Consider the following 144,179-nt stretch of genomic DNA (forward strand, 5'->3'; position numbering starts at 1 on the left):
AAAATGCAGGACCTACACAGTTGAGTTAGGAACATGGATTTAAGAGTCTCTAATATCATCTACCAGTTTTCACACTGGGAAGTAAGTACCAGAGAAGGGGTTTTCAGTAGGTAAGAATGGACCAGATGGGAAAGCTCAACGTCTGAATTTCTTTAAGAAGTGGTAATTTAGTTTTGGTGTAGCTTGAGGAAGGAGTGGGAGCGGGGAGTTGAGGAAATGCTGAACTCATAGAAAGGTGCTTGCTATATTGTCTAGATAACTGTTCCTATCTCTTGACCATTTTTAAGAGCAAGGATGGCACATTTTGGTGTGTATTAGTCACCCTGTCAATACAGGAAAGAGACTCAGGAGGGAGGAAAGGACTATTTTACCCATAAGAGTTGAGTCCTTACCACAATCTTCATACTCTCCTTCCTACCCCGTCAAGCCCCTTTTGATTTTTGTTGGTATATTGAGTTTTGTCTGGATATAATACATTAAAAATACCTGTATCTTTCCAGATATAACATACAAATGTTTTATAAAACTTTACAATAACTGTAATTAGATACACATGCAGGTTGACACCACACTTTTGGTTGACAATCATTCACTTTCCCTCTTTCTGACTCACAGACGATCTATGACAGAGCCTGAAAGGGATGAATAACTTTCCTAGCTTCCCCTGCAGTTAGAGATAGCCATGTGTCCTAGTTTTGGCCAATTAGCTATAAGGAGATACCATTGGGAAACTCCTGGGAAATTTTGATTAAAAAGAAATGTGTATACAGAAAACTCTCTTTCCACCTCTCTCATCCCCTCATCGGAGAAGGCAATGGCACCCCACTCCAGTACTCTTGCCTGGAAAATCCCATGGATGGAGGAGCCTGGTAGGCTGTAGTCCATGGGGTCGCTAAGAGTCGGACACGACTGAGCGACTTCACTTTCACTTTTCACTTTCATGCATTGGAGAAGGAAATGGCAACCCACTCCAGTGTTCTTGCCTGGAGAATCCCAGGGATGGAGGAGCCTGGTGAGCTGCCGTCTATGGGGTCGCACAGAGTCAGACACGACTGAAGCAACTTAGCAGCAGCACAGCATCCCCTCATGGTTGTGTGAGGAATGATGTCTGTCTTGGTAGTAGCTCTGATTTCAAGAGGGTGAAAGCTAACCTGCTTAAGATAAGAAGTGGATGAGTGGAAGATACCTTGGTCTTTAAGGAAATCGTTGGACCAGTCTACTATAAAAGACTGATTGCATACTCCTGTACTTACTGTATGAGGCTACCAAAACTACACTGGTTTTTTTAAGAGCTAATTCTGGATGGTGTTCTGTAACTTGCCACCTGACAGTCTTTTATGTCATGGCTTACCTATTTTTGAAATCTATATCTTGCTGTGTTGGTTGGTTGACTGAAATAGTCGAGTACCTGTTTGGTGGTCCCCCCTCCCCCTGACCCCAGAAAGATTGCAAGAATGGTATGCAAAAATTTGAGGAAATGTATCTGAGAATGTTTTTGCCTTCAAATGTGAATTCATTTTATCACAGAATTCTTGGCTTACAATTGGTATGGAAATTTCAGGGAAATAATTGCCCCATTATTTCCTGTCATTAAAGAGCTAAGCCCTGGCCTGATTTTTCCTTTTCTTCTCCTCCCACCTTCCCCCACCTTCAATATTTTACCATGATGTAACAAAAGATTTGGCTATTTTTCTTAATTTATCATGAGCCCTTTTATCTGCTTGAATCTTTTTCTCAGGTTAGGAAAATTTTCTTCTCATACCTTTTTGCATTCTGTATTGTGTTTTAAACCAATCACAAAGATATCAAACTAGATGAATACCCATTATTCATATATTAGATATCTGTTTTTCATATTTTGCCTACTTATTGTTACTTTTTAGTCTAATTCCGATTCTCTGCCATCTCTTTTCTGTAGTTGAATCTAATCTTTGCTCCTTCTGGTACTGCTTAAAATGCCTCTATTTTATTTGCTTTCTTCTTTCCTCCTCAATGTGTTTTTCCATCTGTGGTCTTATATATTCTGTCCCTTTCTCTTGTTTGATTAATGTTCTTTAATTTCTCTGTGGGTGATGTAAGTGGGATCTGACATTATTATATTTTGCTTTTTAAGTAGTATTTACGTGGTTATTTCCTTTTAGAACTTAAGGTGTCCATCTGAATGAATGAGGTTAAATTATCAGTCATTTATCAGTCTGAGGGGGTTGGGAAGGAAGAGAGAGACATCCACAGAAGAACCTAATCTCTCCTGTTTGGTTGTTTGAATCTACTGTCCTAAGGCCATGTTTCTTTTACTACAGGCATATACTACTACTAGGGCCAGCCCTGCTTTGTCAGTAGAAACACAGGATGCTCTTATTCTGCATTCTGGAGGCCAGGATTCCTCTCCCAATGAGGTGGCATAGTGCTGGTATGTGCTGGTGATAGAACACCAGGCTGAGTGATGCCAACCTCGTGTCTAGCCCTGTCTCCTCTGATTTAAAGGTAATGATGTTTTCCCTAGGATTTCCTTACTACTTTCCTGTGTCTCATTACTACTCCTGGGGAAGGGGAATCATGGCTGTATTCCTGATGAGTCCTTCAAGCTAATCCCATCTTCACTGTAGCCAGTAAAAAATCCGTAGTGCTTTTGCCACGACTTGTTGAAGAGCTTGAAAAACAGTACATTTTCCAGACACTCTTAGCTAGGACTCTAAACAGGATTTAGGTTTAATGATTTGGATACATTTATATGGGATTTGGAAGAGAGAAGTGAGGTATAGGCTATTCTGCTAGCTTCTGACAGCAAATGCCATTTTAGGATATCTGTTTTTGTTGTGACTTCCTGATTATCAGGTGACAGCTTCTGAGTTTTGCAGGCAGGTGCCCGATTATACAGCTATCATTTTTTTTTCATAGCTTGATCCTGGATTGTGTTTCTCAGTCATTTTGGAAAAGTTAACTTGATATTTTATTCTTTGTTAAGTTTTCTAATGATTCTGAAAGTGAAAGTGAAGTCGCTCAGTCATGTCCAACTCTTTGAGACCCCATGGACTGTAGCCTATCAGGCTCCTCCGTCCATGGGATTTTTCAGGCAAGAGCGCTGGAGTAGATTGCCATGTCCTTCTCCAGGGGATCTTCCCGACCCAGAAGGGAATGGAACCCAGGTCTCCTGCATTGCAGGCAGACGCTTTGCCATCTGAGCCACCAGGGAAGCCATAGCCATCTAAAATCATGCAAAGCTTTATGCTTAAGTTCACTAGAATAGAATAAAATAGATTCACTATCTACCCCTGGAATTTGATCAGTGTGACCTCTAATGCAGATTCTCCCCTATTCTTGTTTTTCCTTTGTGATTTGGCTGAGTTTTTAGGAAGGATTGGATATCTACTATCATACCACCATTTTTCCAAAAGTCTATTTCTGATGTATTTCAGATATTTATGTAATCAAAGCTGTCTCTGCTCTTCCTTTCATTTTTTTCTTTGGGAATTTGCTTAGGAAGTAAGATAATATTTTTATGGAGTTTTTCATATACACCCTACATCTTCAAAGCCTTGTTGGTTGTTGGGTGTATAAATCCCAGTCCTTTGACTATAAACCAGATAACATCTTTCTCATGACTCATTTCCTGCTGAGTGTATTTTGTGAAAGGAAGTTTCATTTTATAACCGTTCTGAGTTTTTGATGCCATGTGTTTCTTTTCTTTGAGTTTCACTTTGGTCATTGTTCATTTTATTGGTGTTCACTCTCCTGCCCTCACGGAGCTTACTGTAATGGGAGAATGAGATAAAGAGGCTGATAAAGCAGATGGGCTTTTTCTGTGTTATTTGCATGTACATCTGTCAGATCTTCACTGACACCGAGAAGGGCTGGGGATGGAGGTTTCCTGTAGGATGAGTGTTTAAACTGACTTAGACGAAACTAGGTTTAGCCTAGTATAAAATGTGGGTGATGAGTACTCTAAATAGAGCATTGTTTGACAAGCCCAAAGACTCAGATGTGTGAGGGAGAAAAAAAACAACAAAAAACAAATCAAACAAACAAAAAAGCCATGGGTTCTGAAGTGCAGCCAACTCTTAGTGAGTGTGGTGGGCCAGGGAAAAGACACAATGCCTCCCCCCGACCAAAAAAAAAAAAAAAAGTTGAGGACCGAACGGTGAAACTTAATGTTAGAAGCTCCAAGGACTACATATACTGTTTTCTAGTGTGTAGTATTCAGGGATTTACATTTTTCAGGGCATTGAATGGTTCACATGTCCATTAACTGTTCTTTTTCTGTTAATTCTTTCAGATTTTTGATAGGTACCACTATGGAGTAGGATGGATATTACTTTGGTCTGGATTTTGAAGCAGGTATTTTAAAATAGGATTTTGACATAAAATCAATCTTGATGGGATGATTGTGAAGCCTAATTCTAAGTATCTTGCTGTCAAGACATGCTTATATCATAATATGCATTTCATATTTTACATATATGTCATGATATATAACCAGTTTGCTACCTGGTATGATTTTACAGTGAGCAGTTGAATTTTGAGAGTTTACAATGATGATAATTTAGAGTGTATTGACCCTTTCTTTCCTGTAGCTGGTCAAGGCATCCTCCTGGTGTGGAAACGGATGCTCAGTAAAGCATAATGTAAAGCTATCCTTCAAGTGGACAGTTGTGTGGATTAAATAAGACATGTAGGAAGGACTTGTACCTGGTCATCACAATAAATATGAATTCCTTTTTCCTTCTTCACAAGGTGCTAGCTATCAGACAACATGATGTCATTACATCTGATTGCCACTGTGAACATTAAAGAGAACAAATATTTCCTAACACACTAGTGGAACCTCTTTGCCGCTTTACTTTCTCATCTTCTGTGGTTTTGTGATTCTACTAAGATTGAGAAAAGTGAGCTTGATGGTTGGAAAGGTCTTATGGAAGACGTGATACTTAAAGAAAGGACAGATACAGGGAAGTAAAGGAGTAATTGGGTCAAATAGAGAAACTTGAACAAAAGCTGAGAGACGCATCATGACAGCGTTCCTGTGAGATGAGGGAGCTTGTCCTTTGTGGGTAAAAGACATGACACGCAACTCAACTAAATTAATCAGACCCAGCCTTTTCTGAAAGATCATGGGGGTTACACAAGCTCCCAAGTTATGTAGTATAAAGTGAATGGTAGACAGTTTTGGGTGGCAAAACTTAGTGATTCAGAAAACAATAATGTGTTTCACATTTGTTCATTAGGCTGAAATTTTGGGCTATTTTTATACCCCAATTCTATAACAGTTCCCCTTTTCACTATACTACAGTGTTGAAATGTACTTATTTTTAACCTCTAGGTTAACCTTTAGTATCAGTTAATCAGAAATTCCTTTTGTTTCACACGTGGAGGGAATGTTTCAAGAGTGTAAAAAGAAAATTTAAAAAATATGTATGTTTGATATAAGAGAATATAATGTTCATTGTTTTGATTCCTCTTGAAAGTAGAAATATTCTAAAAACAGTTTTATTTGCATCTTAGAATTTTAAGCACAAAACCTTGATCTAGAATTCATATTAAGTGTTTCTTCCTAAACCACTTAAATTTAAATATCATCAGCCACATGACAACAAAGGTATAATTTCCTGAAAAATTGTATTTTTAGTGAGAATATTTTCATGCAAAGCATCTTATTTTTCTCTGAAAGTCATACTTTTTCCCAGAAACCAGCAGTTTCATTTCTATATTTTAATTAGTATTTTTATTTTCCACAATCTGTTGATAGTGGGGGAAACTTGAACTTGAGACTTTGTTTAGCTGTATAAATCTTGAAATTAGTGTGTCTTTCTCAATGAGGACATCATTTGAATAGGGAATCAGTGTTGATTCAGTATAGAAATACTGAAGAAGCGTTTCACTGTGACTCCAAAAAAATTCAAAATGAAAATTATAAGCAAGTTGCAATGGAAGGTAGCTGTTTGAAAGTTCAGACACTCCAGAAAAATTCCATAAAACCAGAGAGATAATTTTCTACAGGTCTAGTAGTGACTCAGTATAGCCTTAAACTGAAAAGAAAGAATTCCTCTTTAAAAAAAAATTCTAATTGCAAAGTAAAAAAAAAAAAAAGCTATAAAAAGTCAAATGAAAAAAATTAAACAATTTTTAAAGCTTTCCAGATGATTCTAACATGCTGCCAAGACTGACAAATCCTGCTGTCTTCTTGATAGATGACCTTTTCTTCAGCTTGCTTAGCCAGGATTCCTGAAAAGAAAGCATTTCTTATTTTTGTGTTAAGCCGATATTAAACATGACAAAATAATCTGTGTATTAAAAATTCTTCTAGGAAATAGGAATTCTTTGCTACAGTGCCCTTTATTGTTTTATTCCAAGCAATGTTTTTGTGTGAATTATTCTACCTCTTTTGTAAATTATCCTTTTATTGTTCCTACTTCCTAATCTCTTCTTGACTCTGTAACTTTATTGTTTTGACAACTATTATTTTTCTCATTTCAATTTGCTGCTACTCCTCCTTACTTTTACTTCTCTTTTCTATTTTTTTTTTGGCCTCTAGTTCAATTTTGATCATTCTCATTCTCTCCATTAGGCAACTCTGCAGCACCACAATCTCACAGGCTGCATTCTGCCCACTCATTTAAACAGTTTGAGCTGATGTTTGAGATCATGAAGTCTTGGCTCCTTCGAGAAGAAACTTCCAGATTTCTTTATCCTGCCAAATCCTTGTCTACAAGTAAAATGCAGTGTGAATTTTGCCTCCTGATGAGATGATAAAAATACCAGTTACCCTCTTCCAAGCAAATGAAAACTAGCCTTTATAACAAAGGACACATTTCTAGAAAATATAATCCTGTTTCATAAATTTTGCAAGAGTGAGTCATCTGAAATGACTTTAGAAATCCTCTGTGAAGACAAAAAAATAATTTGAAAAAGTATTTATTTGGTATTGCAATAATCACATAAACTTTCTGAAATTTTCATGTAGGTTAAACACAAGGCTTAATGTTTGACAACTATATTATATTTTCTTTAGTGAATTTTGTGTAGTGTTTGGTTTCATGTGCTTTTCTCTTGTCATATTTAGGCCACTCTGGTGAGTTAAAAGGAAATTTAAAGCTATGGGATGCCTTGTAAAAAGAAACAACCAATTAATGAGAGTAAGAGTGAGCTATGGCTTGGTCTTAGTACCTGTGAGAAAGACTTGAGACTGTTCATAGAACATCAGCAAAAAAATATGGATTGGGCTTTATATTAGGATGTAAGTTCCAATAGTGAACAAACATTGAGAAAGAATATGAAAAATGAAGCAGGCAATATTTCATTCTCCTTCAGTTTTGGCTGAATTTCATTTGAAATATGTTTACTTCTGTAGAGCACGGAGTTTGGAAAAATATGTAGATGCCCCTGGATTCAGGGGAGAATAACTAGGAGGAAGAAGAGGTTGCCATGAAAAGCAGATCAATAAATAGGGCTATTTGACTGCAAAACAGATTACCAAGGGGACCTAATCACTGTTTTAAAATATTAGGTTGGCCAAAAAGATCATTTGAGTTTTGGGAACAGCTTACGATTTTTGGCCAACCCAATATTTGAAGGGCTTTTAGGTGGAATATGCACACAACTTGATATGTAGACACTAACAGGGGAGAAGCTGGGGACACACAGGATATATTTTAAAAGGCATGAAGAAGAAAATTCATGATGTAAAAACCTTGCATGATGTAAAACCCCCTACCTCCCAAAATTTCTGGTATACTGAGATTTACAATATTTTTATACATTATCTTCGTTTTCTTAAAAAAATTTTTTTTTGGTGTATGTATGTGAATTTGCTCTAATGACTACACCAAAGACTTTGACTGTGTGGATCACAACAAACTGGAAAATTCTTAAAGAGATGGGAATATCAGACCACCTGACCTGCCTCCTGAGAAATCTGTATGCAGATCAAGAAGCAACAGTTAGAACTGGACATGGAACAACAGACTGGTTCCAAATCGGGAAAGGAGTCCGTCAAGGCTGTATATTGTCACCCTGCTTATTTAACTTACATGCAGAGTACATCATGTGAAATGCCAGGTTGGATGAAGCACAAGCTGGAATCAAGATTGCTGGGAGATATATCAATAACCTCAGATGCGCAGATGACCCCACCCTAAGGCAGAAAGTGAAGAACTAAAGAGCCTCTTGATGAAAGTGAAAGAGAGAGTGTAACATTGGCTTAAAACTCAACATTCAGAAAACTAAGATCATGGCATCTGGTGCCATCACTTCATGGCAAATAGATGGGGAAACAATGGAAAGAGTGAGACTTTATTTTCTTGGGCTTCAAAATCACTGCAGATGGTGACTGCAGCCATGAAATTAAAAGACACTTGCTCCTTGGAAGAAAAACTATGACCAACCTAGATAGCATATTAAAAAGCAGAGATATTACTTTACCAGTGAATGTCTGTCTAATCAAAGCTATGGTTTTTCCAGTAGTCATGTATGGATATGTGAGAGTTGGACTATAAAGAAAGCTGAGCACCAAAGAATTGATGCTTTTGAACTGTGGTGTTGGAGAAGACTCTTGAGAGCTCCTTGGAATGTAAGGAGATCCCACCTGTCCATCCTAAAGGAAATCAGTCCTGAATAGTCATTGGAAGGACTGATGCTGAAGCTGAAACTTCAATACTTTGGCCACCTGATGCGAAGAACTGACTCATTAGAAAAGACCCTGATGCTGCGAGGGATTAGGGGCAGGAGGAGAAGGGGAGGACAGAAGATGAGATGGTTGGATGGCATCACCCATGTGATGGACATGGGTTTGAGTAGGGTCTTGGAGTTGGTGATGGACAGGGAGGCCTGGTGTGCTGTAGCCCATGGGGTTGCAAGGAGTCAGATATGATTGAGTGAGTGAAGTGAACTGATGTGAATTGTCTCCCAGTTAATTTAGAATTTAACAATGGGCTATTTGTTCTTTAGAACAAGTTATATAACCTTACGATACTTAAGTTTTCTTGGAGTCAGATTTTTTTCCCCTTATTACACAGTAAGCCCTGTGTCAATGAAAGACATAAACATTATTGTCCAGCAAAAACATCAAGTGCTAAATGATTAACATGATTTACTGAATTTTAGTCATTCTTGTTTTTTATAATATTTGGTATAAGTTGTCCTGTAAGGTGGGTGAATGATTGAGTCAGTTTTCCAATATCATAGCCTTGTCTGTACACATGATGATTTCATCTATCCATCCAAATTCATACCTGAAAAAATATCTCAGATGAAATTTTGGTGTCATTCCTCAGGGCAACTAGGGGAACAAAGGCACAGCTGTTCCCCTCTATGGGCACAGCTGAATTTAGGATGAGCCTATTTTCTTGGAAGTATATTCCTTTCCTATCCAATGTGAAGTAACAAGGAAAAAAAAAACAAGAAATCTGAAAGATTGTTTAAACTTGTAGTTTCTTTTCCATTTGACTTTAAAAGCTTTGCAAATAATAAATACTAAGATTAAGGTGTGGACAACATCCAAACTGGTGTGAAGAAAACAAAGAAGTGGAAAAAAAAGAAGGAATCTCTTACTAGGCACTGAAATTTTAGAAGCATTCACAAGTGGGAAAAAGAGAGTTTATAGATACCGTATTTTTTTCATATTAAAAATGGTTGTTTAGATAAGATGCCCTGAAAGAACTTCCAAGCTCAAGTAACTGAAGTGCTGAATGAAATGGAAAAAAAGTTTATAAAAATGGAGATTTTAGAAAACAAATACCAGATATCTTACACAAAATCACTATTAATATATATGTGTACTTTATTCATTTATCGTTGTCTCTATGTCATAAATGCTAGAAAATTAGGTTGGCTCTTAAAGTGCAGGATTAAGGGATCTGGCTTAAAGTTTTTTATATGCGTAGAGTTGTCCATACTTCAGTCTGAATTTGGTAATGATATGAATGTTATGGTCCCCGACGGGCACATCTGATTGGTCTGGGGTGGGGCACAGACTCTGGTAATCTTTAAAGTTCCCCAATCTTTCTGATGTTCTGCCAAGGTTGAAAAACCTGTTCTAGAGTTTTGTTGTTGTTAATAAATGACCTCTTTCTCAGCTTATTCAACCCGATTTCCTGAATAGAACTGTACTTGGCTCTTCTTACTTTCTATTTTGGGGTGCATGTCCATTCTATGAATTTGTCTCTCAAATCTATGCTGATGACTCCCAGGTCACGAGAGTCCATCCTCTCACCCAGCTTTTGAACTGTATTACTGAGTGCTGATTGGACATTTTCATGTGACTATCTACTTTCAGAATCCCGTCATCTGCCAGTGGCATCAGTGGTCGCACGTGTGAGAACTTGCCATCATCTTTGACCTTGTCTCCTCATTCAGTTTGATTCTCCTCTGTCTGTAGGTTCCTGTCCATTTTTCCTGCTACAGCAGAGCTCTTCATCCTTTCCCCTATCTTGAGTCTATCAGTTTAGACCAGGCTCTCACTATCTGGCATGGCTGTTTTTTGTATCAGATGTCTGGCCTTCTCAAATCTAGGCCTTCCCACCTCCACTGTATCCTATTTATGCCTAGAAAATGCATTTATTTTAAGCATTACTTTAATTTCATTCCCAACCTTTCATTGCATTTTCTTTTTTTGGCCATATCAAGTTCTGCATAATTTGGCCCAAGCCTTTCTACCTCACAGTATTTAATATCCATTTGTTCTTTGTTTCTGATAAGTCTGTCATGCCTGATCCACAGCATGCTTTAATTTGATTCAGTGTTTCCAGAAGTCAATGCTGCCCAAGGATGAAACTTGAGATAAGTTTCGGTAGTATATGAATAAACTTCAAAATGTTTAGTTACATATTTAAATTTAACATAAACTAGAAAAATAGACATGTATTTCAGATTCATTCTTTGACAGGTTTTTCTTGCTTAGACTGAGACTAAGGTAAATACCAAAGTTTTTTTAAGGTATCAGTTTAAGTATTAAATAGGTACTATGGAAAAACTGAAGGTGATATATGAACAGCTGACATCCATAAAAAGAGTGATTTATATTATTTTTACTACCTGGAATAATGTGGAGCAGATTTCCCCCCATCCTTTCAGTTCTAATTTAACTTCAAAATTCTCTACTAGGTCAACCATACCAAATCTGCTGGGGAGATGGGGGAAGGTAAAGGAAGAAAAGCCACTGGTTTTGACCAAGAACACCAGTCATGTGTAAATGTAAGATTTTGTTGAATGGTGAGAGTGAGTTCTGTTAGGTCAGTTTCAGTTATGGGCTACTCTTTTTTTAAAAATTAGTATTTATTTGTCAGTATCAGGCCTTAGGGTCTTCCCAAGTGGTGCTGGTGGTAGAGAACCTGCCTGCCAACACAGGAGACCTAAGAGATGCAGGCTCAGTCCCTGGGTGGGGAAGATCCCCTGGAGGAGGTCATGGTAACCCACTCCAGTATTCTTGCCTGGAGGATCCCATGGACAGAGGAGCTTGGCAGGCTGTGGTCCATGGAGTCGCAAAGGGTTGGACATGACTGAGTGACTGAGATCACCAGGCCTTAGTTGTGGCCCGTGGGCTCTTCAGTCTTCTAGTCGTGGCACGCAGCATGTGGGGTCTAGTTCCCTGACCAAAGATCAAACCTGGGTCCCCTGCATTGGGAGTGCTGTGTTTTAGCTACTCAGCCACCAGGGAAGTCCCTGGGCTACTCTTTTGAATGTTAAAGGGGAAAAACTAGAATCAAAACCAAAGGGATGACATGAGTGAATATGTTTGTTCTTGAGATTGTTCTCAACTGCCATCTAGGCAGACAGATTCCTCCAAAAGTTGGTCAATCTATGGATGAACACCAGATCTATAGTCTCGTGGCCCCTGCTGTCTTCTGACGCTGCCACTACATCTTCCTCTGCTGCTGACGCCCTACCCTGGTCTGTTCTCCCCACATGGGGACTGGGGACCAGGAGCTGGTCTAGGGTGAGAAGGGAGTGAGACAGAGCTGTGAGAGGAGGCTGTGGTGAGAACGTGCTGTGTGCTCTTGTAACGTGTCTGGGCTCTTCCTTTGCACTTGAAAAACCAGTCCTAGCATACTTAGAGGAAGAAGCCTGAAGTGGCAATTAATGTTTAGCCTGCTCCCGCTCCATAAATAGAGGCTTTTCCCATGATTAAATCACAGGATGTTTGTTTATTGCCCCCCACCTTCTTTCTCCCTCAGGGATCGCCTATACTCCCACATCCCCCGTGAATGTGCCTGACTGGGGATTAATCCAGTCATCCCATGCCTTTGAGACATCTTTCCCTTTTCCCCCTGGAATTAAATCTGTCAACTGTGAAACCAGTTTTTTTTTTTTTTTTTTTTTCTCACAATAATTTTTAGTGGTTTCACTCTTTATCAAACGAGACGGAGAAATTCAAGTGAAATCAAGGTGTGTGTGTGTTAGTAAAAACTGAACTAGGGCTTGGGTGCCAGGTTTTATTTTCAGCTCTGCCTTTGCAAGCTGGGTGATGGGGTACAACTCAGTTCACCCAACAGCACCACAAAGGGTGGAACCAGAACACCTCTCGTTTCCTTCCAGCTCATGAAGGTGAAGAAGGCCTTTTTTGAAGTTTTATTCGAGTTTCCCAGCATTCTCCTCCACTTCCTCTGGACCTGCTGCCAGATACACCGGGAGCAAGTATGGAGCTGATTCAAGGTTCATTTGAGAGGCAGATGGTTAGGTTTACTCCAACGGCTTACAGCATTCGGGATAGTGAGAGGACAAAAATGACTAGTTATCAGTTCCTGGTTTGAATAGGAAGTGGTGAGTATCTGGAGGAGTTCAGACTAGAAGAGGGTAAAAAGATGTTTTGAAAAGTGAAGGCAGGGTGCTTGTTTTTACCAAAGCAAGGACATTAAACTTAGCTAATAGGCATTCACAGAGTGGCTTGGAAAAAATATGCATACAATCAGCTGGACATTTCAAGCTGAGATCTGGCTGTGTATTCTTCTGCCTCAGGCAAACTTCACATTTTAACACCTAAAACTTCTGCTCCTCCTCTTACTGGCAGTGTTGACTCATAGCATTGTATTTCTGATGGTTGCCTCTCCAGACAGTGCTAATATACTGTATACAGAGTTTTCCAGGAAGATGAAAAGCACTCTGATTATGTATTATTGGAGTGAGTGAGTGTGTGTGTGTGTGTGTGAGATGGGAAAAGTTTTTAGGTCTCCATTTTCTTAGGGAAAACTTGGTCAGTTGTTCTACTTATACATCTATCTGATAGGTAAGAATTATGAGATTTTAATGTGTCACTCAATTTTTCCCTATATTGTCAATCTTGACATAAGATCATTCATGATAAATCCTTATTTTCAGGAACCTAAAGATTTCAGGAGTTTTAAAGTGGTCATTACTAACAGACCTCTTTACCACAAGCTATTCTTGTGTTGAATTCAGACTACACATCATTTTTCCAGGAATGTACTCAAAAAGGTTCATTTCGAGAATAAGTAACACTGTCTGACTTTCTAACTGGAAAAAAAAAAAAGGATTTATCCTCTTATATCACATCCTCCATTTCCAAGGAAAATTTTTAATGAGAAACATTCTGGAAGAAAAATGATCATATCCCAAGTCCAGGATTATAATTCTTCTTTTCCAGGTGTTCAATATTTCCTCAATATAAAAACAAGTCAACATCACAAGACCTTTTATTTTATCTCTGTTTATAAGAACAGCTGCAGTAACCGTGGATGCCATTTATTGGGCAGCCACTGAGTCCCAGGAATTTGGCATATTAACCCATGTGGTCCTTGCTTAGCTGATGATGAAACTAAGCCTTTGAGAAGTATCCTGCCCTAAAGGCATATAGCTAAGAAATGCTGGCCTCGCTCCTTATAATTCTTGTACACCTTTCCTTATACTAACATGGATTAAAAAAAGTACTCTTTGTTCCATAGATAAATAATTTTATAGTTGTGTAGAGAACAAAATAAATATGACTTCAAGTTCTCATTAGAAATGGCTTTTTGGAATTAATTTAGAACATGATTAGAATAAGCCACACAATGCATCCATGATTTTAAAGATAGAGGAAAGGTTTGGAGTAGTAATTTACGATCTAGTATGATCACTTCTTTGATATCAGAAGGGCCTTTTGAAATCTTATCAAAACATCCGATATGGGGATTCCCTCTGCCACCACTCTTAGGGGAAACAACTCGAGCTCATTCAGTGATGGGACATGCAGAACTTTTCAGGCAGAACTTTCCATTTCTGGCCTCTTTGAGTGATTGGTAACAGTTTATATACTCTCTGTAGTTATGTTACTCACCTCTTCTATACATCTTGTTTCGTTTATGAAAGCTCCTCTTTTATACATCTTGTTTCATTTATGAAAACTTGTTCTTATTTTGAGTCCAAGTCTGTTCTCTCATTTACTTCAACTCACAGGAGCGATGGAAACTTTTTCTGTATAGAACGTAAATGAGGTGGGGAGCAGTGTTGTGGTGAATAACTTCTAATTTAATATTTATGATGCAGTATCTTTTTGCTGAGGTGGTTTTGGTGTACAAATTCCTGGTAGATTTGACAGCAGTATGGGCTTTCCTTGTCTCTGAACCCCCTTTAAAGCTACAAGACCAAGAGCTTTGCTGATGCATCTCTCTATTTTCCCCGTCTCTCCCCACCATGCATAAAAAAACAGCAACACGGAAGGCAAGAATAGTTCTGACAAACAGTAATTACTCGCCACCTTAATGGCAATAGATCTGTGGCTAGAGAATGACAAAGTAAGTCCTTGGTAGCTAAGAGTATTGCTCTGGTTTTAGAAAGGGAAGGTTTTGACTTTTGATTTACTTGTTATGTGGGTAAAACAAAAGAACTTTATATTATATGCCCTTAGTTAAACTTTTTGTGCCCTTTAAAAACATGTTTTGGAGGCTTGGAAAGATGCCATACATTTAGCTGGGTACATCTGTGTGTAGATGTATGCTTGTTTTATCTACTTTCCTCATTGACTGTAAAGTGGAAGCGGGCAGTTGGATATAGCTCAGACAGTTCATATGCAAGACTCACATAGATAAAATCACGCACCGTCACTGGGGACCGTTCTCATTCCTGCGTGATTGGAGTCTGTGGATTATGGTGCGTGTTCCTCAGTTTATATAGAATCAACCACACTGTTGGTGTTGCTTTCCAGTCAGGCTTACATCTCCATAATTATTGCTTGACAGGTAGATTTTACTTTCTGACACATGGCTCAGTATGCTCCATGACCAGAATTTTAAATGCAAGCTCATCATAAATTTTATCTGATCTTTTACTTTGTCAGAGAAAATTAGAATAGTCTGCTGCTGTTGCCTTCGCTGCTAAGTTGCTTCAGTCGTGTCCGACTCTGTGTGACCCCATAGACGGCAGCCCACCAGGCTCCCCCGTCCCTGGGATTCTCCAGGCAAGAACACTGGAGTGGGTTGCCATTTCCTTCTCCAATGCATGAAAGTGAAAAGTGAAAGGGAAGTCACTCAGTCGTGTCCTACTCTTCCGGACCCCATGGACTGCAGCCTACCAGGCTCCTCTGCCCATGGGATTTTCCAGGTGAGAGTATTGGAGTGGGGTGCCATTGCCTTCTCCTTAGAATAGTCTGGCAGGACTTTATTCACCAGTGCTGATTTCTTCTAAGGAGCTCCTCAAAGAGTTTGCAAGTTGATACTTTCCAAATTATTTTTCTTATTTTGAAATACCAGCAGATTATACATTAAAGGAAAAGGGAAGTGTGGTGGGGAGGATAGGTAGAAGTTAATGTCAAGGGCAATGAGAAGTATTGACCATGATCAAGCTGAATTGTTTTGAGTGGGAGACATCTTATCTTCAATTAACTGAATATCTATTGAGGACAAGGCTCATAATCATTCTTGTAGAGTTCCAAAGGGAAGAAAGATGATGAGGCATATTTTTGCTCCGATATAGTGATAAGAAGAAAATATGCATCTAGGAAGCCGAATTTTGCCTTCCTCCCACCCGCACCCATAAAACACCCATCCGTCTGGGTTTCCTGAAGAAGAGTTTAACAGTTAGAACTGCTATAAAATGAATGGGTGAAACCATCTCAAATAACTTGCTGCCTAACAATGTTCAAGTAGACACAAACCCACTTGTCAATGATGTTACAGGCTTTCTTAGTGGTGGGTACTCTGGATACCACAAAGAACAAGACCAGCACAGAGCTGGTGTTGAGGACAACATTTGGAAAAGCTAGAAAACAGAAAAGGTAGAAAAGGAAAGAGTTGTTAAGAAAGCTACTCAGAAAAGGAGGAGGTCAGAGGGGAGGAGATGGGATGCTTCAGAACTGTGGTGGGCAAGGGACAGCTGCATCCGGGTTGTGTTAGGAGCACAGTGATGAAGAGTGTGCCATCCCAGCTCCCAAGGAGCTTCTGGTATAGCTGGGCTACCCCACTGTAGGAGGGGGAAACGGAGGGTTGACTGGTTCCACCTGAGATTCATCCTTTAGGCACTGGCTTGTGTTTCTCTGTGGTGCGCTCACTGCATGTAGATTTTGAGTTCTTTTGGTCTGTCCTTCTAAGGACAGGGCCCCCAAGCTTGGGAAGCACATACCGTGGCACATCTTGGGTCAGTACTTCATTAATGCCCGTGTTTTCTTTGAAAATAACAAACCGCTGTCCATTAATTTTCTTTAAAAATTTTTCTTAGTGAAGTATAGTTATTTTACAATATTGTGTTAATTTCTGTTGTACAGCAAAGTGATTCAGTTATACCTACACATATATAAAACAACTGTTGGAATTTCAATATTCATGTAATTGTTCAGCAGAGACAATGAAGGCATATATAATAAATATGACACTTATTCAGCTCATATATTTGCATTAGAGATGAGCCTATTCTCAAAAATGATGACCCAAATGTAAATTGACTTCTCTTAAACATTTTTTACCTTTTTACTTATATACTAACTTAATTAAATATATCCAATTTTCATTTCCAGTGCTCTGAAATGTGTGACAAATGTCCATGGGATACAAAAGCAGTAAATTTGTCTTTACTGTTGTTGTTATTTATGGTGAAGACATGCTTCATTAAACAACCCCTGTCTCGTTACTGAACAACTTAATATGGTTTTGCACGACTAATGGTTTTCATCAGCATTCATCATTGAATCATTTCCTACCCAAGAAACAGGGTTGGTATTCTAAATATTATCTATGCTAGGCTGGGGAAATCTCATTACCAAAAAGGTAGTAAGTTTTAGGAGAGAACTAATTTAAATCAATCAATAGACTGGTCCTGGTAAGAGAATTATGTGATACTTATAATAATGTACTGCTTATACTGTTATTTAGGGGGTTAAATATCTACTATTTTCTCTGCTTTCTGGTCAAGCAGGAAGAAATAACACTTAAGTTTTGGTTTTCAGTGGTTAGAAGGGGCATTTCCAAGGAGGAAAGAGAACTGATTGTAGATGCAGGAGCAGTGAAGTCTGGCTGGGTTGTGCCATCTAGCTGGCCCTCAATGGCCTCATCGGTGGAAATGAAAAAAGAGCTGCTTGTTTTCTCTAATTTTGCTCCAAATTCTGATGTTTTATAGTTAACATATTATCAATTTGCTATCACCAAACATTGTTCCTGTATTAACAAAGGAGTGAAGACACATGTATGTTCAGTTCACTGAAAAAGCACTAGAAGGAAGTCTGCTGCTGCTGCTACTGCTAAGTCACTTCAGTCGTGTCCGACTCTGTGCGACCCCATAGATGGCAGCCCACCAGGCTCCTCCATCCCTGGGATTCTCCAGGCAAGAATACTGGAGTGGGTTGCCATTTCCTTCTCCAATGCATGAAAGTGAAAAGTGAAAGTGAAGTCACTCAGTTGTGTCCGACTCTTAGAGACCCCATGGACTGCAGCCCACCAGGCTCCTCCGTCTATGGGATTTTCCAGGCAAGAGTACTGGAGTGGGGTGCCATTGCCTCCTCCAGAAGGAAGTCTAGTATCACGGAAAGGGAACCAACCCCACTGGGAATGGGAAGACTTGGACTCAGCTTTAGCTCTGTCAACATCTAGCTTTGTGACCTTGGATAAGGTACTTACTCAGTATTCCTTACAATTGTTTTCAGTTCTGAGATTCTGTGAGTTCAATAATGAAGTAAAAGAATGGAGATATATAATTGTACCTGATGTCGTCAGGAAATGAACTTTGGACTCAGGGAAACCTCGGGAAACTTGATTAAAAAAAAAACACAAGATGTTAAACATTTTTTAGCTTTTACCTATAAAAGCTTTGTATCAAGATTACCTTTGACTGAACCTTTTGAAGTTTGAAGAGATGGAGGATCGTTACTTCTACCCTACAAGTTTTCTGAGTTTGGAACTAATTGAGAAATGGGCACAGCCAGATAGATCAGAATCAAATGGCTGTTAGGGCTGAATTCCGGTATGGAGCTTAGATGTTCCCTTTGCTGTTTAGTCGCTCAGTCGTGTCCAACTCTTTTGTGACCCATGGACTGTGGCTTGCCAGGCTCCTCTGTCCATGGGATTTCCAAGGCAAGAATACTGCGGTGGTTTGCTATTCCTTTCTCCAGGGGATCTTCCTGACCTGGGGATTGAACCCACATCTCCTGCATTGGCAGAAATATTCTTTAGCACCTGGAAAGCCTGATGTTCCCTTAGTAGTGGAGAATTAGATTATTTGTTTTCCTCTAAGTGTAACCTTTGGAATAATCCACCAGAACTATGTAGAGAAAACATACTCAGAATTACTGCCTTGCCTCTGCTGAACTCCAGTATCTGATGCAGAAGGAGATTGTGCTCTGAGGAGGAATATTGGGCCCTGATCCATGCGTCTTGACCACATGGAGTGGAGGATCTGGAGGAGAAGGCCAGAGGTAATGCAAGGTGGGGGGAGCCAGTACAAATAACTGGGGCTGGTGATCTGGAAGAAGTATGGGTCTGAATACAAAGCCCTCTGAGGAATTTGTTACTATAGTTTACCCTTCTCTGGAGGCCCTTCAAATACTGTTCACCAGGGCCTGAACCAGCTCTCTTGCCATAATGAAAGCCCTCTGTCTTTGTAGACTTGAGTGAGGGTAGAAGGGCTGAGCCACATTCGTATCATTCTGATCTCCTCGGTCATCTGTTGTGTGTGTTTGCAAAACAGGGAGGGGAGTGTGTAGAGGCTGGAGAGAGTGTTATCCTAGAAGTCCTTTTCCCGAAACATGAGACTAGGGCACTGGCAATTTTTCCTAAGAGGCTTTCTTATCTTTCTACTTGTGGTGGCAAATATTTATTAGGAATATACCTTTTCATATTAACTCTATACATGTGGCAAAACAGGTAAACAATTGTATATTTATCAGCTTGAAACCTTCCCCCATTACTCTTGGTCTTAACTTAGGGCAAACACGTGAATCTTGTCTAAGAATTCCATGAAAGTGTTCATGTCTTTTTCCCCAGGGTCCTTGGGGAAAATGAATTAATATAAAATTTGTTCATGGAGGTCAAGGGGTTGGTTAATCAGAAGTCTTCAGATCATACTGAGGTCTGTTTTGCTGGGGGAGCTTACTTAATACATTTGTTCATCACTTTTGGCCTGACTTCTTTACCAAAGCTTGTGACTATAACATCTGCTTTTATAATATATCAGATCATGCTAGATTAGCTTACTTGGGGGTAACAGAAATCCTGGGAGCTTTGGAAATACTGATGCCTTGATGTAGAGATGACATGAATACAGTGTGGCCTAGGAAAAAGGGCAGCTCTCATCCTCCCAAATGACACTTTACCTGTAGTTGTGAAAAATCTCATGGACAGTGTCCCCAATCCTGTCACCCTTCCTCTGTATGTAGACATCAGAAACAATGAAACTAGTTTTGTGTCAGAGCTGGGAAAGAGTACTCAGTAAAAGAATATCTAGAAATCTAAAGACGAAATAAAACAAAACTGAGTGAAATTTAAAATAAAACTAGAATTTGTGATAGAACAGACTGCCAATTCAAGCACGACATCTATGGCAGTTGCTTTTTGAGAGTACTGTAAAAATACACAAGTGGCCTCATATCACATCAACTGAATGCAAAGAAAAACTACGAAGCCAGGCGCAATTCCAGGGACAGCAGAGTGGAGAGAGGGGAGCAAAGAAGATGACAAAGCCTTGGTTTAGTGCCATCTGGAGCCCGCCTGCCTGGCTGAGAATTCTGGATCATCGTGTTATCTCAGGAAGTTGTTTAAACACTCTGTGCCTCAGTTTCATCCTCTCTAACATAAGGTTTTTGTTGTTCAGCCGCTCAGTCATGTCCGACTCTTTGTGACCCCATGGACTGCAGCACATCAGGCCCCATTGTCCTTCACCACCTCCCAGAGCTTGCTCAAGCTCATGTCCATTGAATTGGTGATACCATCCAACTATCTCATCCTCCGTCAGCCCCTTCTCTTCCTGCCTTCTATCTTTCCCAGCATCAGGTAGCCAAAATATTAGAGCTTCAGCATCAGTCCTTCCAATGAATAATCAGGGTTGATTTCCTTTAGGATTGACTGGTTTGATCTCCTTGCATCCCAAGGGACTCACAAGAGTCTTCTTCAACATCAGTTCTTTGGCACTCAGCCTTCTTTATAGTCCAACTCTCACATCTGTACATGACTACTGGAAAAAGCATACCTTTGACTATATGGACCTTTGTCAGTAAACTAAGGTCTCTGATTTTTAATATGCTGTCTAGGTTGGTCATAGTTTTTCTTCCAAGGAGCAAGTGTCCTTTAATTTTATGGCTGCAGTCACCATCTGCAGTGATTTTGGGAACCTAAAAAATAAAGTCACTCTTTGCATTGTTTCCCCATCTATTTGCCATGAAGTAATGGGACCAGATGCCATGATCTTACTTTTCTGAATGCTGAGTTTTAAGCCAATGTTTCACTCTCTCTTTCACTTTTATCAAGAGGCTCTTTAGTTCTTCTTCATTTTCTGCCATAAGGGTGGTGTCATCTGCATATCTGAGGTTATTGATATTTCTCCAGGCAATCTTGATTCCAACTTGTGCTTCATCCAGCCTGGCATTTCACATGATGTACTCTGCATGTAAGTTAAATAAGCAGGGTGACAATATATAGCCTTGACATACTCCTTTCCTGATTTGAAGCCAGTCTGTTCCATGTTCAATTCTAACTGTTGCTTCTTGACCTGCATACAGATTTCTCAAGAGGCAGCTCAGGTGGTCTGGTATTCCCATCTCTTTCAAAACTTTCCACAGTTTGTTGTGATCCACACAGTCAAAGGCTTTAGCATAATCAATGGAGCAGAAGTAGATGTTTTTCTGGAATTCTCTTGCTTTTTCAATGATCCAGTTGATGTTGGAAATTTGATCTCTGGTTCCTCTGCCTTTTCTGAATCCAGCTTGTACATCTGGAAGTTCTTGGTTCATGTACTGTTGAAGCCTCACTTGGAGAATTTTGAGCATTACTTTGCTAGTGTGTGAGATGAGTGCAGTTGTGTGGTTGTTTGAACCTTCTTCAGCATTGTCTTTCTTTGGGATTGGAATGAAAACTGACCTTTTCCAGTCCTGTGACCACTGCTGAGTTTTCCGAATTTGCTGGCATATTGAGTGCAGCACTTTCACAGCATCATCTTTTAGGACTTGAAACAGCTCAGCTGGAATTCCATCACCTCCACTAGCTTTGTTCATAGTGTTACTTCCTAAGACCCACTTGATTTCAAATTCTAGGATGTCTGGCTCTAGGTGAGTGATGACATCATCATGGTTATCTGGGTCATGAAGATCTTTTTTGTATAGTTCTTCTGTGTATTCTTGCCACCTCTTCTTAATATCTTCTGCTTTTGTTAGATCCATATCGTTTCTGTCCTTTATCGAGCTCATCTTTGCATGAAATGTTTCCTTGGTATCTCTGATTTTCTTGAAGAGATCTCTAGTCTTTCCCATTCTATTGTTTTCCTCTATTTCTTTGCATTGATCACTCAAAAAGGCTTTCTTATCTCTCTTTGCTATTCTTTGGAACTCTATTCAGATGGGTATATCTTTCTTTTTCTCCTTTGCCTTTCTCTTCTCTTCTTTTCTCAGTTATTTGTAAAGTCTCCTCAGACAACCATTTTACCTTTCTTTTTCTTGGAGATGGTTTTGATCACCACCTCCTGTACAATGTAATGAACCCCATCCATAGTTTTTCTGGCCCTGTATCAGATCTAATCCCTTGAATTTATGTGTCACTTCCACTGTATAATCATGAGGGATTTGATTTATATCAAACCTGAATGACCTTGTTGCTTTCCCTACATTCTTCAATTTAAGTCTGAATTTGGAAATAAGGAGTTCATGATCTGAGCCACAGTCAGCTCCCATCTTTTTTGCTGACTGTTCAGAGCTTATCCGTTTGCAGCTGCAAAGAATAGAATCAGTCTGATTTCAGTATTGACCATCTGATGATGTCCATGTGTAGAGTCATCTCTTGTATTGTTGGAAGAGGGTGTTTCCTGTGACCAGTGCATTCTCTTGGCAAAGCTCCATTAGCCTGTGCCCTGCTTCATTTTGTACACCAAGGCCAAACTTACCTGTTACTCCATGCATCTTTTGGCTTTTTACTTTTGCACTCCAGTCTCTGATGAAAAACATGAGGTTAGAAATGACATCTAGTGTCCCGAGAATGTCCATGTTGGATATGCACTGGTAAAGCTGGTGCAACCAAAGGAGGGAGGCTTTGAGGATGTCGATAATGCCCACGGTTGCAGAGAGGGGCTACTGAACACCTCCCAGGGCCATGGGGGGCGTGCTGAGCCATGATGTTATTGGGATTTCCTTGGGAAAGGTAAGGCAGGCAGGGTAAACATTTTAGGATGGACAGATTTGAATAATTCTTGTGGGTTTCATGCTAAAGGAGTGATTTCTTGTTGCCTGGTTCTAGGTGATTTAGTGCAGGGGAAATACTGGCTTGGTGTGCAAGAATTAGGTATAAAGAGGTGTCTGGGGACTCAGAATTGCCTGGCTAGTATATGAGAGATGTGAGTCTAGTCGAGCCTTTTATTATCTTTAATTGGCTAGCCATGCAGGGGGCATTTCTCCCCAGGTCTGGGAGAGGCATCTCTCCCTGGGTCTGCGAGGCCCCCAAAAGCCAGAGCACATGTAGCCCAAGCTGGCCTCAGGTCCCCAGTCTAACTGCCTGGGAGGCTGAGGAATGGAAGGGAGCAAGACTCTGTGCCTTAAGGAGACATGGCCCGACCAATCTGGACTTGTGGAGTATGTAGGAGAGCATGCAAAGCATTTGAAGAGGTATAAAAATAGTCTGTGATAAGTGGCATATTGGGATTGTACAGAATAACAGAGATGAAACAGCTTATATATGTGCATAACTTTCAAGCAGCTAATTAATATTTTTAAATGTAGGTCCAATCATATAGAACATCAAATGAATTAAGAATTATTTGCCTCATTTAACTGCTTTAGAACTGGACATGGAACAACAGACTGGTTCCAAATAGGAAAAGGAGTACGTCAAGGCTGTATATTGTCACCCTGCTTATTTAACTTCTATGCAGAGTACATCATGAGAAACGCTGGGCTGAAAGAAGCACAAGCTGGAATCAAGATTTCTGGGAGATATATCGATAACCTCAGATATGCAGATGACACCACTCTTATTCCAGAAAGTGAAGAGGAACTAAAAAACCTCTTGATGAAAGTGAAAGAGGAGAGAGAAAAAGTTGGCTTAAAGCTCAACATTCAGAAAACTAAGATCATGGCGTCTGGTCCCATCACTTCATGGGAAATAGATGGGGAAAGAGTGGAAACAGTGTCAGACTTAATTTTTTTTGGCTCCAAAATCACTGCGGATGGTGATTGCAGCCATGAAATTAAAAGACGCTTACTCCTTGGAAGGAAAGTTATGACCAACCTAGATAGCATATTCAAAAGCAGAGACATTACTTTGCCAACAAAGGTCCATCTAGTCAAGGCTATGGTTTTTCCTGTGGTCATGTATGGATGTGAGAGTTGAACTGTGAAGAAAGCTGAGCACCGAAGAATTGATGCTTTTGAACTGTGGCGTTGGAGAAGACTCTTGAGAGTCCCTTTGACTGCAAGGAGATCCAACCGTTCCATTCTAAAGGAGATCAGTTCTGGGATTTCTTTGGAAGGAATGATGCTAAAGCTGAAACTCCAGTACTTTGGCCACCTGTTGTGAAGAGTTGACTCATTGGAAAAGACTCTGATGCTGGGAGGGATTGGGGGCAGGAGGAGAAGGGGATGACAGAGGATGAGATGGCTGGATGGCATCACCGACACAATGGACAGAGTTTGGGTGAACTCCAGGAGTTGGTGATGGACAGGGAGGCCTGGCGTGCTGTAATTCATGGGGTCGCAAAGAGTCGGACACAACTGAGCCACTGAACTGAACTGAACTGAACTTCTTTGATTGGCATTTTGTTCATATCCAGGAAGAATAAAAACAGGAAATAAGCAAATAAGAGGTGTTTCCTTTTACCTGAAGAGAGACACCAGCAGTTATCATGGTTAGCCCGTGTTTGGGACAGCCGCAGTGTTTGCAGTGAGGACACTGAAGGTGATATGAACTTGAGGATGCCATGGGTGTGACACCATGAAGGACATGCCATCTCTGCCACCATGTATGAACCTTAGTTACATGGTGGGGTGTTAGACTTGGATCTACAGGATCTGGCTGTGCATCTGTCTCTGGTGCCTCCTAGCTATGTGACTTTTTGTATTTCTTATCGTAAACGGGAACAAGGATGATTTGACAAGACAGTGGTGGGGTTTCAGTGAGATACTGTTTTTGATTATTTTCAGAGAGAGCTCATTCTCACCATCTGTGGCTTCTGTGTCTAGTCACAATAGCTGTTCCACAGACATCCCCTGATTTCTGGTGGACTTTACTAGGTAGGTAGATGATTAACTCATGCCACTATTGGGTACTCAGTTCTTAGGTTCTTCATTGTGGTTGTGATGATGAAAGTTCAGGCTTTGCCTTCTATTTGACTTTACTCCTCTAAGCCTTAGCTTTCTCATTATTAAAATGAGGATAATAATAGTATCAACCTCATGGGTTGTCACGATAATTAAATGAAATTACACATGTAGAATACTTAGCTTAGTACCTGACACATAATAATCACCTAATAAGTGGTTGTTATTGCTAATCTCATTTAATGTACACATGCAGGGGTTTGATCTACACTTTTGGATTCAGATACAAACTAGTCTATATCTCATTAGCAGAATCAATGAGAAAAAAATAGAAGTTAACCAATGTTATTAGATAATTGGTTAAAAGAGCTATCAGATCAGATCAGATCAGTCGCTCAGTCGTGTCCGACTCTTTGCGACCCCATGAACCACAGCACGCCAGGCCTCCCTGTCCATCACCAACTCCCGGAGTTCACTGAGACTCACGTCCATCGAGTCAGTGATGCTATCTAGCCATCTCGTCCTCTGTCGTCCCCTTCTCCTCCTGCCCCCAATCCCTCCCAGCATCAGAGTCTTTTCCAGTGAGTCAACTCTTCACATGAGGTGGCCAAAGTACTGGAGTTTCAGCTTTAGCATCATTCCTTCCAAAGAAATCCCAGAACTGATCTCCTTCAGAATGGACTGGTTGGATCTCCTTGCAGTCCAAGGGACTCTCAAGAGTCTTCTCCAACACCACAGTTCAAAAGCATCAATTCTTCAGTGCTCAGCCTTCTTCACAGTCCAACTCTCACATCCATACATGACCACAGGAAAAACCATAGCCTTGACTAGATGGACCTTTGTTGGCAAAGTAATGTCTCTGCTTTTGAATATGCTATCTAGGTTGGTCATAACTTTCCTTCCAAGGAGTAAGCGTCTTTTAATTTCATGGCTGCAGTCACCATCTGCAGTGATTTTGGAGCCCCAAAAAATAAAGTCTGACACTGTTTCCACTCTTTCCCCATCTATTTCCCATGAAGTGATGGGACCAGATGCCATGATCTTTGTTTTCTAAATGTTGAGGTTCAAACCAACTTTTTCACTCTCCACTTTCACTTTCATCAAGAGGCTTTTGAGTTCCTCTTCACTTTCTGCCATAAGGGTGGTGTCATCTGCATATCTGAGGTTATTGAAAGGACAAATGAATCTTTTATATTTTCAGCCAAGCCCTACTATAACTCAGGGTGTTTGAGAAAATATAGCATTCTACTAAAAACCTAGGATACTCTTAAGACATATGAAAAATAAAATTTAGTTTTTATTTTTTTAAAAAAGCCCTTTGTTTTAGCACTATCACTTGAGTGATACCTGCAGTGAATGCTATCGAAATCCCACTTAGTTCATCTTCAAAGAAAGCTTCTGGGGGAGGCAATTTTTATGTTCCTGTGTGCCACAGAAGTTGTGAGATAATGCCTGATAATTAGCATAAGCTTGAAGCCAAATAGCTGGAAAAACATGTTCTAGGACATTGCAGATCAAATCATATTTCTATAAAAAGAAACTGCTGGATGTTCAGCTGACAGATCATCAACCATAAAAGGATAGTTTAATGGATTTCCATCATTATCTAAACACAAAATCACAGAGCCAAGTTTATGTGCATTGTTAATCATATGTTGTGAACCCGGTAAAAGAAAATGCAACAGAAGTGTCAGATGACACGTTTTTCCTTTTTTGATTTTTAAATTGCAATATTAGATTTTTTTAAGAATCACTGGAAAGAAAATGGTTTCTTGGAGCAGTTGCTGTAAGGGATGTGCATTCTTTTGTTGGAGAAACAAAATGGTGGAACCAGAGGAAGAGCTCTGGAAATTTTGTGCTTTTTAAAGCTACTAGATTCCTTGGTTTTGCTAATATTTAAATTCTAGAAGAAAGCATATCCCAACCCAGAGGATTTTTATGTATATGTGTGTGTGTTTTAAATCAGCAGACACTTTTTAAATTTTAAATTATACTGATCACTCAATTATTTTCTAAACTATTTTAAACTAACTGACCTTTGAAAATATTTATCTTGCAGACTTATTAAAGTTTTAAGAAAATAAGGATATTCATTATGATAGATAGTTACAAAATAAAATCAGTAGCTTTCTGATATTGTACCTTCTTATAAGGAAAACATAAAGGGAAAATATCCCATTTATATTTACAAATAAATGCATATAATATTTAGGATAGTCTTAAGAAATATGCAGGAACTGAATGAATAAAATTATAACATTCTATGTAATAGCATAATGAAAAGTTTTGAAAACACAACAAAAGATTTGAATAGAGGGACATACTTTGGAAAGGTAGGCTTAATTTTTGTAAAGAGGTCAATTTGGTTTAAGTTTATTCTGTATGCAGTATAGTATCAATTAAAATCCATATTTATTGTGGAGAGGTTGGTGAGGAACTTGGCAAAATGATTCTAAACTCACTTTGAAGAACAAACATACATGTAGAGATGGAAGAATTCTGAAAAACAAAAATACTGAGAAGGAATATTGCCTGAACAGATGTTAAATTATATCATAAAATAGGTGAAATTAAAACAATGTGAGTGTTTATCCTCAGCCTCAAATATGTATAGGGATTTAGCATTTGAGAAGGTTAGACTCTTAAATCAGTAAGGAAAATATATATTCATGAATAAAATATTTGTCCAGTATGCAACCAGTTGGGGAAGAGTGTCAGTTTACAGTGCTCTTTACATTCTTGATACTTGCTTAAAAAAAAAAAAAGACAAAAGTAACAAACAAAAAATATGGGCAAATTTTAAGGAGAATATTGGGGTGGATAAGGATGGTTTTCTTCAGTATGATGTGAAAGCCAGAAATGATAAAAAAGCAGATTGATAAATTTAACTATGTGCTCAGTCACTTCAGTCATGTCTGATTCTATGTGACCTCATGGACTGTAGCCTGCCAGCCTCCTCTGTCCATGGGATCCTCCAGGCAAGAATACTGGAGTAGGTTGCCGTACCCTTCTCCAGGGAATCTTCCCAATCCAGGGATCAAACCTGAATCTCTTACATTACCTGCATTGGCAGAGGGGTTATTTACCACTAGTGCCACCTGGGAAGCTCTATTTAACTATAAAAAGTTAAATTTTATAAATGGAATGAATATTGCCCATGAGATTGAAAGAACAATGGCCAGGAGGAGAAAGTATTTTTCACATGCATGATGGCCAGAGGTCTACTGTCCTTAACCTACAAAGTGACGTGCAACAAAAGTCACTCAGTCGTGTTCGACTCTTTGCAACCCCATGGACTCTACAGTCCATGGAATTCTCTAGGCCAGAATACTGGAGTGGGTAGCCTTTCCCAACCCAGGGATCAAACCCAGTTCTCCTGCATTGCAGGCAGATTCTTTACCAGCTGAGCCACAAGAGAAGTCCTAACTTACAAAAATATCTTGCAAATTAATAAGAATATAACCCCCAACAGAACAAATGGGAAAAATTAAAAAGATACAGCCTACCCAAGAAATGTTTTGGTTGTGCAATAAAATCAGTGGGAGATGAAGATCAGAAGAGGAGGAGAACTGACATTAAACTTAAGAGGTAGAAGTAAAAAAAAAAAAATTCTCACTAGTTAGTGGAATAGTAAAATGTTTTTGTTATGGTGTAACTATTTCAAATTTTATTACATTCTTATATAAATACTTGTATTATATACTGAATGTGATTCTAGTCTTCACCAAAGGTGAAGGTCTTTTAAAATTAAACTTAAGGAAAAAAAAAAAAGTTAAGCAAAAATGAATAGCGATTGGGTCACAGCTGAAAAGTCCAGAGAGTGAACTACCTTCAGGCATGGCTGAGTTTAGGACCACAAACTTTGTTCCTTTGCACTGAGTCCAGTCCCTGATTGGCTCAATGTGGTGGGCCCTGTTTAAGAATTTCATCTTACAAAACTAAGCAACCTTTGTAAAAGGAGTTTTTCTTCCTGCACAGTTCAGTTGAGTACCATTGTACCAACTTGAATCATGTGACCATTCTGGAACATGTCACTAGGATTCAAGAGATGGAGTAGGCTGATCAGGTCTGAGTCTCATGTCTACCCATAAATTAGATCATATGAACCACGTGGACTGAAAGTAGGGACTGCTGCTGCCGCTGCTAAGTCACTTCAGTCGTGTCCGACTCTGTGCGACTCCATAGACGGCAGCCCACCAAGCCTCCCCTGTCCCTGGGATTCTCCAGGCAAGAACACTGGAGTGGGTTGCCATTTCCTTCTCCAACGCATGAAAGTGAAAAGTGAAAGGGAAGTCGCTCAGCCGTGTCCAACTCTTAGCGACCCCATGGACTGCAGCCCACCAGGCTCCTCCATCCATGGGATTTTCCAGGCAAGAGTACTGGAGTGGGATGCCATTGCCTTCTCCAAGCTATTGTTGTTAATGGAGTCAAATACCAGAAGGTTTCTATCACCGCAAGGATTCTTCCTGTTGCTCTTTTATAGCCACACCCACTTCCCCTCTGCCTTTTTCCCATCCTAAACCACTAATCTGTTCTCCATTTCTATAATTTCATCCTTACAAGAATGTTGTATGAATGGAATCATACAGCTTGTAACCTAAACCTAAAGTGATTAGTTTTTTTCACTTAACATAATTTTCTGGGGATTGATTTAGGATTTTTGTGTATATTAATATTGCTTTTTGTTTTTGAGTAGTATTTCACGGTATAGATGTATTGCAGCTTGCACAACCATTTTCCTGTTGAAGGACATCTGTGTTGTTGCCAGTTTTGGGTATTAGATATAAAGTTGTTAGAAACCTTAGTATATAGGTTTTTGTGTATACCAAAACCTGGGATTTCATTTCTCTGAGGGTAAACTTGCAAAAGTAAAATAAAAGTGCTTTTAAAGGTAAGACTATTTTATCCTAAAGAACGTCCCCACACTTTTTATTTTATTTTTTATTTATTTATTTATTTATTTTATATTTTCATATTTATTTATTTATTTTTTTAAATAATTTTTAACATTTTTAAATTTCAGGTATACACATGCTCCCCATCCTGAACTCTCCCCCCTCCCCCCTCCCCATACCATCCCCCTGGGCTGTCCCAGCGCACCAGCCCCAAGCATCCAGCATCGTGCACTGAACCTGGACTGGCATCTCGTTTCATACATGACATTTCACATGTTTCAATGCCATTCTCCCAAATCTTCCCACCCTCTCCCTCTCCCACAGAGTCCATAAGACTGTTCTATACATCAGTGTCTCTTTTGCTGTCTCGTATACAGGGTTATCGTTACCATCTTTCTAAATTCCATATATATGCGTTAGTATACTGTATTTATGTTTTTCCTTCTGGCTTACTTCACTCTGTATAATAGGCTCCAGTTTCATCCACCTCATTAGAACTGATTCAAATGTATTCTTTTTAATGGCTGAGTAATACTCCATTGTGTATATGTACCACAGCTTTCTTCTGCATTCATCTGCTGATGGACATCTAGGTTGCTTCCATGTCCTGGCTATTATAAACAGTGCTGCGATGAACATTGGGGTACACGTGTCTCTTTCCCTTCTGGTTTCCTCAGTGTGTATGCCCAGCAGTGGGATTGCTGGATCATAAGGCAGTTCTATTTCCAGTTTTTACGTCCCCACACTTTTTAAAAAGAGTTTTCCAAGGGTGTTCTCTTGTTCTCAGCTAAAGGGCTGCTGATGAAAACAAGAGTTAAGCAGGCAAACAGAAAGTGTTTGGTATACTCACAGAAATAGAATGGATGTACAAACAAGTAAAAAGACAATGGGAAATCACTGTGCTCCACTGATTCCTTAGGATGATAAGCTAAGGCAACTTCGAGCAAAATTCCATAAAGCCAAAAGACTTCTTAGGAAGTTCTGAGATACAACAAAGGCTGTGTGACCATCTCAGGACTTTTGACTATACCGTTTAAAGTGAAAATTATATGAATGAGTTTAAACTTTTTCTTTAATAATTATATGCTCCTTATAAATGTAATGGTTTCAAAAATGACTAAAATAAAATCTCCCAGGAATGCTTTTAAGTAGAGGTAGGACTTAAGCTTTCGGAGAAGGCGATGGCACCCCACTCCAGTACTCTTGCCTGGAAAATCCCATGGGTGGAGGAGCCTGGTGGGCTGCAGTCCATGGGGTCATGAAGAGTCGGACACAACTGAGTGACTTCCCTTTCACTTTTCACTTTCATACATTGGAGGAGGAAATGGCAACCCACTCCAGTGTTCTTGCCTGGAGAATCCCAGGGACGGGGGAGCCTGGTGGGCTGCCGTCTATGGGGTCGCACAGAGTCGGACATGACTGAAGCGACTTAGCAGTAGCAGTAGCAGAAATTGCTAAGTTCTGCTTCTCATTGTGGTGGCTTCTCTTGTTGTGGAGCACAGGCTCTAGGTGCATGAGCTTCAGTAGTTATAGCTTGCTGGCTCTAGAGTGTTGGAGCTTCAGCAGTCGTCCACAAGGGTTCATTGGTTGTGGCTCAGGGGTCCTAGAGCACGCAGACATCAGTAGTTGGGGTGTGTGGGCTCGCTCTAGAGGACGGGCTCCGTTGATGTGGCACAAAGGCTCGGCAGCTCCAAAGTAAGTGAAATCTTCCTGGACCAGGGATGGAACCTGTGTCCCCTGCATTAGCAGGCAGATTCTTATCCACCACACCACCAGGAAAGTTCTAAGCTTTCTCTTTTATTCGAAAAATCTTTTTTGCCCCATTTTGAATTTCTTGTAGGAAAGAATAATTTTTCTCCCCTAGAATTGAAAATCATTGCAGCTTGATAATGTTTTTGAGAAGTAATTTATTATGATAAGTTAGGAAACTGACACTCTGCAGTTGAATCACACCAATGTAGACATTGAAAAACATTATTTGAGCCCAATACATTCCTAATATGACCTGGCTAAGCTGACTGACAAACTGTATGTAACATGCATTCACGTCCATAAAACATTTTTATTATAGGATCTCATGCACTTCAAAAACATAAAGTTGCAACCATGTCAGAGAATCCGAATAATATCCATAGCAGTATTATTATAATTTAATATTCATTGAGTGCCAGCAGTGATCTAGACTTTCTATAAAACACAGGAGAGCTTGTTCCTGTCCTCTGGAAAACCACTCTGTATATAAAACTTTTATTGAGGGCTTTTGTTTGTTTGTAAAACAAAGCACAAGAAATTGTCATTGGGAAAGTATAGAATGATTCTGATTAGAAAGCTCAAAACTTAAGTTAGCTGTAGCACCATACCTTATGTCTCATAGTTAGCAAATAATTTTTGATTGATTGGTCTAGTCATTGACCATTTATTTAAACTTCAAATTTTATCAACCAGATCACATCATATATTTTATAAAACTTATTGAACGCTTGCCATATGCAAAGCTAAGTGAAGAAAAGATATGATGGTAAGAAAGTGTGTGATGTTTGGGCAAGGATTAATTATCCAGTGGGACTGCACCACATGAAGCAGAACTGACCAGACAGGCTGCTTTGGCTGCAAGTATCAAAAGTTGCAAGTAGTGGAGGCTTACATAAATAGGGTTTCATTTTTTCTCACATAGCAGGAAGCAAGCAGATAGGTGGTTATTGACAATATTTACATTGCTCACAATGCTATCAAGAATATAGGCTCAGTCCAGCTTTCAATTCTGTCTTCCTTCATTTACTGGGTTTTCCCTCTTCTGCTTGAGGCCCCCATGGTTTTTAATATCACTACCATAATACCAGGTATCCTATCCATGCAGAAAGAAGAGGGGAAAGGAACTTTCAGCAAAGCCTATCCCTTTTTATCAGGAAATATGGTCACTCCTAGTTGCAAAGGAGGGTGGAAGCATTTTAAATATTGACTTAAAATGATCATAATCCACGCCCTGGAAATGAACCCATCCATACTAGAGTTCTGAGCACAGAAACAGGTCAGACAGACTGCTTGCAGAGAACTTAAAACTATTCCATAGAAGTGGAAGAAAATCAAGTTGGTTGCAAAATCCAGGGGTCCTTTCAGGCAGATTTAGGAGTTTAAGGCTTTATCAACAAAGATTAGTATTTGATAAGAGTCTCTGGTTAATGGATTGGGTGTTTGATTGTATAAACTACTGGAATACTTCTAGGGTTTTAGGTTGCATTGTGATCATGAACATTTTCTTGGTATTCTAACTTTATGTCTTAGAAAAAATTCTTGCCCAATAGGTTTTACAGAGGGAAACTTTTGCAACCTATTTGGCAAAATAGCCTAAAAAATAGCCTATTTAGGAAAATGTAAGAAAATATGGACCTATTATTCATCCACCACAAGACAAGCTTTACCCTGGAGCAGCCTATGTAGCTTCAGAATTCCCTGAAGATTTGAGGGAGAGAGATGCAAGTGTTCCTACAACCTGGCAGTTCCAAGTGACTGGCAGGCTGTTTTCCCTCCAACTAATGCACTGACTGCCTGTAAGAGAATTTGCGAATACTCAGTCAACACATACATACTCAGTGCCTCATGTCTTAATGTGACATGAAAGTAACAATGGAATGTTTTGGAAATGCCATCTGTATACACAGAACTTGCCTATGTGTCACCGTGTTTTGCTAAAAGTGTTCATTTAATTAACTCTCAACATAAATTTAACTTACTATTAAAATACCGATAATCTTTGACCTAATATGGCAAATACTGCTTCTTCTGCTACTGCTAAGTTGCTTCAGTCGTATCTGACTCTGTGCGACCCCATAGACAGCAGCCCACCAGGCTCCGCCGTCCATGGGATTCTCCAGGCAAGAACGCTGGAGTGGGTTGCCATTTCCTTCTCCAATGCATGAATGTGAAAAGTGAAAGTGAAGTCGCTCAGTCACGTCCGACTCTTCTCGACCCCATAGACTGCAGCCCACCAGGCTCCTTTTAAGGAAACTGTTACAAAGGAAATCTCTGAGAATTTAACCAGCTATTTTCCCACCTGGTGAATATGTGTGTCCTTGGTGTATGAATGTATGATATGGCACTTAAGATGTGGTGGTGAGTGGCATCTATCTTTTTTGGTATTACTTGGTCGTAATTTTTAGTGATTATGTAAATTAGCTAAATCTTTGACCTTTTGGAGTTTTGTTTCCTTTTCCGTTGTTGATTTTAAAGAGTTTTTAGTAAGTTCTAGATCTTTGTGAGAAATGGGATTAGTATTGGGATGATTTTTTAAAAGCTAAAATCCTTAGTGGTTTTCTTATTTCAAATGAGAGGATATATAAAAGGAAGATTAAGACTTCTTCAGGAAAGAGGGGAATATCATGATGCATTAACTTGCTTCTGTCATACAATGTTCCTTTCCTGTGGGAAAATATGAAAATGTGGTGGTTCATTAAGACACGTTAACCAGGAAGTAGAGTCCCTGTGGCCATCTCACATCTAGGAGCAAAATTATATAACTGTTGCTAAGACAGATTTAATCAGCAAGAACCAAGGCTTGAGGCAATCACAGATAAACAGAGATATAAGTACTGGTGACATTGTAATTAAAAAAATCTAATAATTTTTAGCTGATCTAAAAGACCATCTAAAAGCATTTTTTTAAGGCTTATTGTATCATCATTGTCATATAGGCTATGCTACCATTTCATGGACTGCTATTCTGCTAAATCCACTGGAAATTAGGGACTTTAGTAATAGGGGCTAGCTGATGCAGCCTGGGTCTAGAATGTACATTTTCAGAGCAATTATGCAAGAGTCTACCTATAAAGATGATGGATCTAGATGAATTCTGAAGGTTATCTCAACTTCTGTATCTTGAAGTTGCAAGCATAACTTTATTTCTTACATTGGGATTTTTCTTTATAATAATGTTATTACTTTTTATCTTTTGTATCTGTAGTGTGCAGATTTGCTTCAGTTTTCAGTGGATTATTTAACATTTTCAACACAGATATGTTCTGTAAATACAGGTGAACTTTGAAGGTTAATCTGCATATAACTTAGAGCTGGCCCTCTATATGCATGATTCTGTATCTGCAGATTCAACCAATCATGGACTCTGTAGCAATGGAGTATTTTTTTTAAAATATCTGCATATAAGTGGACCTGGATAATTCAAACCCTCATTGTTTAAGGGTCAACTGTAATGATGGCTATAGTTGGGTTGTCAGAGGATATAAGATCTGTGAGTGTTCCTTTGGCATTGTGGAGCAGGACACAAGAGGAAGAGGGTTCCTCCTTCCCTCTGTCCTTCCTGGCTTCCTAGATAGCTTGAATTTCTCCTGAAGGAAATATTTCAATGCCTATAATGCCTAGAAAATAATTGACAAAAAAGAAAACTGAACATTGAGTGGCTCATAGCTGCAGAGTTAGAAATACTGGTCAGGTCTTCCCTCTTTTGACTCAGTGTACTTTTTAATACAGCATTCTTTTGGGTACAGCATTGTTTTTCTGGCATATGTAGTTTCATAAAGTATTCAGTTGAATCTCAGAATGTAATCTAGGGCATTAATATTAGTCTATGAAAGAATATTTACACACGTTCTTTATCCTGTGGGCTTCCCTGATAGCTCAGTTGGCAAAGAATCTGCCTGCAATGCAGGATACCCCAGTTTAATTTCTGGGTCGGGATAATCCACTGGAGAAGGGATAGGCTACCCATTCCAGTATTCTTGGGCTTCCCTTGTGGCTCAGCTGGTAAAGAATCTGCCTGCAATGCGGGAGACCTGGGTTCAATCCCTGGGTTGGGAAGAACCCTTGGAGAAGGGAACTCCAGTATTCTGGCCTGGAAAATTCCATGGACTGCATTAGTCCATGGGGTCAAAACAGTTAGCCATGACTGAGTGAATTTTGCTTTATCCTATTTCTGGCTTTAATGGATCTGGGGTTTCCTAGGTGGCTCAATGGTAAAGTCACTGAGTGGTAAAACTTGCTTGTCAATGCAGGAGACGTGAGTTCGATCCCTGAATCGGGATATTCCCCTACTCCCCTGGAATAGGAAATGTCAATCCACTCCAGTATTCTTGCCTAGGAAATCTCATGGACAGAGGAGTCTGGAGGGCTACAGTTCATGGGGTCTCAAAGAGTCGGAAATGACTGACTGAGCACACACACACACATGCATTTACCCAGACAATAGCTCCATTCGATGAGACTTTCCACTAAAAAGACACCATGATATTTCCAGTGTGGTGGAATAAGCTGCTTCTGTTCTGAAGAGCACTGGATTGCTTGTGAAGGGTGTTGGCCCATTAGAACTATATAGCAAACAGGGTGGGAATTTCCAAATCACCTTTGTATTCAAGTAGGTAAATGCCAAAAGCTTACAGAAGAATTAATGCTTACTTTATGGGAAGGGTTGGTAGGAAAGCCTTCTTATGAATCATGTGTTACAGGGAAACTGCTCTCTGGAGTCCATGTATGGTAAAAAGCAAAGAAGGAGAAATAAATTGCTTTCAATTACTGGTGGAAGGATTTCATAATGTGCTAGGAGGACACTGATGAATTCCAATCTGGAACTATGAGTGTGAACTGTACATTCAGGGTGAAAATAACATCAGTTATGGAATTCTCTAAGTTGCTTGACATGACATTTTCTACCTTATACTTTAAGCCTATCTGCTTTCAAATATATCTTAAAGGCAATACTATATATAAATATAAATATATATATATATAGATAGATGGAGAAGCTCTATACAGGCAGCAAAAACAAGACTAGGAGTTGACTGTGGCTCAGATCATGAACTCCTTATTGCCAAATTCAGACTTTAAAGAAAGTGGGGAAAACCACTAGACCATTCAGGTATGACCTAAACCAAATCCCTTATGATTACACAGTGGAAATGACAAATAGATTCAAGGGATTAGATCTGATAGAGTTCCTGAAGAACTATGGATGGAAGTTTGTGACATTGTACAGGAGGCAGTGATCAAAACCATCCCCAAGAAAAAGAAATGCAAAAAGACAAAATGGTTGTCTGAGGAGGCCTCACAAATAGCTGAGAAAAAAAAAAAAGACACTAAGGCAAAGGAGAAAGGAAAGATATACCCATTTGAATGCAGAGTTCCAAAGAATAGCAAGGAGAGATAAGAAAACCTTCCTCAGTGATCAATGCAAAGAAATAGAAGAAAACAATAGAATGAGAAAGACTAGAGATCTCTTCAAGAAAATTAAAGATATCAAGGGAACATTTCATGCAAAGATGGGCACAATAAAGAAGAGAAATGATATGGACCTAACAGAAGCAGAAGATATTAAGAGGTGGCAAGAATACACAGAAGAACTATATGAAAAAGATCTTCATGACCCAGATAACCATGATGGTGTGACCACTTACCTAGAACCAGACATCCTGGAATGCAAAGTGAGGTGGGCCTTAGGAAGCATCACTATGAACAAAGCTAGTGGAGGTGATGGAATTCCAGTTGAGCTATTTCAAATCCTAGAAGATGATGCTGTAAAAGTGCTACACTCAATATGCCAGCAAATTTGGAAAACTCAGCACTGGCCACAGGACTGGAAAAGGTCAGTTTTCATTCTAATCACAAAGAAAGGCAATGCCAAAGAATGCTCAAACTTGTGCACAGTTTGCACTCATCTCACACACTAGCAATGTAATGCTCAAAATTCTCCAAGCAAGGCTTCAACAGTACGTGAATCATGAACTTCCAGATATTCAAGCTGGATTTAAAAAATGCAGAGAAACCATAGATCAAATTGTCAACATCCATAGGATCACATAAAAAGCAAGAGAGTTCCAGAAAAACATCTACATCTGCTTTATTGACTACACCAAAGCTTTTGACTGTGTGGATCACAACAAACTGTGGAAAATTCTGAAAGAGATGGGGAATACAAGACCACCTGAGCTGCCTCTTGAGAAATCTGTATGCAGGTCAAGAAGCAATAGTTAGAACAGGATATGGAACAACAGACTGGTTCCAAATAGGAAAAGGAGTACGTCAAGGCTGTATATTGTCACCCTGCTTATTTAACTGATATGCAGAGTACATCATGAGAAACGCTGGGCTGGATGAAGCACAAGCTGGAATCCAGATTGCCAGAAGAAATATCAATAACTTCAGATATGCAGATAGCACTATCGGGAAAAAGCGAAGAAGAACTAAAGAGCCTCTTGATGAAAGTGAAAGAGGAGAGTGAAAAAGTTGGCTTAAAATTCAACATTCAGAAAACTAAGATCATGGCATCTGGTCCCATCACTTCACGGCAAATAGATTCGGAAACACTGAGAGACTTTGTTTTCTTGGGCTTCAAAATCACTGCAGATGGTGACTGCAGCCATGAAATTAAAAGATGCTTGTTCCTAGGAAGAAAAGCTGTGACCAACCTAGACAGCATATTAAAAAGCTGAGACATTACTTTGCCAACAAAGGTCCATCTAGTCAAGGCTATGGTTTTTCTGGTAGTCATGTATGGATGTGAGAGTTTGACTATAAGAAAAGCTGAGTGCCAAAGAATTGATGCTTTTGAACTGTGGTGTTGGAGAAGACTCTTGAGGGTCCCTTGGAATGCAAGGAGATCCAACCAGTCCATCCTAAGGGAAATCAGTCCTGAATATTCATTGGGAGGACTGATGCTGAAGCTGAAACTCCAGTACTTTGGCCACCTGATACAAAGAACTGACTCACTGAAAAAGACCCTGATGCTGTGAAAGATTGAAGGCAGGAGGAGAAGGGGACGACAGAGGATGAGATGGTTGGATTGCATCACCGACTCTATGGACATGAGTTTGAGTAAATTCTGGAGTTGGTGATGGGCAGGGAAGCCTGGCATGCTGCAGTCTGTGGGGTTGCAAAGGGTCAGAAATGAGTGAGCAACTGAACTGATATATAAATAAAGCTGCTTGTTTTATTTTTTAAGAAATATTTACTTATTTGACTGTGCCAGGTCTTAGCCACAGCATATGCGGTCTAATTCCCTGATCAGGGATTGAACCTGGCCCCCTGCATTGGTCCTGAGCTTGTTTATATTAGATGATTGGTTACAGGACTAATGCATAACATCTCCATCATCATCTATGCCTAATTTAGCTGGACTGAATTCGTGTGTGTGTGTGTGTGTGTGTGTGTGTGTGTTTAACATTTGGAGGTTCCGCCAGGTATCTAAAGGCAGGACTTCTGTGGCTTTCAAAGCCCACAGAACTCTGCTATCTCAGAGGAGTCTGGCTTGATTTACAGCAGCAACCAGGTACAAGAGGAAAAACAAACACCAGATCTAGTTCATTCTAGATTACTATCTGCCTGCTAATGTTTCGTTTGAGCAGCTAGTTGAGAGGGGTGGTGAGTGCATGTGTGTATGTATTGTGTGTGGGGGGTAGTTTTGACTCTCACAGGTGGCTTCTTGTTTTGTTGGATTTGTTGCCTCTCCTTATAAAAAACAGCCACGTCCTGTTTATCAGGTTTTTTTAAAATCCTTTTTCTCAGTGCTATCCAAAATGCATTAGCTATTATTCGCTTGTGTGTCAACACGCCTTTTTTCTTGAGCATAGAAAATAAGGCAGCTTCCTTCAAATGTAATCCAACCCCTGAAGGGCAAATTTTTTTGTCATCATTTACGTGGGTAATTACAGGTATTTCTGCTGTAATTTATAAAATTATAGGAAGTTTAATTTTTCTTAGTTGTGGGTTTCCAACACAGAAAGTTGTCTGACTAGTTTCAAAGCTTGGCTTTCAGATCTGTTGTAATACATTAATTTTTGACTTTAAATTGCAGTTCTATTGTTTTCTACCACGATGACGGAAGTGGATGGTAAATAGGTAGAAGAGCTTAAATCTGAAAAATAAAATAAAAATAAAAGAGAGTCCTTCAGGTAATTCTGATTCCAGTCTATCTGTCTAGAAGTGTTTTGTTTTGTATTTCTTTATATATTATTTAGCCAGTAGATTCAGCTACTGACTAACAGTGTACTACTCTAGGCCTTAACAAACATGCAGTGTAAGAATAAAGGTTAGGCTATTCCACTCCTGTTTCCTCCCAGTGTGTTAATTTATAAACATAAAGTTTTAGCCAAACACAACTAAAGAAATAGTGGTAAATTTTAATCATGTTTCATTCCAGATATAAGATTTTTGTTTAACCATAATAACATTATGTTTTCATTCTCTGGAGTAATTTATGCACTTGGTCACTAGAATGTCTTCTGCATAAAAGAGGCTAAGGTTAATCACTAGATGGCTTTAAGGAAGTCAAAATAAAATTGAATGTACTATTTGAAACAGTCTACGTGTAAACTCTGTATGTGTTTAAATTTCCCATTGATTATTTCATGTAAGAGTAATCAGTGTCTTTGGCAATAAAATATTTGAGTGAAACATAGCTTTTGTACTAGGAACAAAAGTAGAGAGAAATTAAAAACCCATATGGATTTCTCCTGGGTTCTGACATGACCAACTTAGATAAAAGTATGTAACATAAAGTTGAAGAATATTTCTTTTTTTAATTAAAAACAGAGAATCTCTTTTTGAGATAAATATAAATGAGATATATTTCCAAAGTGACCCAAGGAAAGATGGAGGTGGTGGTGGTGATTGTTATAAATGTTCTCAGGAAGAAATCTTCAGAAATATTGTAAACAGGACCAGTCATTTAATAAATAGAAACTAATTGTATTCTCCCTGCTTGTGTGTGTTAGTCGCTCAGTCGTGTTTAACTCTTTGCGATCCCGTGGGCTGTGGCCCACAAGGCTTCTCTGTCCACGGGATTCTCTAGGCAAGAATACCGGAGTGAGTAGCCATTCCCTTCTCCAGGGGTTCTTCCCGACCCAGGGATTGGACCCAGGTCTCCTGCATTTCAGGCAGATTCTTTACTGTCTGAGCCACCAGGGAAGCCCTCCCTGCTTAAACCTTTTCTACAGATGTTGTGGGGATGTATTCAAAGGGTCAATGTATCCTCAAGCAATCTTTATTTTGAGGTGTTTTTGTTTGTCTTTCCTCTGTAGATTCTAGTAACATCTCAGCTCTTGTAGCACTCTGAATTAAAATTTTCTGTATGACATCTTTGTGGCCTGAGTGGATTAACTATTTCTTCTCTTTAAACCAACAGTAAGTCTTTTCATTACTAACTGACAAATGTAAGTTAATATCTAAGTATTGTCATTTTTCATATTAATAGTTTTAAGCTATAATCTTAAAAAATCAACACATGCCCATTGCAGATAACATATAAAATGAGAGGCATGAAGAAGTGATGGCCGTGCATAGTTATATACCTTTCACTTCTTCAGATTAAATGAAGAGAGGACGAAGTGTCCCCATGCTGATCTGCTTCTCTCTCTTTCGGGGGTTCTCTCTCCTAGTGGCCCATTAGATTTTCAGACCAAGAAGGCAGAGCCAGTGTTGAATCCATCTGTGGTTACTCTTGCTGCCATTATTTCTGGCTGTACCCTTGTGGCTCTGAAAAGTGATTACCTCTCTTAGGACAACCATTCTTTTTTGCCACTGCAGGAGAGTCTTGCTCTTGCCCCCAGTTTGGACCTATGAGGTATTTCAGTTTAATTTCAATCCAGGTTGCCTCTTCTTGGAGTCCAGGGTTTGCAGTTCTCAGCAGCCAGTGACTTGACTCCCCCATGCCAATCTTCTTTGAAAGGACTTTAGTCCCCAAAAGTCCTGGGATAAGATTGAGTTGCCATGTCCAGGATGGCCTACAGCCATGTCCATCTTTCTAACCCTGAGAAATCCATCTAGCCATCAAATGATCTTTCCTTAGAGCCTTCAAAGTACATTTTTCCTCAGGTGACTCATCCTCCATAGATGACTCTCTGGTATTTGCTCCCAGGAGTCAGCAGGATGAAAACATTCTTATATTTGAACAGAAAAGGCAAAACATGGGATCATTCATGTAGCAGCCCTTCTATCTAAGCAAATAAAAATTACCAAGTATCATTCATCCTACTGAGAGATAAGAACCATCAGAGTCACTGGGTGGGCAGTTAACAGGGGGTGCTTTTCTTAGTGGAATCCATGTAACTGGCTCCTCTTGGAGTTGTGCTGTGTACAGCTGTTATGGCTCTGAACGCTACTTAAATGGACTAAAGTTAAATAATAGTTTTCTCCGCACAGTTTTGAATCAGTTCAGTTCACTTCATTTGCTCAGTCGTGTCCGACTCTTTGCGACTCTATGGACCGCAGCACGCCAGGCCTCCCTGTCTATCACCAACTCCCAGAGTTTACTCATACTCATGTCCATTGAGTCGGTGATGCCATCCAACCATCTCATCCTCTGTTGTCCCCTTCTCCTCCTGCCCTCAATCTTTCCATATTCATATATATCCACATATATACATATACATGAATACACACACACGTATGTAGAATAGGACATTTTTATACAAGTGCCCTAGGTACAGGCACCCAAGACAGTAGCAGTCAGATGGCCCTCCCTGGCATGTCTCTTGGAACGCAGAGAGAGCATAGGTTCTGCCACAAGAACATTTGGCAGCCTTTTTGCATAGAAGTATATAGGAACAGAGGGACTTAATAGGAGGAAACTAGAGCCTCAAGATATTTTCCTTTTTGGTTTAAAATTTATTAAAACCTGTAGGATAGACCAAGGTGGTGCTAACCAAGTTCAAATATCAATGAAGTGTAAAGAAATGGTGATGTGTAACAAGAATGGATCGAGAAGGTGTGGCTAGGTTAAACTAGCAGGTAGGAAAATGCATTGAGGGAAGGTTGATTCTGGGTCTACAAGGAGCTTGACTCAGTCTTTTGAAACCCTACCACTTGGAAATGAAAGTGGGTGTGTGTGTGAACCCAAAGAGTTGCATCTTGGCCATGGAGCTGGATTTGACACAGGGTATAGTCCTGCATTGTTTAGAACTTCTTTTCCTGGGTCAAACTCTGAGCTGGAACTTCTGGCAAAGATTAGAGTAGTATGTCTGGATCCTACTGTGTAGCACAGGGAACTCTGCTCAATGTTATGTGGCAGCCTGGATGGGAGGGGAGTTTGGGGGAGAGTGGATACATGTGTATATATGGTTGAGTTCCTCTGCTGTTTACGTGAAACTATCACAATGTTGTTAATTGGCTGTACTCCAATATAAAATGTTTTTTAAAAAAGTAGATGTCTTGGTGCACACCCACTCTGTGGTTGACCCTGGCTCACTGTTCGCCATGGTGTTGAGCAGGGACACCCAGGGCATGGTCCACTCAGGAGGCATCAGGCATGGCTACCAAGTGTCCAGCATTGATCACAGAACAGCAGTACAGAAGAAGGTTCTGGAACAAACAACACTGAGACAGCAGTCATTAGGTGGACCTCTAGCTTAAGAAGAAATATTTTGTTTTGGGTCTTTGGGCAAGACTATAACAAGCAAGTTTGATTCTTTGGGCAGAATAAGTACCATGGGAATAATTGCACATATAGACTGGGCAACTTGGAGTTAAACTTAGAAATTTTAATACAGAGTCACCTTGTTTGTATCTTAGCTGAGGAAGATAATACCAGTTATCTATTCACACTCACTGGTCACATGAAAAACTTTATTTTGTATCTCCCAAGTCATTAAAGGCTTTTCAAAATCATGAGTTTGAATGATTAAATTGTTCAATTTTTTAATCTGTAAAATGGGGTTAATAATACCTCCTTTGCTTTGCTGGGTGGTTGTAAGGATGAAATAAGATAGTGTTTGTTAAAGAACCTAAATAACAATAGGCAGCCAATATGAGGTAGCTATTGTAATGGGAAAATTAATTCTTCAACTTCTTATTTCAGCAGGATTTAAATTTATACCTTAATGTAGTGGTTAGTAAGGCACACATTTTTTAAAATGATATTTATAAGTCCTTCCTGTATTAAAAAAAAATCACTGAAAGAAAAAAGAAGAACTGAAACAAACTCCTCCTGTGATAGCATCTCTCTCTAAATATTATTGCAAAATTGTTGGTTTGCAACATTGCATTAACTTTAAAAAGTTAAATAGAAATGCAGCATGTTAAAGCAAATATTCTAAGTAAAGAAATTGCTTTTTTAATTCTCAGAAGTCCATATAGATAATACTACAATGAAAAGTTTTACAAGATAATTAACAGTTACATAATTTTGCTTCTTAAAAATTTCATTATACATACAGCATTACTTTAAGCTAGATTTACAAATTTGAAAGCAAAGGATTAAAACAATTATTTGGAAAACAAATCTCTTGAGGAAAAGGTGTTTGTGGGTCTCACAGATGGCTTGGGATCTGTGAGCTATCTCATGACATGGAGAGGACTTATCTTTTATCTAGGGTCTGTCTTTTTTTTTTTTTTTTTCCCTCTGGCTACTCATTATTTATTTATTTTTTTTCTAATTTTATTTTATTTTTAAACTTTACATAATTGTATTAGTTTTGCCAAATATCAAAATGAATCCGCCACAGGTATACATGTGTTCCCCATCCTGAACCCTCCTCCCTCCTCCCTCCCCATACCATCCCTCTGGGTCGTCCCAGTGCACTAGCCCCAAGCATCCAGTATCGTGCATCGAACCTGGACTGGCAACTCGTTTCTTACATGATATTTTACATGTTTCAATGCCATTCTCCCAAATCTTCCCACCCTCTCCCTCTCCCACAGAGTCCATAAGACTTTTTTAAAAAGGACAGTTGCATTTAGCATTTGAAGTACTCATGAGGTATTTTTTATTGATTTAGATATGTTAATATTTGTTTCAAAACCTCACTTAATTTAAAATTATTATAAAAGTTTAGTCCTGGTAGAAAATCTTGAAAATATAGATAAATAGAAGAAAATAAAACCAACTACAATTCCATCAGTTAGACATAGTTGCTGGATATCTGAGTCTTAAAAAAATGTGTTTATATCTGTCTTAGTTTGGGCTGTTCTGACAAATCACTATTGACCAGGTCACTTATAAACAATAGAAGTTTATTATCTCATAGTTCTAGAGGCTAGAAATTTGAGATCAGAGTGCCATCGTGGTCCAGATATGGTGAAGACCCTCTTCCAGGTTGCTTCCCTGATAGCTCAGTTGGTAAATAATTCTCCTGCAATGCAGGAGACCCCAGTTCAATCCCTGGGTCAGGAAGATCTGCTGGAGAAAGGATAGGCTGCTGCTAAGTCGCTCAGTCATGTCCGACTCTGTGCGACCCCAGAGACGGCAGCCCACCAGGCTCCGCCGTCCCTGGGATTCTCCAGGCAAAAACACTGGAATGGGTTGCCATTTCCTTCTCCAATGCATGAAAGTGAAAAGTGAAAGGGAAGTCGCTCAGTCGTGTCCGACTCTTAGCGACCCCATGGACTACAGCCTACCAGGCTCCTCCATCCATGGGATTTTCCAGGCAAGAGTACTGGAGTGGGGTGCCATTGCCTTCTCTGAAGGATAGGCTACCCACTCCAGTATTCTTTGGCTTCCTTCGTGGCTCAGCTGGTAAAGAATCTGCCTGCAATGTGGAAGACCTGGGTTCGATCCCAGGGATGGGAAGATCCCCTGGAGAATGGAACGGCTACCCACTCCAGTATTCTGGCCTGGATAATTCCATGGACACAGTCCATGGGGTCACAAAGAGTCGGACACAACTGAGCGACTTTCACTTTCTCATCCAGGTTGCAGTCTGGTGACTTGTTGCTGTATCTTTACATGGAAAGAGAGGGAACTAGCTCTCTGGGCTCTTATAAGGGCCTTAATCCCATGTGAATACTCTACCCTCATGATTTAATTACCTCTCAAATACCATCACATTGGGGCTTAGATTTCAACAAATGGATTTTTGTGGTCCACACACACTCAATCCATAGCAACACCTTTACATACAAGTTTAAAGCAAAAACACAGTCATACATTGAAAAATTTACGTTTTCAACATAGGGATGTATTTTAAACATTTGCCCATAGTACTTAATGTTTCATTTCCTTTTTAACAACCATAGATTTCATTTATATGAGTAAGCTGCAATTTATTTAACCAATCTTCTATCATTAACCTTTTAACTTTTTAAAAAATTTCATCAGTTATAAATAGTATTTCTACATTTCTGTGGCTCTTTGCACACATCTGTGATTTTGTATAGAAGGAAATTATGGTTCAAAGGCAATAGGCAAAAATATTAGAAATGTTTGATATATATTGCATATTACCCTTCAGAAGAAAGTTACAAAATAACATTCCTTCCTCTGGTCCTTCAGTGCATATTTTCCTAAGTCTTCAACACTGCTGATTACTTCTCTTAAAAAATTTGTCTAAATTGATGACTAAAATGCGTATATTTTTACATTTGTCCTTATTTACCTATGATTATATTTTTTTATATTTGTCTATTGCTAGCTTGTAAAGGTTTCTACCTGAATGTGCAAATGAATGTTAAATTGTTCATGCTGAATGCTGAATATAAAAAAGAAATATGCTGACTTGCTTTCCTATATTTATTGTCAAGTCTTTACTTTTCTCAGCCCCTTTTGTATAGGATCTCACTCAATTCCTTAAGTAGTCATATTTAACTTAATTGATTTATCTTCTATTCAAGTATGGTTGATTTACAACTTTGTGCTGTATAACAAAGTGACTTAGTTTTACACAAACATTCTTTTTTTATATCCTTTTTCATTATTGTTTATCCCAGGAGATTGGATATAGTTTGCTATGCTACCCAGTAGGACCTTGTTGTTTAACCTCATTAAATGCAATAATAGTTGGCATCTACCAACCCCAAGCCCCTGGTCTATCCTTCCTCCTCCATCTCCCTACCTTGGCAACCGTATATCTGTTCTCTATGTCTGTGAGTCTGTTTCTGTTTTGAAGATAGATTCATTTGTGATGTATTAGAGTCTTCACATACAAGTAATATCATATGGTATATGTCTTCTTTGGATTTACTTCACTTAGTATGATAATCTCAAGTTGCATCCATATTGCTGCCAATGGCATTATTTTGTCCTACTTTATGGCTGAGTAGTATTCCATTTTGTATTTGTATCACATCTTCTTTGTCCATTCATCTGTCAGTGGACAGTTAGCTTGCTTCCATGGCTTTGCTATTGTGAATAGTGGTGCTGTGGACATAGGGATGCAGGCATCTTTTTGATTATAGTTTTGTCTGGGTGTATGCCCAGGAGTGGGATGGCTGTATCATATGGTGGCAACATAATTAGTTTTATAAGGAACCTCCATACTGATCTCCATAGTAGCTGCACCAACTTGCATTCCCATCAGCAGTGTAGGAGGGTTCCATTTGCTCCACATCCTCTCTAGCACTTATTTGTAGATTTCTTAATGATGACCATTCTGAATGGCATCAAGTGGATACCCTTCCTCATCACTTCTATTCAACATAATACAGGAAATCCTAGCCACGGAAGACAAGAGAAAGAAATAAAAGGTATCCGAATTGGAAGGGAAAAAGGTAAAATGTTACTATATGCAGATAACATGGTACTATATATATAAAGCCATAAAGACTCGACAGAAAATTATCTAGTGAATGGATTCAGCAAAGTAACAGGATACAAGATTAACATTCAGAAATTGGTTGCATTTCTTTACACTAACAATGAAATAACTGAAAGGGAATGTTAAAAAAAAAAAAAATCTTTTAAAATTGCACCAAAAAATACCAAGGAATAACCTGACCAAGAAAGTGAAAGACATATACTGAGAAATATAAAACATTAATAAAATAAAGAGGATTCAAAGACACACAAAAATATCCCATACTCTTGAACTGGAAGTATTACTATTATTAAAATAGCCATACTCCCCAGAGCAATCTACAGATTGAATGTGATCCCTATCAAATTACCTATGATGTTTTTCACAGAACTAGAACAAATAATGCAAAAATTTATGTTGGTGTTCAGTCACTAAGTTGTGTCTGACTCTTTGTGACTGCGTGGACTGCAGCACTCCAGGCTTCCCTGTCCTTCACTATCTCACAGAGTTTGCTCAAACTCATGTCCATTGAGTTGGTGTTACCATCCAACCATCTTATGCCCACTTAAGAAGTGGGCATCTTGTTGCCCACTTCTCTTCCTGCCCTCAATCTTTCCCAGCATCAGGGAATGAGTTGGGTCTTTGCATAAGGTGGGCCAAAGTATTAGAGTTTCAGCATCAGTCCTTCCAATGAATAGTCAGGGTTGATTTCTTTTAGGATTGACTGGTTTGATCTCCTTTGCTGTCCAAAGGATTCTCAAGAGTCTTCTCTAACACCACAATTCAAAAGCATCAATTCTTTGGCACTCAGCCTTCTTTATGATTCAACTCCCTCATCCATACATGACTATTGGAAAAGCCATAGCTTTAACTATACAGACTTTTGTTGGCAAAGTGATGGCTCTGCTTTTTAATACCTTTGTAGGTTTGTCCCGGCTTTTCTTCCAAGGAGCAAGTGTCTTTTAATTTAGTGGTTGCAGTCACTGTCTGCAATGATTTTGGAGTTCAAGAAAATAAAGTCTGTCACTGTTTCCACTTTTTCCCCATCTGTTTGCCATGAAGTGATGGGACCAGATTCCATGATCTTTGTTTTTTGAATGTTGAGTTTTAAGCCAGCTTTATCACTCTCCTCTTTCACTTTCATCAGGAGTTCTTTAGTTCGTCTCTTCTTTCTGATTTTAGATTAGTATCATATGCATATTTGAAGTTATTGATATTTCTCCTAGCAATCTTGATCCCAGCTTGTGCTTCATCCAGTATGGCATTTCTCATGATGTACTCTGCATATAAGTTAAAGAAACAGGGTGACAATATACAGCCTTGACATACTCCTTTCCCAATTTTGAACCAGTCTGTTTTTCATTGTCCATTTCTAACTGTTGCTTCTCGACCTGCATACAGGTTTGTCAGGAGATAGATGAGGTAGTCTGGAATTCCCATCTCTAGAAGAATTTTCTACAGTTTGTTGTGATCCACACAGTGAAAAACTTTTACATAGTCAATGAAGCAGAAGTAGATGTTTTTCTGGAATTCTCTTGCTTCTTCTATGATCCAGTGAATGTTGGCATTTGATCTCTGGTTCCTGTGCCTTTTCTAAATCCAGCTCATACATCTGGAAGTTCTTGATTCACATACTGTTGGAGGATAGCTTGAAGGATTTTGAGCATTACATTGCTAGCATATGAAATGAGCACAATTGTGGAGTAGTTGGAACATTCTTTGGCATTGCCCTTCTTTGGGGTTGAAGTTAAAACTGACCTTTTCCAGTCCTGTGGCCACGGCTGAGTTTTCTAGATTTGCTGGCATATTGACTGCAGCACTTTAATAGCATCATTTTTTAGGATTTGAAATAGCTCAGCTGGAATTCCATCACCTTCACTAGTTTTTGTTTGTAGTAATGCTTCCTAAGGCCCACTTGACTGCATTCCAGGATGTCTGGCTCTAGGTGAATGAACACACCAAAATTTTATGTGGGGCCATAGAAGATCCAGAATTGCCACAGCAATTCTGAAGGGAAAAAAACAAAGCACAAGGCATAACTCTTCCAGACTTCAGACAATACTACAAAGCTAGAGTAATCAAATGGAGAAGGCAATGGCAACCCACTCCAGTGTTCTTGTCTGGAGAATCCCAGGGATGGGGGAGCCTGGTGGCTGCTGTCTATGGGGTCTCACAGAGTTGGACACGACTGAAGCGACTCAGCAGCAGCAGCAGCAGCAGAGTAATCAAAACAATGTGGTATCAGTACAAAAACAGGCACATGAATTAATGAAGTGAAGTAGAGAGACCAGAAATAAACCCACACATCTATAGACAATCTTCAACAAAGGAGGCAAGAATATAAAATGGATAAAAGATAGTCTGTTCAGCAAGTGGTTCTTGGAAAGTTGGACGGCTACAGGTGAATCAATGAAATTAGAATGCACCCTCACACCATGCACAAAAATAAGCTCAACATGACTAAAGACTTAAACATAAGATATGACACCATGAAATTCCTAGAAGAGAGTATAGGCAAAACATTCTCTGACATAAATCATACCAATGTTTTCTTGGGTCGGTCTCCCAAGGTAGTAGCAAAAGAAAACAAATGGGACCTAATCAAACTTCTAAGCTTTTGCACAGCAAATGAAACAAACAAACAAAACCTAGGGACTGGGAGAAAATATTTGCAAATTATGCAACAGACAAGAACTTAATCTCCAAAATATACAAACAGCTCATACAATTTAACAACAAAAATATTCAATTACAAAATGGGCAGAAGACCTTAATAGACATCTCTCCAAAGAAGACAGAGGGCCAGTGTATGAAAAGATGCTCAGCATCACTAATTATTAAAGAAATGCAAATTGTATTTTAAATTACAAGGAACTGAAAATTAATTTTACCTGGAAGTTTGAATGGTAGCTCAAATTCATGATTTAAGCTAGTAAAGAAATGTCTTGGTCTAATTCCAACTCCATAAACATACATCACCTCACATTGTTCCTGTACCTTTCATCTACAGACCAGGTAGGTTTAAAAAGCATAAATATAAATAATGTGATTCATCATTCAGAGCCCTGAAATGGTGAGCAGAAAGGGCCTTTAAAGTTCTGAAGTTCACGACCTAGTTAGTTCACAGAGGAAGAAATTCAAACTGGGTATAATGGAAAACAGTTAGGCTTCAGGGTTAGAGTTGGGGGTTAGACTTAGAGTTAGGGGCTTCCCTGATGGCTCAGATGGTGAAGAATCTGACTGCAATGCAGGAGACCCAGGTTCAATCCCTGGGTCGGGAAGATCCCCTGGAGAAGGGAATGGCTACCCACTCCAGTACGCTTGCTTGGAGAATTCCATGGACAGAGGAGCCTGGTGGGATACAGTCCATAGGGGTCGAAAAGAGTTGGACATGATTGAGTGACTAACACTTTTACTTTTTAGAGTTAGGTGCTTGGATTCAAACCCTGATCCTGCAACTTTTCAAATGTAAAGAGAAGGAAAATACCCTCAGACTCTTGGAGCTTATAGTTTTGCCATCTCAAACACAGTTAAAGTTAGCTGATTCACTTAGACGATTGTAAGGTCAGTTCCTTTCCTGTCCTTCAGTGTCTTGCCTGAGGCCACGTAACTGATAAACTGGAAAGAGCAGATTAGAGCTTTAGTCCCTTGGTTCTTCTTCATACGCTCTGTTCACTATATCCTGACTCTTTTTCCAGTTAAGGATTTTGAAGTCTGACCTGTTAGGGTGCACCATTTTAATTAGACTAGAATGGAACAAAGTTGTGGCAAATACTTTTTTGGTTGACCTTCCATCCAAAGACCACCAGAAACATACCTGTGATTGAACAAATTGGATTTATTAACATATGAAAGGAAGAAGCCCACAAACCATGGGAAATGTCAGGCATTTCAGTAAAAGGTATTTGAAAGGATTCTCATGGGAGGGGGACACACATTAGGGAACTTTGGGGGAGGGTTTTAAAAAATGGCTTTATTATGGATTACATGCCTTTGGGAATTGAGGGTAAGCCAATAATTAGATATTTTAAAAATCTTATAAGATGGACAAAATAAAGTGAGCTAAAGCTATGGTTGGGAAAGGAGTGATGGGGCTTCAGATTAGGGTGCAGAGATGTTTGGAATTTTTGTGGTTTGTACAATGACCTTGTTTCTGTGCTTAGAAGATTATGGACTCGTCTTGTTTTTCTCACTTCATCTTGATAGCTGCTGATTTCGAAGCTGGTGTGCGGTCAACAGGAGAATACCAAGGCCTAGTGTGAGTGGTGCAATGGCTCTTCACAATGTTAAGGCTCAGCTGCGAATGTTAGGTTGATTTCTGGGTGTCAGAAGACACTGTTCTTGTTCTCTCTGTCCCCTTTCTCTCTTTTCCTCACCTGTAGGCCAGCAATGACTCTGGGACAAAATTCTGGCCAATGAAAAACAAACATGTTCTGGGAGCTTCCTCATGCAGTGTTTACTTTAGATGCTGGCACCGCCCCTTCTCACTGTTCCATCTTCCTTTTTCATGGGAGAAGAGGGATATGATTGTTGAAGCTGCAACAACCTTTTTGTAATTATGAATAATTACAAGGAAATCTCAGGGTCTTTTCCACCATTGATCTACTGAATTAGTCCAGCATTGGTAATTCTGGATTTCTCACTATGGGGAAAAAAAAAAATTCCCCAATTAAAAAAAAGCCCTAGTTAGACTGTTTGTTACCTGTAGCTGAAAGCATTCCTAAAACATTAGGTATTCATGTTTGTTATTTACTGAACTACACACTCTTCTAGTAGCCAAATATTTATGTTGGCTCAGAGCACATTCCATTTGGAAATAGAGCTTGGCAATCTGCGCCCCACCCCTCCCGCCCCCGACCATGTTTTTTAAATTAGGCTTACGTTAGGTGAATAAATTATTGTTCTTTCTGCTTCATAAGGTTTGTCATTATTACTTCATTCAGATGCAATTGTTTTCTTGGTTTGAGAAACCTGCATAAAAATGAAAGCTGTAGAAACCTTCCAGATCAAGTTCAGCAGGAAGAAGTGGGTGCGTTTGTAGACTTGATTATTGAAAGGGTGAATGTAAATGTAAACCTAATTGCTGGATAATTGTAACTTCACTATTGCAATTTGTAGCTCCCCATAGCCTTTGTGATTTGTTAAACTTAACGTGTTGGTTGGTTTTAATGATCATTGACTTAGAGGTAGAAAAAACTCCTATCCTCCTAGGGGGATAATTCCCTGGCTACTCTACCACTGTGGTTATCACATTAGACTCCATCGCACAGAATCAATGCCCATTGGAAAATTGCTAATGTATTGGGAGGTGGGAATAAGAAAGAGTTTATGACCATTAATATTCTGTGAGCAGGAAAGCTAAACCACCATGCTAGTAGGAATCCAATGTCTGCTGGATGCTAGGTGAGAGTTCTTAATAAAAGTGGAAATGTTCAGGAAAACTTCATGTGCTGACAGCTACGATTTGTCTCTTGAAAATTATGTTCCTATGGTTGGAATAAATTTTACTCTAGCCAACAACTGATAATTATTCTACACATGTTTCTGACTGATCTCTGCACCCTGTGCATAGTAGGTACAAAATAGTTGTTCAAGAATTGCTTGAAAATGTATTAACATGTGCCTTTGCATGATGGTTCCATAATAGTGACAGTAATAATTTATCAAAATATTCTCTATAACTAGTAAATTATTTAGCAGATCACCATTTATATATTACAGATATATTACCAAGTAAAATATGTTAATGTTCACTGTTGTGAACATAAAATATCCAGATGCAGGGAAATTAGTAATTGATAAGAAAAATTCTTGTCTACTTAGTTAATTAGAATATGAATCTTGCATGGAGTGCTTGACTATACCAGGAAAATGTGTCAGTGCGTGAAACAGACTAGTGGCTCTCTTTTTCAAGAAAAATGTAACAATAAATTACAAAAAAATAGTTTCACAATGTATATTTAACACGTATTTTATAAACATTTGAAATGCTTATAAAAAGACTGATCTTTTTTCTCTAGTTCTTGTAGGCAGGTGAAATAAATCCATCCAAATAAAATTATTCATATAATTTAATACACTGTGTGTTATGTGTTGTAGGTATATGTTGAAGTTTATGGGTACTGTATACCTTCACGCATGTTTAGCAAATTGCAGAAATTTACTAACAGAGGTACATGCAGAATCCTAGTTTTGTGGTAGCCATATTCAAGTATGTCATTATGCGGGCTTCTCAGAGTTGCTGTCCATTTTGTTACTCCAACAAGGATGCTCTTTGGAAAGAATAAGAGGTCTATGCTGGAAAAGATATGGCAAACAGTTTAGAGGCTGGTCTGTTTTTCTTATTTTGGGATTTTTATTGTGCTGTCAATTTTCCTGCAGAAAACTTAATTCAAATTCTGGTGAAGTGTGTTTTGATGAATTTATTTTGAGAGAATGAATGAATGAATGCATGAAAGAGAATTCTCAGCATTTATTTAAAAGCAAGTTTACTAGGAACTTCGCTTTGAATTTGTTGAAAGCCATAATTGGGGCAGAGAAGGGACAGTTGCAATTCATTGTAACAACTACTAGTTTGGATATATATACTCCACAGTAAAAAGAGGAGGGAGCCTGGGAGTGACCTTATTTTCTGGAATAATATTTGAGATCACTTTTAGGGGAGAAGTGGGAGTTTTCCAGATGAACAAAGAATAGGGAGGGCAGAACAGTTTTCTACTGTGGCCAGTGATGTTCTTAAAACAGGCATCTTAGAAATCTGATGACATTTTATCAGCACTCCTAAGGCCCCCCCCCCCCCCCCGCTTTTTTTTTTTTTATGGCAGAGAGAAATGTCAAGAGATGAGCTTCCCTGGTGGCTCAGACTGTAAAGAGTCTCCCTACAACGTGAAAGACCTGGGTTTGATCCCTAGGTTGGGAAGATCCCCTGGAGAAGGAAATGGCAACCGACTCCAGTGTTCTTGCCTGGAAAATCCCCTGGACAGAGGAGCCTGGCGAGCTGTGGCCCATGGGGTCGTAAAGAGTTGGACACGACTGGGCAACTAACGTTTTTTTTTCCAAAGCCTTTTTTTTTTCTCTTTCTGGCAGAGAGAAATGTCAAGAGATGGTATGTAGGCTGTTTAGCATTAGACTGTGCAGACATTGAATGACATGGGAGAGTCATGTCATAGTCCCTGTACTGCTAAGCATCAAAGCAGGAAGTGCGTCTGTCTTATTCAGGGCAGCAGTCTTGGTGACGGGGAGGGTGCCTGACACATTGTAATTGTTTCGTGTGTATTAAGTGAATGAATGAGGAGCCAGTAAAGATTTTAAAGAAAAGGAGCAACAATTAAGATTTAAATGTTGGGGCTGTCACCGATAGCAGTAAGAACGTAGAAGTGAAGTGTGCATTTATTTTCTATTACTACTGTAAAATATTACTGCAAACTTAGTGGCTTAAAACTACACAAATGTATTATTTTACAGTTCTTTGGGTCAGAGGTCTGACACCTGTCTCACTTGGCTAGTATCAAGGGTTTGGCAGGGCTGTGTTCCTTTCTGGAGGAGAATCCATTTCCTTGCTCTTTCAGCTTCTAGAAGCTGCCTGCATTCTTGGCTCATGGCCCCCTTCCTTCAAACACATTGCCTTTCTTGGACCCTTCCTCCACCTTCCTATCTGTCTGACTTCCATTCAGAAAGGTTCTCCATTTTTAAGGGTCCATGTGATTATATTGAACCCGCTTTGGATAATCCAAGAGACTCCCATGTCAAGATCCTTAGCCTTAATCACATTTGCAGAAGTCCCTGTTGCCGTGTAACGTGACACATTCACAGGTTCTGGAGACGAGGATGTGGACGTACCTGGGAAGCTGTTATTCTGCCTATGACAAGGGGCATTAAGGCCCTTCATGGTACAGGGCTTGATACAGGATACCAGTTAGGAGGAAGGTTGTGACAGGGATAAAGATAGTTCACTAAGCTATTTCACTTTTCCTCTTTGGCAGAAAGGTAGGCTACATTTAGCACCTTCTTTTGCACTTAAAAATGATTAAGTTCTGACCAATGGAGTTATGTCGACCTCCTCCAGGCCTGATCATAAAACACCTCCTACTCAATCCTCCATGCTGTTTCTTTTCTCTTGTCTGTTGGCTGGATGAAGAGGGATCCAGTCTGCTCTCTGAGGCCCCGAGGGGTGGTAGAATGTCTAGCTAGAAGCAGTTGGGTTCCTTTGTAGAGCAGAGAGCCTCCCCGTCAGACACCTTGCACCATGATTTGCATGATAAAGAAAACCTCTGTTATATTAGCCTCTGAAAGTGAGAAGTGGTTGCTAAGGTAGCCTATCCTGACTAATACTGAAATGTGCACCATTTCAAATTTGTAACAATGGGGTGCTTCTGTGACGGCTTCAAACCTGTGACGGCTTCAAACGTGGCACTGACTCCGTGCTTGGTCAGCGAGGGCCCTAGTAATAGGGGCTTGAAATATAGTAACTCATGTTCTGAAGGGGAAACATCTGGGATAATCTGATGTTTGGAATAACTTGAAAGGCAAGATTTATGCCTAAAAATCATAAAACTTTAGGATAGTGATTCTTACCCTTGCCTATATAGTAGAGTCAGTTGGAGGATTTAATAAAAATATCCATGCTTGGACCTGCTCCCAGAGGTTCTGATTTAATTGCTCAATGTGTATATGTTGGGGGAAGGAAAAGGATACTGGTATTATTTTAACTGTTTTCCGGGTGATTCTAATGTGCACCCAGGCTTGAGAACCAAACCTCTGGAACAGGGGTCAGCACACTTTTTCCATGAACGCAAACTAGTAAATGTTTTGGGATTTGGGGAGCAATATCATCTCTCTCATAAATATTCAACTCTGCAATTATAGCGTAAAAGCAGCCATGACAACATGGAAGTACATGGGTGTGGCTGTGTGCCAATAAAACTTTATTTACATAACAGGCAAGTAGCTGGATTTGACCTGTGGGCTGTATGATCCCTTCTCTAGGACCAAGATTCTCAAACGTTTTCTTCTCAACACTTCTTCACCCTTTAAAAAACTTTTGAGGATCCCCAAAACTTTTGCTTGTGGGTTATATATAGCAAGAATTACCATCTTAAAACTGAAGTTAAAAAACACTAATGAATCAAAAACAGTCATAAACCCATTATGTTAATATAAGCAATATTTTTATGATAACTGTGCTTCCAAAAAATTTATCAAAAAGAATGGCATTTTCTTTTTCACAAAACTCTGTACTGTCTAGCTTAACAGAAGACAGCTAGATTCTCATTTGTTTCTTCACTCTATTGTAATACGTCATTTTAACTGAAGTATATAAAGAAAACCTGACCTCACAGAGATATATATCTATTTCTTGTTAGAAGACCAACCTCCTTCTTTTAAAGGAATATTTTAATAACCTTTTCAGATAGTTGTAGATATTCTTGGATACCACCTAGTAATTCAATAGGTGATAATTTGTTAAAAGTTGATTGCAAGGTGGAATCTTGAAATCATATCAATGAACTTTTCACATGCTTATAACATTAAAATTGCTTGGTTTGATTGCACTTTAAAGGAGTCATTTACCTACATATGTTTTAAAAATATCTTACATTGGTTACTTAGAAAACATTGTTTCCTTGAGTTACATCACTGGTATACTTCATTATATCGTATTTTAAAAATCATATTTGCTAATATCAGAAAAGTCTTTAAGAACTCGGAAGTTGTCAAGCTCATGGTGATGGTACGAGTTTTCCAAAATTCTAATTTTCGCTTGAAAACTGAAGTTTTATCATTGTCAAGAAATATTGTCAGCTTGTTTGCCTCCAAGTGAAGTGACAGGCTCACTTCATTTATTTTCAAGAAAATGACTGTCAAATACCCGAGTCTGAATAACCATAGTTTGTTTACCACTTGTTCTCTCAAGTGAAAATAGTGTTCCACAAAAAAAGAGATAGTTCAGTTTGCAACTCAAACAATCGCACACTGCTTTTCCTCAAGACAACCATTGAATTCAGGTATGCAGCAGAAGTCGTGTGTGTGTGTGTGTGTGTGTGTGTGTGTGTTTTCCTTCTGGTCTCACAGAATATTTAGGACTTGTTCTCCAGGATTGAGATTTAATAAAGTGAATAATTTTTACTGTTTCAAGTGCATTTTTAAGTGAAACTGGCTTTTTAAAAAGTCAACTGAGTACATAGGAAAAGATAAGATACAATGTTCAATCAATGATATAATACAATGATACAGTTTGATGACATTGTTTTGATTTGTGTTAAATATCAACAGCTTTACATGTGGTTGCTTTGGTAGTATCTGTGGGAATGTCAACACAGTGAAAAAAGAAAATAACCTCTTAGTATTATTAAAATATTTTTGACAGTGGATCCACTAAAAGGGGTCTCTGGCATTCTTAGGGTTGGGCAGAGCACACTTTGAAACCTCTGCTTTAGGAGATGTGCTTTAAAGAAACACTCTGTGTTAGTGTATGATAGCTATTATTGGCTGCCTTTGGTAAGGTGTTTCATAAAAGGCATGAACCCAGAAAGAACTGGCCAGTTATCAAGCTGAACAGAAAATGACGGAGTCCAAAGACTTGCAGTGAAAAATGGTTGATAAGTCAATTGCTTCCAGATCCCAAATGGAGCCACAAAAGGCCAGTAGAACTACTTAGTTGGACAACATGATTTACTTCCATGGAAGAGGTTAGAATAAGGGTGTGTCCTTGCAGGAAGAAATAGTCAAAATAGCTGCAGTTAAGGACAGAGGGCGAGAGAAGAGAATTAAACCTGAGTATATAGATGGAAGCAAATACAACAGAAACCTATCAAGATTTTGAAGAACTTGTATTGTCAAGAAGTGTTGAATATCAGACTAAAAACTCTTGGAGCTGTAAAATCACCTTTTGGCTTTCAAACTTTGAGAACATTCTTTTCAGTTGTGTCCAAAGGGAAGAAATAGACAATAAGAACTCCTAAAAGCTAAGGAAAAGGAGTACATCAAGGCTGTATATATATATATATATATATATATATATATATATATATATATATATATATTGTCACCCTGCTTATTTAACTTATATGCAGAGTACATCATGAGAAACGCTGGGCTGGAAGAAGCACAAGCTGCAATCAAGATTGCTGGGAGAAATATCAATAACTTCAGATATGCAGATGACACCACCCTTATGGCAGAAAGTAAAGAGGAACTAAAAAGCCTCTTGATGAAAGTGAAAGAGGAGAGTGAAAAAGTTGGCTTAAAGCTCAACATTCAGAAGACGAAGATCATGGCATCTGATCCCATCACTTCATGGGAAATAGATGGGGAAACACTGGAAACAGTGTCAAACTTTATTTTGGGGGGCTCCAAAATCACTGCAGATGGTGATTGCAGCCATGAAATTAAAAGACGCTTACTCCTTGGAAGGAAAGTTATGACCAACCTAGATAGCATGTTCAAAAGCAGAGACATTACTTTGCCAACAAAGGTCCGTCTAGTCAAGGCTATGGTTTTTCCAGTGGTCATGTATGGATGTGAGAGTTGGACTGTGAAGAAAGCTGAGTGCCAAAGAATTGATGCTTTTGAACTGTGGTGTTGGAGAAGACTCTTGAGAGTCCCTTGGACTGCAAAGAGATCCAACCAGTCCATTCTAAAGGAGATCAGTCCTGGGTGTTCCTTGGAAGGACTGATGCTAAAGCTGAAACTCCATTATTTTGGCCACCTCATGCAAAGAGTTGACTCATTGGAAAAGACTCTGATGCTGGGAGGGATTGGGGGCAGGAGGAGAAGGGGACGACAGAGGATGAGATGGCTGGATGGCATCACCAATTTGATGGATGTGAGTTTGGGTGAACTCCGGGAGTTGGTGATGGACAGGGAGGCCTGGCATGCTGCAATTCATGGGGTCGCAAAGAGTCGGACACGACTGAGTGATTGAACTGAACTGAATTGAAAAGCTAAGGACCAATGAAGAAATTATTTTCAGAGAGCAGAATTAAAGTTTAATCAAGTAACTCACTCTCTCTCCATGGTAGGAGACTTCATAAGGCCTGCCAAGTAGGGTTTCAGAATTGTCATGTGCTAATGAACACTATGCATCTCCTAGTATTACCTACCCATTTTGAAATGGGAGTTTTAACTGTATTTTTTACATCTGTGCTCCACCACTGTATTTAGGCTAATCCCATAACTGAATTCTACCTTCTCTTCTCTCAGTTATTTGCCAATTACAGGGGGGTCGGGGCGGGGTGGGGGTGGTCTGGTGGGGAATTCCTCTAGGAGGTGGTGTGGCTGCTAGATGGAAGAAACCTAGTCACCTGAATGGACCAGATCCTGTCCAGCCATTTGCACTGGATTGTAACATGAGAAAGAAAGAAAAAGTTCTGTACTGTGCTAAACCACTGAGACTTTTGTTATAATACTTGTTACAAATATTCTTTATTACAAATATTCTTTGTTGCAATGTTTAGACTACTGTGAATAATGCAGAGGCCATTCTATTAATCTAAACTTGTGGCCTTGATTACTATAGTGGTGACAGAAAGAATAAGAAGCAGTAGTATAGTTTAATCGGAGAAGGCAATGGCACCCCACTCCAGTACTCTTACCTGGAAAATCCCATGGACGGAGGAGCCTGGTGCGCTGCAGTCCATGGGGTCGCTAGGAGTCAGACACGACTGAGCGACTTCACTTTCACTTTTCACTTTCATGCATTGGAGAAGGAAATGGTAACCCACTCCAGTGTTCTTGCCTGGAGAATCCCAGGGACGGCGGAGCCTAGTGGGCTCCCATCTCTGGGGTCGCACAGAGTCGGACACGACTGAAGTGACTTAGTAGTAGTAGTAGCATAGTTTAATGGTAGAATCAATGCTTTTTAGACCAGGGGACTGTGAGAGCAGAATAAAGGGGAAAGAGAGGTCTAGCTTCTTATCTTGGCTTGAAGTGGATGGAAGTTTGGATGGTACTCCTAGGACAATCCAGTGAAGTTGTCTGACAGGCAGAAGCAATCTGGGGACAAAGAGCTTGGGACAGAGGTCTGAAAATGAGGCACAGGGGAAAGAGTAATGGTGGATAGAATTTGTTGGGAAGATAGTTCAGCGGGAGAAGAGCACAGAAGTCATTTAATTAACAATATAGAGAGAATAGTCTATCAGACAAGAGTGATAATGAACAATAAGGAAGGGAGAAAATGGCAGAAAGGGATAGATCAAACTGTTTTCTCATTTGGTTTCTGGGAAGAGTGATGAAATGGTTAAGAGTCAAATACTACAAAGGTATTAAATATGATAAGAGCTAAATATTAACTTTTAAAGCTAAGCGTATTGGTGAACTTCATGAAGATAATTTGAAAGGAGAATTGATGTAAAATTCATACCATTTTAGGATAAGTGTCTTATGATTTTATGGATGAAAATGCAGACTGAAGATGTTAGATCATGACCAAAGTCCACAGTACCTGTTGGAGCTTGGCTTTGTTTTTGCCTACCCGGTACCACAGCCCACACTCCTTCACTCTTCCAAAATGAACCAGAAAAGGGCATCTCATTAAGATGCTGATTCAGATATAATTTTTAAAGCATGATAAAGTAGAAGGTCTCTAGAAATCATAAGGATCAATATGTATTTTCAGAGAGGAATGTGTAGGGAGGTTACTAATTCTTATAATTCCCAAGAGAGGGTTTCTCCCTTTCCCTCCCTCTTATTTCTCTTAAGTTGATTATATAGTCAACTGGAGTTAAATTGTATAATATGGGTATATCAGTGTCATATTTTTAAAAATAGTGTTTTTTTTTTCAGTTTTAGAACATAGGGTGTACCAATATGCTAAAATAACTTTTTCCTAAAGCTATAATATCTAAGTAAGTTGACTGACAAACTGTTCTCTCTCTAAAGTCTTTATAAAACTTAATTAGCAAGATCAAAGGCTACAAAAGTTTAATAGCCACCTTCACATTTACCAGATGCCTTGTTAGTAATTTTGTATTTAAAGTGTAATCTCTAAACAAGCCAAAAATGGAGCCAAATGTTTTTTAGGAGATAGTTAATATAATTTTTTTCTTTAATAAACTTAATAGAAACTCCTAAATGCTGTCATAGAGCACTATTCAAAATAAGCTCCTTAGCAAAATAAATGAAAGACATGTAGAAACCTGAAGAAGCATTTATTCTTGAGAGCCAAGGTGTCTGCAAGTCTTGTGTAGGTAAATCTCACTTTCTTTCATTTCATAAAGAAATTTTGTGTGAAATGAAGGCAAGTAATTGGCATCACTTGAATCCATTATTCATTAAATTTTACTATTTTGTACAAAGGAAACTTTCTTGGCTTGTACTGATTTCCTAATCTGGAATGCCAGCTAAAATATTTTCATTAAGATGTACTATTTTTAGCAGTAAAGAACCTTCCAATTTGGGACTCAGCACATTCAATTTGGAGTATACATAAAGTCAAGAATAAATACAGTCAGCATTCTTAAACATAAACCTTGATACTGCCTTACTTCAGTTGCAGTTTTTGATAGCATAATTGAGTATTATTTATCTCCTTTGCTTTTCTATAGCAACTATTTCTGTGCAACTTAGGTGTTTGGTTGAAATGCCTTAGTAGAATAGAAAAGAAGTATTTATGCTTTTTCTGAAGGTTGTGTTGTAATGATGAGGAATGAAGAAATGGCCTGTCTTATATGAAACACTAAAAATATATCTCTTTATATGTGTACAAATGTGTGCACCTACATGGGTGATGCATGCCCCATTTTAAAGACATTAAGTCTCATCAGATTACCCACATGCTCTTAAAACAGAATGGCAGATGATAATCTCATTTTAAAATGTGTTAATTGAGAGGAAACAATTTAAAAAGGAAAAAGAAATATGCGGTCACATCTTGAAAAATCCATATTATTTTTAAATTGCACATGTGGATCTTGGTAAAATATTAGTAGAAAAATGTAGCTGTCAGATAACTATTATACATGCTACATAAGAGTTAGGGTAGCAGGGTATACTTCGCATTTTAAGAGATAGTATTTTGAAACTCAAACTGCCACATAGGAAATCTAAAGAACCCCTCCCTCCCCAAACAAACCTGAAACAGTTTATGAAAAAACTAAACCAAGATTATTTTTGTTTCCAAACCAACATTTTTCTTGGTTGTTCTCATCAAGACTAAAATGTATGCTGGTCTAACAATTAATTCAGATGTTCCCAAAACTTTTGTACTTATGAAATTGAGTATCTGAAGAGGTCTAAATTTTAGAGAATGTTTTCAGAGTCTGCTGTATTATATGCTGGCATCACGGCTTCTGAATCTCTTGTCAAGTGTCAGGAGTGTTTAATACAACTTATAAAGCCAGTGAAAACAGGAAATTTCACATTTTAAGCTATATATTCCTAAAATATTTGAACAATAAACATGTTTTGTGTGGAGATGAAACAGTAAGGCTGAAACTTTGGTTTTTAAAATTAGAATAGTTGTCTTTTGCAGTATGAGTTATATACAGTAAAAGTGAAATATTTGGTTATTTTATACTACTAATTGTATACATTCATTCATTGAACAAGTATGAATTATTTACTTTGTGACAAGTTATTATACTTATATTCCTAGATGCATAACAAAGGGTTAGCTGCTTAACATTTTCTGGCATTTCAGGACTAATTCTTAATGTTCGTCTGAAGTAAGACCATTTGTTGCATATACACAGCAAAAGAAAAACAAAACAAAAAGTATGTCACTGAATAACAAAATCTACTATTTAACTGGGTTGGGATCAAAGGTTGTTAGTGCTGTTGACCCATAACTATCTGAAAAAAACCCCAAAATGTCAGGCTGACCTCTCTCTCATGACTGGGTGAATACCAAGGGTCAGTGGTTTGTTCTGGGTGCACATCCAAGCGTTTGGATGTCTGACCGACATTTTTAGTTAGAGCTCTCTTCTTCTATTAACATAGTTTAGAAAAACATAAGAGCGCCTTTTATAGACCACTCATGGTTCTATTTTTATCATATTAAAGAAATGAAAGCAGCTCATTTTTTAGAAGGTACTTCTTTTTCTTAAGTTCACATGGGGTTGAAGTATGATATCAGTTATTTATGAACTGCTGTTGATAGCAAGAATACAAATACTGTGAATTCAGAACTTGAGAGACAGGAAATAAATTATTATGGGCTGTGACACACTCTGTGAAAGACAGAAATGGGTAACGTGGAGACAGTAACAGGAGGCAGAGGGGAGAAGAAGGGCCAAGAAGAATCTCCCTCAGAAGGTAACATGTATACTGTGGTCTGAAGGATGAGAAGTCATAGGAAGGACTAGGAAAAGAGCCTTCTAGGGAGAGAGAACTGAAAGCCTAGAACTATGCAGGAAGGAGGGTAGCTAAAAGTCCCCTAGAAAGGATCTGACTTAGATGATCTTGTATCTAATGGAGAATTCCCTGAGATCAAGCAGGAGAGTCTAGGTTATGCCAAGTAACTAACCATCCCCTCTGTCAGCCACTCTAATTAACCAGATGGATTTCTCACTCACTCAGTCTGCCCGCTGCAGGTTGGCCAGAGCGCTGGTCTGCCTCCTTCTCCCTCCAAGACCCAAGCTGACAGAGCAGTCACTATCTGGAGCGCAGCACTTACAGTGGCAGAGTCAAAAGAGAAAGCATTGCACATCGAGTATAGGCTCTTAAGGCTTCCACACACATCACTTCCACTCTCATTTCATTGGTCAAAGACACTAACCTCAAATCACAAAGAAGTGTAATTCTCCAGCGTCCCCAGAAGAGGAGTGGAACTGGGAGTGTTGATGAGCATAGAACTATCTCCTCTAAGAGGTCCCTGAACAAGATGGAATTTTATGTAGAAGTTTGTGTGTGTGTGTGCGTGTGTATTTAGTTTTATGCATGTCATCAGGGAAGAGACCCATTGCTTTAATCAGATTCTTGAAGGGATCTGACACAGTAACAATTAAAAACTGCTGGACCAGTTGAAAACTGTCATGTAAACAACTAATTGCCGTACAAGGCAATTTGCAGCACGAGTAAGAGGCTGAAATGATTAAAGAATTGTAGGTGTGTTTGCATGCATGCAAGCTTATGCATGGTGATAAGGAAAGAAGTTGAGCAAATTTGTAGACCGAAGGGTAGAAGCCAGAGAACACGGAGCGATGGATCAAAGACACCAACATGTGAGGGGAAATGACTGATGTTATGAGGTCCCCACAAGATGGCTGAGATGTGTCCAATGTCTTATAGAAGTGCTAACTTGGAGGATGAGGAAAGATGACTCTTCTCTGATTTAGGAGGAAGGGAGGGAAAAGATGGGCACCCCTGTGGATGTCAGGCAGGCTGCAGGCAGAGGGGAAAGAGAGGGCTTCTGCTTTGTTTTTGATGCATGGACAAGGGCATCTACTTAGAATGAGGGGATCTCTGAGCGTGTTGAAAGGTTAGAACAGCTGTAGGGAAATCTGAAACGGAGCTGACTCGGGACAAATACCAGGACTGCCAGTAGCACTGGGGGCCCAGCCACTGCTGGGGATCATAGATTTGTTGCTGTGCCAGTAAATAGAATTATGGGATTTTTCTTTCCCTGCCCAGCTGTCTGGAAGCGGGAGTGGAGAGTTAGTGGTAGAAGTGACCCAGGGCTGGGGATTGGCAGAGCAGGTGCAGCAACGTGTTTTGCTTATAATCTGAAGTTCAAGACTCTCTGGTTAGAGAAAAAGGACTACTTTTACTGTCACAAAAATCAGTCAGTCAGGAAGGGCGAGAAGCAGGTTTACGACTATAGTTACTCGTTGTGAGTTGTAATCCTCAATCCCGGTATGATTTGTTTTGAGCTGACAGCGGATAGAACTGTCTAGTCATGTGGTGGAAGGTAAGTGGCATAGCTCATCCCTCATTGTTTAAGTAAAATTAATCATGCTCCAGCCACCTAAAATTTTATGTGTTCTTAATACTCCCTGACTCCACTAGTAAAATCTGACAGAGGAAGGCAAGAGAAAAAAAACAAAGCTCCAAACACATAATTACATACTCAGAGACAGGATTGCTGACCTAAGCATCTTGCTATTAATTAGTATGTTGTAAATTTTGCTGCCTTGGCTGATACTGAGACATTGTATTTAGAGGAACCATTAAATGAGGACAAAAGGAAAATGCCTGGAGTAGCCTAGCTCCAGCAGACTGCAGTCTGAAGTGGCATTGTATTGCATTTCTCTTTTCCCGCCTGCCAAATCCCTGAATTTCCCTGATTTGGGTGCCACTGCATCATAAGCATTTGATAAAAAGGCGTTGCTGTTCATGAAGGCTGCATATGCATCCTGAAGGCAAACATAGCCATGATCATCATTTTTGTGGTTTGTTGCACCAGTGTCCTTGAAATCTGTCAGTTTGTTCTCCATTTGCTCAGAATGGAGGTTTTGTCTCTGACGTATCTTTTGATGATGGACAAGTGAGGTGAGCAAGCCAGGTCTGATCGTCTAGAATCGCATTTGAGGCTGAAGTTCAATGCAACCACCTTTTGCATCCTTCCTCAACAGGAAAGTCAGCAAGAGACGAATAAGTTAATATTCTCAAATATATTGTTGCTGCAAATGGCTCCTCTCCAGAAAACCCTCTCTCAGAATTTCAGTTGTTGAAACTAGCAGGTTTTTTTCTCCAGGAACCAAGATAAATTTCTGTTCGCTCTGGTCTGCCAACTTGTAGACTGTCTTCAGCTGAGGCATAGCTGCCAGGATGAATAGCTGGAGAATCTACTCGACTCTCTATTTATTTTAGAGTATGATAATTTGAGGGAAAATTAAAATTGTCAGTTTTCCATTACACCCGAAAGCTCTCAGAGCCGGTTATCCCATCAGGCCTCACAAATATACTTCTGCAGAAAATCGTATAAACAGATGGAAAAGCCAGGAAAAAAGGGATTCATGTCTTGCCAGAGCCCACACAGTGTGTTCAGGGCTGAACTGGACACCAGAAGCTCCTGACTGTTCTGACCAAGGTCTCCCCATTCCAGCCCCACAGCAGGGGAGCATGCAGGTGCTGGGGTCACGATGTAACAGCTGGGCAGGGACTTGGTTAAGCAAGGGGCAAGGAGAATGGCTTTTAAGTACATTCAAAATGACCTACAGCAAGCTGTACCAGAAGCCCAGTGACTCTGAGTGTTCTGAGGACTGTCTGTTCATTTTTACATGCTGGGCCCCAGCTCAAGTGCCTGGCATGTCAAGTAGGAACCTAATCAGTGGTGAATGCATTTTGTCAAATTCAGAATCTTTAAAAACATAAGTCAGATAATCTCATTTCTGTGCTCAAAATGCATTATGCCATGGCTTCCCATTTCCTCCGAGGGAAAGTCAAAGCCCTGACCTGGACGGTCTGGCCTTGGCTGCCTCTCTGGCTGTGTTACCCATTCCCTCTTCTTTGCTGCCTCTTCCAGAACCCCTCCTTTTACACCTTCTCTTACAGGGGACAGCTCGCTTTGCACTGGCTGTTCTACAGGCTTGGACTCTCATTCTACGTATGTACAAGGCCACCTCTTTTATTTCAAGATTTTCCCCAAATGTCACTTTTCATAAAGTCGTTCCCACTGCCCTTTTAAAAACTTGCAGCCCTTTCCCCGGCCCCCTGCCCACACATACTCTTGATCTTCCCTTAGTCTGCTCTGTTTCTTTCATAACCCTACTCAGCTGTTAACTCTTATTGACTATGTCATTTACTATCTGTTAGGTTGTTTTATTATCGGTCTTCCTCTTGCTAGGATGTCCAGGTCTGCCAACAAGGGTGAGGGTTTTTGTCTCTCTTGTTCACTGATACCCCTAGTGTTTCATCCAGCACCCCAACACACAGGATGCTTTGTAAAAAAAAAAAGTGTTGAGTGAATAAATGAATAGAACCGAATAGTGAAGCAAATGAGTGGGCAAGGAGTTGAAAAAGAGTGAATATGACAAAGCATTACAGCCAAGTGTAGAGGTGACTGGACCATCAACTGTGATGAATTTAGAGAAACAAACACTCACTTTCACATTCAGAAAGCTTTTGCAACTTTCAGAATCAAAGCACAGACATCCAACCTAATGACTGTCAAGCCTTTTTTGTTAACAATGTGTAGTTTAATCCCTGGTAAACTCAGGCAGAAAGCACATGTATGACTGGAATTTCTCAAAGTGTGGTATGAGGCCCTCTGTATTAGGGTTGCTTGGTATCTATTCAGGTTCCTGAGCCTTATCTGGGTACTGAAAAATCGCCATGGGTCAGATCCCCAGGTGATTTGAATGCATGCTACACTTTGAAAATTGCAAATATACAGAAATTTATGGAAAATGATCAAACTGTAGTATAAAGGGATTTCCTCCACTGTAGTGTAATTGTTCTATAAGATGTTGAAAACATTTCAGTTAAAAAAAAAGCATTCCTTGAATTAATAAATTAGGGTAACATTAAATAAAATGGATTATTTTTGGTAACAGGAATTCTCAGAATGTTTAATAAGCTGACATCACTGAAAATTGCCAATGGTAGGATATGGTATGTAGTATACAGTTTGACTCCATCATGGGCATTTCTTTTTAAGCACCTCTTATTGAATCTTAGGGGAGAGGTTTTTCTTTAAATAAAAAGTCTGTGCATTACTGTTTGGAATAATATCTAAAATTCACTTTTGGTTCTAAGAGTCTGTAATTCTCTATAATTCTGTTTTCTTTCTGGTTAAGTCCCCTTGGTTTATAATGTAAATGTTTTTAATCCCTTGAGAAAAAAGCATGCAATAGTATATCTGGATTTCATGGTTCTCAGGACTCACCCTTGCAAATGGAAGAGGTGTTTTGTATTTGTGTGTGTGTGTGCACGTGAGTGAGAGGGAGCATAGGATAAGTGCTAGTTCAGAGAGGACACACAGAATAGCCTACATACAGTACTCCTGAATGAGTGGATCTGCTTGTTAAGGTCCAATTTAATAGGTTAGTAAGTGAGGGTGCTGTCCCTTGTGTGATGGGTTATATACCAGTGGCAGGCACACATATAAACATCTCACTGGGTTTAAGTATGTGTGGGGCCTGGTTCTCCTGTATTGATCACCACTCATCTATTCCTTATGCCGCTTTCCATTCCTTTGGCCTGGCCCCTGGAAACAAGATAGGTTTGTGCCTGGAACAAACCTCTTTCTCCCTCTTTGAAAGCCGTTCGAGGTCTACAGCACATTACCTCTTTCTGTGTAATGGAAGTATCCACACATGGGCAATCGCTGTCTACAGATGTAACGAACCAAGTGGGAGGTAATGAGAAGTGACTGTTCCGCCATCTCCAGGGCCCCGTTCCTCCCACCACACAATTACACTGTGACCCTAGAGAAACAGAGAAGACTGTAGCATTCTCCGCCTTCCTAATGGTCTTAAAGCCAGCCCTGCCTTACCAGGGGGGAGCTGAAACTCAGCGTTCTTCATTTGACAGTCCAGAGGCCATCCAAGGAAATATATGATGATAACATGGGAGGCAGTGCTATACACAATCATACACTGTTTCCTTAGTTCCGACTTGGCCTCTTGCCTGAAAGATGCCAGCAGACTGAGATGGTCCTTCCCTGCTTCCCCCCGCATGTGTTTTTGGGGTGAGAACTGTTACTTCTTTCATAACAGAGTCCAGGGAGCAGGCTACTGGACAGAACTGCATTCTTGTTAGAGAAATACAGACTGAAGATTTACCAGAAAAGCTCTTTTAAGTAATGATGATAAGTGCAGTGATAACAGCTCCTGAGTGCACCGTCTCACCAATCTTATTTCTCAGTTGTGTTTCACAGAGAGCTCTGATTACGATGCCCATTTCCACTGGCTCATTCTTGTGAGAGGGAGCCGGTAGGGTTGCAGAAAAGGTAGAAGGTTGCCCGCTGAGCCAGCCGATCGTTAGAGAGGGAGCATACAGAAAGTGCAAAAAGGTGGAAGCCTTTTAAAATTCCTTTCATTGTCTTCATTTTGCTGCTATAGCTGAGGCTTGCCCAGGCTGTGAGGGAAGTCGGCCAAGTGCTTGCTGCACAGTGAATGGGAGCAAGCTGGGCTGCTGTGTTGCCTGGCAAAGAGAGAATAGTGGTGCAGGCTGGCTGCGGGCGGCATGGCTGCACCATTTTCCACTCCACCCCGCGCCCCCGCCCCCGACTGCCTGCAGGAAGCCCCCAGGTGGCATTAGGGAGAATTAGTGTGTAAATCACAAGGCTTGCTAATTTCTCACCACTTCATTAGCTGACAGTTCGATGCAAGCCCTCTCCGGCCATTCACCTCATGTCCATGGCGCTGATGCTTCTCATCAGTGAAAACAGAGTTCAATCGTGTTGTGTCGACACGCTTGATTTTTTGACCGCCCCCCTCCCCCACAGTGCGTGCTACTTTCTTCTCTGACCCTGCTACTGGCAATTACTTCCTGGGATTTCTCTGCAATCTCCTCTTGGTTCAGAGGTGGGTTAGTATAACCAGGAAAAGGTGGAAATTTCTCTTGATGCAGTTGTGTCTTTTTACAGAATAAGTTTAAAGATAAGTAGCTAAGAAAGGAAAAAAAAATACACAATGTTTAAAAGGATTTTTTCTCAGAGTTACTAATAGCTAATAGTTTTTCAGTGTGTATCATGTACCAGGTATCGTTCTGAGCACTTTACAGTTTATTAAGTCCTGTTTTTCTATTTTATGCAAGGGGAAACTGAGGCACAGAGAGGGTTGTTTATTGTCTAGGACATACAGCATTTGAATACAGATGATCAGGATCCAGAGGCCACACAATTTTGCTTTAATTAATCTTTAATTTTTGCTTTAATTAATTAATCAATTACTTAGTTCCTGGATTTGTTCAGTAAAAATAAAGTACTAACTACATGTCATTTACTATGCCAGAATTTCTTAGCTATCAATCCTTTGATTTTCATTTCCATCAATCAGAAGGTATTTCTTGGAGACTTCCTATCTCTCCAGGGTTGTGCTCATGCAGTTATAAGAGAAATGCAGGGTATAATTTTGCCATTGAGAAATTTACAGATGTGTGGACCAGGGGTTGACAAACTTTTCTTTTTAAAGGGCCAAACAGTAAAATTATATTTGGCAATAAAGGACATACAGTCTCTGTCCTACAGATGTGAAAGCAGCTATAGACAATATATAAATAAATAAGCATGTCTATGTTCTAATGAAGCTTGACAAAAATGCACAGCAGGCAAGATTTGGCTCATGGGCTGCCTGCTCTGAAGGATAAAAGAAGCCCTAATGGAATTGTATAGGGTTTCCCTTGTGGTTCAGGGATAAAGAAACTGCCTGAAGTGCAGGAGATGTGAATTAGATCCCTGGGTCGGGAAGATCCCCTGGAGAAGGAAATGGCAACCTGCTCCAGTATTCTTGCCTGAGAAATCCCGTGGACAGAGGAGCCTGGCAGGCTACAGTTCATGGGGTCACAAAGATTCGGACATGACTTAGTAGCTATACAATGACAACAAAGAGAACCATATGGAGCAGCAAATAGTGATGGTGTGGCTAGAAGCAGGGCTGTGTGTTGCTGTGCGTTCCTGCCTGTGAGGACCACAAAGTGAAGTATCAGGGAGCAGAGATACTAGTGTGTGCTTTAGTTGGGCGAGAGGTGGAGCGTGACCTTTCCTATTTGATGGGAAGTATTTGATGGATGCCTGGGAAGTTGTTAGGTGGGTTTCATGAATCAGTTCCATGGTTCTTATTATGATGGATAGCTGGCAAGTTGGTTAGGTGATTTCCTTTGTTCCTTCCTTCTTTGCTAACAGAACCTCAAATTTGTTTGGCATCTCCACTCATTCAGCTCTAAGCATTGACTCATTAGTGATTCAATTCAACCTTAATAATAATATTCTTTAATTTCCCAGACATTTGGCCCAGTTCTGATCAATGAGATGCAGGGGATTCCTGTTGAGTGAAGTGGGGAGGGACTTTTCAAAAACCTTTGCTTTTCTCATCCAAGGGACAGACAAAGCTAGTGCTGCACACCCTTTTTTCCTTTCACCATAGGAACACCAGGCTTCCCAGATGGTACTAGTGGTAGAGAACCCATCTGCCAATACATGAGACAAAACAGACATGAGTTCGATTCCTGGGTCGGGAAGATCCCCTGGAGGAGGCCATGGCAACCCACTCCAGTATTCTTGCCTGGAGAATCTCCTGGACAGAGGAGCCTGGCAGGCCACAGTCCGCAGGGTTGCAGTCAGACATGACTGAAATGGCTTAGCATGCACACATGGGAACACCAAGAGAAGTTGTGACAGTCATTCTGGGGCTTGGAAGGAGCAGATCAACATATTGAGGCCGGGTGTGGGGGCCAGAGAAAGAGAGCCAGGACCTCTGATGATGCCACTGAGCTACTGCACATGTGCTGGGCTGCCGACCCCCAGCCTCCTCAAGAGTTCACTGGATGTTTTTACTGCTTTGTTGGTGTTGTTCAGCCACTAAGTCCAACTTTATTGCTTAAAGTCACTGTTAATTGAATAAAAAATGTGTCTCAAAATTTTTTATGAGAAGTAACAAGGAATGAGTTATTTCTGGAAGTTCCCTATTTCCTTAGATATTTCAGAAAGTTGTATTAAATCAGATAAGAGTTACTTCTAATACTTTTCAATACATTTCATTTTCTTGATAATTTCCTTCTCTATAATATGCTAATTAGGAAAGAAAATATATTACTGAAGCATAGTCACTCATTTTTATTTAAAGGCATAAATGTCTTAAGATGTGTACAAGGGGATCATAGTCCTTGTGCATGGGTAATTGTTTCTCGCTAGATGTCAGAATTCAGTTTCAGTTCAGTCACTCAGTCGTGTCCAACTTTGCAACCCCATGGACTGTAGCACACCAGGCTTCCCTGTATATCACCAACTCCCAGAGCTTGCTCAAACTCACATCCATTGATTTGATTATGCCATCTAACCATCTCATCCTCTGTCATCCCCTTCTCCTTCTGCCTTCAATCTTTCCAAGCATCAGGGTCTTTTCCAATGAGTTAGTTCTTTGCATCAGATGGCCAAAGTATTGGAGTTTCAGCTTCAGCATCAGTCCTTACAATGAATATTCAGGATTGATTTTCTTTAAGATTGACTGGTTGGATCTCCTTGCAGTCCAATGGACTCTCAAGAGTCTTCTCCAACACCACAGTTCAAAAGCATCAATTCCTCAGCACTCAGCTTTCTTTAGAGTCCACCTCTCACATCCGTACATAACTACTGGAAAAACCATAGCCTTGACTAGATGGACCTTTGTCAGCAAAGTAATGTCTCTGCTTTTTAATATGCTGTCTATGTTGATCATAGCTTTTCTTTCAAAGATCAAGCATCTTTTAATTTCATGGTTGCAGTCACCATCTGCAGTGATTAGCAGTATGTTTTGTTTTGCTTTAATTTTCTAACTTTTCTACAGAAAATATATAAACAGAAAAAAATTTAAATGACTCTTGGAAAAAAACAAAATAATTTTGTTTCTAATGCAAACTTCTTTCCTGGCTTCCACTATTTTTCTCTTTGTATTCCCTTTGGTTTTCTAAGCTAGCCTCTTATTAATTTTCTTTAGCATATTATTGCTTTTTGTTTGTTTTAAAAACATTGTCTTTCTAGACATATTCTATTTTAACGGAGTTTTTAGTATGATGTTGCAAGTATAAAGTATGTCTTTGAAGTTGGAGTCTTATGTTATAGTCATTCATTTATTTAACAGTTGTTTTCATGTTGACAGTTTTTTCTGTTAATTGGTGTATATTCTCGTCTGGATGGTGGACTCCTTTAGGGGAGCTACTGTGTCATCGCATTTCCCCTAGTGTCTAGCCCTATGTTACTCTTTTCAGTAGCCATGCTTAGATCTGCAGTATGGTCTGGCCACATGAATTGCATGCTCAGGTACATGCTTCTGTGCAGAATGCCTGAACATGCCCTCTATCTTGTCACATCTTATCCTGACTGTTCTGACAGTTCTGACCAATTGTTCTGATCAATGCACTGACCGTGCTCCTTTTTACCTTCCTCCCCTCCTTGCAGAGCCCTCACCCCTTGTCTTTTCTAGCCCTTCTTGTCTGTATGCCCCCCCGAACTTTCTTACTTTGAAAACAAGACCTAGATCTCAGGAGAATAACCTAGGGAACAATTATATTTTACACTCAGTGAGCCGTCAATCAATAATGTGTTTCATAGATGGGTGTTTGGGCAAGTGAATGTTTGTAGAAAATATACATTGAAAAACCTGGTGCTGTTTATAATAAGTTTGGAGTAAGGGAAAATAAACAATACCATTGACTGCTAGTGGTATTTACTTAAATGTGGGAAGGAAAACAAATATAGATGTGAAAGCTTCACTGTGACACCCCAGGCCAGTATTCTCCCTTCATCTGGCCCCTGTGCATCACATTCTTATTGGTAGAGTAATACTCTTTAAATAAGGGGGGAAATAGGAAAATAAGAATACACGACTCTTTTCCAACTCAAGTTAGATCAGGAAATTATGGCAACTTTTGGACTGTCGAGTAAAAAGGGAAGAATTAATCCTGCTAGCCCAAAATGAGAAGCTGTCACCACCAAAGCTGTAACTCTCTAAATGAATATAACACCTCTGAAAACTCCCAGATTGGTGCCAAGTATTTACATGTTCTCTGTGAATGTGGCATCTAACAGCAAGTGGTTCTGGTCATGAAGCACACCATCTGTGTGATTACCCACCCCTTGCGAGAGTGCTCTGAACTCAGCAGTTGTACAACAGATGCGTTTAAATATACAGTATTCCTCCTCACATAGTTCAGAATGGGTGTTAAGGACCGAGGGAAAACAATCAGCTTTCTTTAAATGCAGGCTCCATCTGACATCTTTCCAGACACCTTCCATAACCATACTATGTCACATGTAATCCTGGTAGATAAGATTATCCTAATAGATTTTAGGTCGTTAAACAGGTCAGCTTGACAGAGAACATCAGCAGCTGCCTTCCCAATCGCTAATGAGTCTCGCAGTCTGGAAGGTGAAACCAGATGACTGTTTTGGTTTTCATTTAAGTGGACGTCTATGTAGTCGTGGGTAATAGACAACTATAGAAGTCAGTGTATATCTACTTCAAAGAGATGGGTAAAAGGAATTTCACTATAATTTGTCACTACCGTATCTGTTGGTTCATCTCTTTGGGAAAATAACAGCAGGCTAAATAGTTCTTTGATGAATTATGGAAGCTAAGAATGAAAGACCAAATTCCATCTTATCCTTTAAATTTCATTTATTTAGATAATCTACAGGTATTCAGCAAGATATTTTCTTTGGGGATTAGTTTGTCCTAATTGCAGGATGAAGATCTAAAGTTCTGTTTCTAAGAATGTGAATGTCAGTCAAGACTGTTAAGACTTTCTGAATCACATCCTTACTTGTCTCCAGTTAGTGAGCTGACATCACGCTCTCTGAGGCTGGTCACAGCCACGCTAGGCCAAGGATGCACTTTCCTTACATAAAAGGGACATTCTTTTCACTTTGCTCATAAGCCCCTCTCCTGTTTTCCTTCATGGTGGTGGTGTACAGGCAGCAGAGATGCGGTCAGCATTGAAAAGAACACATGCTAGAAATAACCTCAAGAATTTTAGAAATGGATGAAAGACTTGTCATTCTACATTGATGTGATAAAACTCCAAACAGCAAATTTAACATGACCAGAAAATGAATTGCAGTTCACATTTTCTTGCAAACTCTTGGTAAGAGTTGCATTGTGACCATCCTCACAGAGCACAGTAACCACCTTTGAGACAGTCACTGGAAAGCCGTATTCATGGGCAGCTCAGAGGCTGAGGAAGCATTGTTGGTGATGTAACCAGCAGTCTGTAGATGATTTAAAGGTGAGATGATCTATATTGTATCAATACAAACAAGGCCCAAGAGCCTTGGCATTGTCTTAACAGCGATGCTGCTTTTTTTTTCTCTCAGTGGGAAAAAATACAAAAGGCATAATTATTTTTGAACTCAGATTAGGTCAGGAACTGGCAACAATTTCTGGAATGTAAGGAGTGAAAATAAGAAATGGAGACTTAATCCTGTTAGGATTAACAGGCTTACGAGAAGTTTGTGCCACCACCAGAGGATAATGACAAGATGATTACCAGAATCTAAACTAAAAAAGATAGACCCTGAAGAATCTTTACCTCTGCAGAGTGGTTAATAAATAAATATGTAAACCCATCTTCTCTATTTATGATTTAAAATTTTCATCCATAAATCACTGTACTGCACACGGGTATATAGATTCTTAGAGCATTTTTAATAAAAATCATTTATACAGATAGGGGCTCTGCAAAAAACTATTTGCCCAGCACCCCACACACCTAGAGAGGTGGCCCTGACACAGAGACCAAGATTGACTCTGAACTGTATTTGGTAGTCAATAAGTAAACTCTAAAAGAACATTTATCAAAATGTAACAACCAAATTTTCCTTCAGAATTATAATATGCAAAGAGACTTTGTAAGGTGATTTTTGTTGTAGTTTAGTTGCTAAGTCATGTCTGACTCTTTTGTGACTCAAGGACCATAGCCCATCAGGCACCTCTGTTCGTGGGATTCTCCAGGCAAGAATACTGGAGTGGGTTGCCATTCCCTTCTCCAGGAGATCTTCACCACCCGGGGACTGAACCCACGTCTCCTGCATTACAGGTGGATTCTTTACCAACTGAGCCACCAGGGAAGCCTTATAAGGTGATTTAGGGAGTGTGAAAGGTGCAATATAGGCCCAGGAAGGTTGGAAAAATGATGGAATTGTCCATATGTGGATGGACAGTGCAAGTGGATGGATGGACAGCACAAGTGGAAGAACTGAGTCTTCAAACATAGAGGGGAAATGAGAATGCTCATGTCTTTAGCAGAATTAATGACATCTGAAGAAGAAAGATGCTTTTGAAGGGAAAGAAGGTGCGTTTGGAATTTTATGCTTTGGAAATTGGTTATTTAATTTGAATTTTAAGAAGGATGACACTAGTGGAATATCTGAGTTTTGCTCGCACTAAAATCCAAAGGTCTTTTGGCTGCAATTTATCAGAAACATTCATTAAATCTTTGAATAAACAGAAAGTGTATTTATACATTCGGCAGAGGTCTCCAAACCTGCTGATACCTAAGCATTTCCAAATCAGATAAGTTTCCCAAAACAAGTAGGAGAGAAATGGTCTGGCTTTTCTGTATTTAGAGCTGCTTCCATCCTCATCTATATACTGCACAATTTTTTGGTCCAACTGGAAACAGTTAAAAAAATATCCAGGCAGTTTTAATGTTTCTGACTTCTGTTGAGGAATATAAAACTCAGACCACATTACCAAGTAATTATTCAGATAGAACTTTACAGAAACAAGTCCAATCAGTATTCACATGTCAGTAAAGGAACATTGCCAAAAATGAAAGAAACTTATCTTGGGCTTTGTTATGGTGTGTGTGAGGGGTGTGTGTGTGTGTACATGTACATAAGCGCTGTGTGCACAACACCCCAGGCTCTCACCAAATGGGAGGTGCTGACTTTGGCAAACAATTTAATATAAAGCAAAGGCATGGGAGATTAAAATTATTATCCGTGGTTACCAACATTGGACTAATAGTTACACTGTTGGAATAAAGGTCCCAGACAGACTTAGTGATCAAGATTCTCACAGAATGCTTATTTTCATAACCGTGTTGTGTGTTTGCATACCTGATGACTGGTTCAGCAAAATTCTGTTAGGTGCTGCTCATTGATTAGCATGGCTTAGAGAAGTGCCAGGAAAACGACTCTACTTACAAAGAGTCACAATGTATTAGGCGTTTTAAAATGTAGTAATTTTAGAGTATTATAATTTGAATTTAAATTAATGTTGTTTGGGGAAGAATTTATAACAATCCTACAGATGGCATCATTGACTCGATGGACGTGAATCTGGGTGAACTCCGGGAGTTGGTGATGGACAGGGAGGCCTGGCCTGCTGCGATTCATGGGGTCGCAAAGAGTCGGACATGACTAAGCAACTGAACTGAACTGAACTGAATTTCTTTGAAGTACACAAACTTTTTCCCCAACATTTTCCATATTACCTGTCCATAGCATGACTATTGAAAATAATAATGCTTTGATGAGGAAATTGAAGCATATACTTTAAGAAACATTTGCACAGTTGTTTCAGAGAAGGCAACGTCACCCCACTCCAGCACTCTTGCCTGGAGAATCCCATGGATGGAGGAGCCTGGTGGGCTGCAGTCCATGGGGTCGCTAAGAGTCGGACACGACTGAGCGACTTCACTTTCACTTTTCACTTTCATGCATTGGAGAAGGAAATGGCAACCCACTCCAGTGTTCTTGCCTGGAGAATCCCAGGGACGGGGGAGCCTGGTGGCCTGCCACCTATGGGGTCGCGCAGAGTCGGACACGACTGAAGCGACTTGGCAGCAGCAGCACAGTTGTTTAGTGTTGAAGGCAGAAATAAGTAGAACCTTTAGGGCCTTTCTACTAGATCATGTTTTTTATCCATTCACTTTGATTCCCAATTCAACTTAAAAAGTGTATATGTTGTAGGTGATGTTTAACGGATGTAAAATCAATTCAACCTAAATGTCAGGCCTCTCAAATATTGGTCATCCCATTGTTTAAATTCTGTAACTGTTAAGACCAAAACTTTTGCTTGCCTGGAAAATTCCATGGACAGAGGAGCCTGGTGGGCTACAGTCTATGGGGTTGCAAAGAATTGGACACGCCTGAGAGACTAACACTCTCACTTTTCACTTCAAAATAAGAATAAACAATGTAAAACTTGTTATACCAATTACTGACAGTTAATCACATTGTATAATGGGAAGATGTTTTACTAGGTAACAGAACTAACTCTAGAAACCATTCTCTTATTGTCTAGTTACTTGTTTTAGGGAAGTATTTCCTTCCGTCCTCTCCTCCCTTCCTCCCCTCCTCTTTCTTTACCTTTCTTTTCTCTATGAATTCCATTGTTCTCATCTGACAAAAGGTTGGGGAAAATAAGACCTAGCATACAGCTACCTCAGAGAGCTATGAGGGCAATTGCATGAGACATGTGAATAGTTTTACCCCTTTCCTCTTGGTTCTTCTCCCCTAGACCTATCCAAGCGCCAGTCCTTTATGATGGCCTCCATTAATCCCCACTCTTTTCCTGCTCCACTGCTGCCATCCAGACCACCATACTAGTGGCTAACTTATCTCCCTGCTTTCTGTCTTGTCCTCATTCAATGTATTCTCTAGCAGCCAAATGGTCTTTTAAAAACAAAAACAACATTCTGCTATTTCTATACTTAAAGCCTCCGGTGGCCTCCCGTTGTATTCAGAGTAAAATGCAGAAAGCTATCCAAGGACTCTGTAGCAGACTCCAGATGGCAGAGATTCTTTGACTCTGCTCCCTCTGAATCTGGGCTGGCCTTAGAACTTTGTGTGACAGAAATTGGTAGAAGTAGTGTTCTGTAACTTCAAGAGAGTCATCAGGAATCTTGAAGCCTGGGTCAAGGCTTGCTCTGGGAGAAGCCAGTCTTCATGTAAGGAGACTGCCGACCATGAGACAGCCATGATGCCACTTGGGAGAATAACAAGGCTCTTGGAGAGGCCTCAGATATGAGGTGCCATGTAGAGAGAGGCCAGGGAGAGCTGAGGCACCAGATATTGAGTGAAGAAATCCCCTGGGAAGGGTTCTCTAGTTTCAGCTGCCCCAGCTAGTACCGCATGGATCAGAGATAAACTGTCTGGAAGAAACTTTCCCATATTTCTAGTCTCCAAATTGTGAGCCAAATATAATCTTTGTTTTCATCCCTTATGTTTTAGGGGTGATTTGACAAGAATTGATAGCCCAGTACCTTCTAATGACCTAAAACTGTGGACCCTGCCTCTACGTTCATCCCCTTTCATTTTTTCTCTTGCTTACCGTCTAGCAACCACATTAGCTTCTCTGAATGTCAAGCTTGTTTCTGCATCAGCACCTTAGCCCTTGCTGTACCCTCTGCTCCAACTCTGACCTCAGGTTTTTTCATTGTTATCTTCTCCTTGTCGTGGGGCTCAAGTGTGATGGTTCCTGTAAGGTCTTCCAGATTATTCAGTTTACATTTGGCTTACCTTCTCCATGTCACTCTAGTTTATCACTGTGCTTTATTTGTCATAACACTGATAACTATCTGAAATGCTTTTGTTCTTTTATTTATTTCCTACTTACTGATTCTTTTGCTAACTAGAATGAAACTTCTGGGACCAGGGGTTTTATCTGTGTTTTTCACAAACTTGTCCCTAATGCCTTTTATATTCAGGTTTTTTTTTTTTTTTTCTTCATGAAGATGTGTAAAAGTACTTCAAACCTAGAAGTTTTCGTTATTATTTATTGCAAGAAACCACTGAATGCTAGAAAAATACAGACTAGGAGGCACTCAGACATAAAGCAGTAAGATAATAGGAAATTAGAATTTTCTAAAATTGTAGAGAATTAGAAATATCCCACAATATCAGTACCTTTAAGTACACTTGAGTCAATCATAGTTGCTTATTTCCTCATTATTATCTTTTTTAGAAAACTCACAGTTCAGTAGTGATATTTTTCTATCCCCATCTAGGCACCTGGCTCAGTTTTCTATTTTTCTGCATCTCTCCTTTAGGAATAAAATGAAAAATAAGGTATTCTTTTTGGCTTACCCATTCATAAAGTCATTAACCAAAGACTCTATGAGAATGTCAAATGTGTTAATCATTTAATGCAGAGGCATTGGCCCCCCTCAAAGAAGTGACAATAAGCCCACAATCCAATTTGTGTGAATTTGTTTTGTTGTACATTTAACACCCATTGATCTTAGGAGGGGCTTCCCAGGTGACTCAGTGGTAAAGAATTCACCTGCCAATGCAGGAAACTTGGGTTTGATCCTTAGGTTAGGAAGATCCCCTGGAGAAGGAAATGGCAACCCATATCCAGTATTCTTGCCTTGGAAATCCAATGGACAGAGGAGCCTGGTGGGCTCCCATGGAATTGTGGAGAGTGAGACGTGACTTAGCAGCTGAGCACACACGCATGCACGCTCACTTAGAAAGAAAGCTGTTGCTGATCAATAGTTTTTAGGCTAACCAAGGGGAGGGAGAACACAGCTTTATAAATTTGTGGAAAGAGCATCTCTACAGGGATTTAAGAGACAAGTTTGATCTGATTTGATTTCAATAAACTTATTGGCGTGATAAGCTACATAGCTTATTGTCAGCATGTATCAGGAGAGCAAGTTTAATATATATTACTCTAGCACACATTTTAATATAGTGAGCTAGAGAAACTCACTGACTAGCAAGGAATTGAAATGTTGAAATGGAAATCCAGGCTTTGAGATTCCTAGAATCTCTGAAACCATCTTGCATCTTTCTCTCCATCTGCCTGTCAACATGACTTTCTGAAATAACTAATCTCAGAGGAATATTTTAGAAAAAAAAAATATCATGTGGATGTGCTTCCCCCCCTCCCTAATAAATGCCAATCTCAGGCAGTGTTTTTGTCAGGAGACTCTGTTCCAGCTTTAAAAGCCAAAGGAAAGATGAAAATGAGTACACCAAAATGTAATTTAAAATGCAAATACAGATTCTGCAGAAAAGCAGCAAAAGCTAATTGTAGTTTTTCCTCATGCATGGCTCTGTAGACAGTGTGTTGTGACTTTCCTCCTGCTGGGAATGCCCAGACTGCAGCTGCACTGCCACACTTTGACCTCTTAGATAAAACACATTTGACCTAAAAAAAAAAAAGACAACACAAAACCCCAAGCCCTAGTCACAAAAATCAATAGGAACTTAACCCTCAACAGTGCTAGGTGGAAAGGCAACCATATGTGACAGTATGGCTGTTAACTCATGAGAAATCCCCAGAATAGAAATAGCAGTTGCATTTTGTAAAGAAAGGGTAACAAATCTATGTTCTCCAAGAGTTCACATAGTATAGGTTAAAAAAAATGCACCCCCTGAATTAAGGACACCATTTGTTTTCAGCCTAGCAAAGCTGCACAAATATTTCAAACTTAGATTGACTTGGAGTCAATTCTGAAACATGAAATTTTAGCTTTTTTTGGGTTTTATTCCTGTCTTCCTTGGTGCAGTAGGCTCCATACTATGCTGAGCTTAGGTAAGCATATTATTTGCAGCAAAACTTTGTTCACTCTTTTAAATCTTAAATCTTAGGACTTGTTTATGAAAATGTATAAAATCCTGATTTCTTTACTGTCTGCCTTTTCTTTGAGTAGATGGGAGTTATAGTAAATTCAGTCAGCATTTTGTCACACAATATGAGTTGGAGAACCTGCTCAAAGGTATTATTATTCCAGGAGAAGAATGAATTTGCCAAATAAAATAACTGCTGGGAAAATTTTGACTCAGTCACAGAATTAGAAGTTTGAATTCTATTCAATGATTCGGAAACTCAAGTGAGATCCATTCTCCATGATGTATGCTAATTAGGGCCACTGACACGGGGGAAAAAAGAATTTAATTCTTCACTGTCAAACTTGATGAACTCAGTTTAGAGAGTTCTATTGGTTCTCTGCACCCTTTCCTGCCCTCTAGTGGGGGTGCTACTGTGCTAGAAAATGGGCAGACAGAAACAAGAAAAGGGCTGTGAGTTTGGATGGTTGCATTTATCACACCAGGTGGGGTGTCCGCACGTGTGCCAAGATCCAGAGGCTGCTGGAGCTTCTCAGGGAGAGAGGGATGCAGAGCTCCTTGTGCAGGCTTAGACAGCACAAGGGTTTGGGACCCACAGCAGTTATATTATGTTGCTTTGTTCCTACCTTTTTCCTCTTTCCAAGCAAAAAAAGGTAGGAACAAAGCAACATAATATAATTGCCACGACTGAACTATGAACTTAGTGGGAAATAGCTGGTGTAAAGAGTGAGTGTTAAAGCAAGTTTGGCAGGTGTCAGTCATTTCTATATGCTGAATCTTAAAATTTTATCAGATGAATCAGACTGTGGCTCATGCATAACTGCTTTTATTTTCCCTACATTTTTTTTTTTTTTTGCCTTTAGTTTCAAAGATATTCTTTATTTCACTTTTTTTGGTGGGGGGAAGGGAAGGAGGTAAACTCTGAGGGTCACTCCCCAGAAGCCTTTTAACTGAGTTCATCTATGTGAGAATAGAGGAAAGTAGACGTTTTATAATACTGCTCAGAAATATATTTTTTCCTTTAGTAATTATTTTTGATGAATATTGTACTCTGTTTTATACAGTGAAGACTGGAGCCATCCTTCAGTGTCTGTCTTGCAGAGAAGGGGGTGCATTCTAAACTCATTTATTTATTATTCCTTTACGGAATACCATAACCATGGTATGTGTAACCACGGTACATATCAAATTGAAAAAAGAAATTTCAAGTGAATCAGGAGGTATGTGAGATCTAAATGCAGGAGAGATAACAGGTCAGTTAGAAGTAGGAAAATGCTCAGGAAAATCCAGTTTAGGGCTAACTATGGTCAGACCTGTCCCTGGTGGCCCAGATGGTAAAGAGCAAGGCAGGAGACCTGGGTTTGATCCCTGGGTCAGGAAGATCCCCTGAAGAAGGGAATGGTAACCCACTCAAGTATTCTTGCCTGGAGAATTGCATGGACAGAGGAACCTGGCAAACTACAATTCCATGGGGTTGTGGAGTTGGACATGGCTGAGCGACTACCACACGGTCAGACCTCTCTCTGATGTATATAGTTCAGTCCCTTGTTTATTTTTCTTGCTACAGTTGCTTTGTGTAGTAGTTCCTGCCTTTCCCAATGTGTGGGTGCTTCTCCCCACCCCCACCCAAACTGAAGAATTATTCCCTTTTTCCCTCTTGTAGCCAGTTGTCATTATTTCTGATGTGAGTCTGGCAGTTTGAATTAAAAAAAGAATCAATTAATTTGCCAAACTGTAGCATATTTGAATTAAAAAACAAACAAACAAAAAACGATTTCCTTTACTCTGTTGCCAGCTAAGGACAAATCTCTATCCAAAATAACTGATGGATCTGAGACCTTATTTGATTGAGGGTCTATGTGATTCTTAAGTTCCTTTTCATTTTCTGTGATTCTCTAAGTCACTTATATTCTTCATGACTCTCACATAAGAGTATTCCCATTTATGGAAAATTGTTCCCTTCTGCAGCCTCTATAGGATGACTGTAATAGTAATAATATAACTACTACTACTACTAATGATAGCAAATTCCGTAGTATTGCTATGTGTTAGGAACTATTTCAAGTGCTGCATATTAACCCATTTATTTTCCAACAACCTTACTATTACCACCTACATTTTACAGATGAGAAAACCGGAGCACAGGTTGGCTCACCCGGTGGTGACCACACTGCCAGGAAGTTTGGAACTATGATTCAAAAGCTAGTGCTGCGGATCTAGAATTACTGTTCTTTTTAAAAAAATCATAGAATTGTAATGGCAAGAAAATGCTTATGTCGTATGTTGAACAAGCAGCAGGGAACAGTACAGCATGATGAAGACGACTTAAACTATCACAAGAAAAGACCAGAAGGAAGTATTTGCCTTGTGGGATAGTTTTTAAATTTTTTTATTGAAGTATAGTCGATTTACACTGTTGTTAGTTCAGGTATACGGCAAAGTGAATCAGTTACATATATACATATATTATTAATATCTACTTTTTAGATTCTTTCCCTGTACAGCTCATTACAGAGTATTGAGTAGAGTTCCCTGTGCTATACAGCAGGCTCTTATTCTTACCCATTTTATATAGAGTAGTGGGTATATGTCAATCCCAATCTCCCAATTTACCCTCCCCATTATCCCCCGATAACCATAAATTTGTTTTCCATATCTGTGACTCTACTTCTGTTTTGTAAAGAAGTTCATTTGTACCTTCTTTTTAGATTCCACATATAAGCAATATCTGGCGTAGGAAATGGCAACCCACTCCAGTGTTCTTGCCTGGAAAATTCCATGGACAGAGCAGCCTGGCAGATGACACTCCATGGGGTCACAAACAGTCAGACACAATGGAGTGACTGAGTACATAAGCAATATCATACAGTATTTGTCTTCCTGTGTCTGACTATTTAGTATGACAATCTCTAGGTCCTTCCATGTTGCTGCAAATGGCATAATTTTGTTCCTTTTTTATGGCTAAGTGATATTCCATTGTGTATATGTACCACATCTTTTTTTATCAATTCCTCTGTGGATAGACTTTTAGGTTGCTTCTGTGTCATGGCTGTTGTGAACAGGTGCTGCTATGAACCCTGGGGTGCATGTATATTTTTGAATTATGTTTTTTTCCAGATATATGCCTAGGAGTTGGATTGCTGGATCATATGGTAGTTCTATTTTTAGTTTTTTAAGGAACCTCTCTACTGTTTTCCGTAGTGGCTATGCCTAGAATTAATGTTCTTAACAACCATAATGATGTCATGTTTATATAATAATTGTTAAACCTTATTGTGTATTTACTATAAACAATGTAAAACAATACATTTTCAACACTGTACTTGGTAGAGTAGCACTCACTGTACCTGGTACTTTGAGATGCCTTGAAATTGAAGTGCCAGAAAAAACGTTCATTCTTTTAAGTCACTAAAACTGCAGGACCGTGCAGGGTGTTAAATAGATCCCTAAGTCTGAAAAAGGGACTCTGTGCCAAGGGAGCTTTGCATGGGTGTCTGAATCATCAGGAGGAGACCTGAGAGGCACAGCACCTACAAAGGGGCCAGCCTGGCTTCAGTTGCATGACCTCAGGCATGTTGTCTAATCTCTAAACCTCAGATGCTTCCTCTATAAAAGACAGAAAATTTTGATCCCTTAGGTTGCTGGAGGCTATATTAGACATTAGAAACTGTCATTGTATTGTATGAACAGAGATTTTGCTCGTGTTTTAGAAGAGAAAAATGCTGGTAGAACCAGCTCACCACTTGGGGTGTAAGAGTTTCAGTAACTAGAACCCAAAGTGCCGGTACCGTAGAGGTATTACCATTCTCACATTGTGAGTGGACATGCAATTTACACTGCTGGGTATCTCCTTTACTGACATACGCATAGCAGTTCTGACACCAGTAGTGATTTTTTTCTTTCCACCATGTAATTCTATGACACCAGCTGGGTGACAGACAATTCGATTCAGCACCTTGACTCTCTACCTGGAGTTAGCATCAGACCCTCACATGTGAAGGGCTCAGTTCCATAAGATTGCTCCTACTTCAAACACCAATTACAAGTCTCAGGCTTTTCTGGGTATTTCTGACGACATGACTATAAATTGAAATTCCCATGACCCACTCCTTGGGTTTTTTATTTTGCTAGAATGGCTCACAGAACTCCTGGAAGCACTAATTTACATTCACTAGCTGATTTTATCAAGGTTACAGAGAAGCAGGCAGATGGAGATACAGAGGGTGAGGTCTGAAAGAGTGGGGAGCACCAGAGCTTCTGTCCACGTGTGTGCCAGCCTGGCCTGTGCATGTGCTCAAAAAACTCCATGCTTTGGGATTTTTACGGAGGCTTCATCACATATGCATGATCAATTATTAACTCAATCTCTAGCCCCTCTCCCCTTCCTGAAGGATGAGGGTAAGGCTGAAAGTTCCAAGCTTCTAATCATGGTTTCTTCTTTCTGGTGACCCATCTCAATCCTGAAGCTATCCAGGAGCCCACCAAGAGTAGGCTCATTACAACAAAAGACATTCCTATAGCCCAGGGGATTACAAGAGTTTTAAGGGCTCTGTGTCATGAACAGGCAACAGAGACCAATATATTTTTTACTATTATTTCACAGACACCCAGAGAATGTCATCTGTGTGTGTACCAAATAGCAATAGTTTATTGGCAGTTTTCATTCCAATCCCAAAGAAAGGCAATGCCAAAGAATGCTCAAACTACTGCACAATTGCACTCATCTCACACGCTAGTAGAGTAATGCTCAAAATTCTCCAAGCCAGGCTTCAGCAATATGAGGACCGTGAACTTCCTGATGTTCAAGCTGGTTTTAGAAAAGGCAGAGAAACCAGAGATCAAATTGCCAACATCCGCTGGATCATGGAAAAAGCAAGAGAGTTCCATAAAAACATCTATTTCTGCTTTATTGACTATGCCAAAGCCTTTGACTGTGTGGATCACAATAAACTATGGAAAATTCTGAAAGAGATGGGAATACCAGACCACCTGATCTGCCTCTTGAGAAATTTGTATGTAGGTCAGGAAGCAACCGTTAGAACTGGACATGGAACAACAGACTGGTTCCAAATAGGAAAAGGAATTTGTCAAGGCTGTATATTGTCACCCTGTTTATTTAACTTCTATGCAGAGTACATCATGAGGAACGCTGGACTGGAAGAAACACAAGCTGGAATCAAGATTGCCGGGAGAAATATCAATCACCTCAGATATGCAGATGACACCACCCTTATGGCAGAAAGTGAAGAGGAACTCAAAAGCCTCTTGATGAAAGTGAAAGTGGAGAGTGAAAAAGTTGGCTTAAAGCTCAACATTCAGAAAACGAAGATCATGGCATCCAGTTCCACCACTTCATGGAAAATAGATGGGGAAACAGTGGAAACAGTGTCAGACTTTATTTTTCGGGGCTCCAAAATCACTGCAGATGGTGACTGCAGCCATGAAATTAAAAGACGCTTACTCCTTGGAAGGAAAGTTATGACCAACCTACATAGCATGTTCAAAAGCAGAGACATTACTTTGCCAACAAAGGTCCATCTTGTCAAGGCTATGGTTTTTCTAGTGGTCATGTATGGATGTGAGAGTTGGACTGTGAAGAAGGCTGAGTGCCGAAGAATTGATGCTTTTGAACTGTGATGTTGGAGAAGACTCTTGAGAGTCCCTTGGACTGCAAGGAGATCCAACCAGTCCATTCTGAAGGAGATCAGCCCTGGGATTTCTTTGGAAGGAATGATGCTAAAGCTGAAACTCCAGTACTTTGGCCACCTCATGCGAAGAGTTGACTCATTGGAAAAGACTCTGATGCTGGGAGGGATTGGGGGCAGGAGGAGAAGGGGACGACAGAGGATGAGATGGCTGGACGGCATCACTGACTCGATGGACGTGAGTCTGAGTGAACTCCGGGAGTTGGTGATGGACAGGGAGGCCTGGCGTGCTGCGATTCATGGGGTCGCAAAGAGTCGGACATGACTGAGTGACTGATCTGATCTGATTCACAGTGTATGTAAGTGCTCCTGATTATGTTCAGTTCAGATGCTTAGTCGTGTCCAACTCTTTGCAACCCCATGAACTGCAGCACGCCAGGCCTCCCTGTCCATCACCAACTCCCGGAGTCCACCCAAACTCATGTCCATTGAGTTGGTGATGCCATTGAACCATCTCATCCTCTGTCGTCCCCTTCTCCTCCTGCCCTCAATCTTTCCCAGCATCAGGGTCTTTTCAAATGAGTCAGCTCTTCGCATCAGGTGGTCAAAGTATTGGAGTTTCAGATTCAACATCAGTCCTTCCAATGAACACCCGGAACTGATCTCCTGAAGGACGGACTGATTGGATCTCCTTGCAGTCCAAGGGACTCTCAAGAGTCTTCTCCAACACCACAGTTCAAAAGTATCAATTCTTTGGCACTCAGCTTTCTTCATAGTCCAACTCTCACATCCATACATGACCACTAGAAAAACCATAGCCTTGACAAGATGGACCTTTGTTGGCAAAGTAATGTATCTGTTTTTAATATGCTGTCTAGGTTGGTCATAACTTTCTTTCCAAGGAGTAAGTGTCTTTTAATTTCATGGCTGCAGTCACCATCTGCAGTGATTTTGGAGCCCCCCAAAATAAAGTCTGACACTGTTTGCACTGTTTCCCCATCTATCTGCCATGAAGTGATGGGACCAGAAGCCATGATCTTCATTTTCTGAGTGTTGAGCTTTAAGCCAACTTTTTCACTCTCCTCTTTCACTTTCATCAAGAAGCTCTTTAGTTTTTCTTCACTTTCTGCCATAAGGGTGGTGTCATCTGCATATCTGAGGTTATTGATATTTCTCCTGGCAATCTTGATTCCAGCTTGTGCTTCCTCCAGCCCAGTGTTTCCCATGATGTACTCTGCATAGAATTTAAATAAGCAGGGTGACAATATACAGCCTTGACGTACTCCTTTTCCTATTTGGAACCAATCTGTTGTTCCATGTCCAGTTGTAACTGTTGTTTACTGACCAGCATACAGGTTTCTCAAGAGGCAGGTCAGGTGGTCTGGTATCCCATCTCTTTCAGAATTTTCCACAGTTTACACTGATCCACAAAGTCAAAGGCTGTGGCATATTCAATAAAGTAGAAATAGATGTTTTTCTGGAACTCTCTTGCCTTTTCCATGATCCAGCGGATGTTGGCTATTTGGTCTTTGGTTCCTCTGCCTTTTCTAAAACCAGCTTGAACATCAGGAAGTTCATGGTTCACGTATTGCTGCAGCCTGGCTTGGAGAATTTTAAGCATTACTTTGCTAATGTGTGAGATGAGTGCAATTGTGTGGTAGTTTGAGCATTCTTTGGTATTGCCTTTCTTTGGGATTGGAATGAAACTGACCTTTCCCAGTCCTGTGGCCACTGCTGAGTTTTCCATATTTGCTGGCATATTGAGTGAAGCACTTTCAAAGCGTCGTCTTTCAGGATGATCAACTCAATCATGTTAAGAATTGCATTAGATGAAGTGGCAACCCACTCCAGTAGTCTTGCCTGGAAAATCCCATGGACAGAGGAGCCTGGGAGGCTGCAGTCCATGGGGTCGCAAAGAGTCGGACATGACTGAGTGACTTCACTTTCACTTTCTTTAAAAAATAAAACATGCTACAAAGTTAGATATTTGCCACTCCAGTATACATGTTCGTCTTTCATCTTAATAACATAGCCAGGCCTGCAAACCAAAAACAAGCAAATCTGCATTGCTCTTCTTTGTTTGCTACTAAGTATGGCCATATGATTATGTGCATGCTAAGCTGCTTGTCGTGTCTGACTCTGTGACCCCATGGACTAGCTGGCCAGGCTCCTCTGTCCATGGAATTCTCCAGGCAAGAATACTGAAGTGGGTTGCCGTTTCCTTCTCCAGGGGATCTTCCCAACCCAGGGCTCCTGGATTGCAGGCAGATTCTTTACTACCTGAGCCACTGAGGGAAGCACATAGCCATATGATTAAGTTTAGGCAAATGAAACATAAGTGTTAAAATTATGGCAAAACTGTTTAAAGGGGACTGACTCACTGGGAAGGAATCTATTTTGTCTCGTTGTATTTGCTCTCTTTTTTGCCTTCAGTGTGAATATGATGATTGGAATTCCAGCGTGGGCTCCATGGACAATGGGGTGATCTGAAAAATGGAAGGTATGATTTAGGAGCAGTAATACAGGAGCCTGGATTTGGTTGACATCATGGCTTCCCTGGATTAGTCATGGCTGCCTATTTCTAGACTACTTTAATGATGGAAATATTACAAAATCCAAAGAAATTCAAGCCACTGGTATTTTTTTATCTCTATTAGAAAATTAAATTTTATTCATGTACCATGATACTAATTTTATCTTCAGTTAAACTGCAGACTGTCCCCAACTTATAATGGTTCATTTTAGGATTTTTTGACTTTATGGTGGTGTGAAGGTGATAAACGTTCAATAGAAATTGTACTTCAGATTTTGAATTTTGATCTTTTCCTGGGCTTGTGATATTCAGTAAGTTCCTTTCTCATGGTGCTGGGCAGGACAGCCAGTCACAGCTTTCCATCAGCCATGCCGTCAGGAGAGTAAGCAACCAATACACGTACAGCCATTCTGTGCCCTGGGAACTGCTGTGTTTTTCATTTCCAGTGTAGTGTCCAATAAATTCCATGGGACATTCAACACTCTATTATAAAGTAGGCTTTGTGTTAGATGACTTTGCTTAGTTGTAGGCTAAAATTTTTCTGAACATTTAAGGTAGGTTAGGCTAAAGAAAGGCAATGCCAAAGAATGCTCAAACTACCGCACAATTGCACTCATCTCACACGCTAGTAAAGTAATACTCAAAATTCTCCAAGCCAGGCTTCAGCAATATGTGAACCGTGAACTTCCTGATGTTCAAGCTGGTTTTAGAAAAGGCAGAGGAACCAGAGATCAAATTGCCAACATCCGCTGGATCATGGAAAAAGCAAGAGAGTTCCAGAAAAACATCTATTTCTGCTTTATTGACTATGCCAAAGCCTTTGACTGTGTGGATGACAATAAACTGCGCAAAATTCTGAAAGAGATGGGAATACCAGACCACCTGACCTGCCTCTTGAGAAATCTGTATGCAGGTCAGGAAGCAACAGTTACAACTAGACATGGAACAACAGACTGGTTCCAAATAAGAAAAGGAGTACGTCAAGGCTGTATATTGTCACCCTGTTTATTTAACTTCTATGCAGAGTACATCGTGAGAAACACTGGGCTGGAAGAAGCACAAGCTGGAATCAAGATTGCTGGGAGAAATATCAATAACTTCAGATATGCAGATGACACCATCCTTATGGCAGAAAGTGAAGAGGAACTCAAAAGCCTCTTGATGAAAGTGAAAGAGGAGAGTGAAAAAGTTGGCTTAAAGCTCAACATTCAGAAAACTAAGATCATGGCATCTGGTCCCATCACTTCATGGCAGATAGATGGGGAAACAGTGCAAACAGTGTCAGACTTTATTTTTGGGGGCTCCAAAATCACTGCAGATGGTGACTGCAGCCATGAAATTAAAAGACGTTTACTCCTTAAAAGGAAAGTTATGACCAACCTAGATAGCATATTGAAAAGCAGAGACATTACATTGCCAACAAAGGTCTGTCTAGTCAAGGCTATGGTTTTTCCTGTGGTCATGTATGGATGTGAGAGTTGGACTGTGAAGAAGGCTGAACGCTGAAGAATTGATGCTTTTGAACTGTGGTGTTGGAGAAGACTCTTGAGAGACCCTTGGACTGCAAGGAGATCCAACCATTCTGTCCTAAAGGAGATCAGTCCTAGGTGGTAATTGGAAGGAATGATGCTAAAGCTGAAACTCCAGTACTTTGGCCACCTCATGAGAAGAGTTGACTCATTGGAAAAGACTCTGATGCTGGGAGGGATTGGGGGCAGGAGGAGAAGGGGATGACCGAGGATGAGATGGCTGGATGGCATCACTGACTCGATGGACGTGAGTCTGAGTGAACTCCGGGAGTTGGTGATGGACAGGGAGGCCTGGCATGCTGCGATTCATGGGGTTGCACAAAGTCAGACACGACTGATCGACTGAACTGAACCGATGCTAAGCTATGGTGCTTCCCTGGTAGCTCAGCTGGTAAAGAATCGGCCTGCAATGCAGGAGACCCCAGTTTGATTCCCAGGTCGGGAAGATTCCCTGGAGAAGGGATAGGCTACCCAATCCAGTATTCTTGGGCTTCCCTGGTGCTTCAGACAGTAAGGAATCTGCCTGTCATGCAGAAGACCTGGGTTTAATCGCTGGGTTGGGAAGATTCCCTGGAGGAGGGCATGGCAACCCATTCGAGTGTTCTTGCCTGGAGAATCTCTATGGACTGGAGAGCCTGGTGAGCTAAGTCCATGGGGTTGCAAAGAGCTGGACATGCTGAGTAACTAAGCACAGCAGAGACTAAGCTATGATGTTCTGTAGGTCAGATGTACTTATTGCACTTTTGGTTTATGATATTTTCAACTTACAATGATTTCAACTTAACCCCATTGTAAATTGGGAAGCTCTGCAACCATTTTTATAAATGGCATGTGAAAGTAGATCATTGTGGCTTTGATTAAATGTAAGGTCTGGTAATCTTGAAGTAGCCAAAAAAAAAGAAGCAAAACCTTGAAGTGATTAATTTCATTATATGCTGCATGCTTAAGTTGAAAAGGCATTTATCTACGTTAATATTATTGAATTCAGCATACATAAATAGTTAAAACATAGAACCAAACCTGAGGGTATATTATCTATTATTTTTAATGCCAACACATTGGTTTAAGTAAAATGGCATTATCTACGATATTAAATTAGCTTGATAATTCAATTTGTTTATATTCATAGTTTGACTATCTAATGCATAGATTAATTTTGCTATTAATTTTATTTTTTAAGCATAAGAAGCTTATATTTAAGTAGTATGAAAAAATTCTTTACAATTGTTTTCCTTTAAAAAGGAAGAATAAATTTCTCAAATTGGAAAAATAACCCTTGAGTATAGCAAAACTTATATTACTATATTAGCTATAAATTAATCTGAAAAATAGAATAGATGTAGAATCCAGATAAAAGAATCTTTGCTGACTTCCATAGGTATCTAAAACTCTGTACATCACTTCTTGCCTGCGAACCACAGTTTCTCTTGTCTGACGTCCTAAGAAATCTATATTATCACTTTAGTTTAAGCAAACTAACTCTGGATGACCTGAGAAATGCTTTCTTCCTAGTACTAATAACTTTTGAAATTGTGCCCATTTTCTTCTTCTAAATGTCCCATTCCAACTGTATGCGGGCTCTTCCAGTCTATGTTGTCCTCAATTCCAGAGCCATTTCTCTAGTAAGAAACAAAAATACATCTTTTTATTTTGGCAAACAAACACACCTGGATTAGTCATGCATGGGTGTTGTTGTTGGTATTTGTTATTAGCAAATATGTGTGTTTGTGCTAAGTCACTTCAGTTGTATTCCACTCTGCAACTCTCTGGACCATAGCCTGCCAGGCTCCTCTGTCCCTGGAGATTCTCGGTAGTCATGCCCTCCTCCAGGAGATCTTTCCAATCCAGGGTTCGAACTCATGTCTTACATATCCTGCCTCAGCAGGTGGATTCTTCACTACTATCGCCACCTGGGAAGCCCACTAGCAAGCACAAACATATTAAAATAACTAGAATAATGGCAGGGAAGGGCAGCTTGTTTTCTTAAAGCAAAAAGTGGCAGGAATGGAGGAAACACACTCTCAGGGAAGGCTTGACAGTCTGTTAAGTTTGGTAGAAAGAATGATATACAACATAGTAGAGTAAATGTTGATGTTGGAAGAAAACAGTCTTGAGTTTGAAGCTCTGCTACCTAACATTATATGTCTGCCCGTCAATAATTTGCCCTCTCTGAATCTTAGATTCCTTGCATGTAAAACGGGATTAATAACACTTATCTTGGAGAGTTATTGTGAGGATTATGGGTTGCATGGACTTATGGGAAAATGATAATACAGTATTTGACCCATGACAGGTATTCAGTTCATGGTGATTGTTATTACCAGTCTGGATTGTGAGTCTCTCATATTGTGATGAAGACATGCAGTGAGAGCCTACACATCTCAAAAGATGGCAGGAACAAAAAACTAAGAAAGCAGAGCAAAGTACCACAGGCGCTATGGTGTGAATGTTGGTGTCCCCCCAAGCACGTATGTCCAATACGGTGGTATTAGGAGGTAGGGCCTTGGGAGGTGCTAGGTCATGAGGCTGGGACCCTCATGAGTGGTATTCTTGTCCTGAGAAAACAGACCCCACAGAGCTCCCTCACTGCTTCCAGTGTGTAAGGACACAGTGCAAAGATGGCCATTTATGAACCAGGAAGTGGGACAGACATCTCAGCAGACACCAGATCAGCTGGTACCCTGTCCTAATCATCTTATCTTCCAGAACTATGAGAGAGAAATTTCTGTTGTTTACAAGTTAGGGTATTTTGCTATAGCAGCCAACATGCACTAAGACAATAGAGAAAAATCAGCTGACCTCCTCCTCAAGTCCTGGTTCCCTGTTTTCAAGGGGTAATTTCTGCCCTTTCTCCCTGCAGGTGTTCTAGGCCAAGCCAAAGCATTCCCTAGATTGGTTGTTTATAATACAGTACTCTGGTTAAAAAAAATTACTACTAACTAGCAGCTGTAGCTTATAATTCAGGTAATGTTAAAAACATTTAATAATATTTAATACCTGGGAATTCCCTGGTGATCCAGTGGTTAGGACTCTGTGCTTCCACTGCCAAGAGCTTGGGTTTGATCCCTGGTCAAGGGACTAAGATCCCACAAGCTGTGTGGTGCAGCAGAAAAACAAGACAAAATAAATCAGTAAAAAAACAAGTAGCAGGGCCACCTATGTCTCACACTTCAACAGCCCATATGAACCCCCACTTCCTGTCATGAAGTCACGGTAGACTCAGACTGTGCCAGTGCATCCTTTCTAACTAACTAAACAGATGTTTTCATATATCAGGAAATGCATGAATAAGAAAGAAAGTGACTCTAACCGTGTGACTTCTTTGCTCAGTGTGGGCTGTTCGGAGTGATATACTCTGAAATACATATAATTTTGCTTGGTTTTTACTTTTAAATACTGCTTTCCTTTCCCTGTCAACACACAAAAGAATCCCCAAATCCTTAACAAATAGAATAAGTGAAATTTTAATCCAGCACCTCAAAGAGTGTTCATGTAGTAACTGGAGGTTTTTCAGCATATGCGGCAAATATTTTTAAGATACTTAGCAACTTTTACTTTGGCAAATATTTAATTTTAAAAATTGCAGGAGACAAAGAGTAACCAAATATCCAACATTTCAATTTAGTTTCAAGGTTAGCAGTACTTTAAGTAAAATGTAAACTGGGCAGATTTTAAAAATATTGAGATGTAAACTTGTGTCTAAAGTTTAAGTTGGAGACATCTTAAGTTGGTCTGGGAAGTTTCTAAGAGTCCTTTCACCCTCAGGCTGAAGAGAGATTTTTAACAAACTCATACTGTCAGCACTGGAGTGGGAAGAAATACAGGAAGGCAAAGCCCATTTACTGAGTAGAAGTATACTCATGGCATTTCAGAAGACCTGTCAGTTCTGTCCAAAGCCCTTGGCTGGTAGGAGTCATGGGGAGTGTGCTCGCTGTTGGCCTTGTCTTCCTTGAATTATGTTTCCTCACTGCAAACCCAAAGCATGCTGGAAGGCTGGGTTGGTTACGTATTTTAAACTTCAAGTGGCTTTAGAAAGCAAAAGAATAACCCAAAACACCACAGAGGATGGCATTTCAGGAAGCGTCAGTGCTCGTATTGACGCTGTGGCTGTCTTGCCATTTCATGAATGCTGGAAATGGTTTAAAGGTATCGAAAACCTCTGGGTTCACTGCCCATTAACTGGATCATAGTAGTAGAGCTCTCTGTAGGCTGATTCTCAACCTGAACCCAAGGGTTCACCAGAGCTGCTTTTTCTCTTCCAGTGCAGTGAGTTAATCACAGTATAACTGGCAGAATTCAGCTCTGAGTCAGCTGTTAGTAGAAACTGTTACCACGTCTATCAAGGGTCATGTGAACTGCCTGTTTATATATGGAGTAAATACTCTACGTGGACAGCACTAGCTGATGTAAACGGAACTGTACTTGTGCCAAGAAAATAACTACACACACTATAGACATGCTGGCTTTTTCTGCTGCTTCTCAGGTTGTGTGAGCTCTGGCAGGAGCCAAACCCCAGGACAGAGACTGATTATTTGGCCCACCAGCTGTGTTGGGCTGCTTCACAGGGCATATGAGGCAGTTCCAGTTGGCAAACAGCCCCTTCTTTTTAATAAAGCTATTGGCACCTTCCATAGGGAAGAAACTGAAGTGGAAAAGAGCTGGTCTTCACTGTTCACAGAGGATGTGAGACTGATGTGTGTGTGTGCTCACTCACTCAGTCATAGCCGATTCTTTGCAACTCCCTGGACTGTAAACCACCAGGCTTCTCTGACCATGGGATTCTCCAGGCAAGAAGACTAAATCTTCCTGACCCAGGGATGAAGCCTACAACTTCTCAATGCAGGTTAGATTGAGTCATCAATGGTGGGTCACCAAGAGAGCCCCATCAGACTGATATGTTTATAAAAATATCTTAAGCTGAACATATCTGAGAATATCAAAAATGTATTGCAAAAGAAGTACAAAGCTTTATCTTCATCACAGAGGTATAGAGGACAAATGGTCAGAGGACAAAATTAAATAGTACCCCAAAGATTCCTAGGGTCTCAGGGAAGAACCATTACTACTTGGCACCTATGTTGCTAGAACATCTTATAAGCAGGTACAATGCCAAATGAACACATGTGAACAAGAATACTCAGCAAGGAGGAAATGTTTATCAGTGAGTATCAAATCTAACAAGAAGAAAGAAAGAACAGCTCCATCTGCTCTGTGGGCAGAGCCATCCAGGCTGTGAGATAGCAGATGACTACTGGTGCAAGTCTGGGGTGGAAAGAAAAGATGTCCATCCAGGCCTTTAGTAGCATTCCCTGGTGGCTCAGATGGTAAAGCGTCTGCCTGCAATGTGGGAGACCTGGTTTCGATTCCTGGTCGGGAAGATCCCCTGGAGAAGGAAATGGCAATCCACTCCAGGACTCTTGCCTGGAAAATCCCATGGATGGAGGAGACTGATAGGCTACAGTCCATGGGGTCGCAAAGAATCGAACATGACTGAGCAACTTCACTTTCACTTTCATTCACTTCTAGGCCTTTAGTGAAGCTTGGTAAACAAGCAAAACAGGCATTTCCCAGTGCTTAAGCATATTTTCCACACCCACCATCACAATGGAGGGAAACATTGTAAATCAAATCTGTATGCTGTGCAACTCATCAGTCATTATTATTCTCCTGGGCAAGTGAAGAGAGTGGCTAATTGGATGCCTTTTGCATGTATATTATCCATGAAGACCACATACCTTATTTGATAATTCATAAATTTATGGATACTACAAGGTGGGGAAAGGGAGTTTAGCGTGTGCCAAGAGCAGACAGCTTAGTTTATTTCCAAATCTGTGGCATCCTAACATTGTCTCTGCAGAGTGCTTTTCTGTTTGTGTTTTTGTGTCTTTTTTTTGGGCAAACACAACTTTAGTGAAGTATAAGTTACATACATTGTATTGCACCTACACAAAGCATACAATTTATACATTTTGTTTATATGTTTATATACATAAAACTATCATTACAGTTAACATAATTCATGTACTCATCACATTCAAGAGCTCCCCTTGTGTTCCTTTGAAATTCCTTCCCTCTTGCTCCTCCCCACCCCTTTCCCTCTTGCCAGGGCAACCACCAGTCTGCTTTTTTTGTTAACTACAGACTACTTTGCATTTTCTAGAATTTCATATAAATAGAATATTTCAATATGTATTGGGTTGGCTAAAAAGTTCATTCGAATTTTTTCTCTATACTATGGAAAAAGCCAGATGAACTTTTGGTCAACCCAATACCTTTTTGTTAATTTCTTTCACTCATTAAACATATTTTGTGTTTCATCTATATCTGCCATTTATCAATAGCTCATTCTTTTGTAGAGTGGTATTCTATCATGGGTAAAGGACCATTTGTTAATCCATTCATGTATTGATGGTGTTGGGCTTGTTTCTAGTTTCTAGTTTTTTGGCTATTACAAATAGAGCTATATGAACATTCACATACAAGATGCAGACAGATGCTTTCATTTCTCTTAGGTAAAAATCTAGGAGTGGAAAGGCCAAATCATATGATAGGTGTGTGTTAATTCAAGAAACTGCCACATGGTTTTCCAAAGTGGTTGTACCATTTTACATTTCCATCAGCAGGGCATGAGGGTTTCAGCTCTTCCACACTGTTATGGATACTGGATGTAAGTTTTCAAATTTCATTCATTCCAGTGGATATGTGGTAGTATCTCACTGTGGCTTTAACTTGTATTACTTTATTGATTAATGATATTGAATATCTTTTCATCTGTTTATAGCAATCTTCATGACTTCTTTGGAGAGGTGTCCAATTTTTCACCATTAAAATTTTTTCCATTGAGTTTTTAGAAATCTTTATTCTTTAGAAACTTCTTCATCAAATATAATCTGCAAATATCTAATCTGTAAAATAATCTGCAAAGATCTAATCTGCAACATCTGTAATATCATAATCTGTAACATTTTCACTTTTTAACAGGGTTTTTAAAAGAGTATGTTTTAAATTTCAGTGAAGTCCGCTTAATCAGTTTGTTATTTTATGGATCTTGCTTGTGGTGTCATACCTAGGAAATCTTTGCCTAGCTCAAGGTCACAGAGATTTTCTACTGCATTTCCTCTTTCTCTTCCTTTTCATTCTTCGGTGCCAGGAGCAGAAGTGGTAGAGCTGGTTTCTAGATATTAAGAGATTCCTGTTTCTGCACTGAACTGCTCTGTGCCATATGGCTACTTGCCATTTGGATTTGAAGCATTAGAAAGAGGGTGGGTGCAGGAGCTTGAAAACTTGCGGTGAAACCTTATATTCCAACGAAGAAAAAAGTCACTAATTGCTTTTAGAGAACTTATTAAGAAGGTATTCAGTTGGTGTTTCCAAGAAAGAGCAAAAGCAGGTTTTTTTTTTTTTTTTTTTTTTTGATAGTATTTGAAATGTTAGCCAATGGCATTTATTATCTAGTGAAACTGGTAAATGGGAAGAACTTTCTTGGCATTTTAATCTTATGATATAATTAAGTTATTATTTCTTTCAATTTGTGCTCTTCTCCCTAATTTGAATTGAATATTTCTGGAATGTGAGCTTAGCTCGTGGCTCAAACTAAACAATGTTGGTGCTAAATGAATGGTTCTACAGACTCAAAATTAATGGGATAGCAATGCAGGTTTCAATGTCCCATTTGGTCACAATTCTTAAAAATATTTCCCATGAATGGTATGAGCTCTATTTACTGAAACTGCTTTAATTCAAGGCAGACTCTATATGATGTTATCCTAAACATCCTAATGTTTTAAGTAACCAATATAGAAATGAAACCCTCTTTGAAGCCACCATTTCAAAGCAAACCTCGTACTGTGAGTACAAAAATTACTTGAAATGTTTCCATTTAGTTAATTTAATTCTTATACAGCAGATAATCGAAAAGAGTTGCTTAGTTAACACCATGTGATTGTTTAGCTGGATATTTGTTCTGATGTTGTTATGGGTATTGCTTATTACTTTGGGGACTTTTGAGATCATTTTGCAGAAGTCATGGATTTCCTGCATTCTGAAGTTTAGATTTAATTTTTGCATTTTTTGCACCGAGGAGGATGTATATCTCTCAAGCTGGTTAAAATAGTTTAAAATGCAGTCAGAAAAGTTGTTTTGCATTGGCAATGTAAAAGCTAACTGAAGGATTTGGAAATGTTCATATAGGAGGGAGGGAGGGTTGAATTTCTCACCAAGGGCTACCACTAGAGGAAACTGTTAACAATCTAAACAAGGATTTGTTTTTGAAATAAAACTGAGCAAGTAGTGTTTCTTACCTTGAGTCAGGCAAAGAACATGGCTGGACTCATACATTTTTAGCAGCTGACGTGTTAATGAGACTATTTCCATTGAAATTAGTGAATGATTATTACCATTTGTGGACTTACAGCTGATTTGGGAAACATTTATTGAACTTCAAAAAATGCTTCCAGAATCAATTAAAAATGATTTTAGATTCAAGATGCATGTACCCACGAACAGTCAATATTTATATTTACTTGGCTCATATCATGTCCAATTTTCTTTAAAGTGTTGCTGTTTTGATGGCTAAACAATAAAATAAATAAAATTTGCCAGAAATAATGTAATTCAGTGAACTTTCAAATTTTACTTTTCCTTTTTTGAAGGAAAAGTATTATTTGGCTAGCATTACTAGCCAAAACATTCATTGGCCGAAAAGCCATTGATTGTGTAGAGCGCACACACACACACACAGGTAAAATGAAAGTGAAAGTGAAGTCGCTCAGTCATGTCCAACTCTTTGCGATCTCATGGACTGTAGCCTACCACGCTCTTCTGTCCATGGGATTTTCCAGGCAAGAGTACTGGAGTGAGTTGCCATTTCCTTCTCCAGAGGATCGTCCCACCCCTGGGATCGAACCTGGGTCTCCCGCATTGTAGGCAGACGCTTTACCATTTGAGCTGAAAAGCCATTGATTAGTTACTATTAGGTATAGGTAACAGGTCGCAAAGAGTGGCACATGTCTGAGCACACACACACAGAGGTAGGTAACCTGCAAAACTAGAGAAAAGAGCTCATTTGGCACAACTTGGGGGTAACTGCATCATGTAACAGAGGGAGGAAACGGGAGGTCTTGTCTAGTTTCTGAATCTGAAGGTAGCATTAGTATCAGATGGGAAAGATAATTTTGGAATAAAAGAGTGAATTTGTCAAAGTACTTGTCTATTCTGATTTTGATTATAATAGTTTGCTTTTTTCTTTTCCAAACTACTTTTATATAAATTACGTTGTGAGTTCTTACAGCTATGGTGGTGGTTTATTCGCTAAGTCGTGTCCAAATCTTGTGACTCCATGGACTGTAGTCTGCCAGGCTCCTCTGTCCGTGGGATTCTCCAGGCAAGAATACTGGAGTGGGTTGCCATCTCCTTCTCCACTCACAGCTATTGGGTTGGCCAAAAATTTCATTTAGGTTTTTCCATGCCAGCTTATAAAAAATCTGGACGAAAGTTTTGGCCAACCCAATAATATTGCTATGCACAGTAGAAAAACTAGAAACAGAGAAAAGTTAGTTTGTACAAGGTAACATTGCCAGTTAGGAGAGAAGAGCATTTTCTTTCTTTAATAGTGTTTCCTCTGGAAGCCGATGTCACTTTTTTTTCTTTTAAAGCACTTCTTTCTGTCAACGGAATATCCAACTGTATGCAATTCTGCTTCTGTTAATATCCATCAGTAGATGAGAGTAAAAAACGAATGCAAATGAACTTGGCGGCAGAAAAAATGAAAAAGCTGAAGTCACATGTGCCGTCTAGACACCGAGTATCCTATTTACAGAAAACATGGACGTTCTGCATCCCAAGATTTAGGTTTAAGGCTTTGGAGCCGCACTGAGTGTGCCTCTCACTAAAGCTTCTTTCAAGTGATCTTTCCAAGAGATTATAGAAAGGAGGCTTGTCTGCTATAGGATGAGCATACAGTTCCAGTACTGGTCCATGGCCTGGTAGGAACCAGGCCACACAGCAGGAGGTGAGTGGTGGGTGAGTGAGGGTGGCTTCATCTGTATTTACAGCTGCTCCCCATCGCTCACGTTACTGCCTGAGCTCTGCCTCCTGTCAGATCGGTGGTGGTATTAGACTCTCATAGGAGTGCAAAGCCTACTGTGAACTGCACATGTGAGGGATCTAAGTCATGTTCTCTTTATGAGAATCATCCCGAAAGCATCAACCCCACTCACTGACTATGGAAAATTGTCTTTCGCGAAATGGGTTCCATGGTTCCAAAAAGGTAGGGACTGCTGTTTTTGCGCGCCCCATCCCTTTTGCAAATGAGAAGCTCAAGTCCTGATTGAAAAAGAAATACAACTGAGTGCCTGTGACATGTCGAGGACGGCAGGGACACGAAACTGAAGGGAAATTCTTAGGCGTGCCTGGCGAACATCTGCTGAAATTGGGAGTGATTCCATGCTACAGTGGGCTATGCCCTGTGATTTCATGAGGCTCTTAAAAACAAGAGGTAACAGAAAGATGCTCATTGCTTCTTAGGAAAAGGAGTATAGCCCTTTACTTATTTGCATGAGTCCTAGGACTACCTATAAGATATTAGTCTATCCTAGAAATTTCCTCACTGATGATACAACTCAAAAGGAATATCACATTATTTTTAGTACATGATGTCTTTTTTGAGTTTTCTAGTTCAGATGCTGAAAGAAATAGCCCCGATTTTAGCCTGCAGCACATTTTAATGAATGGCTGACTTAATAAGAATGTTATAATGAAATACCAACTGTCTTTGAAACAAGACAGCTCAAAGTTCATCCTGATTTTCTCCAGTGTATTACCACACGTTAGGGAAAAAGTATTTTTCTGACACTATGAATCCAGTGATTCTCACACTCTGTTTATGGCTGTAGTGGACACATATTGCCGCTTTGGGTTCTCCTCCTTTAGTAGCAGCATCTTGATATTAATGTGGCATAGTACCTTTTCCCCTATGTGTGTAGTGATGGTAAAAATGTTTATCAATATGCCTTCTTCTGGGCTTCCCAGGTGGTTTGGTGGTAAAGAACACACCTGGCAATACAGGAGATGTAAGAGACTCAGTTTTCATTTCTGGGTCAGGAAGATCTCCTGGAGAAGGAAATGGCAACCCACTCCAGTATTGGTGTGTGTGCATGCCCAGTCATGTCCATCTCTTTGCAAGCCCATGGACTGTAGCCCACCAGGCTCCTCTGTCTATAGGATTCTCCAGGCAAGAATACTGGAGTGGGTTGCCATTTCCTTCTCCAGGAGATCTTCCCAACCCTGGGATCGAGGCCAAGTCTTTTGTGTCTCCTGCATTGGCAGGTGGGTTCTTTACTAATACACCACCTGGGAAACCCACTCCAGTATTCTTGCCTGGAAAATTCCATGGACAGAGGAGTCTGGTGGGCTACAGTCCATGGGGTTGCAAAGAGTTGGACATGACTTAGCAACTGAGCATGCATGCATGCCTTCTTTCAGCCAGGTTATCATCATGAGATTCAAGCCAGGCTGATTAGACTGTCCCCTGGGATTTTGAATCATGAAAAAATGATACAAGGGTGAACAATAAGCTTTGTGTAAGTGTGTTCCATTGGTGACATCCTAACAACAGTGCTGGGAGTTTCTATTACCAGACCCCAGTGTCCCTGTTTTCTATCTCTTTTTTCATAAACTTGCATTCTCAGTCTTTAATCCTCTCTGTGACCTACCTCATATACTTTTAATAAATCTCTTCTGCATAAGGGTTCACATTGGAGGAGCTCCTCAGTAAACTTTGGAGATGTCTGGGAAAGATTTCTGAAGGAGGTGTACTGTAAGCTGAGTCCTGAAGGGCTAGAATAAATTATCCACATGGAGAAGGGTAGAGTTTTTTTAAAGGTTGAGGGAGCAATTTTTGCAAAGGATGGGGCACATGAGAAAACAGATAGCATATTTAGGAAAAGACAGATTTTTCATTCGATTTAGGAGAGATATTGAAATCGGGGCCATGGTCAAGAGTGAGGTCATTCAGGGAATTTTTGCCATGCTGAAGGCTTTCTATTTTACCTTGAGATATAAGAAACCACTGAAGGGTTTTTGGCAGGGCAGTGACACGAGCATTGTTTTGAATGGCATGTTAGAAGCATTGTGGGAATAGAGTGGAGCGAGGCAAGAAAACCTGTGAGGGGCTAATGTTGTAGTCTTGCTAACAGGTGATAGTAACCTGGAAAAGAGCAGTGGGGATGGGGAGAAGCAGAGGAAATTAAGAGGCTTAAGGAGGCTGAGCTGATGAGAGTCCAGTAAAGGATTTTATGAAGAGACTAGTAAAAGAAAGGGAGAGACATTTTTAATCCCTGAATTTCCACCTCAAATAACTAAGTTCCTGGAGGTATCCTTGACTGAAAGTAAGGACACCACAGGAAGATCAGGTATATGAGGGGATTAATTTCATTTTGGACACAACAGATTTGATAGGCTTATGCAACTTTCAACTGGAAATGTTTCATAAGCTGTGGTAAATGTGGGTCTGGACTCAAGAGTGAGATCTCAGGTGGAGTTAGATATACTAGAGGTACAGTCTCCTTTTGTTATTGTTGTTCAGTAGCTAAGTTGTGTCCTGTTCTTTGTGACCCCATGGACTACAGCACGCCGGGCTTCCCTGTCCTTCACTATCTTCTGGAGTTTGCTCAAACTCATGTCCATTGAGTCAATGATGCCATCCAATCATCTCATCCTTTGTTGCCCCTTCTCCTTCTTCCCTCAGTCTTTCCTTGGCAAGTCACTATTTCCCCAACTTCTTTCTGAGTGAATATTCTCAATGTCTCTGTGGTAGGAATTCCTTACTTCTATTCTACTAGTAACACTACCTGGACATTCTCATCCTTGTTTATGAATTCTACTCCCACTTGTAAATTGACTCAAAACAAGGCAAAAGTCCCTAATCTACAATTTTTTTTTTCTAGTGTTTCTATTCAACTATATTCTCCATGTTTTCTTCTGGTTGTCCTTATTGGTGCCTTTACTCTTAAGAATTTCAAAATTGACTTAATCATTTTTCTCAAATACCTATTCTGAATAACAAAAAAGAAAACCCCTCTTCCTTTTGCTTCCTCTACCCAGCACCACTGCTTGTCACTCAAGTGATCATACGGTGATGCAGCTCCCACTCCATTTATATTTCTGATTGCAGCTATTACCACGAACTTGGTGGCTTAACCCATGCTATTTTATTACACTATAGTTCTGGAAGTCAAAAATCTGCTAAAAGCAAAGTGTTGGCAGGGTTGTGTTCCTTTCTGGAGACTGTAGGGAAGAATCTGTGTCTTCACTATCTAGAGCTAGAGGGCATCCACATTTCTTAGTTCATGGCCTTCTTTTCACCTTCAAAGTCAGCAACATCAAGCCAAGTTCCTCTTAGACTTACCATGTCTCTCTCTCTCTCTCTCTGTTTTGATCTCCTCTTTCACTTTTAAGGGCTGTTGTGATTATGTCAGACTTGCTCAGATAATCTACAGTAATCTTATTTTGGGTTTCCCAGGTATCTCAGACCGTAAAGAATCTGCCTGCCAATACAGGAAATGTAGGAGACATGGGTTGGATCCCTGGGTCAGGAAGATCTCCTGGAGGAGGAAATGACAACTCATTCTAGTATTCTTGTTTGAAAAAGCCCAAGAACAGAGGAACCTGGTGGGCTACAGTCCATGGGGTCTCAAAGAGTCAGATACAATTGAGCAACTGAGGGAGAGTGTGCTCTCACAGAACACACACACACACACACACACACACACACACACACACAATCTCTCTATTTTATACTTCACCGATTGGCCCCTTTATTCCATGTACACACTGAATTCCCCTTTGTCTTATGACACATTCACAGGTTCTGAAGTTTAAAACTTGGACATTCCGGGGACCATCATTCCGTTCACCACCCTCCCCTTCTCCCCCATTATCTCACCCACTCCCCCATCAGCATACTTAATCCTGCTGTTTGCTTCATTGTATTTCTAATTACCTAACATGTTGTAAATGTACTTGTTTCTTTTCTGTGTCCCCTACTAGAATGCATCATAAAGCATCATAAGGCAAAGATTTGTCTTGTCCATTGCTGTTTCTAGAGCCCTGCCAAAAACAGTATTCCTTGGATAAATGAATGAATAAATTCTAATTTGTCACTGGAGATGGTGAAGTTGACCTTGACAGCATGTTGCACACATCCATTCTGTTTTATTCATACTCGCCCTCATTTGTGTTGTGTCACGCAAAAAATAGCACTCATGTTTGTCTTGGGAAGCTTCATTATTTCAGTAGATTCCTAGTGTATGTACCTTCCAGTTTCTGTGCCCTGTTTCTAAACTTGAAATTGTTCATGTTAATTCTCTATTTAAAATTTCCAATGACTCTTTGGCAAAATGTATGCAATTATGCACAAACGTCCCCTGCCCAGCTCTTCACGTTTGTCTTTACCTCCTCCCCTGTCGTCTGTGTTCTAGAGATTTTAGAATACTTGTTCTTGCTGTTCCCTCTGCCTAGAATTCCTTCCCTTCTTTGACTATCGAGAAATTCTTGCTTCCCTCAAGATCTCCACTGAACACATTTTCCCACAAAATTTTCAATGGAAAAGTCTGAATGAAGTGAATTTCTTCCTCTTCTGTGTGTGTGTCTCAGTCATGTCTGACTCTTTATGACCCCATGGACTATAGCTTGCCAGGCTCCTCTACCCATGGAACTCTCCAGGCAAGAATACTGGAGTGGCTTACCATTCCCTTCTCAAGGGGATCTTCCCAACTCCCACATTGTAGGCAGATTCTTTACCATCTGAGCCACCAGGAAAGTCCTACTTCCTCCTCTGAGGCCATATTGTCAGGAGCAACAAAGAAGGGAGACTGCGAAGGGGGGACCAATAATACTCAGGCCATAAACACAAAAGATACCACAGGTTTTTCTTGATCCTAAAAGAAAGATTTAGAGGTTAAGTTCCTGTGACTCTGCTGGTATAATTTAATTGGATAATTATCCTCTTATTATGATCATTATAAATTTTTTAAACCATTACCATCCTCCCCAGCTACCCCCATACACATACACATCTGCTTGGATATTTCAGCTTGGAGAGGCTTATAGAATTTCAGATGATACTATTGATATTTGATGTCCGTTTTACTGCACTAGGCATTGTGCTTTGCAGATAAATATATATTTTATAAATCACACATGTCTTCATGGGATGTTTTTCATGCTTTTATGCTCTGGAGTCAGTTTTACTGAGTTCAGACTTGAGCTCTGTAACTTCCTAGCTATATATCCTTGAGTGAGTTACTCAAGCTTTTTCCGTCATAGTTTTGTCATTTTGGAAATGAAAACAATAATAGTCTCACTTTATAAATTTACTGGGAAGATTAAATTAATATGTGTAAGCTTAAATGGTTAACCTTAAACCTTAAGCTTTAGGAGAAGGCAATGGCACCCCACTCCAGTACTCTTGCCTGGAAAATCCCATGGACGGAGGAGCCTGGTAGGCTGCAGTCCATGGGGTCGCTAAGAGTTGGATACGACTGAGCGACTTCACTTTCACTTTTCACTTTCATGCATTGGAGAAGGAAATGGCAACCCACTCCAGTGTTCTTGCCTGGAGAATCCCAGGGACGGGGGAGCCTGGTGGGCTGCTGTCTATGGCGTCACACAGAGTTGGACATGACTGAAGTGACTTAGCAGCAGCAGCTTAGCAAACCTTAAGCTTAAAACAGTGCTGACTCATATGTCTAATAAATGTTACCAATTTTTTTTAATATTTTAAACAACATTTTTATTGGAGTATTCATGCATTACAATGTTAGTTTCTACTGTAGAGCAAAGTGAATCAGCTATACGTATTCACATATACCCTCTTTTCTGGATTTCCTTCCCAAACGTTAGCTGTTATAACAACTGTTCTTCTTCTATATGCTGAGTTTCCTGAAGTAAAGTACTTTGGCCATTCCACTCTGTATCCACAGAGCCAGATAGAGATTTGACAAAAGTGATCAATAAATATTTTTTGAGCAATGAAGATATAAAATAGTTGCTTTTAGAAGGTCAGGACCTAATTACTATTTAGAGACTAATCTAGAAATAAGAGCTTGTGAATGGATCTTGAAAATTTGAGCAGCTTACCTCTTTCCCTTTCCTTTTCCCACACTCTGTGATTTAGGATTTTGAATTCTCTTGTCAGAATGCATTCAGTATATAATTAGATGGTGTTAACTGGAATTTAACAGAAACTAACTTGTTGAGAATTATTTTATTCTGTAAACAAATGTTTGTGGAAGAGTGGTATTTGTGAGGTTCCCTTCCAGGTGCTGGAGTGACAGTGTGGCATTTCCACAACGGGAACCAGACACAGTTTTTCCAGCTATATTTAAGTAAACAACAGAAGCTGGGAGAGGCTTTGTTCTGGCTTTGTTTCTTTCTCACTACACTTTCAGGGACAAACTTTCACCAGAGTAAATAAGAGAACAGCCCAAGTGCACTGTTCCCTGCCAGGCCCCACCTTGTTTGCCCTTGGCCCAGTGCTCTTGACCTTGTTTGCAATTTCATCTGAACTCCACTGCTCAGCTGTCTAAGCATCGATCACTTGTAGGTCTGGGTATCTTCTATCTTCCCCATTTCTTTTGGTTCTTAGCTCTGTTAGATACCCTTTTCTTCCCCAACAAAAAAGTCCTTGGAAAAAAACAAAAACAAAAACGTGATCTAAAATGACTGGTGATTCTCCTAATTTTCAGGCTTTTTCTTAAGATTTTAGAGGAATTTTGGTTCTTGAATCACCATTCCAGAAAGAAGTACCGCTCTTGGCTGGCTAGCCCTCTTATTGCATCTATTTTCATATCTTTGGCATCTAATTGACATTCAGAAGTAAAAGCTGGCTTATATGAATCCTGGTTCATCTGTAAGTATTGACTCTTCAGATCCCTGGGATTGATTATATCACCATATGTCCATTCCAGAATTGTGTACTATTCTGTTACACAGTTGCGATCTACCCTAAGCTTAGGGTAAGAAATCTGATTATATTCTTTCTGCCTGTTAGGAATAATTCATCCTATTATAATTTTCTAATCTGCGCCCTCTATGGGAAATAATCCCTTTAATATCTGAGTACAGATGTGTAATCGGAGAGATATCATATGGGAAACTTTTGTTGTTTAAGCAGCCCTGCTTAGCAGCACTTTAGCCATCCACCCCTGGTTTACCTCCTTTTGCCTGTTTCCTCACAGTGAAAGAGGAGTAGTGACGTAAGTATCTAGCTCATGGGCTTGCTGCATGGATGAAATGAGTTAATAAGATGCGGTTTCCTTTGCATGGTACTAGGACTCCCTAAGTGTTCAATAAGTGATAGTTATTCTTATCATTAATATTACTCTTGGTTCCCAAGGGATAAAAACATTTTAGTTGTAAAGATTTCTAATATATTCCTTTATGGATATTATAGGTGAATTTAAAAATTTTAAAACCTTTAAATAATAGTTTTAGATTTACAGAAAAGCTGCAAAGGCAGTATGGGAAGTCCACTCTCAGTTTCCTCCCTTGGTAAATCTTACATTTCTATGGTACCTTTGTCACAACCAAGAAACGAACACTGATAATTACTGTTAACTAAACTTCGCACTTAATGTAGCTTCCAGTAGTTTTCCTCTACTGTCTTTTATTTTTCTGCTTCAAGATTTCTTCCAGGCTACTTCCAGGAGTCACCATGTCTCCTTGGTCTCCTCTTGCTATTATGGTTTCTGAGACTTTCTGAGGACTCTGGCAGTTTGGAGGAATACTAGTTGGGTATTTTATAGAATGTCCTTCATTTGGGATTTATCTAATGTTTTTCTCATGGTAAATCTGGAGATAAGTGTTTTTGAGAAGGAGCCACAGAGGTGGAGGTGACATGCTCTTCTCATCATAGCATATTAAGGGCCCATACTGTCAACCTGCCTCATCCATGGTTGATGTTGACCTTAATCATCTGACTTAGGTAGTGTTTGTCTAGTATAAATTTAGTTTTTTCCCTACCTTTCTATACTCTTTAAAATCAAGTCACAAAATGTGGCAAACCCTACTTCTAGGGAGTATTTACAGAAGTTATTTGGATTCTTTTATATGTGAGATTTGTCTTTGCTCCCTAATTTATTTACTTGTATATTTATTCAAGCATTTCTTTATAAAAGTATGAACTCATGGACATATATTGTATAGTTTGGGCTATAATCTAAGCCATGTTATTTTGTTAATTGGTTAAGGTTATCCAACCAGTCCATCCTAAAGGAAATCAGTCCTGAATATTGATTGGAAGGACTGATGTTGAAGCTGAAACTCCAATACTTTGGCCACCTGATGCGAAGAGCTGACTCATTTGAAAAGACCCTGATGCTGGGAAAGATTGAAGGCGGGAGGAGAAGGGGACGACAGAGGATGAGATGGTTGGATGGCATCACTGACTCAATGGACATGAGTTTGGGTAAACTCTGGGAGTTGGTGATGGATAGGGAGGCCTGGTGTGCTGCAGTCCATGGGGTTGCAGAGAGTCAGACATGACTGAGCAACTGTCTGATGACTGACCCGTTTTGGCCATTGAAAGCTCTTTCAGCTTGGGTCCTGTGTCCCCTTGACATGCTCCATCCCCTTGTTTTTTGAGTGCTTTCTTACTTTCTAGCACCATAAGTTGCTCCCTAGCATCAGCTATTTTTTCTTGTAGCTCTGGTTCCTTTTTTTGAAGACAGTATTAGAAGCTGAGATCTGAACACTGGGTGATTAGCTTTTGATTGTTACTATTGTTTTTTAATGGTAACAGGCTTCACTTTATTTCCTATATCTTTTTTAAAATTTATTTTTAATTGGATAATTGTTTACAATGTTGTGTTGGTTTCTGCTGTACAACAATGTGAATCAGCCATAAGTATGATATATCCCCTCCCTCTTGAACCTCCATACCATTTTACAGTAGTCTATAGGTCAGTCCTACCTCTATTACAGACTACCAGAAAATGTTTTTTCTCAATACTATTTGCCTCAACATAATTTAATAAACACTTGGTTCATACTGCTTGGGGTAGTTAAACTTAATTATATTCTATTTTCTTCTGTGTAGGCACCTTGATGATATTTATGCAATACCAAGGTGTATGTCATTTATTTCTCCTCTCACCCTCACGTCCACTCTCCCAAGGAGTAGTGATTATAGTTAATTATCTTACAATCCATCTGTGGTGTTCCACTGTGAAGTTAATATGTACAACTCTTTATAAAAGGCCCTGAGTTTTGATGCACATACTAGGAATTTAATGTACAAAATGGAGCCACAATAAATGCAGCTAATGCTTGATACAGATACGAGATACATCCTGAGACCTAAAAAATCCCCAAATTTGGTAACACAATATACTCTTCAAGCAATTATTAGTGGAAAACAGTAAAGCCTGTTGAGACATCATGGTTGTCTAAGTGACTTGCTGAAGACTCAAGTTCAAAACTCAGGAAAATTAGCGCATACCGTAAGCCTTTAGGGCATATGCAATAAATTTAAATCTTACATATCAAATCTAAGGATGCTAAAGTTTTAATTTGTTTTTATTTTTATTTTATATTGGATTATAGTTGACTAACAGTGTTGTATAGATTCAGGTGTAGAGCAATGTGAGTCAGTTATATACATGCATGTATCTATTCTTTTTCAAATTCATTTCCCATTTAGGTCATCACAGAGCACTGAGCAGAATTCCCTGTGCTATACAGTAGGCTTAGTTTGGTGGAGAAGCAGAACCTCACATCTCATTTGGAATGCATTTCTTGAATCCTATTAGAACCAACTGCTGTGATGAAAAGATAGAAAATTCATCACCTTGCTTTTGCCTCCAGCTTGATTGTGTCCCCATCTTCCCACAGTTAGCTGGAAAGCTAGACAGAATGGGAAGTTGACAGGGATGGGAATTTAAGGAGAAGATACTGTTCAGAAGATGTAAATAATGTAAGTGGGTAGGAAGAAAAATGGTGTGGTTAAACACAAATAGGCTATCAGTGAAGAAAGAATGACTCAGAAAGAAGGCTTCTGATCAAGGCAGCTGCTGCTGCTGCTGCTAAGTTGCTTCAGTCATGTCTGACTCTGTGCGATCCCATAGACGGCAGCCCATCAAGCTCCCCCATCCCTGGGATTCTCCAGGCAAGAACACTGAAGTGGGTCACCGTTTCCTTCTCCAATGCATGAAAGTGAAAATTGAAAGTGAAGTCATTCAGTCGTGTTCGACTCCTAGTGACCCCATGGACTGCAGCCTACCAGGCTCCTCCGTCCATGGGATTTTCCAGGCAAGAGTACTGGAGTGGGGTGCCATCGCCTTCTCTGCTGATGAAGGCAGTTCAGTTCAGTTGCTCAGTCGTGTCTGACTTTTTGCGACCCCATGAATTGCAGCATGCCAGGCCTCCCTGTCCATCACCAACTCCCGGAGTTCACTCAGACTCACGTCCATCAAGTCAGTGATGCCATCCAGCCATGTCATCCTCTGTCGTCCCCTTCTCCTCCTGCTCCCAATCCCTCCCAGCATCAGAGTCTTCTCCAGTGAGTCAACTCTTAGCATGAGGTGGCCAAAGTACTGCAGTTTCAGCTTTAGCATCTTTCTTTCCAAAGAAATCCCAGGGCTGATCTCCTTCAGAATGGACTGGTTGGATCTCCTTGCAGTCCAAGGGACTCTCAAGAGTCTTCTCCAACACCACAGTTCAAAAGCATCAATTCTTTGGTGCTCAGCCTTCTTCACAGTCCAACTCTCACATCCATATATGACCACAGGAAAAACCATAGCCTTGACTAGACGAACCTTTGTTAGCAAAGTAATGTCTCTGCTTTTGAATATGCTATCTAGGTTGGTCATAACTTTCCTTCCAAGGAGTAAGCGTCTTTTAATTTCATGGCTGCAATCACCATCTGTAGTGATTTTGGAGCCCCCAAAAATAAAGTCTGACATTGTTTCCACTGTTTCCCCATCTATTTTCCATGAAGTGATGGGACTGGATGCCATGATCTTAGTTTTCTAAATGTTGAGCTTTAAGCCAACTTTTTTACTCTCCACTTTCACTTTCACCAAGAGGCTTTTGAGTTCCTCTTCACTTTCTGCCATAAGGGTGGTGTCATCTGCATATCTGAGGTTATTGATATATCTCCCAGAAATCTTGATTCCAGCTTGTGCTTCTTCCAGTCCAGCATTTCTCATGATGTACTCTGCATATAAGTTAAATAAGCAGGGTGACAATTTACAGCCTTGACATACTCCTTTTCCTATTTGGAACCAGTCTGTTGTTCCATGTCCAGTTCTAACTGTTGCTTCCTGACCTGCATACAGATTTCTCAAGAGGCATATCAGGTGGTCTGGTATTCCCATCTCTTTCAGAATTTTCCACAGTTTATTGTGATCCACACAGTCAAAGGCTTTGGCATAGTCAATAAAGCAGAAATAGATGTTTTTCTGGAACTCCCTTGCTTTTTCCATGATCCAGCGGATGTTGGCAATTTGATCTCTGGTTCCTCTGCTTTTTCTAAAACCAGCTTGAACATCAGGAAGTTCACGGTTCACATATTGCTGAAACCTGGCTTGGAGAATTTTGAGCATTACTTTACTAGTGTGTGAGATGAGTGCAATTGTGTGGTAGTTTGATCATTCTTTGGCATTGCCTTTCTTTGGGATTGGAATGAAAACTGACCTTTTCCAGTCCTGTGGCCACTGCTTTTTCCAAATTTGCTGGCATATTGAGTGCAGCACTTTCACAGCAGCATCTTTCAGGATTTGAAATAGCTCAACTGGAATTCTATCACCTCCACTAGCTTTGTTTTTAGTGATGCTTTCTAAGGCCCATTTGACTTCACATTCCAGGATGTCTGGCTTTAGGTGAGTGATCACACCATCATGATTATCTGGGTCGTGAAGATCTTTTTTGTACAGTTCTTCTGTGTATTCTTGCCATCTCCTCTTAATATCTTCTGCTTCTGTTAGGTCCATACCATTTCTGTCCTTTATCAAGCCCATCTTTGCATGAAATGTTCCCTTGGTATCTCTAATTTTCTTGAAGAGATCTCTAGTCTTTCCCATTCTGTTGTTTTCCTCTATTTCTTTGCATTGATCACTGAGGAAGGCTTTCTTATCTCTTCTTGCTATTCTTTGGAACTCTGCATTCAGATGCTTATGTATTTCCTTTTCTCCTTTGCTTTTCACTTCTGTTCTTTTCACAGCTATTTGTAAGGCCTCCCCAGACAGCCATTTTGCTTTTTTGCATTTCTTTTCCATGGGGATGGTCTTGATCCCTGTCTCCTGTATAATGTCACGAACCTCATTCCATAGTTCATCAGGCACTCTATCTATCAGATCTAGGCCCTTAAATCTATTTCTCACTTCCACTGTATAATCATAAGGGATTTGATTTAGGTCATACCTGAATGGTCTAGTGGTTTTCCCTACTTTCTTCAATTTAAGTCTGAATTTGGCAATAAGGAGTTCACGATCTGAGCCACAGTCAGCTCCTGGTCTTGTTTTTGCTGACTGTATAGAGCTTCTCCATCTTTGGCTGCAAAGAATATAATCAGTCTGATTTCAGTGTTGACCATCTGGTGATGTCCATGTATAGAGTCTTCTCTTGTGTTGTTGGAAGAGGGTGTTTGTTATAACCAGTGCATTTTATTGGCAAAACTCTATTAGTCTTTGCTCTGCTTCATTCCATATTCCAAGGCAGATTGTGCTGTAAGGTATGATCAAGGCAGAGGGTGCTGTAAATTAGGGCCTGAAGGACAGTGTTTATGGGTTGAGAGTTAAGTGAAAGTAAGGGATAAGCTATGTATGGAATGAGGGGAAAGAACATTCTAGGTACATGGAAGAGAAAGTACAAAGGTCTAGTGGCTTTGCTGGTAAAAATGCATTCTGATTGCCAATAATTTTTATATGCTTCTTAGGAATTTCTAGTTTTGGACTCCAAGAAATTTAGTCTAGTTCTAAGGCTTGTGGACTTCCCTGGTGGCTCAAATGGTAAAGGCATCTGCCTACAGTGCAGAAGACCCAGGTTCAATCCCTGGGTCAGGAAGATCCCCCTGGAGAAGGAAATGGCAACCCACTCCAGTACTCTTACCTGGAAAATCCCATGCACGAATGGAGGAGCCTGGTAGGCTACAGTCTGTGGGGTCGCAAAGAGTCGGACATGACTGAGCAAGTTAACTTTCACTTTTCAAGGCTTAATGGGGTCATGGGGGTGCTCAGGAATCAGGATGTTGTCATTTTTTCTTGACTTGGGATAGGTGAATTCATGTTTTCCTTCTTTGAAATTTTTCTCAAATAAAAGTTTTTAGAACTATTGAGAGAAAATTGATATAGCAATGATTGAGTTCATTGCCTACTCTTGAAAATTCTTTAGCTCCCCAAGAAAATCTGGGGGACTTTCCTCTAAATACACAGCTCTCTAAGTTTTCTTCACTAATTCTCAACAATGGGTTAAATCTTGCCATCAGTGTGTCCAGGGGAGCTTTTGTAAGGCTGTTTATTTGTAACAGGTGTTAGAATTTGACATTTGATTTAACTTACCCATATTTTTTGAGACTGTAAATTAGGAAAGTATCTGAAATATGCATACACTTGTTATGTTTGAAGATACAGATATATGGGTAGGATTAAAAAAAAGAAGCTTTCAATAAAACTCCCCTTCTTACTTTAGGTTTGAAAAGGCTTGATACTTTTGTAAAGGTTCTCAGCCAGCTGATTTCAGTCCAGGAGGCTAAAAGGAATATAATAAGAAACCTGTTCTTGTAAAATGTTCAGTCTGTCTGAAACAAGTTTGAGCAGGAAGCGTTTGTGAAAAGCCTGTTCTCTGAGTCTCCCTCCTCGTTCCTCATTCCAGGAAGCTTGCTCCATACCCAAATGAATATCTGAAGCTTCAGTGATTTTCCCATTTCATACTAAGACTATTAAATGGAAAATAGGCGAGTCTAACTTCTCCATGTAGTCTAATGGCATAGAGATTCTCATTTGCTGATGATGGTGCTGTCTGGATCAATTCAGTGTGGCTCTGGCCATTCTTTGGAGTTGAACTTTGATCCCCAAAACTTAGGGACATGGAGAGAATTTTATTCTCATGCCGCTATTGTGGATCCAGGCACTGGCACTGCATGCTAAGCTGTGAGCACGGGACCTGTCTTGTTCTCCACTGTATCCTCAAGGCTCAGAAAAATGCCTCTCACCTGGAATGTGTTCAGTGAAATGTGTTGAAATTGGAATGCCTGGCACACGGCAGCTGTCTGTCTGTGGCATTCGAGTCAGAGCACTCAAAACTCAAACCAGGCTCTGGGAACTCTTCACCCAGAGTTTACCATCTCATGCTTTCAGCCTTTATTTAACTTTCATCCTATGAACAACTCAAATAACCTCAAAATACAGAAAGCAGATACTTTTAGAAAAGATTATTTATTTTCAGATGTCGATAGTAAATTACATAAAGTCACAAGACTTGCTTTATAATCACATGATTATCCCAGTATAAATTCAATGTTCACAAGATCACACTGCTAATAATTGGTAATAATAACAATAATAGTAATAACTAATAATTAATAATCTTTAGTCTTATTCAAAATTACATGTATTAGGAACCCACTGTATATTAAATACTATGATAGATAAGTATATATGTATGAATACAAGAGAACCAATGGCACCCCACTCCAGTACTCTTGCCTGGAGAATCCCATGGACGGAGGAGCTTGGTAGGCTGCAGTCCATGGGGTCGCTAAGAGTCAGACACGACTGAGCGACTTCACTTTCACTTTTCACTTTCATGCATTGGAGAAGGCAATGGCAACCCACTCCAGTGTTCTTGCCTGGAGAATCCCAGGGACGGGGGAGCCTGATGGGCTGCCGTCTATGGGGTTGCAGAGTCGGACACGACTGAAGCGACTTAGCAGCAGCAGCACAAGAGAACCAAGGAAAATAGGAGTTTTTTTTGAGGCATTTAATAATAATAATAGTGAATTATTAATGTATGCCAGATATTGAGCTAAATCTATATATTAAAATATGTGATTCCAATAATTGGCCTAGGAACTAGGTACCATTGTTTTCTGCATTTTACAAATAGGAAATTAAGGTTTAGGAAGATTAAATGAATTGTCCGTGGTAAAGCTAACAGAAAATGATGGAAGTAAGATTTGAACTTTTTTTTTGACAATACAGCCTGTAATTTTTCTGTGAACGTTTAACTTTAATGTTTCCCTTCAGTTTACATTCTAGTTGAGAGTTCAGGACATACACATGAAATAATGCTTGCCAAACAATACATAAATGACCATGAGTACTTATAACCTGGATTACTAAAATCAACAGGAGAGTATGCCCAAATGAAGAGGTAATTCACACTGGAAGCATTTCCTACAGAAAGTGAATTTGAATCTGTGGGGCAACTATGAAAGAATATAGTTTTGTGAAGATAGTAAGAAATACTGCTACTGCTACTGCTAAGTCGCTTCAGTCGTGTCCGACTCTGTGGGACCCCATAGACGGCAGCCCACCAGGCTCCCCTGTCCCTGGGATTCTCCAGGCAAGAATACTGGAGTGGGTTGCCATTTCCTTCTCCAAGGCATGAAGGTGAAAAGTGAAAGTGAAGTCACTCCGTCCTGTTCGACTCTGAGTGACCCCATGGACTGCAGCCTACTGGGCTCCTCCATCCATGGGATTTTCCAGGCAAGAGTACTGGGGTGGGGTGCCATCGCCTTCTCTGTAGTAAGAAATAGAATGAAACTAATTATGTTAAAAAGATAAACCTGCACTATTTAAAATACGTATTTTAATTGAGGTAAAATTGACATGTTAGTTTCAAGTGTACATTATAATGATTTGGTACTTGTGTATATTGCAAAATGACCACTACAATAAGCCTAGTTAACATCCATTCACCCTACATAGTTATAATTTTTTTCTTGTGGTGAGAACTTTTAAGATCTACTCTTAGGAACTGTCAAATATACATGAAGTGAAGTGAAAGTCACTCAGTCATGTCCAACTCTTTGTGACCCCATGAACTATACAGTCCATGGAATTCTCCAGGCCAGAATATGGGAGTGGGTAGCCTTTCAGTTCTCCAGGAGATCTTCCCAACCCAGATGTTGAACCCAGGTCTCCCACATTGCAGGTGGATTTTTTAGCAGCTGAGCCACAAGGGAAGCCCTTAAATATACAATATAGTTTTATTAATTAGAGTCACCAAGCTGTACATGACATGCCCATAACTATTTTATAACTGGAAGCTTGTACCTTTGACACCCAAACCTTTACTTTCTTAATGTAAAATTCTAGATACCTAGTTTAAAAATAATAACAAAAATAATACAATCTTATATGTGTTAATATGCAAACATTTAAGAAAACATAATTTGATTTCATTTGTAGATTAATGGTCCTTAGTGTGATAAGATCAGCTTTAACACAAATAAAAAGGAACTAGAAAACTCATCATAAAGACTTAAAAAAAATACAATATTTGAAGACCTCAGCATTTAATATATGCTGAAGTAATGGACACTCCACAGTTTTGTCATGAATTCCTTTTAAATTGTCTATGAAACCATGAGAGCCAGTAACCCTTTCCTCATCCCACACCACCTCACCCAATTCCCACAACACACACAATGATCTTGGTGTTGAAAAGAAAGAAAAATATCCCCACATTACAGGTATGATTTCTGTAATCATGGGCGTAAGTGTTCTGAACAAACACCAACTCACTCCATCCTATGAGAGTATATCTTAGATGGCTTCTTTTAAGTTAGATCTTTGTCAGTAGGAACTTGTAGTATTGTTTCTCTATCATCGTCAAAGATGATATTTTATTATTGAAACTTTCATATTCAAGAAGTCAATGGTTATATCTCTTTTAGAGAAAATGAGTATGTTTTTAATAAGGAAAGTCTCCAAATTATAGGAATTCTTCTCCTTTACTTTCCCTTTTTCAGAAAAGCATGTTTTGATTTAACCAAAAAGAAAATTGGAGAGAAAGCAAGTTAGAATATTCTAGGCAAAGCATAAAATGAAAAAAAATTTAAAGGAAAAATGGTGATGGAATACAGATAGAAATGAAGGAGGCCACAGAGATATGACTTTATTGCTCCCAAATCTTTGGTAATAATATTCAGGGGTTAATGGATTTGAGTGACAGTATAAACCATGAGTCATAGATCTCTGTATTTATCTGTAGGAAGTCTTAGTAGATTGCTATCTTTTAAAATACAAAGGGGAAAATAAATGTAACCTTTTAAAAGAGCATCTCCTGAATTTACAAAACAGCAAAAAAATTAAAGAACAATTGTCTGAGAGGTAATAAATAAGAAGAGCTTTGTGATGGCACAATGAATGCTGTCATTAGGCAGAGCTGAGAGGAAAGACAAGAGTAACCCAAGCCAGGAGAAAACAGTGAATGAGAAGACCAGGATTTATCTAAAGAATATGCTAGATTTATACCAGGAAAATTATTTGTTTTTAGTACAAATACCCTATCTTAGAGTCACACCTCTGCAGGTAATCTGGATTAATTTAACTCTTTGATAATGCATTTTAATGCTCTTCACTGATGCGAAGAAAGAAGTATATATTTACACACTTGCTAGGGTGTGGCCCCACATTGGGATGATAGAAGTAAACTTCAGGATTACAATTAACTCTGGGGCCCTTTGTGGCCCAATAATATTTTATTCTTTATCCTACATAACTCATACCTACTGTTGTTTACAGAAGAACAAAAAAATAAAGACATGTGGTAAGAGAGTTGAAATAGTGTAAGCATCAGGTAGTGTCCTTGAGGAAGACACCTAAGGAGATCTGCAAAGCTGATAGGTAGGGAATGGAAACAGGAGGAGAGAGACTGCAGTGAACTGAAGACCAGCATCACTGAGGGTAGCAAAGGCTGGTGGGGGTTGATAAGAAGCTGACCCTACAGGTTCTTACAAGTTCATGTAAAGAATTCATCTTGATCCTAAGAGTGTGGGAAGCATTGAAAGCTAATGCATTTTAAGCAGGTAGGTGACTTAACTCAATTTTTGACTTGCACTTTGTAAGATCCCTCTGGCTGTCTTGAGAATTTGTTGGGATTGGTTGGGGTGGGGGTGGATGGGAAAGTGTGGGGTGATTAGGTTAGAGCAGGGGAGTCCCAGTAGGAAATTATTGGGGAAGTCCAGAGAAGAGATAGAAGTCACCTTTATCTGCTTAAAGGTAGGCACGGGAGGAAGAGAAAGGATTGAAAGATCTGTTAAGGGATAAAATTGGCAGGACCTGATTTTTTTTCATGTTTTATTTTTTATTTTATTAATTTTATATTTTATATTAGAGTATAGATGATTGACATGTGTCAGTTTCAAGTATACAGCAAAGTGATTCAGTTATACATATACATGTATCTATTAAAAATTTTTTTTCCCATTTAGATTGCTTACATAATTAAGCAGAGTTCCCTATGCTATACAGTAGATTCTTTAGTTACCCATTTTAAATATAGTAGGGTATACATATCAAACCCAAACTCCCTAATTATCCCTCCCCAACATCGTTCCCCGCTCAGAGCCATACTTTTGTTCTCTAAGAACCTGAGTCTGTTTCTGTTTTGTAAATAAGTTCATTTGTATCATTTTTTGGACTTGACATACAAGTGATATCCTAGAATATTTGTCTTTCTCTCTCTGACTTACTTCACTCAGTAAGTCAGTATTTAGGTTCACCCATGTTGTGGCAAATGACATTATCTCATTCTTCTTCACGGCTGAGTGATATTCCATTGTATATATGCACCACATCTTTTTTATCCATTCATCTGTCAATGAACGTTTGGGTTGCTCCCATGTCTTGGCTATTGTAAATAGTGTTACAGTGAACAGTAGGGTGCATGTGTTCTTTCAGACCATATTTTTCTCTGGACATATGCCTAGGAGCAGTATAGCAGGATCATATTTTAGCTTTTAGTTTTTTAAGAAATGTCCATGCTGTTCTCCATGATGGCTGTGCCAATTTACATTCCCACCAACAGTATAGGTTATTTTTTCTGCACCCTCTCCAGCATTTATTGCTTGTGGATTTTTTGCGGATGGCCATTATGATCAGTGTGAGATAGTATTTCACTGTAGTTTTGTTTTCCATTTCTCTAATAATTCTCAATGTTGAACATCTTTTCGTGTGCCTCTTGGTTCTCTGTGTGTCTTCTTTGGAGAAATGTCTAAAGTGACAGGACCTGATGGTAAAGGCAATATGGGCTTTATGTGTGTGTGTGTATTTCAAAGTAGCATAAAAGATACTCAAATGAAGCAATTCTTATGGTTAATTTTTCTTTTGAAGCACATCTTCACTTTTTCTCTTATTTTTCCTACTAGATACGGTAGTCAAAATTTTCAAGTAGGCACAAATATGCAATGACTGAGTAAAAATGGAAGGGGAAAATTTCTTTTTATTGAAATGATTTTGACCATCAGTGTAGAATAATTATTCATCAGTTTAGAATAGTTATGGGCTTCCCTTATGGCTCAACTAGTAAAGAATATGCCTGCAATGCTGGAGACCTGGGTTCAATCCCTGGGTTGGGAAGATCCCCTGGAGAAGGGAAGGCTACCCTCTCCAGTATTCTAGCCTAGGGAATTCCATGGACTGTATAGTCCATGGGGTCACAAAGAGTTGGACACAACTGAGTGACTTTCACTTCATTTCTTCACTTAGAATAATTATAGCACATGTATTACATTTTTCTTAAGTGTGAATTATGTCACACCTCCCCAAACTACTAATCAAAGAAGTCACTTGCATAACGGCTAACATATAACAATATATTACACTTAAAGTGACTACAGAGAAGAATTAAAATTGAAGAATACTGAATAATGTTTAATTGTCATTATCTAGGTGGTGCCTGAAAGATTTAGGGTCAGCCTGAAGAATAATATTGGAAGCATGACTGGGTTCAAGAAGAGACGTTTTAAAGCTACTGGCTTTCTCTGGTTTACTCATTTTTTTTTTTTCTGTCATGATCATACCATTCTTTTTGATAAATTTTGCCAGTTTTTATTATTCTGACTTGTGGGGTAGTTTAAAAAAGTGTGAATTATAGTTGAAATTTCCTTGTGCTTTTTAACACACTCTGAATTTTATTTAGCTAGCAGTTAAGTGATTAACCTATTAAATATGACTTTAATAGCCCAATTGCCTGTATGACGTCTGCCACTGAATGTTCTATTTAAGAAGAAAATCTTAGGGATCTTTCTTTCTGTAGTATGAGGCATACTGTTCTTTGGATAACTGGTGATGGATTGTGCTTATAGGAGACAGCCGGTGCCTGTGAAAGTGAACATTTAGGCATTTTGGATAACACTTGGATGTAAATTAAATCTCCTTTTGAAAATAATGAGTTATGTGAAATGGCATGTGTTTTAAAGGATGAACTAGGTTGCCACAAAACACTGAGTCAAGTTAAGATTTTGAGGCACGATAGCTAGAGTTTTGGTTGACTAAGGGGACCTGGTCTTGTCACCACCCCTGCTGAGCATTTCAGCAGCTCTTCGGTGAGTGCTGTGTTCTCTGAAATGTATCATGAAGGTTCGAAGATTCTCAGCGATGCCGGTGTACTATGCATGACTGCATCACCTCAACCTGCTCAGAACAGGAGGAGCATTTTAAAACACATTATAGGAGCTCTTCCACTCACTCTTTCATCTGCTGCATCTTTTTTCCTTTTAAATTATATGTCTATCATGGAAAATGAGTTACAGGAAATCACATGGCAACCTAGAGAGGTTCTGAGAAGTATTTTAGCTTTGACTTTAAGCTTATACAATTTTCCTTAAAAGACAAATAGGCATTTTAGTTGGTGTTTTCCATCATAAATGATAAATTTGGCTTGGAGTGTCTTTCTGTATATTGCTGTTCAAATGCTTTGGTTCTCGAACAATTATGAGGTGTAAATGTTATGGATAGGGACTTTTAAAAATGGCTGCCCCTGAGACTCAGAGTTACGTGAGCTCAGGCTTCCTATTTGCACTGCGTTTCTAACAGCAGTACTTCTTTCTGCCTTTGACAGCATTATTTTTGGCAAATCAAGCTTATTTCTATTTTTCTGTCCCTGTTGAAAGGATTACTCATCCTCCTTCTCCACTCCTGTGTGTCCTTATCTCTTATTAATTTATGATAATCCATGTGACTCCTTGAAATTGTTTTTCTTTAATAAATGCTGTCAGTTTTTAAAAAAATCCTCATTTAACTCCATATATTGATGTTCAGTTCAGCTTCTATGACCTTTATGAACCATTTTTTTCTAATTCTTTACCTTGGAATTTGTCTCGACTCTAAGGAAAGAAACATTTACTTAAGACTTCACATGGACCCGTAGCACAATGATGCACTTTGTGTTATGTTTTTAAACTCATAAAGTATCTCTATAAACTTAATCTCATTTTATTTGCTTGAGATGGTTGTTGTAATTGTCTTTATTTTATAGCTGAACAAATCAGGGTTTAGGGGAATTAAGTAGATGATCTGTCCATGGAGATATTTGGAAAATGGGAAAGTCAGGTCACAAGCTGAATAATATTACTATTTAGAAAAATATATAATTCACAAATTTAAAATGTTTAATAAGTGATTGCTGTATGTAGAGTGATGTCCTTGGTATTGGGGATAGAAGTTAATAAAAAGACAAAGTCCCTGCTTTGATTCTGTTTACATTCCATGGTGGGGTCTTTTTTTGACTCAGTTTTATTTTTTGCTAAAAATACAAAACCAATATGGCATCACATACATAATCACTTTAGTGTGACTGACTTAATTTACCCTAAACATGGACTCCTTTTTAAAAAAATTTTAACAGATGGACTGTTGTATTGAGATGACCACTGAACTATTATAAATATGAGGTACACAGTTTCTTTATATGAAGCTAGAATGGAGCTTGCAGTTTTGTTTTCTTTTTTTTTTCCTATTGACCGATAATGTGTACTTTCAGAGCAGTTGGTTGAACTGAGGGGTTCTGTGGCAACTATTAAATGGAACCAGGTTAAATGATCTGTACAGAGAATGGCCTCTGAGTCTTGGCTAAACATTGAACCCCATGATGGGCCAGCTAACAGAACATGCCAGGAGACATGCCTAGGTGCTGCAGGAGAGCTTATGCCAACTTCACTGACACGGATATAATTGTTCTGTTAACTTTTTCAAGAAGTACTGCTTCTTTCTAACCCCCAACAGAGCAAAAATTCAAATAATATCTATGCCATTTTAATACATCCTACAAAATAGAAAGTCACGTATTCTGTGAGTTAACTGTTCCATGTCCTGTGTATAGCTAGAAAACAACTTGGCAAATCCACATACGCTGGAAAAAGTCTTTTCCCCGGAGCTTTTCTCTGAGAATTCTTAAGAGGCAAAATTTCTCAGTAATGTTCTACAATAACACAAGTTTACAACCCTTATTCATATGGAAAATAGCTTAGAAGGAAATTGTCATCAAGATTCAAAATCTAGGATAATATTTATAGTGGAAACAAAATAATTACTCCAAAGTTTAGTGTATTTTCCATATTTTAAGTTTCTTTGAAAGTAATACTGTATTTTGGAGACAGTGAGTCTATAGGGAGTCTAAAACATAATAGGGAGGACTCAGATTTGATGTTCATTGGTTGTCGCAATTTGAACCAAGAAAATGATAAACACCATACAGAAAATAAAAAGGCTCTATTATTAGACGTTTTACTTGTCTTGGATTGGTTGAAATATTCTGAAGTTATCTTAGCAATTTATTATTTTGATACTGGTATTGTGATATAGAGGCTTCTTTCAAATAAGTAAACACAGACCTTTATGCTTGCCATGTGCAAATGATAGTTGCAGGACGCCGGCCCTGCAGGTCAAATTTGGCATGGGGAAAGGGTTGCAGTTCTACACAGTTCCAGCAGGGGTCAATATGTTTTCATGATTACATACCCAATGCTCAGTGAGCAGGCAGCCCGTGTGTTGATCCTAATTGGAGCAGACACAAGGATCTTCTATAATCCTCTGACATCCTTTTCAAATAATAATTCTTAGGTGGGTGGTGGGCTGGTGGCTGCAACGCCAGTGCAGGCTTCTGTACAATGAAGCCTAACCATTGTCAATTATTTTGATGTATGCTAGCTTAACTTAAGTCTCCTTCTTACTTGCTTTTCCAGTCCACAGAAGGGTATTGCTCCTCCTAATTACTGAGACACAGTACCCAGGATGGTCAGGACAAGTGTGTTATTTTGGCTTAATGCACTCTTCCAAACCCATTGCCCCCCCCTTTTTTTCAGCCTCCCTGTGTTGTTCTTGCTTAGCACACAGAGCAAGCTTATACCTTCAGTCAAATATTTCAAGATTATTTTACTTATACCCTTAATTGACAGCCATTTGACTTTTAACTCATTCAATGCCACCACGTGGAGAAAAGTGGAGACATAATGATGAATATGCATGATAATAGTTGCATGTATAGAACTGCCAATAGGTTCATTACTGAAGGTAAATCCTTTCCCCACCCCACACACTTTCTCTTAATTCATTTAGGGGCTCTAGCCAGCCAGTGGTAGTCAGGCAGCAAACGTCATCCTTATGTGCATTTTAAAGAATGCTGGTTGTCCGAGTCTCCAACTGTCACAGAGAAGCTTGAGTTCTTTGAGTCAAAAGAAAAAGAAAAAACCAGCCACACATGTCCTGCCCCACATTTGTAAGCTCATTTTTTACTCTGCTTGGCCCCGACTGCCGCCCTTTCTGTTGAGCTGGGGAGTGAGTGTCTCCATGTACAGACATTTGCAGAAATTCGATTCTGGAGAGCTGAGGAGTGTTGCAGCAGGAATGTATTACTGGGACACTTGGAAGGTGGTTAACTGTTTGAGTGCTGCTGCCGTGCTGCAGAAAAGAAGGAGCAGCACATCTGATAGGGCTCTGGCTCCACAAGGCTAAAGCCACGTGGGACTGTAAAGCGATGCCCTGCTGTATCTCTGTAGGCAGGCAGTGGGGCTTGGGGGGTGGGAGAATGTCTTTTGGAAGGTGAAACACAAGTTGTAAAAGGTTAAGTCAGAGTTAGACAAAACCAGCAGGGACTCTTCTGGATCTTGGTTCATAATGGCTGGAATCATTTTCTACTTATAATAACAGTATAAAGCTTGAGAGGTATCTGAAATTAAATCCTCCACCTTAGTCTGAAACTTCAGTGTCTGATATAGCAAAGAATCTACTTATCTATACATGTAGGTACATTTAAAAGATCCTCTCTAAAAATGGGTGGAGGTTTCTTTTACTATCAAAGATTTTACCTGTACCCTTTAATGCAGCAATAATAAAAACAAAGGTAACCATCTCTACTATTCTTGGTAAATCTCTCTTTAAAGATCATATTGGTGTCCTTAAGCAAAACAGGGAGTAAAATTCTTTGACGGAGCTACTCTTTCTTTCTCTTTAATTCTTTATTTACTTAAAAAACAAAACTTAGCTTCCTTAAATTAAGGAAATGCCTCATACGAGGCATAAAAGCTATAAGTTGATGAAAAGAACAGCAGCAATTTCAACTTGGGTCTGACAGCCACCTGACAGGTGATACTCATGTCTCTGATGGGTAGTCAGGAGAAGCTGGGAAGAATTTTTAGCCCATTCTTTGCTATTGGAGCAGACAAATTCATTTATTTTTTGAAAGGTCATGGTTAGCATGAATGGGGGAATGATTTAGGTGCATAATAATGCTATCTCTTAAGTGAAGTATTTATTTATTCCAGGAATGTTTATTGAGTGAGTACTATATGCTGCTGCTACTGCTGCTAAGTCGCTTCAGTCATGTCTGACTCTGTGTGACCCCATAGATGGCAGCCCACCAGGCTCCCTCGTCCCTGGGATTCTCCAGGCAAGAACACTGGAGTGGGTTGCCATTTCCTTCTCCAATGCATGAAAGTGAAAAATGAAAGTGAAGTCGCTCAGTCGTGTCTGACTCTTAGTGACCCCATGGACTGCAGCCTACCAGGCTCCTCCGCCCATGGGATTTTCCAGGCAAGAGTACTAGAGTGGGGTGCCATGCTAAATGCTGATAATAAGCACTGGCTATGCTGATGAATAAGATAGGCAAAGGCTGTATTCTCATGGAGTTTCCTTATCATTAAATATATGCAGACTTTAAAAGTGTGTAAGTATATGTTCTAAAAAAAATTCAATGTATTTTTATTTTCTCACTTCACACGTTTGCTTCTTCATATTTAACATGTAGGCTGAAACACTCCTTGTATTCACTGAAGGTGAAAAAAATACGTAACCAAAGGGTGAACTACAGAATTTCAGTGACTGTGGAGCTGCTTCAGAACCTATTTTGGGAACACTGTATGCAAAGTGGCTTACAAATAATTAGAAGATTAGGCTACTTTTTAGCTAGTGCATTCATTCATAAATCTAAGCAAATTCATCTGGAGAAGCTGACACCAGAGTTCAAGGTTGCTCATCTCCCCTGCAGGAGGTCATGACAACTGAACAGGAGCATTTCTTGTTCTCACAGCATGGTTTCGGGAAACCAAATGGTCTCTGCCCTTAGAATCCTGATCTCATGAATTAGGATACGTGAGGGGATGGTTTCCAAATTATGTTTTAAGACTTGTGTGGATTTTAACACTACCCATAGACTAAGGCACTGAAGCAAGCTTGAAGTAGAATAAATAGATATCTGTGTCACTTATTTATTCAAATACAGCTCTGTGAGCAAAGATGGACACCCTGTATCTAATGATTGAAAAAACTTTGAAAACTCAATTGAAACCCCAAATTTGGAGCTGTATTAGAGCTTTGTTATTATCCACAGAGTACATTTTTCAAGTTACCTGAGAAGCAGGGCCTTAGGCACCTGCCCTAGCTTCTATGCTATAGACTTGCAGTTCTTCTACAGGCTTAAACTGGAGGCTTTCTATCCACTCATCTTGAGAAGAAAACTCTAGGAACAAAAATAAAACCTAGTCCTTTCCCTTCCCCATTGTTTTGATTCTGATAGTCATCCTCTCTGCTTTTCCCCCAAGGTATGTGATGGCCAACATATTCTTGCTCATGGTTTATATTGAGTTAAGGAGTCGTCATAAACTTCCCATCTTGTGGACTTCCTGAATATGAGAAATACTCCTAAATTTCTAAAAGGAACATTAAAATGTTCTTTTGGAAGGTTTCAGAAAATATTCCCTGGCTCTTGAGGGTTCTGAACTCTTTTAAGAAAAGACACCACTGTTTTCCTAAAGCAGATTTTTTTTTGTTCTCAGATTTACAACTCCTTGTTAGATAACATATACATCACAATAAATGGGAGATGTATCAGTAAGAACATGTTACTGCTTCTCTTTAGAGTCCTCTCTCTCTCTCCCTCCATTCTTCTCCCCCACTGTCTCACACACTGTAAGATTGCCTCCGTGTTTGGGTATCTATTATGCATATTTCTCTGTCTTCTTACATGACTGTGATTTTCTTGGTTACTGCAAGGGTATTGAAAGTTATAAATAGATTTTAAAAATAAAGCAGTTGGGTATTTTAGAGTCTTTCAGAAATCACCCAGCCTAAATGTTTTTTTCTGAATGCCAATATAAATTTTAAAGGAAATAACCACTGCAAGAAATTATCATGGTAGACAACTTTTAAGATTTTTCTGGTTACCAGCTTGGAGCAGATATGTTTTTCTCCCTGTGAGAAAACTCTCTTCTATCATAGTGACTTCTTTGCTTTTTCCTCTGAGCGTAGGGTAAAGGTGTTGTGCAAAATCTGGGTACCCTATTAAAGCCCCTTAACGTGATGCAGTGGGAAGTAACTCAGAAGCTTAGGTTATGTCTTAGAAATTCAATCTCTACAAGTTCTAATTCCTCTCTTACATTGTACTATTACTTGATCTTGAGCAAAAAATTTTATCTTGGCTTTCAATACCAGGTGACTTGTTTCCTTTTCTACATTATCATCTAGGAAACTCAGATCAAATTTGGGAACTGCCAGTGGCAGTTTTATATATCTCTAGGAATGTGTTTGTGTCTTAACTTTAGTAATTCTACTCTTTTTTTTTTCCAGATTTTTTCTTTTGAATTCTGTTGACTTGTGTGTTTGTGTAAGCCATCCCAAATAATTTTGGAAGAAAGGTCATAAATAAGTGAAAATTATAGTGTACATTTATTGTTTACTATGTAATACACTGTGAGCCAAGTATTTTACATGAACGGTCACAGTTGATGTTTAAAACAAATCTGTGAAGTAGTAGTAATATGTTAGTTAGGAATGCATTCAGCTGCAAGTAGTTAGATATCTAATGAATAGTGACCTAAATAGGGAGAGCGTATTTATCTTAATATAACAAGAAGTCTAGAGAAAAGTGCTGTTGGCATTATTTGAGAGCTCAGTGGTATGAGGTATAGCACCACTAAAGACCATTCTGGATCATCAAACATGTTTTAACTACTTTAAAACAGCATAAATCATATGAAGTAAAATTTCTAACCATAGTGAAATTAAACTAGAAATTATTAACAGAAAGATTTATTGGAAATCCCAAATGTTTGAATATTAAACTACACACTTCTGAATAACACAAATCTCCGAGAAAAATTATCAAGAGAAATATCAACAAAATGAACATATGACTTAACAAAATTTGTGTGATGTGATGAAAACTGTACTTACAGGAAAAGCTATAACATGAAGTGCGCATATTAGAAAAGAATAAAGATCTAAAAATCAATAACCTAAACTTTCACCTTAACAAAATCAAAAAAGAAAAGTAAACTAAACCTTAAACAGGAGGAAGAAAGACAATAGTAAAGATTAGAGATTAAAAATTAAATTATAATGCAGTGGGAAATCACTTAGTATGCTAAAGGATCTCACAATCTAACACAAGTGGAAAAAAAAAGAATTTAACTGCTTTATGAATAAATGAAGTATCTTTTCTGAAAGGGATGGGGGAAAAGGTGCTTACCGAGCTACCTTTGGAAATGAGCAGAGATTGTAAACCTAAAGAAAGGAATGTAATAAACATGAAATCCAGTTGATAAGGCTCTTTCCCTTGGGGGTATGGTTTAACAAATTTAAACCACTATACATGTATGCTAAATTTAACAGTTACCTAAGTTGGTGGTTGGTGGTGGAATCAGGTTTCTTACTATTGGAGTGAGGAGTTACAGACAAGCAAGGAGGGAAGTCTACAAGCAAGGGAATAATCTATGTGCCTGGGACAGTTTCACAGACTTTTTTGTTTTTGACCGTCTTGAAAATTTTGAGATGTACTAAGTATTTTGACATGGAACAACAGACTGGTTCCAAATAGGAAAAGGAGTACATCAAGGCTGTATCTTGTCACCCTGCTTATTTAACTTATATTCAGAGTACATCATGAGAAACGCTGAGCTGGAAGAAGCACAAGCTGGAATCAAGATTGCCGGGAGAAATATAAATCACCTCAGATATGCAGATGACACCACCCTTATGGCAGACAGTGAAGAGGAACTAAAAAGCCTCTTGCTGAAAGTGAAAGTGGAGAGTGAAAAAGTTGGCTTAAAGCTCAACCTTCAGAAAACAAAGATCATGGCATCTGGTCCCATCACTTCATGGGAAATAGATGGGGAAACAGTAGAAACAGTGTCAGACTTTATTTTGGGGGGCTCCAAAATCACTGCAGATGGTGACTGCAGCCATGAAATTAAAAGATGCTTACTCCTTGGAAGGAAAGTTATGACCAACCTAGATAGCATACTCAAAAGCAGAGACATTGCTGACAAAGGTCTGTCTAGTCAAGGCTATGGTTTTCCCAGTGGTCATGGATGGATGTGAGAGTTGGACTGTGAAGAAGGCTGAGCGCTGAAGAATTAATGCTTTTGAACTGTGGTGTTGGAGAAGACTCTTGAGAGTCCCTTGGACTGCAAGGAGATCCAACCAGTTCATTCTAAAGAAGATCAGTCCTGGGTGTTCATTGGAAGGACTGATGTTGAATCTGAAACTCCAATACTTTGGCCGCCTCATGACAAGAGTTGAATCATTGGAAAAGATGCTGATGCTGGGAGGGATTGGGGGCAGGAGGAGAAGGGAACTTCAGAGGATGAGATGGCTGGATGACATCACCGACTCGATGGACATGAGTTTGGGTAAACTCCAGAGTTGGTGATGGACAGGGAGGCCTGGCATGCTGCAATTCCTGGGGTCGCAAAGAGTCGGACACGGCTGAGTGACTGAACTGAACTGAAGTATTTTGTATTTAATTGAAGACAGTAGGGAAAATCACTTGGCCATTCAGGTATGACCTAAATCAAGTCCCTTATGCTTATACAGTGGAGGTGACAAATAGATGCAAGGGATCAGATCTGGTAGACAGAGTGCCTGAAGAACTATGGATGGAAGTTTGTAACACTCTACAAGAGGTGGTGACCAAAACCGTCCCAAAGAAAAAGAAATTCAAAAAGGCAAAGTAGTTGCCTGAGGAGGCTTTACACATAGCTGAGGAAAGAAGAAAAGTAAAAGGGAAGGGAGAAAGGGAAAGATAGATCCAACTGAATGCAGACTTCCAGAGAATATCCAGGAAAGACAAGAAGGCCTTCTTAAATGAATATTGCAAAAAAAAAAAAGAGAGAGAGAAAGAGAGAGATGAAATACAATAGAATGGGAAAGACTAGAGTTCTGCACAAGAAAATTGGAGATATCCAGGGAATATTTCATACAAGGAGGGTACATCAAAGGATAGAAATGGCAAGGACCTAACAGGAGCAAAAGAGATTAAGAAGAGGTGGCAAGAATACACAGAAGAACTGTACAAAAAAAGGTCTTAATGACTTGGATAACCACAGTGATGTGGTTACTCACTTCGAGTCAGACATTCTGCAGGGTGAAGTTCAGTAGGCCTTAGGAAGCATTAATACGAACAAAGCTAGTAGAGGTGATGGAATTCCAGCTAAGCTGTTGAAAGTCCTAAAAGATGATGCTGTTAAAATGCTGCACTCAATATGTCAGCAAATCTGGAAAGCTCAGCAGTGGCTACAGGTTGGGAAAAGGTCAGTTTTCATTCCAATCCCAAAGAAAGGCAATGCCAAAGAATGCATCAAACTAGCAAACAGTTGTGCTCCTTTCACATGCTGGTAAGGTTATGCTCAAAATCCTTCAAGCTAGGCTTCAGCAGTAGGTGAACCGAGAACTTCCAGATATACAAGCTAGGCTTTGGAGGGGCAGAGGAATCAGAGATGCAATTGCCAACATTCGTCGGATTATGGAGAAAGCAAGGGAGTTCCAATAAAATACCTGCTTCTGTTTCATTGATTATGCTAAAGTCTTTGGTTGTGTGGATCACAACAAACTGTGGAAAATTCTTCAAGAGATGGGAATACCAGACCACCTAACCTGCCTCCTGAGAAACTTGTATGCAGGTCAAGAACTGTTTACAACTGGACATGGAACAATTGACATTCCAAATTGGGAAAGGAGTATGACAAGGCTGTGTATTGTCACGCTGCTTATTTAATTTTTATGCAGAATATATCATGTGAAATGCCAGGCTGGATGAAGCACAATCTGGAATCAAAATTTCCAGGAGAAATATCAACAATCTCAGCTATGCAGATAAGCACATCTAGTACCAAGATACTGGTTTCTGATAATATTTTGTAAAAGAAGAAACCAAGACTCCTTTGAGAAATAGCAGGTTCTAGAACTGGGGCAAGGAATATAGAAGATGAGCCTGGAGAATCTTGTAGTGCCAGAAAAGAGGAAACATTTAAAAGCAGAAGCGAACAATGATAAAAGTATGTTAGAGGGAAATGTAAGCCAACTGAAAGAGCTCTCCATGGCCAAAGCCCAAACAAGTTCAACAATAGAAAACAGTAGTGTTGATTATAATTCAAAATACAAAATGAATATCCGTAGGTCTTTACTGCTATAAGCAAATGATGAAATAAATACATAAATGGGACAAATTAATGTGCCTGATGACTTCAAATAATTTTGTACATACTTCATCCTCTGAAGTAGAGCACAACTCTTCATTCCTAAAGTATGAGCTGAAAAGAGAGACATCCTTCCAAAGGGTAGAGTTATGGGAAAAGGGCAAAAAGAGTAACTTGACAGGGAAGAAACCTGAGAAACATTACCTCAGCTCCATGATCACAGTTACCATCAACAGTGATAAGGGATGTTGATAGTATATACCCTTGAAATTTTTCTGTAACTTTGAAATCCTACCAAAATAAAAGTCACACAATAAGGCTTGTGGGGGACTTGACCTCTATGGACTTGGTCCTCAAAATGTGGTCCGTGGACCAGCATTATTGTCATTACCTACGATCTTCTTAGAAACACTGAATCACACCCCACCTCAATCTACTCTCAGAATCTGCCTTATACCAAGTGATTTTATACTTTATATAGTGATTATATATCACTTTACCAGGTGATATATCCAGGTGACTTTAACACACGTGGAAGAGTCAGCAGCCTGCTCTTTAGGACTTTGTTTGTGCGAGGACTTAGCACCATATGCAGATGCTGTAGACATAAAGGGACGTTGGTCACTTATACTTTCATACCATCAGGCTAGCCTCACGTGTATGCCACCTTGTTCCCATTTCTCTCCTTAACCCTTGTCACTCTAGTGTGTACAGTACAAAAACATATTCAGAAACTTGCAATTCAGTAAAACCTGCTTAGTTTATCTATTGCCTTTATTCTATCTATTCTCATTTAAAGCTTAGTTTGAAACTCACCTTACCTGTGAACACTTTGCTAAATACCTTGAGCATCTTTCAGTTCAGTTCAGTCGCTCAGTCATGTCCGACTCTTTGCGACCCCATGAATCGCAGCACGCCAGGCCTCCCTGTCCATCACCAACTCCCGGAGTTCACTCAGACTCATGTCCATCGAGTCAGTGATGCCATCAAACCATCTCATCCTCTGTTGTCCCCTTCTCCTCCTGCCCCCAATCCCTCCCAGCATCAGAGTCTTTTCCAATGAGTCAAGTCTTCGCGTGAGGTAGCCGAAGTATTGGAGTTTCAGCTTTAGCATCATGAGCATCTTTAAACCTCTTTAATTCTGTCAGTCGTAAGAAAAAAAAAAATTGATCTCTCACTTTTGATTATATGCTATTTTCTTGTTCTGTTCATGAGTTCCAAATAGATTGTATGTTTCTGATGTTACAGACTGGATTTTATGAAAGGACCTGTTGTTCTCTATTACAGTTGTTCTCTATTACCACTCCTTCCATGTATGATGTTTATCCTCTAGAATATATGGAAGAGGATTCATTAGAAATGAGAAAATATCAGCACTTTTCATTATTTATCAGAAGCTGAAGAAAGGGAGTCTATTGTATTAACATTCTATAACTAGACAAAATGTGTTTATATATAATTTTATAAACTTTATATTGGAGATGCAAGCCGAAAACTTTTTGCTAATCATGATTGGAAACCACAGCTTATAGATAGTCATATAAAATTTTCTCCCCCCTGTCTCTTCTCTCCTGCCCTTCTCTTTTCTTTCTCTCTATATGTATATTTATCACATTTATCAATAAAGGGAAAATGGAAGGGAGAGGCAATGACAATCCGTGTTTGGCACAGGAGCCCTCATTGTAGATATGTTGGGTTCAAAGACAAGCTCATTCTTTACTGGCTAGAGATACAGTTATGGAGATCATATTTAATTGACATTGTACCAGAATTACTATAATAAATTAGAATTCAATTTTTTGTTGTTTATTAGTGTTTTCTCATTGATATATTGAGTATCATAGGATAACCTGAGGTTGAGTTAAATAAACTCGGTTTTACAATTGTGGAAAAGACAATAAATATTTTCTGCCAAAATCTCTAGTTTCGTATTCAATTTAGAAAAATGTTAGCTCTTAAAAATAATATGCTAGATCTAAAATCCTATGAAGCCTCATTTGATGAAGTCCTGATTACATATCTTTTTTTTGACCAATAGAGAGTAAAACTTCTATGTATCATGCCTAAAGTCTAAATTTATTAGAAGAAATAATTTAGAGAAAATAGAAGCAGCTAATCTTTAAAATATTTTATATTTTATCACTTTTACAATATACAGTAACATACACTGGTTCTAATTATGAGAATAAACGTAGTTGGGAAATCACTGCTAACGATAATGATAACACACTAATAGAACTTACTCCTCAGAATACGTGCTTTTTAAAATATTTGCAAGTCATATTACAGATGAAAGGTTTATTAGCCTAGTACATAAAGAGCTCCCAGAAATTAATAAAAATAAGAAAGACTGATCACTCCACTAAGAAAAGGATAATGGATATGAAAATATGATTCATAGGTGGTGGTGGTGGTTTCGTCACTAAGTCGTGTCTGACTGTTGTGACACCGTGGACTGTAGCCTGCCAGGCTCCTCTGTCTATGGGCTTCTCCAGGCAAGACTACTATAGTGGGTTGCCATTTCCTTCTCCATGATTCATAGGTAAGAATGTACAAATAACCCAAGAACATACATAAAGAGAAGCATAAAACCAAACTAAAATGCTATGTATTACCCATAACTTTTGTAGATGTTTAAATATACTAGAATGTTTAGTAGCACATTCTGTTGTTGAGACTGTAGTACAAATATTTGATTGAATATGAATTGGCATAAGCAGCATGGAGGGTAATATAGTTATAGATATTAACATAACAGATTACTTATATATTTTGATCTAGCAATTTTATTTCTGGAAATGTAATACATGCTTACACATGTTGAAAATTATAAAATAGACTATTACTGTAAGTGTAGACTTGTACTATATTGTTTTGCATTAAATTTTTTAATATTAAAAATTTAAATCCCATAAATATATATTTTAAAAGTTATTTATTGAAAATTGAATTATGATATTTATCCTTCTTCATGCATCACATCAAATAGCTCATATATCATATGACAAATAATGGGTACCATGATCATACAATTAAGTTCAGTTCAGTTCAGTCGCTCAGTCATGTCCGACTCTTTGCAACCCCATGAATCGCAGCACGCCAGGCCTCCCTGTCCATCACCAACTCCCGGAGTTCACCCAGACTCACTTCCATCAAGTCAGTGATGCCATCCAACCATCTCATCCTCTGTCGTCCCCTTCTCCTCCTGCCCCCAATCCCTCCCAGCATCAGAGTCTTTTCCAATGAGTCAACTCTTCGCATGAGGTGGCCAAAGTACTGGAGTTTCAGCTTTAGCATCAATCCTTCCAAAGAAATCCCAGGGCTGATCTCCTTCAGAATGGACTGGTTAGATCTCCTTGCAGTCCAAGGGACTCTCAGGAGTCTTCTCCAACACCACAGTTCAAAAGCATCAATTCTTCAGTGCTCAGCTTTCTTTACAGTCCAACTCTCACATCCACACATGACCACAGGAAAAACCATAGCCTTGACTACATGGACCTTTGTTGGCAAAGTAATGTCTCTGCTTTTCAATATGCTATCTAGGTTGGTCATAATTTTTCTTCCAAGGAGTAAGCATCTTTTAATTTCATGGCTGCAATCACCATCTGCAGTGATTTTGGAGCCCCCCAAAATAAAGTCTGACACTGTTTCCACTGTTTCCCCATTTATTTCCCATGAAGTGATGGGACCGGATGCCATGATCTTCATTTTCTGAATGTTGAGTTTTAAGCCAACTTTTCACTTTCCTCTTTCACCTTCATCAAGAGGCTTTTTAGTTCCTCTTCACTTTCTGCCATAAGGGTGGTGTCATCTGCATATCTGAGGTGATTGATATTTCTCCTGGCAATCTTGATTCCAGCTTATGCTTCTTCCAGTCCAGCGTTTCTCATGATGTACTCTGCATAGAAGTTAAATAAGCAGGGTGACAATATACAGCCTTGACGTACTCCTTTTCCTATTTTGAACCAGTCTGTTGTTCCATGTCCAGTTCTAACTGTTGCTTCCTGACCTGCATACAATTTCTCAAGAGGCAGGTCAGGTGGTCTGGTATTCCCATCTCTTTCAGGATTTTCCACAGTTTTTTGTGATCCACACAGTCAAAGGCTTTGGCATAGTCAATAAAGCAGAAATAGATGTTTTTCTGGAACTCCCTTGCTTTTTCCATGATCCAGCGGATGTTGGCAATTTGGTCTCTGGTTCCTCTGCCTTTTCTAAAACCAGCTTGAAGAACTGGAAATTCATGGTTCACATATTGCTGAAGCCTGGCTTGGAGAATTTTGAGCATTACTTTACTAGCATGTGAGATGAGTGCAATTGTGCAGTAGTTTGAGCATTCTTTGGCATTGCCTTTCTTTGGGATTGGAATAATATATATCAAGTTTCTCTACTGCAAAGTTAATATTTTTTTCTTTATAGTTAATAGGAGAGATAGTTTGAGACTAGGCAATTCCTTTCTCATACTTCTGCTCACTAATTTTTGGATTCGTTGGTGGATCTTATCAGCAATAATTGTTACTATAGTGTTTGCCTCATGTTGATTCTCTGTTTCTCTGGATTCACTAAGTGGAACTTGTATTTTAAGGGCTATTCCTCTCCCTATTTATTTATTCACTCAGTTATTGATTTATATCACTACATACTTATGAATATTTAATTTATTCTATAGGTTATAATCCAATACCATTGTTTTTTCATTTTGTTGCTCTTTGATCTTGCTTTGGTCATTAGGGCCATTGGAAGTTAGATTGTTAATTCTGTTGGCTCTTGTGTCCTTTCAGAAAACTCTCACCTTTTAGAGCATTTTATTACCTTCCTACATCACCTGATAGTCCAGGTTGTATTTTTCCTGTCCTGGTCCTGGAATAAATAATTTCTGATGCATCATTTCTGTGGCATATATATGGAAATGCACAATCTCATTCTAATTATGAAGAAACATTAGACAAAACCATATTGAAGGAAATTCTAAAAATAACTTATTAGTACTGCTGAAGTAGCAAGTTAATGAAAGACAAAGAAAGACTGAGGAACTCTTACAGACTGGTAGACCAAGAGGAAATCATGACTAAATATATCATGGGATCCTGGATTGGATCATGTAAGAAAGAAAAGTCATTAGCCAAAAATGTGTTAAAATTAGAATAAGGTCTTGGCTTAAGTGATAATATTACAACAGTGCTTATATCCTGTTTTTGATAATTATACCATACTTATATAAGATGTTAACATTTTAGAAAACATAGTGAGTGATATAAGGAAATTCATAATGTTTTCTGCAACTTTTCTGTAAGTCTAAAATTCAAAATAAAAAATTAAAAATATTAAAAAGAGAAAAAACATTGAAGTAGTCTGGAGAACTCTCTAAGATATATTCTTAAATTTAAGATATATTCTTAAATACTTTTCAACTTTTTTAATGTTCTTAAAGTTTACCAATTTTGTGTTTGTGATAGATATACTAGCTTTGGAAGAATACAAAGAAACAGTCAGTATTTGTAGAGATTTTGAGAGACAGTAAGTGAAACAATTTTCATAGAATATTCTTTTTCTTTTTTGTGATGTACATATATAATCTATAACAAAAAAGGAAATGAAGAAAATTTAAAGAACATTATATTGCCAAAGTTAATATTGATACAATGATTTATAGGGTTAATATAGTCTGTCTGCAGTGTGGGAGACCCGGGTTTGATCCCTGGGTTGGGAAGATCCCTTGGAGAAGGAAATGGTAAACCACTCCAGTATTCTTGCCTGGAAAAATCTCATGGATGGAGGAACCTGGCAGGCTATCCTTGAAGTTGCAAAGAGTTGGACATGACTGAGCAACTTCAGTCAATCAATCAAGGGTTAATATAAAATGTGTAGGTTATTGTATAAACATATTACATATATATCAATATTTTTATCTTGTTTAGAATAATTCATGCATATTAATACCAAAAGTTTACTGAAATTCAGTTATCTCAAATCCCTTTATTTTCTAAAAATACTTTTTCACTAAGGAGTGGAAATTGTTGTTTTCAGAGGGCTATAGGTTTTAGACTCCACCCAAATGGACTATAACGCTTTGGTGGTGGCTCAGAGGGCTTCCCTTGTGGCTCAGATGGTAAAGAATCCACGGTAAAGAATTCACCAGCAATGATGGAGACCTGGGTTTGATCCCTGGGTTGGGAAGATCCCTGGAGGAGAACATGGAAACCCACTCCAGTATTCTTGCCTGGAGAATCCCCATGAACAGAGGAGCCTGGAGGGCTGCAGTCCATGGGGTCACAAACAGTCAGACATGACTGAGTGACTAAGCACAGCACACAGCACAGTGGACTATAATTTTCACAAACTCTTAATCAGCATTGCTGTAAAGCTCTGCTCTCAATAATCAATTCTTTTCTGTATCTGTTCTCTTGACTACAATGCCTTTCTGACATTTCCCTTCACTGGTTCTCTTCTTTAAAACTCAACTTAGGTGTTATCTTTTCTGGAAGCCTTTCCTTATCTGTAATCCCCAAATTTGAGCTTGACGCCAAGCCTCAGTGCTTCTACTACACTGCATACTTATTTATGGCATAACCTCCAGTTTATTGTAATTTTTTTAGTCTTATGCTTAAATTACATGCAAATTAAGGAAAGATACTACTTTGCCATTGTACTATTTATACTTCAGAGGATGACAAACCTTGGTCTAATTTATATATATATATATATATATATACACACACACACACACACACACACGAATATATATATATATATATATATATATAATGCAATTGAAGTAAATTTAAAATATGAATCTAGGAATCTCATGCTTCCTGCAGTGAGCAGTTCCACACAGGACTAAGTCATCAATATGAAAACAGGATGAAATCACAAGCTCTAAATTCTGAAAAAAAATCACATTAAATTAAAAGAAAAGTACAGATAAAAACGCTTGAAGGAATCTTAGAGATAAATGACTAGAGATCTCATTTTTTCCATTCCCTCCATTCTGTTTTTTATTGGTATATAGCTGACATATAGCATTCTGCTAGTTTCATGCTGTATGACATAATGACTTAATATATGTGTATATTGTAAAATGATCACAATGTCTAGTTAACATCCATCATCATACAGTTAACACATTTTCTTTTTCCTGTGATGAAAAGATCTATTCTCTTAGCAACTTTCAAATATACAATACAGTATTTTTAACTATAGCCGCCATGGTATACAATACTTCCCAACGATATGTTTTATAACTGGAAGTTTGTACCTTTTGACTCTCTTCTCCCATTTCACCGGTGCACTTTGCACCCCCCACCTCTGGCCTCAGGCAACCACCTGTTCTCTGTATCTATGAGTTTGATTTACTTTTTTAAAAAGATTCCACAGATAAGTGTGATCATATAGTATTTATCTTTTACTGTCTGACTTAATTAACTTAGTATAAAGCCATCAAAGGTGACTCATGTGTTACAAATGGCAATATTTCATTCTTTTTTATACTAAATAGTATTTGTGTGTGTATGTGTGTGTATGTATATGTGTGCATATGTATGTGTGTGTGTGTGTGTGTGCATATATATATATATATATATATATATATATATATATATGTGGGGGTGTGGGTGTGTGTGTTTGTGTATGTATGTATCTCACATTTTCTTTATCTATTCATCCATTGGTCTTCCCTGGTGGCTCAGAGAGTAAAGCATCCACCTGCAATACAGGAGACCCGGGTTTGATCCCTGGGTTGGGAAGATCCCCTGGGAAAAGAAATGGCAACCCACTCCAGTTTTCTTGCCTGGAAAATTCCATGGACAGCAGAGCTTGGTGGGCTGCAGTCCATAGGGTCACAAAGAGTTAGACATGACTGAGCTACTACCGCACATGCATTCATCCATTGATGGACTCTTGGGTTGTTTCCATGTCTTGGCTATTATAATAATGGTGCAGTGAACATGGGGGTGAGTATAACATTTTGAATTAGTGTTTTGATTTCTTCAGATAAATACCCAGAACTGGGATTTCTGGATCATATGGTAGTTCCAGTAGTATTTTGGGCACCTACCAACCTGGGAAGTTCATCTTTCAGTGTCCTATCTTTTTGCCTTTTCATACTGTACATGGGGCTCTCAAGGCAAGAATACTGAAGTGGCTTGCCATTCCCTTCTCCAGAGGAACACATGTTGTCAGAACTCTCCAACATGACCTGTCCATCTTGGGTGGCCTTACACAGCATGGCTCATAGTTTCATTGAGTTAGACAAGGCTGTGGTCCATGTGATCAGTTTGGTTAGTTTTCTGTGACTGTGGTTTTCATTCTGTCTGCCCTCTGATGGATAAGGATAAGAGACTTATGGAAGTTTCCTGTTGGGAGAGAGTGAATGTCGGGGAAACTGGGTCTTGTTCTGATGGGCAGTGCCATGATCAGTAAATCTTTAATCCAATTTTCTGTTGATGGGCCAGGCTGTGTTCCCTCCCTGTTGTTTGACCTGAGGCCAAACTATGGCAGAGGTAATGAAGATAACAGTGACCTCCTTCAAAAGGTTCCATGCATGCACTGCCCCACTCAGTACCCCCAACCCTGCAGCAGGCCACTGCTGACCCACACCTCTGCCAGAGACTCCTGCACACTCACAGGAAAGTCTGGGTCAATCTCTTGTGGGTGACTGCTCCTTTCTCCTGAGTCCTAGTGCACACAAGATTTTGTTTGTGCCCTCCAAGAGTCTGTTTCCCTAGTGCTGTGTAAGTTCTGGTAGCTCTATGGTGGGGTTAATGGCAACTCCTCCAAGAGGGCTTATGACATATCTAGGTCTGCTGCACCCAGAGCACCTGCCCCTGCAGCAGGCCACTGCTGATCCATACCTCTTCAGGAGACATGCAAACATGGTTCGGCCTCAGCCTCTGTGGGGTGTCTGGGTCCTGGTATGCACAAGATTTGTTTGAGCCCTCCGAGCGTCTCTGGAGGGTATGGAGTTTGATTCTAAATGTAACTTCACCCCTCCTACCATCTTGCTTGGCTTCTTCTTTGCCCTTGGATGTGGGGTATCTTTTTTTGGTGGGATCCAACATTCTCCTGTTGACGGTTGTTCAGCAAAGGGTTGTGGTGTTCTCCAAGGAGATGAACGCACATCCTTCTACTCTTCCATCTCATATACCCTTACTCCAGAAAGAATGAAGATACAGAGCCAAAGTAAAAACAACACCTGGTTGTGGATGTGACTGGTGATGGAAGTAAAAGAACAATATTGCATAGGAAACTGTAATGTTAGGTCCATGAATCAAGCCAAATTGAAAGTGCTCAAACAAGAGATGGCCGTAGTGAATATTGACATTTTAGGAATCAGTGAACTGGAATGGGTGAATTTAACTCAGATGACCATTATATCTACTACTGTGGGCAAGAATCCCTTAGAAGAAATGGAGTAGCCATCATAGTCAACAAAAGAATCCAAAATGCAGTACTTGGATGCAATCTCAAAAATGACAGAATAATCTCTGTTCGTTTCAAAGGCAAACCATTCAATATCATAGTGATGCAAGTATATGCCCTGACCAATAATGCTATAGAAGCTGAAGTTGAACGGTTCTATGAAGACCTACAAGACCTTCTAGAATTAACACCCCAAAAAGATGTCCTTTTCATTATAGGGGCCTAGAATGCAAAAGTAGGAGGTCAAGAAACACCTGGAGTAACAGGCAAATTTGACCTTGGAGTACAGAATGAAGCAGGTGAAAGATTAACAGAATTTTGTCAAAAAAAGAAAATGCACTGGCCATAGCAAACACCCTCTTCCAACAACACAAGAGAAGACTCTACACTTGGATATCACCAGATGGTCAATACCAAAATCAGCTTGATTATATTCTTTGCAGCCAAAGATGGAGAAGCTCTATACAGTCAGCAAAAACAAGTCTGGGAGCTGACTATGGCTCAGATCATGAACTCCTTATTGCCAAATGCAGACTTAAACTGAAGAAAGTAGGGAAAACCACTAGACCATTCAGGTATGACCTATATCAAATTCCTTATGATTATGGAAGTGGCAAATAGATTCAAGGGACTAGATCTGATAGACAGAGTGCCTGAAGAACTATGGATGGAGGTTCGTGACATTGTACAGGAGGCAGTGATCAAGACCATCCCCAAGAAAAAGAAATGCAAAAAGGCAAAATGGTTGTCTGAGGAGGCCTTACATATAGCTGAGAAAAGAAGAGAAGCTAAATGGAATGGATAAGAGGAAAGATATACTCATATGAATGCCGAGTTCCAAAGAATAGCAAGAAGAGATAAGAAAGCCTTTCTAAGTGATTAGTGCAAAAAATAGAGGAAAACAAAACAATGAGAAAGACTAGAGATGTCTTCAAGAAAATCAGACATACCAAGGGAACATTTCATGCAAAGATGGGCACAATAAAGGACAGAAAATATATGGACCAAACAGAAGCAGAAGATATAAAGAAGAGGTGGAAAGAATACATGGAAGACTGATACAAAAAAGGTCTTCATAACCCAGATAACTATGATGATGTTCACTCACTTAAAGCCAGACATCCTGGAATGTAAACTCAAGTGGGACTTAGGAAGCATCACTATGAACAAAGCTAGTGGAGACAATGGAATTCCAGTTAAGCTATTTCAATCCTAGAAGATGATGCTGTGAAAGTGCTGCACTCAATATGCCAGCAAATTTGGAAAACTCAGCAGTGGCCACAGGACTGGAAAAGGTCAGTTTTCATTCCAATCCCAAAGAAAAGCAATGCCCAAGAATGTTCAAACTACCACACAGTTGCACCCATCTCACACACTAGCAAAGTAATGCTCAAAATTCTCCAAGCCAGGCTTCAACAATACATGAACCATGAACTTCCAGATGTTCAAGCTGGTTTTAGAAAAGGCAGAGGAACCAGAGATCAAATTGCCAACATCCATTGGATTATAGAAAAAGCAAGAGTTCTGAAAAACATCTGCTTCTGCTTCATAGACTACACCAAAGCCTTTGACTGTGTGGATCACAGCAAACTGTGGAAAATTCTTCAAGAGATGGAATATCAGACCACTTGGCCTGCCTCCTGAGAAATCTGTATGCAGGTCAGGAAGCAACAATTAGAACTGGACATGGAAAAACAGACTGGTTCCAAATCGGGAAAGAAGTACGTAAAGGCTGTATATTGTCACCCTGCTTATTTAACTTATATGCAGAGTACATCATGAAAATGCTGGGCTGGATGAAGCATAAGCTGGAATCAAGACTGCCAGGAGAAATATCAATAACCTCAGACATGCAGATGACACCACCCTTATGGCAGAAAGCAGAGAACTTAAAAGCCTCTTGATGAGAGTGAAAGAGGAGAGTGAAAAAGTTGGCTTAAAACTCAACATTCAGAAAACTAAGATCATGGCATCTGGTTCCATCGCTTCATGGCAAATAGATAGGGTAAGAATGGAAAGAGTGACAGTCTTTATTTTTTGGGGCTCCAAAATCACTGCAGATGGTGACTACAGCCATGAAATTAAAAGACGCTTACTCCTTGGAAGAAAAGCTATGACCAACCTAGACAGCATACTAAAAAACAGAGACATTACTTTGCCAATAAAGGTCCATCTAGTCAAAGCTATGGTTTTTTCAGTAGTCATGTTTGGATGTGAGTTGGACTATAAAGAAAACTGAGCACTGAAGAATTGATGCTTTTGAACTGTGGTGTTGGAGAAGACTCTTGACATTCACTTGGACTGCAAAGAGATCCAACCAGTCCATCCTAAAGGAAATAAGTCCTGAATATTCATTGGAATGACTGATACTGAAGCTGAAACTTCAGCACTTTGGCCACCTGATGCAAAGAACTGACTCATTTGAAAAGACCCTGAAGCTGAGAAAGATTGAAGGCAGAAGGAGAAGCAGACAACAGAGGATGAGATGGTTGGATGGCATCACTGACTCGATGGACATGAGTTTGAGTAAGCTCGGAGTGTTAGTGATGGACAGGGAAGCCTGGCGTGCTGCAGTCCATGGGGTCACAAAGGGTCGGACACGACTGAGTGACTAAACTGAACTGATGGTGGTTCGATTTTAAAATTTTTGAGGCCTGCCATACTGTTTTCCATAATGGCTGCATTAATTGGCATTCCAACCAACAGTGCATGAGGGTTCCCTTTTCTCCACATCCTCTTCAACCCTTATTCCTTCTTGTCTTTTGATAATAGCCATTCTAACAGTGTGAAATGATATGTCTTTGTGAGAGCCCAATTTTCTACACATGTGAGGTAAAGATAGAGTAACA

General features: G+C 39.4%; 1 long non-coding RNA gene across 1 annotated transcript; it reads right to left on the minus strand.

The window, feature by feature from the left end:
* Positions 1-5,702: 5,702 nt before the first annotated feature.
* On the minus strand, positions 5,703-63,862 carry LOC113894068. Its single transcript, XR_003511457.1, has 3 exons — positions 63,710-63,862; positions 14,264-14,400; positions 5,703-6,219 (listed from the first exon to the last, which is right to left on the minus strand). It is a non-coding gene; the product is annotated as an uncharacterized LOC113894068 (long non-coding RNA).
* Positions 63,863-144,179: the final 80,317 nt, after the last annotated feature.

This window comes from Bos indicus x Bos taurus, chromosome 6, assembly GCF_003369695.1.
Source record: "Bos indicus x Bos taurus breed Angus x Brahman F1 hybrid chromosome 6, Bos_hybrid_MaternalHap_v2.0, whole genome shotgun sequence".
NCBI lineage: Eukaryota > Metazoa > Chordata > Mammalia > Artiodactyla > Bovidae > Bos > Bos indicus x Bos taurus.